The sequence below is a fragment of the Nomascus leucogenys genome, chromosome 6 (genome assembly GCF_006542625.1).
Source record: "Nomascus leucogenys isolate Asia chromosome 6, Asia_NLE_v1, whole genome shotgun sequence".
Lineage (NCBI taxonomy): Eukaryota > Metazoa > Chordata > Mammalia > Primates > Hylobatidae > Nomascus > Nomascus leucogenys.
This window is the reverse complement of record NC_044386.1, coordinates 60920690-61045637: the sequence shown is the minus strand read 5'-3', so window position 1 is coordinate 61045637 and position 124948 is coordinate 60920690. Positions and strand designations below refer to the sequence as shown.

At 50.1% G+C, this 124948-nt stretch overlaps 4 protein-coding genes and 1 pseudogene across 21 annotated transcripts; 4 read left to right on the top strand and 1 right to left on the bottom strand.

Annotated features, from left to right (window-relative positions):
- The first annotated feature begins 6421 nt into the window (after nt 1-6421).
- Nucleotides 6422-19004, top strand: KNSTRN (kinetochore localized astrin (SPAG5) binding protein). The gene is given in 10 exon segments (XM_003266729.3): nt 6422-6473; nt 6476-6620; nt 6804-6898; nt 10554-10686; nt 11351-11398; nt 14356-14461; nt 14788-14881; nt 16447-16508; nt 16902-16976; nt 18183-19004. Coding segments are annotated over 10 exon segments (939 nt in total). The 3' UTR covers nt 18312-19004.
- An 11810-nt stretch (nt 19005-30814) lies between these two features.
- IVD (isovaleryl-CoA dehydrogenase) lies at nt 30815-61836 on the top strand. 12 transcript variants are annotated; one of them, XM_030814306.1, is made up of 13 exons: nt 30815-31068; nt 32701-32790; nt 33004-33055; nt 35692-35861; nt 36323-36416; nt 36618-36754; nt 38053-38149; nt 39933-40026; nt 40443-40524; nt 41120-41224; nt 41332-41404; nt 59719-59779; nt 61298-61381. In XM_030814306.1, the coding sequence occupies exons 1-12, from the start codon at nt 30925-30927 to the stop codon at nt 59772-59774; spliced, it is 1194 nt and encodes a 397-aa protein (XP_030670166.1). In that variant the 5' UTR covers nt 30815-30924; the 3' UTR covers nt 59775-59779; nt 61298-61381. The 12 variants fall into 12 exon arrangements, with proteins under 12 accessions (XP_030670166.1, XP_030670167.1, XP_030670165.1 ...); XM_030814307.1 differs by having other exon boundaries at nt 61303-61331; XM_030814305.1 differs by lacking the exon at nt 59719-59779 and having other exon boundaries at nt 61303-61836.
- Nucleotides 61837-65593: 3757 nt separating this feature from the next.
- On the top strand, nt 65594-93808 carry BAHD1 (bromo adjacent homology domain containing 1). Of its 7 annotated transcripts, none has more exons than XM_012507406.1 (7): nt 65594-65838; nt 83972-85417; nt 87482-87861; nt 89401-89560; nt 90011-90087; nt 90875-90975; nt 91511-93808. In XM_012507406.1, exons 2-7 carry the CDS (start codon nt 83986-83988, stop codon nt 91698-91700), a joined length of 2340 nt encoding a protein of 779 aa, XP_012362860.1. In that variant the 5' UTR covers nt 65594-65838; nt 83972-83985; the 3' UTR covers nt 91701-93808. The 7 variants fall into 7 exon arrangements, with proteins under 7 accessions (XP_012362860.1, XP_030670156.1, XP_030670154.1 ...); XM_030814296.1 differs by having other exon boundaries at nt 65756-65838; nt 87479-87861; XM_030814294.1 differs by lacking the exon at nt 65594-65838 and adding an exon at nt 66825-67139 and having other exon boundaries at nt 87479-87861.
- Nucleotides 93809-96533: 2725 nt separating this feature from the next.
- Nucleotides 96534-98721, top strand: CHST14 (carbohydrate sulfotransferase 14). The gene has a single exon (XM_004093254.3). It carries the CDS (start codon nt 96781-96783, stop codon nt 97909-97911), a length of 1131 nt encoding a protein of 376 aa, XP_004093302.2. The 5' UTR covers nt 96534-96780; the 3' UTR covers nt 97912-98721.
- Nucleotides 98722-113887: 15166 nt separating this feature from the next.
- LOC115835484 lies at nt 113888-114454 on the bottom strand (annotated as a pseudogene).
- Between the last annotated feature and the right edge of the window lie 10494 nt (nt 114455-124948).

The window sequence follows — 124948 nt, the reverse complement described above, 5'->3', positions numbered from 1 at the left end:
AGCCATAATCACATTATGGCACTCCAGCCTGGCAACAGAGCGAGACCTTAACTCTAAAAAAAAGAAATAAAGAAGAATTCAAACTGAAAGTGAGATGGTTGACACAGGATAGATATTAACCACATTGATGTGAATGGAAAAATAAAATCAGACGTTTTCTGTTAGAAGGTCAGAATTGGCTCACAGGTTTGACAGAGAGGATAATCTTTGCAAGTAGGATGTATGGTGTACATTTTCCCTAAAATTGAATAACTTTAATCTGCATCTCCACAGTTTGAACAAAAACAGACTGAAGGCTGGGCGCTGTGGCTCACGCCTGTAATCCCAACACTTTGAGAGGCCTAGGCGGGCGGATCATGAGGTCAGGAGATCGAGACCATCCTGGCTAACACGGTGAAACCCCGTCTCTACTAAAAATACAAAAAATTACCCGGGCGTGGTGGCAGGCACCTGTAGTCCCAGCTACTCAGGAGGCTGAGGCAGGAGAATGGCGTGAACCCGGGAGGCAGAGCTTGCAGTGAGCCGAGATTGCACCACTGCACTCCATCCTGAGCAACAGTCTCAAAAAAAAAAAAAAAACAGACAAAGTACAATTACAACTTCCCTTTCCAGCCAAAATGGAGGAGCAGGGGCCAAGTTTACTATCCTGCCTGAAACAACCAACCAAACAGAAAACACATGAAATAATGAGTTTCAGGACACTGGAGGCCGGGCGTGGTGGCTCACGCCTGTAATCCCAGCACTTTGGGAGGCCGAGGCGGGCGGATCACGAGATCAGGAGATCGAGACCATCCTGGCTAACACAGTGAAACCCCGTCTCTACTAAAAATACAAAAAAAAAAAATTAGCCGGGCGAGATGGCGGGCGCCTGTAGTCCCAGCTACTTGGGAGGCTGAAGCAGGAGAATGGCGTGAACCCCGGGGGGCGGAGCCTGCAGTGAGCCGAGATCGCATCACTGCACTCCAGCCTGGGCGACAGCAAGACTCTGTCTCAATAAAAAAAAAAAAAAAAAAAAAGACACTGGACATGAGGTAACAAAAGACAGTGATCCCTCAGAGGCAAGAAACAAACAAGGTGAACCTCTCGGTTGCCCAGCTTACTGCTTGAGAGGATGTATTTCACGGAGGGAGAACCCAGGCAAAGCAAGTAACTCTGAGGCGAGGGGATAGCTGGGAGTGCGGAGCAGCCAAGCTGGCTAGAGTGCTCAGAACAGGGTACTGGAGAGGAGAAAGGTGGATACATAGAGAATTCTGGGGGTCTGCAAAGGGCCCCCCTTGAGTGTTCCACGGGGCATGATTCATCATATAAGTGTAAGGAAACCACTTGAGACAAAGGAAAGAACCACCCAAAACAGTGGGCCGAAACAGTAGCCAGAAGTCACACAGAGCCGGGACAGTGCCTGTCCCCATCAGCCGGATCGGAAAACCTCATAATTTATGGAGCATTGGTCAGAGTTCTCAGAAGGGCCTTGCCTCGTAGTGGGGATTCATTAGCCCTAGTTTAAACATTGCTGGATCCTACCTAACAAATCTCAAAAGCAAGACCTGAATTCAAGAATCAAGCTGTTTCTAAGTAACTGAACTGTATCCCAGAATAAAGCCAAAAAACATTTACAGAAATCCAAAATTAACGAACACCCAAAAATGTAAAATTCACAATGCCTGGTTTTCCAATAAAAAATTACCAGTCATGCAAACTATAACCTATCATAAGGAGAAAAATCAGTTGAAACCACCACAGCTGACACCTGTGTGAGAATTAGACAAGGACATTAAAAGAATTATTAAAACTGTATTCCATATGTACTAAGTAGAGACTAGGAAGATATTTTTAAATACCCACTTTGAATTTTAGAGACGAAAACTAAAATGTCTGAGATGATGGAGTGGGTGGCGTAGGCAGAAAGAGGAGGATGGGAAGAAGTACCAAGGGGAAGGAGGAATGATTTGGGGATGACGGGTGTGTTTATTATCTTTATTGTGGTGATGGTTTCACAGGTATATGTAATTTCTAAACTTATCAAATTGTACACTTAAAATATGTGGTCTATGGAATGTTAATTATATCTCAATAAAGCTGTTAAAATTGTACTGAAACAAAACCAATGGGGGAAACTGGGTAAAGAGTCCAAAGGACCTCCCTGTACTATCATTGTAACTTCCTGTCAATTATAATGATTCCAAAATAAAGAATTTAAAAGCGTTTTTAAAATTAAAAAAAAAGTCTGAGATGAAAAATCACTGAATGGAATTAACAACAGTTTAGACATTGCAAAAAAAACAGTAGTGCACTTGAAGACATAACATTAGAAATTATCCGAAAAACACCAAGAGAAAGAATTTTAGAAATGAATACAAAGGGCTAGGTGCAGTGGCTCATGCCTGTAATCCCAACACTTTGGGAGGCTGAGGCGGGCGGATCACCTGAGGTCAGGAGTTTGAGACCACCCTGGCCAACATGGTGAAACCCTGTCTCTGCTAAAAATACAAAAATTAGCCTGGCCTGGCGGTGCATGCCTGTAATACCAGCTACTCAGGAGGCTGAGGCAGGAGAATCCCTTGAGTACGGGAGACAGAAGTTGCAATGAGCTGAGATAGCACCACTGCACTCCAGCCTGGGCAAAAGAATGAGACTCTGTCTCAAAAAAGAAAAAAAGAAAAAAGAAAAGAAATGAATGCAAAGTATATACAATATGACCAGGTGGGTGGCTCATGCATGTAATCTCAGCACTTTGGGAGGCCAAGGTGGGAAAATCAGTTGAGGCCAGGAGCTCCCGACCAGCATGGGCAACATAGCAAGACCTCATCTCCACAAAAAAATTTTAAAATTAGTCAGGCATGGTGGCACGTGCCTATAGCCCCAACTACTTGGGAGGCTGAGGCAGGAAGATCGCTTGAGCCCAGGAGTTGAAGGCTGCAGAGAGCTATGATCACACAACTGCACTCCAGCCTGGGCAACCAAGCGAGACCTTATCTCAAAAAAAAAGAAAAAAGTATATACAATATACAACAGGCAGAAAGTATGTCCTTTACAATGATTTAAAGTTATGAAAAAAATTTAAGCCAGGTGAGATGGTGCATGCCTACCGTCTTGGCTACTCAGGAGGCCGAAGTGAGAGGATGGCTTGAGTCCAGAAGTTCAAGGCTACAGTACGCTATCTATGATCACACCTGTGAATAGCCACTGCACTCTAGCCTGGGTGACATAGCAAGATCCTGCCTCTAAAAAAATAAAAATAAAAGTAAACTTAAATTTTAGGTATCAAGTAAAAACAGGCAAGAGGGTTTTTTGTTGTTTTTTTTTTTTTTTGTGGGGGTGCATGAATAAAGGAATTTAAAGATGCTACCCTGGATCCCACCTTCCTTCTTCCTTGCTCCTGAGTATCCTTTCCCTCTGTTCTGCTGGCTTGTTCCTATCAGCACACATATCCACAGCTTTAAGGAAAGCTTCCTTTGACCCCCATAAGCCATCTCCAGTTACTGCCCAGTTGCTCTGCTCTTTTTGCAACAGACTCCTGGAGTTCTGCCATCTCTGCTTCCTCATCTCCCACGTACTCTTCAACCCATGCCCATGTGACTGCCACTCCAAATGCTCCACCAGCATTCCTCTTGCTAGACTCATCATGACTTCTCTGTTGCTAAATTCATTGGATGCTTTTCATTCTCATTCTGCTTGCCCTTTCAACTATCTTCAATAGTTCACCACTCCCTCCTTCAGCAGCTTGCCATTTCCTCCTTGGATTTTGGAACACCACCCTTTTTTTGTTTTCTTCTCACCTCTCTGGCACTTCTTTATCAGGTTTCTTGGCAAGCACCTTATTACCATTGCAACTTCTAAATGCTGGTGTCCCTGTCCTTGGCCCAAAGGCTCTCTGCACACTTCTTCTCTTGAGCTCATCAAACATCAAGATTTTATTTTATTTTTTATTTTATTTTGCTTGAGACAGAGTCTCACTCTGTCACCCAGGCTGGAGTACAGTGGCACCATCTCGGCTCACTGCAACCTCCACTTCCCAGGTTCAAGTCATTCTCCTGCCTCAGCCTCCCAAAGTAGCTGGGATTACAGGCATGCACCACCACGCCTGGCTAATTTTTGTGTTTTTAGTAGAGATGGAGTTTCACCATGTTGGCCAAACTGGTTTCGAATTTCTGGCCTTAAGTGATCCCACCTCAGCATCCCAAAGTGCTGGTATTACAGGTGTGAGCCACTGTGCCTGGCCATTTTTTTGTATTTTTAGCAGAGACGGGGTTTCATCATGTTGGCCAGGCTGGTCTCGAACTCCTATATATCAAGATTTTAAGTACATTCATATGTCAATAACTCCCAAGGGTGTATCTCCAATCCAGGCTCTCTTCTGGGCTCAAGGCCTGTATTTCCAATTGCCTACTTGACCGTTCCACCTGAATGCCTCAAAGATATGTCAAGGTTTTCCACATTCAAAACCCAACTCTCAGTCTCCCCCAGCAGAAAATAGTGACTCTATTCACACAATTATTCAAGCCCAATTATTCGAAAAGAAAAAGGACTGGGTGCAGTGGCTCACGCCTGTAATCCCAGTACTTTGGGAGGCCAAAGCGGGCAGATCACCTGAGGTCAGGAGTTTGAGAACAGCCTGGCCAACATGGTGAAACCCCGTCTCTACTAAAAATATAAAAAATTAGCCAAGCGTGGTGGCGGCGCCTGTAGACTCAGCTACTTGGGAGACTGAGGCCAGAGAATCGCTTTAACTCAGGAGGCAGAGGTTGCAGTGAGCCGAGATCGTGCCACTGCACTCCAGCCTGGGCAACAGAGTGAGACTCCATCTCCAAAAAAAAAGAAAGAAAAGAAGAATAGATATATAAAATATGTATAAATTGAGCCAGGTACAGTGGCTCATGCCTGTAATTCCAACACTTTGGGAGGCTGAAGTGGGAGGCTCATTTGAGGCCAGGGGTTTAAGACCAGCCTGGGCAACATAGCAGGACCCTATCTCTACAAAAATTAGCTGGGTCTGGTGGCAGGCACCTTTAGTCTTAGCTACTCAGGAGGCTGAGGTGGGAGGATCTCCTGAGCCCAGGAGTTCAAGGTTGCAGTGAACTATGACTGCACTTCAGCCTGGGCAACAGAGTGAGACCCTGTCTCAAAAAATAATAATAAAATAAAATAAAATATAAATTGGATGACACTCTCCTGCTATAATACTTCAGTGGCTTTCCATTACTTTTAGATAAAATCTAATCTCTATACCTTGGCCTGTAAAATCTGTCTTTTGACTTATTTCTCCAGCTTTATCTGTACCACTCTCTTCCTATCTTTCTGTGCCTATAGAAGAACCCATTTCTGCCTTGGGACTTTGCATTTTCCCCTTTCCCCAATGAGATTAACTCCCTCTCCTTCCTTAATCAAACATCATCTCAGAGAGGTCTTCCCTGAGCCCCCAGTATAATCTAAGTTTCCCTGCTTTTCTATCTTATATGATTTTGTACTTTTTCTTCAGTGTGTGTGTGTGTGTGTGTGTGTGTGTGTGTGTGTTTTGGTTTGATTTTTGAGATCACGCTCTGTCATCCACGGTGAAGTGCAGTGGCGCAATCTCGGCTCACTGCAACCTCTGCCTCCCCAGGGTCACACAATCCCCCCACCTCAGCCTCCAGGGTAGTTGGGACTACAGGAGCATGCCACGACGCCTGGCTAATTTTTGTATTTTTTGTAGAGACGGGGTTGTACCATGTTGCCCAGGCTGGTCTCAAACTCCTGGACTCAAGCAATTCACCCACCTCCACCTCCCAAAGTGCTGTAATTACAGCTGTAAGCCACTGTGCCCAGCCTTCTTCACAATTTCACCACAATCCGTAAATATATATTTATTTATGTGATTATTTGTTCACTGTCTGTTTTCTAAGTTGTAAACTCCAGGAGGGCAGAGCCAAGGTCAATCTTGATATTTGCCCTCCCTCACTCCCTCCCACCCACTGAGAACACTGTTGGGTAATCAGCAGGTACTCAATAAATGCCAGATGAAATGAATGAGCTAGTGCATTTAGTGATGGAAGCTACCCTGTTTATTAGGAGTAGCTTTGAATCGCTACTGAAAATCTGGATAAGTGCTATTAAAATTAGGACCTCAGGTAGGTGCCTCAGGTATCTCAGCCCATAGGTCCTTTTCTTCAAGCCTCACTTGCCACTCTCCACCTGTAACGTGTAGTTTTCATCCAAATAACCTGTGCTCCTGGCAATATCCCTAACAATCCCAAACTAAATAGGATTCTGACATGGACCCTAAATGTGGCCACGTTTGCGTCTCCATCCGGAATATGACGCTGGTAGCTCATTAGCTCCATTCAAGCCTACAAACTGCATCACCCTCCTCCTCTGCCCAGACGTGGGGTATCCAACCCCTTTCGCTAGGTCTGGCTCTGGCCTCTGAGCGAACCTTCCGTACAGTATGGCGGCTCCCGAAGCCCCACCCCACTCCCGTACAACATGGCTGTCTACAAATGAGATTCCCACCCACTTCCGCCCAGCTACCGGAAGTTTCTATTTGAAACCTAGGCGGCCGACTTGGCCGGTGGCGCGACAGTTGCTGCAGGGCATCTTTTGAACGAGAGCGACGAGGACTGCGGGCAGGACCGGCGGGCTCCTGGGTTCGGCTCTCCCGGGGCGAGGGACTGGGCTGGATGGGAGGAAGGACGGAATGAGCTGGGAAATGAGGATTTTCTCTTTGCCAACCCCGAGCCAGGGCCTGTCGGGTCGCGCCATCCCCAGGCCCTCCACTCTCTCGGGCCCAATGGCCCAGCGCTGAGTAACATTGGTCCTGTGCCTTTCAGGGTTCAGCCGTGCCACCTCGTTACGATGACCAGTGTGGTTAAGACAGTGTATAGCCTGCAGCCCCCCTCTGCGCTGAGCGGCGGCCAGCCCTCAGGTGAGTGTCCACGCCACGCCCGGGGCACTGCGGCCCGGCCGGGGATGGTCCCGGGAGTGTGGAGATCGAATGGGTGGCGCGGGCACTGGGAAGGTCGTCCCGTTGGCCCTGAAAACCTGCGGAGCCCCCTATAACCAGGCTATGTAGGTTTATGATGGGAGTTAGGGGAAGGGCCATGTGGTAGGATTTTCGACGTGCTCTGCCTTTTTCTGCCCGCATATGTACTATATTCATCAGTTAGATTCAAGTTGTTGGTTATTGTACAGTGTTATTCCCATTAAGCTAGGAATCCCCTTCTAACCGGTTATCCCTCTTATTTCCGGACTTGGGCTATCTTGAGGGATTGGGTTTGTTTTCAGGGAGGAAAGAGGAGAGCCATTTGAGAAGTGGGATGCTTAGGGTTCTTTGTTCACCTTTATATCTACACGGTGTTTCTCATTACCGCATTCTCAGCACACGTTTGTTGAGTGAAGTGAGAGAGAGGGGTTAGACCTAGGCACAGTATTTGAGAAACTTGGGCGAAGAGAGACATGATTAAAAATAGATTTTAATTGCTTTGCCATCTGCTTTGTGTTGCTTTGCTTGTGGTTGAAAGTCATCTCATGGAGTCTGCAGTCGGGGAACTAATCTAGAGATTATAGTACAGAGTAAGCTTCAGACATCAGAAAACTGTTGTGGAAGATTATGGAGTAGCTATTTATGATCCCTTCCCAGATGATTCCACTCGGCTGGTACATAAACCTTGGCAAGGTGGAGCTCTGAAGTGGCCGGGCGCAGTGGCTCACGCCTGTAATCCCAACACTTTGGGAGGGCAAGGAGGGCAGATCACGAGGTCAGGAGATCGAAACCATCCTGGCTAACACGGTGAAACCCCGTCTCTACTAAAAAATACAAAAAATTAGCCAGGCGTGGTGGCGGGCACCTGTAGTCCCAGCTACTTGAGAGGCTGAGGCAGGAGAATGGCGTGAACCCGGGAGGCGGAGCTTGCAGTGAGCCAAGATTGCGCCACTGCACCCCAGCCTGGGCGACAGAGCGAGACTCCGTCTCAAAAAAAAAAAGATTGAGCTCTGAAGTAAATAGGCTTTTCTCCAAAGGCTTAATGGGTTGTTTGTTGTCTTGTGTTGCCGCAGAACACCTGAATGGTAATCCTGGCACCAGCGGGGACTAGGAGTTGCTGGAAGAACTGGAGCCAGATCTCAGCTGCTGTGTCTTTTCCTTAGATGCAGTGCCCCTCACTCAGTGGGCAGTGACTAGCTCTCTCAGCCAAGTTGAAAGTGTTCATCTCTTTGATTTCTATCTCTGTCCCAGCTTTATGATCATATGGAACTGGAACAGTTTCAAATATTTAGGCTGCCTCCCAGGATTTTTGTTTTGATTTTGAGCATGGGCTGGATAAGTAATATATGCACATGTTAAAAAAAAAAAAAAAAGGTGGAAAACCATATACAATGATAAACAAGTTTCCTTCCCTTCCTTGACACCAGCCATCCAGTTCCTCTCCCAGTGTCTCCCATTTTTAGGAGACAGCTTTGTTAAATCCTACTAAATTTTTCCTACAGTGCAATCCTTAGGTTTTGGCAAATATGAATTATTGGAACCAATTCTAGTCAATGAAGAGTGTTAATTTTGATCAATTGACTGTGAACTCCATTTTTTTTTTTTTTTTTTGAGACGGAGTCTCGCTCTGTCGCCCAGGCTGGAGTGCAGTGGCGCGATCTCGGCTCACTGCAAGCTCCGCCTCCCGGGTTCACACCATTCTCCTGCCTCAGCCTCTCCGAGTAGCTGGGACAACAGGCGCCCGCCACCACGCCCGGCTAATTTTTTGTATTTTTAGTAGAGACGGGGTTTCACCGTGGTCTCGATCTCCTGACCTCGTGATCCGCCCGCCTCGGCCTCCCAAAGTGCTGGGATTACAAGCGTGAGCCACCGCGCCCGGCTGTTAACTCCATTTTACGTGGAGTAGATTTGTTATTGTTTATAACTTACTAATACTTGAGAGAGGAGAAGATGATATTCCTGCAAGGTTACCTTTTTCTTCAGACAGACACCTCAAAAAGAACCCTTTTAATACCTCATTTGTACCACATTTCTTCAATTTGATTTGATTGTAATGGCTCTTAAGTTAGGTCAAACTTAAAGGGGCCATTTTACAGTGAACAAAGTAAGAGTAAGTCCAGAAAAGCCTGCGTGTGAGGATGGGGGTGCTTAACTCCAGATAAGTTACTTGAATTTCTTGAATTTGCTGTAGAACACAAATGATAGATTGTGTGGTTGGGGGGCTGGCACAAGGATAGAGGAAAATGCTCTCCTTTGGGGAAGAAGAGTGTTATGGCAGGGCCATTTCTCTGGTTATCTGGCAAGAAGATCAGATTAGAATGCCTAATAGGGAAACTCTAAACTTAACGAAGGGTAAACAAAAGGGCTAGTGGTAGAGGCAGGCAGCATGGAAGAGGAAGGGACCAGACAGGTGGTTTAGAGATGGTCTGTGAAACAACCCATGGAACTGTGAAGTGTTTCATTTATTCAACAAGCAGTTACTGAACCCCTGTTCATATGCCAGATACTTTCCTAGGTGATGGGGACACAAAGATGTCTTAGAGTGGTTAGGAAGACATTCTGGTAAAAACAACGAAGTAACGGTTTAAAAAACTCAGAGCAGCTCAGTCATGCCTTAGGAGAGTGTGCAGAGTGCTTGGAGGAGCTTAACAAGATGGTACAAGGATTCAGCCATGTTTTACCTGCTAACTTCCACCCTGCTCTTGCTCTCCGCTGGCGTCCATCTCCATGTTCACTTTTACAGCCTCCACCTTTCAGTTCAGTGAAACTTTTGGCTACCCTCAAACATGCTGTACTGTCACATTTTAAAAATTTTGGTTTTTATTACCAATAAGCCTGGAAGCTTTATTCTTTTGAATTAATCTTCACATGTTGAAATTTGCCAGAATGAAAATAAAGATTTGGCCAGGCATGGTGTCTCACGCCAGGGAGGCCAAGGCAGGAAGATTGCTTGAGCCCAGGAGTTTGAGACCAGGCTGGGCAACATAGTGAGACCCTGTCTCTATTTTTTAAATTTTAAAACATATTTTAGGCTGGGCGTGGTGGCTCACGCTTGTAATCCCAGCACTTTGGGAGGCCGAGGCGGGCAGATCACGAGGTCAGGAGATCGAGACCATGGTGAAACCCCCACTCTACTAAAAATACAAAAAAATTAGCCAAGCGTGGTGGCGGGCGCCTGTAGTCCCAGCTACTCGGAGAGGCTGAGGCAGGAGAATGGCGTGAACCCAGGAGGCAGAGCTTGCAGTGAGCCGAGATTGCGCCACTGCACTCCAGTCTGGGCGACAGAGCGAGACTCCGTCTCAAAAAAAAAAACAAAACAAAAAAAACACATTTTAGGTGCCTATAGTCCAGCTACTCGGGAGGCTGAGGCAGGAGAATCACTTAAGCCCAAGAGGTGGAGGTTGCAGTGAGCCAAGATCACACCACTGTACTCCAGCCTGGGCCACAGAGCAAGACTCTGTCTCAAAAAATAAGTTATATTTTTAAAAATAAAGTAAAATAAAGATTTATGACAACTTCGAATGGGGCTCTGTTTGTTACAGGGTTGCAACTGTCGGGTCATGATGCCAGCAATTTTACCTCTCGTTTTCCTTTGCAGACACACAAACTCGGGCCACTTCTAAGAGTCTCTTACCTGTTAGGTCCAAAGAAGTCGATGTTTCCAAACAGCTTCATTCAGGAGGTCCAGAGAATGATGTTACAAAAATCACCAAATTGAGACGAGAGAATGGGTGAGAACGGATCATTAGTATCCAGTTAGAACATCTTCCTAGAAATTGCTCAATACAAAGAATTAGAAAACAGAGTTTTGGGGAACACAAGGCTCCTGAACAACTGGCCTTCAGTCAGTAGCCCAGAGCAGTCTAGCGTTGCTGAGCTCTTTGCCAGAGCCCTCTGTGTTGATCTTTCTGAAGAGACACAGCCAGAGTTATAACAGATGTTCTTTCCTCTTTCATCACTTGCTCTGAGCGTAGAAGTGGCAGCACTGTAGTCATACACCAACCCTGAGGGGTAGTCATGCAGGGTGGGGACTAGTTGTTATCCTAGGTTGCTGATCTGACCACACAGTCCAGCCCTGGTGTGTGTGTGTGTCCCCAGCCAGCATTCAGTTCCAGGTGAGTGAGGTTGACATGAGATAGCCATGCTATCTTGAAAGGAGCAGCTCTGTCAGGTTGTTAGGGTGGTCGGGGGCATACCCCTTTGCTACTAATAAGCCTTTTCAATAGTCTGTGCTGAAGCAGTAACACATAGTCCCTCAGAGCTCTTAAGCTTGTGCCATTTGCCTTGTATGTCTGGTTCTTTCCTCAGAAACTCAAGCTCTTTGTTCTGCCTGTTCACAGCACACTTAACAGTACTATGAGTCTCTGATTCATTTCTTTATATCTGCCCTCCTAGGCAAATGAAAGCTAATGACATCACCACCAGAAGGAATGTCAGGAAAGGGTAAGCATCAGGGTAAATCAACTTGGCCACTATTCTAGGGTAATGGATCTCAATCCTTGGTTCTGCATCAGAATCACTCGTGGAACTTGTTTACTGTGTTAGGGTCTGGTTCCACCTCAGGAACCTGAGTGGAATTTTCAGGGGTGAGGCACAGCTAGGTGTAAGAACCATTGTCAGTGCAAGAATCACTGGTGCTACTATCTTGCATCTCAGGCAAGAGATTTTTGGACTCCACGCCAGGACCACTGCTGATTGGAAATCACACTTAGCTATGGCCCATCAACAGGAGGGTAAAGCCTTCAGGAGAGGAAGGGCTGCGTGTATGTAGTTAGTGATCTCGAGATGAAGATTTTGGTGGTGGTGGTGCTGAAAACCTGGAGAAGGATTCATGTCTCATCTTTGAGGCTAGTTTGGAAGTTTTGCACTATCAGAAATAGAAATAAGCTGAAAAGTCTGTACAAATAGATTTTAGTTCCAGATCTGTTATTTGGGCATATCTTAAAAGTTTTGGGCTGGGCACGGTGGCTCACACCTGTAATCCCAGCACTTTGGGAGGCCGAGGCAGGAGGATCACGAGGTCAGGAGATTGAGACCATCCTGGCTACACGGTGAAACCCCATCTCTACTAAAAATACAAAAAATTAGCCAGTCATGGTGGCGGGTGCCTGTAGTCCCAGCTACTCGGGAGGCTGAGGCAGGAGAATGGCATGAACTTGGGAGGCGGAGCTTGCAGTGAGCCAAGATCGCGCCACTGCACTCCAGCCTGGGCAACAGAGGGAGACTCGTCTCAAAAAAAAAAAAAAAAGTTTTGAAGACAACAGGGCGTGGCAGCTCACACCTGTAATCACAACACTTTGGGAGGCCAAGGCGGGTGGATCACCTGAGGTCAGGAGTTCGAGTCCCGCCTGGGAAACATGATGAGACCCCCATCTCTACTAAAAATACAAAAATTAGCCAGGCGTGGTGGCACATGTCTGTAATCCCAGCTACTCAGGAGGCTGAGGCAGGAGGATCACTTCATCCCTGGAGGCAGAGATTGCAGTGAGCCAAGATCATTGCATTCCAGCCTGGGTGACAGAGCAAGACTCTGACTTACAAAAATAAAGAAGTTTTGAAGACAAAATACTAGCAAAAAAGACTGAGAACTTTAAGAAAAACTCTAATATTGGTTGCCGAGACCAGCTTGGTCAGGGAGACCCTAACCCAGTGGGGCTAGAGGAATTAAAGACACACACACGGAAATATAGAGGTGTGAAGTGGGAAATGCGGGGTCTCACAGCCTTCAGAGCTGAGAGCCCCGAACAGAGATTTGCCCATGTATTTATTAACAGCAAACCAGTCATTAGCATTGTTTCTATAGATAGTAAATTAACTAAAAGTATCCCTTATGGGAAACGGATGGGCTGAATTAAAGGAATAGGTTGGGCTAGTTAACTGCAGCAGGAACATGCCCTGAAGACACAGATCACTCATGCTATTGTTTGTGGCTTAAGAATGCCTTTAAGGGCCGGGTGTGGTGGCTGTCGCCTGTAATCCTAGCACTTTGGGAGGCCGAGGCGGGCGGATCACAACGTCAGGAGACCATCCTGGTTAACACGGTGAAAAATACAAAGACCAGCCTGACCAAGAGAGAGAAACCCTGTCTCTACTAAAAATACAAAAAAAATTAGCCGGGTGTGGTGGCGGGTGCCTGTAGTCCCAGCTACTCAGGAAGCTGAGGCAGGAGAATGGCGTGAACCCAGGAGGTGGGGCTTGTAGTGAGCCGAGATTGCGCCACTGCACTCCAGCCTGGGCGACAGAGCGAGACTCCATCTCAAAAAAAAAAAAAAAAAAAAAGAATGCCTTTAAGCAGTTTTCCACCCTTGGCAGGCCAGGTGTTCCTTGCCCTCATTCCCGTAAACCCACAACCTTCCAGCATGGGCGTTAAGGCCTTTATGAACATGTTACAGTGCTGCAGAGATTTTGTTTATGGCCAGTTTTGGGGCCAGTTTATGGCCAGATTTTGGGGGGCCTGCTCCCAACAATTGGTGATATTAGAGTTTATTAGATGATAAACTAACATTAGATTATTTTATTAGATATTAGCCCAGCTACTGGGCTAAGAAATGCATGTGTTTTATTATTCATAATAATAATACTATGAGATGTGGGTATTGTCCTGATTTCAAAAACGAGGAAACTGGCCGGGCACGGTGGCTCATGCTTGTAATCCCAGCACTTTGGGAGGCCGAGGCGGGCGGATCACGAGGTCAGAAGATCGAGACCACGGTGAAACCCCGTCTCTACTAAAAATACAAAAAAAATTAGCCGGGCGTGGTGGCGGGCGCCTGTAGTCCCAGCTACTCGGAGAGGCTGAGGCAGGAGAAGAATGGTGTGAACCCGGGAGGCGGAGCTTGCAGTGAGCTGAGATTGCGCCACTGCACTGCAGCCTGGGTGACAGAGCGAGACTCCCTCTCAAAAAAAAAAAAAAAAAAAAAAAAAACACGAGGAAACAGGGCCTCAGGGAGGTTATGCAACTCACTGAAGGTCATATACCACTATGTAATAGCCAGGATAGGAATGGGACGTGTTTGTGTAACTCTGTAGGCCGTATTTTTCTTTCTTTTTTTTTTTTTTAGACAGAGTTTTGCTCTTGTTGCCGCCCAGGCTGGAGTGCAATGGCGCAGTCTCAGCTCGCCACACCCTCCACCTCCTGGGTTCAAGTGATTATCTTACCTCAGCCTCCCAAATACCTGGGATTACAGGCATGTGCCACCACGCCCAACTAATTTTTTGTATTTTTAGTAGAGACAGGGTTTCTCTCTCTTGGTCAGGCTGGTCTCGATTTCCCGACCTCAGGTGATCTGCCTGCCTCAGCCTCCCAAAGTGCTGGGATTACAGGCATGAGCTACCGCGCCCGGTGTAGGCCATACTCTTAACCCTTTTATCTTTTCATGTAAGTACAACTATTATTACAGCTACAAACCACTGAGTAAGCAAAAATCAGAGGAAGAACTCAAGGATAAGAACCAGCTGCTGGAAGCCGTCAACAAGCAGTTGCACCAGAAGTTGAATGAAACTCAGGTAAGAGACCCACCAGAGCTCTGTTACCAGCTGCCACTGGGCGATGCACATGGAATCCTGATGGGTGGCCCCTTGGATGAGCAAGCTTGTTAATGCACAGATGTCCAAGGGCAGAAAAAAAAAGCCAGGCTTTTGCTATGGCTGTCCAAGAGCATGGGCAAGAAAGGGCAACCACCCCTAGGGAGTGGGAGGACAGTTCCTGATCTGTCTGTGCTAGGGAGTGGGACAGTTCCTGATCTGTCTGTGCTAGGGAGTGGGATAGTTCCTGATCTGTCTGTGCTAAGGAGTGGGACAGTTCCTAATCTGTCTGTGCGGTGTTCCAATAGGGAGAGCTGAAGGACCTGACCCAGAAGGTAGAGCTGCTGGAGAAGTTTCGGGACAGCTGTTTGGCAATTTTGGAGAGCAAGGGCCCCGATCCAGGTAAGAGACAGCACACAGCTAGCCTCCTTTGAAGGAATCGGTGCATGTGCCCCTTCCGGGGTTGATCTTGGCAGCATGGCATCAGCTGGCCCAGTATGTGCAGGGGTTAGTTTTGTAAAGCCCTAAAGATTTTGGAGAGCTTCTGTTTGTTTTCATGTGATGTTGATTTTTGCCTGGCCAACAGGATTTCAGATGATTATATAGAGAGGGTTATCTCTTTCTTACCTGAACACTTTATGCCATTCATTTAGTGCCAACAGGTATGACCTTGCAAATAGATGAGAAATATTTTGTTCCTTTCAAGGGAGAACATTTTCTGTCTCTTCCCATTTGGGAAAGTTACTAGCGTGCTTGAAAGGAACATTTTGTTTGAACATGCTCTTCCTTTCAAGCATACTAGTAATCCCAAATGGGAAAAGAAAGAAAATACTATTTCAAGCATTCTTAAACCTGGTTAATAAGCAGAATTACAGTGACTAAAATATGACTACTATTCTGACCCTGTCCCCCAGAGAGCAGAATCTGTAGCAAAGAGAGCAGAAGAAGGAATTGCCCAAAGACTGTAAGAGGGCCTCAGACTGAGTCAAAGAGCCAGAGAATGCCCAGGAAAGGGGCCCAGGCCTTTTTGTATTAAGGAATACTGACTTTGAATGTTACTGGTTAGTCTTTAGGTTACAGTTGAGGAGATTCTTTTTTTTTTTTTTTGAGATGGCGTCTCATTCCATTGCCCAGGCTGAAGTGCAGAGGTGTGATTTCGGTTCACTGAAACCTCCTCCTCCTGGGTTCAAGTGATTTTTCTGCCTCAGCCTCCTGAGTAGCTGGGATTATAGGCGTGTACCACCACACCCAGCTAATTTTTGTATTTTTAGTAGAGACGGGGTTTTGCCATGTTGGCCAGGCTGGTCTCAAACTCCTGACCCTCAAGCGATCTGCCTGCCTCAGCCTCCCAGAGTGCTGGGATTACAGACATGAGTCACCATGCCCGGCCTAGGATATTCTTTATAGTCACCATAAATATATATGTTTTTAAATTTAAAATTGTTTATTTTTTTGAGGTGGGATCTCGCTTTGTTGCCCAGGCTGGCCTCCAACTCCTGGGCTCAAGCAATCCTCCCAAATAGCTGGGACTACAGGTGTGCACCACCACATCCGACACCATAAGTATTTTGTATGATTTTAATTTGTTACATGCATGTGATATTACCAAAAGTAATAATTTTTTAAGGCCTGAAAGGCTCTTAAAAATAGCTTTGTGAAATGTGAACAAAACCAAATAAATCCAACCTATACATTTCCTTTGGACAAATTGTCCACTGACCTAAGGAGAAAGTATACCGAATTTTTGGCCATATCAAAACCTAGATTGAAAGGAGGTAAAATACAGTTTTGCAGGGCAGATATGGGTGACCCTGCCAAGGTGAAAACTTAGGAGAAAGTCCAGGATGAGATACTTAAGAGAAATTCCCCTCATGAATTTTTGTGTACTTGTCCACGGAGGGTTTTTATTTTCTTTTGTTTAAGGTGTGTAGTTCCCTAAGTGAGATTGACTTTGTTGTATCCATCAGCTTTAGGCAGTGAGACCCTGGCATCACGACAAGAATCCACTACTGATCACATGGACTCTATGGTGAGGGCATGGGTGTGAAAGTCACAAGGGCTGAGTGACTGTGGGGCTCTGTCAATCTAAGAAGGTCTCTGCTATATGTTCTGTAAACTCCAAGAAACAGCCTTTGATGATCTGTGATGGTAGAAAAGAGAAATGGGACGTGTACTCAAAATAGCATATTTTACTTGAAAGATAGCTTTGTGCTTACAGATATAAGTGAGTCTGAATTGAAAATTTAAAACACAAAATAGGTAAACCTGTAGAGAGACCTTTCTGGTTCTTCTGTTCTATACTTTATCAAATTTCTCGCCTGACTCGTTTGTTGAGAACTGTGTGGAAAGGATGTTGGCCATCATCTAATGCAAGTCTGGTTTGATATGAAGATTTGTTTACTACATTGTGCTTTCCTCTTAGTTGCTGTTAGAAACTTTGCAAGAGGAGCTGAAGCTTTTTAACGAAACAGCCAAAAAGCAGATGGAGGAGTTACAGGTGAGAAGCAGACATCACCCTGACCATTTCCTACCATGATAGGTATATTTATGGTGGGGTCTTTCTTTCCTGTTTTTGTATCTATTTTTAATAAACTTTCTAAATAATTTTAGATTTATAGGAAAGTTACAAGGATAATACAGAAAATTTACCCTGATAGTAACGTGGTTTTTTTTTTTTTTTTCCAACTTTTAAGTTCGGGGTACATGTACAGGGTGAGGTGGAAGGATTACTGGGAAACATAGCGAGACTCCATCTCTACAAAATAAAATTTAGAACATAGCCAGGTGTGGTGGTGCATACCTGTAGTCCCAGCTGCTCAGGAGGCTGAGGCGAGAAGACCACTTGGGCCCAGGAGGGCAGGAGATAAAGTCTCACTCTTGTCCCCCAGGCTGGAATGCAATGGCGTGATCTCGGCTCACTGCAACCTCCACCTCCCGGGTTCAAGTGATTTTCTTGCCTCAGCCTCCTAAGTAGCTGGGATTACAGGCGTTTGCGACCATGACCGGCTAATTTTTATATTTTTAGTAGAGACGGGGTTTCACCGTGTTGGCCAGGCTGGTCTCGAACTCCTGACCTCAGGTGATCTGCCCGCCTCGGCTTCCCAAAGTGCTGGGATTACAGGTGTGAGCCACTGCGCCTGGCAGGAAAAAAATTTTTTAAAAAAGAGACCAATATCAGTACATTACTATTAACTATATTCCAAGTCTTCATTTGGGTTTTAGCAGTTTTCTCCACTAATTTTTTTTTTTTTTCTGTTACTGAGGCTTCTTAGAAATGTTCACATCGCCAAGGCATGAGGCAATGTGTAACACAGTAGGTTGCTCAGAGTTGGGAATTGAGAACTATATGTAATCCATTCTATGGAAACCTGACAACTCGAGGAGGAGACCTGTAGTAAACACAGATTCTCTGGTCTTGACTGCTTCAGATTGCTTGGATGAATCATGGGATATTGCACCAAACCTAGAGGATTTCTTGTTCCAGTTTAGATACAGGAGTCTAGTCCCTCTCTACTACTAGAGGGACAATTCCTAAAACCGGCACATAGAAACAAAATCTAAAATAGAAGATACAGTCTGTTGATATTCCAGTGGTCTTCCTTAGTGGAATAGGAGCATAATGTTCTGATGTGGGAATTGTGTTTCCTGTTAGTCAAGAGTTTTGTGTATGTGTTGTTTTCTTTTGGAATGTCTTTCCATGCAGGCCTTAAAGGTAAAGCTGGAGATGAAAGAAGAAAGAGTCCGATTCCTAGAACAGCAAACCTTATGTAACAATCAAGTAAATGATTTAACAACAGCCCTTAAGGAAATGGAGCAGCTATTAGAAATGTAAGAAGAAGCAAGTGGCCAGATGGCTCCCTCTTGGGCATAAACTCTCAGAGGAAGCCACTTAGGATGTCATCTTGGCCATGATCTTCTGGGATTCACCATCTCCAGAATGAAAACAATTTCTACAGTAGACTTAAGGACAGTTTATGCTGAAGTGGCAATTCCTCATTTAAGCAAGTTTTCCCAACCTTCAGGTTGGTCAGCCCTCCTGAGCCTCACAGGTGGATAGAGGCCTACAAGAGAGGGGCGCCTAGGAGCTTGGATTGACCTTCTAGTCAACCACCTGACTCCAGCACACCATTACAATCAGGAGACTAAACCAACAACCAGAGGATCTAAAAGGTCATGTTCAGATTTTCAGGAAGAAAATCTTTATTACAGTGGAGCACAAGTGTTCCATACAAGACATCATTGAGGAACCATGCCATGCTGTCCCCTTCTAACCTGAAACACATTCTGTCCCATCCTGGTTGGGCTTCTGTACCTCCTTATTAATTTGTGAACCTGAAGTTGCTTGAAGTGTTTTGGGCTTAATAAATGGGGTGAAAGTATAGGTAGCAGTAACACCTACATGAAACAATACACCTTGGAGCTTTTAATCTAAATTACTTTTTTTTTTTTAAGTCTACTTTTAAAATAAATTCTTCTGTAAATATTCTGACTGTAACATTGAGGAATGAAAGTAGCCTTTTAACCTGGATATGTCAGTTGATCATTATTGAACTAATTTAGTTAACAAGTCCAAGATATTCTCACTTAATCTGGAATATTTTTCTGCTACTCTTTAAGAGCCCTGTGGCTATCCCCTCTGTCTCCCAAGAGCATTGGCTAGTCTCCTGATGGTGTTGCCCATTTGTAGCAGTGGTTTCACCAGGTCTGTGGCCACTTGCTGCCCGCATTTTCCCTGCGCTATTTTTTTTTTTTTTTTTTTTTTGGGACAGAGTCTTGCTTACTCTATCGCCCAGTACAGTGGTGCGATCTCTGCTTACCTCAACCTCCACTGCCTGGGTTCAAGCAATTCTCCTGAGTAGCTGGGATTACAGGCGCCCCACCACGCCCAGCTAATTTTTGTATTTTTAGTAGAGGCGTGGTTTCACCATGTTGGCCAACTCCTGACCTTAAGTGATCCGCCCGCCTCAGCCTCCCAAAGTGCTGAGGCTGGGCATGAGCCACCACACCCTGCCATTTTTGTATTTTTAGTAGAGTCGGGTGGGGTTTTGCCCAGTTGGCCAGGCTGGTCTCTAACTCCTGACCTCAAGTAAGCCACCCACTTCAGCCTCCCAAAATGCTGGGATTACAGGCGTGAGCCACCGCGCCCAGCCCTCCCTGCACTCTTAAGCATGATTATCTGCCTGCTGTTTGCTTTGCACAGCCAATCCTAGGCCTGGTCCAATAGATCCTTTAGTACATGGCCTGAAGTCCATGACAGGTCTCCCCCCTGGTTTGCCAAAGGCATGGCCAAATTTTTTTCTTAACCAAACTAGGCTGACTTTGGCCATCTCCTGTTCTTTCTGCACCCCCTAATTTCTTCACCAAACCCTCCCACCCCCACCCTTCAGCATCTTTAAGGCTGCCCAGAGACACTCAGTGAAGCCAGTAACACTCCAACCTGAGCTTAAAGGGCCAAAATTGTTTGCCTTCTCACACAGACATTCACAAAGTTGGTTATGTTTCGAATATTTTGAGCCTATCCACTAAAAACTGGTCTTTGGCAAATTCTGTCAAACTAAGTTCATACCAATAAAACTGGTATGAACAGACTGGGTGCGGTGGCTCATGCCTGTAATCCTGACACTTCGGGAGGCTGAGATGGGTGGCTCACGATGTCAGGAGTTGGAGATCAGCCTGACCATCATGGTGAAACCCTGTCTCTACTAAAAATACAAAAATTAGCTGGGTGTGGTGGCACGTGCTTGTAGTCCCAGCTACTCAGGAGGCTGAGGCAGGAGAATCTCTTGAACCCGGAAGGCCGAGGTTGCGGTGAGCCAAGATGGCACCATTGCTCTCCAGCCTGGGCAACAGAACAAGACTCCGTCTCAAAAAAAAAAAAAAAGGATGAATAAGTTCATACCAATAATACCTGTCTTGCTGGGTGGTTATAAAAGGGAATTATGTCCAGTACCTAACCCAGTGCCTGGCAAAGGTACTCAAATCCTGGTGGTGATATTGTTAAAGTTTAAAACTTATCCTGGCAAAGATTCGCTTTATAAATTTGCCCCAAACTTCTATTCCAGTGCCCTCTTCTTCCCACCCCAAAACAAAGTCGCTGATCTTACCATGCCTTTGCAGGCCTCAGTTATTCAACTTCCTTCTGACCTGGGAACTCTCAAGTTTGACTCTTAAGTTCAAATTACAACCATCTTAAAACATAAAGCCAAAACCCCACCCTCATCCCCTCCAGCTACCACATACACTATATTCACAGCCAAATATCTCAAGAAGCTGTTTCCTTACCATTTTTCTTTCTCTGCCAATCTGGCTTCAAAGTACACGAACACTAATGTGATGTAGCTACAGTAGGCAAATCCATCCAAAGTAGAATATAGATTACCAGGGACTGAGCAGGAGGGGAGGGGAGTTTCTCTTTGGGATGATAACGTTCTGGAAATGGAAAGTGGTGGTGGTTGCATAACATTGTGCATATACCTAATGCCACTGAATTGTACGCTTTAAAATGGTTGAGGCCGGGCACAGTGGCTCACACCTGTAATCCCAGCACTTTGGGAGGCCAAGGCGGGTGGATCACCTGAGGTCAGGAGTTCGAGCGGCCTGGCCAACATGGCGAAACCCTGTCTCTACTAAAAATACAAAAATTAGTCGGTCATGGTGGCATGTGCCTATAGTCCCAGCTACTTGGGTGGCTGAGGCAGGAGAATCGCTTGAACCCGGGAGGCGGAGGTTGCAGTGAGCCAAGATCGTGCCACTGCACTCCAGCCTGGGCGACAAGAGCAAGACTCCATCTCTAAATAAATAAATAAATAAAATGGTTGAAATGGCAAACTTTAACCAGTTTTTTTTTTTTTTAATTTGAGGCTTAAATTGCACTAACCTTAAGTGTACAGGTTCATAATTTACTGTTGCTGCTGTGGAAGTGAGCACTACTCTACAAAATCACCGTCCATTAGTATTGTCCTTTCAAGAATTTCATATAAATGGACTCATAGTATATACTTTTTTTGAGAGAGAGAGAGGGTCTCTGTCATCCAGGCTGGAGTGCAGTGGTGCCATCTTGGCTCACTGCAGCCTTGACCTCCTGGGCTCAAGTGATCCTCCTGCCTCAGCCCCCCAGGTAACTGGGACTACAGGCACACACCACCACACCCAGCTAATTTTTGTATTTTTTTATAGAGATGAGGTCTTGCCATGTTGCCCAGGCTGTTCTCAAACACCTCAGCTCATACGATCCGCCTGCCTCTGCCTCCCAAAGTGCTGGGATTACAGGCATGAGCCACCAAGCCCAGCTCCCTTTTTTTCTTTAAAGAGACGGACCAAGGCCAGAGTATAGCTTTAGGCCAGAAGTTCTTGACCAGCCTGGGCAACATGGTGATACTCCTAACTCAAAAAAAAAAGACAGCATCTTGCTCTGTTGCCCAGGCCGGAGTTCAGAGGCACAATAATAGCTCACTGTAACCTCGAATTTCTGGGCTCAGCCAACTGAGTAGCTAGTACTACAGGTGAATGCTACCACACCTCGCTAATTTTTAAATTTTTGGTAGAGCTGGGGGGCTCTCATTATGTTGTCCAGGCTGATCTTGAACTCCTGGCCTCCCAGAGTGCTGGGATTACAGGTTTGAGCCACCGCACCCAGCCGAGTATGTAGTCTTGTGTTTGGTTTCTTTAGCTCAACATGTCTCTATAATTTGTATTGTTGAATGTATCAGTATTCTCTGGGTAGTGGACATTTGTTTCTATGTTTAGGCTATTAATAAAACTGCACTGGTTTCTCTTGGATAGATACCCAAGAATAGAACTGCTGAGTCGGAGGGTAAGCAACTCAGTTTTCCAAAATAAATGTACCTGTTTATACCACCACAACAATGTATGAGAGTTGGAGGTTTAGTCAGTCTTTTTTGAAATATACATTTTGGCCAGACACAGTGGCTCACGCCTGTAATCCCAGCACTTTGGAAGACTGGGGCTGGAGGAGTACTTGAGTTCAGGAGTTCAAGTCCAGCCTGGGCAACATAGCAAGACCTCTTCTCTACCAAAAATTTTTTTAAATAGCCAGACGCGATGGTGCACACCTGTAGTCCCAGCTACTCTGGAGGCTTAGGTGGAGGGGATCGCTTGAGCTAGGGAGAATGAGGCTGCAGTGAGTTGTGAAAGCTCCACTGTGTTGTTGGTGGGCCGGTTCAGGTTCTTGACTTTAGTGCACAAAAGAATTTGAGAGCAAATCCAAAGTAAAAGTAGGCAAAGTAGTTTATTGCAAAGTGAAAGTACACTCTTGATAGCTGGGCCAGAGAGGGCTACTTGAGAATGAGACAGCCCCATCCTACACTGGGGAAATTATCTTTATGAGAAGCTTATATAATTATTCATTAAAGGGTGGGAATGAGTGTTGCTGTTAAGCATGTTGTGGAAGGTCTTCTGGATGAGCACACACTTTTGCTATACATGCCAGTATATACATTGCGTGTCTCATTAGCATCGTAATTCTCCATCCCGGGGTGTGTTTGTACTGTTAAAATGAGTATAGGTCAACCTAAAGACACTGACCAAGGGTTTCTGTGCCTGTGCAAGCTCGAGGATTTTTCCCCTTTTACTCTTTTTCCTCCTTGCAGCAGGATGTTCTGACCACGAGTTCCTGATGCGGGTTGTGCAGCGTTGAGCTGTTCTCTCCATCTGTCAGTTTGGCAAGTATCTTGTTCCCCTTTAAGTGAGGCTGTGCCTACCTGATCTACCTCAACTGCACTCCAGCCTAGGCTACAAAGTGACACCCTGTCTCAAAAGATAGTAATAATTTATATATTTGGGGATAATTTTAGATTTATGGAAAAGTTGCAAAGATAGTCCAGGGAATTCCCATATACCCCTTCCCCAGCTTCCCCTAATGTTAACATCTCACAATACCATGGCACATTTGTCAAAACTAAGAAACCAGCATCAGTAGGTCATTATTAACTAAACTCTGGGCTTTATTTGGATTTCATTGGTCTGTCTACTAATGTAGTTTTTCTGTTTTAGGATCTCGTCCAGGATGCCATATTGCATTTTGTCATTAGTTATTATGTCTCCTTAGTCTCCCCTGGTCAATGACAGTTTCTCAATCTGTTTCTGTTTCTCATGACCTTGACAGTTTCAAGGAGTAGCAGTCAGATATTTTGTAGACTATCCCTCAATTTGGATTTGTCTGATTTTTTTTTTTTTTTTTTTTGATGATGATTAGACTGTGGTTATGTGTTTTAGGGAAGAATACCACATATGTAAAGTGTACTCAACACATCATATTGAGAGGTGAAGCCAGCTGGACTTCTGGGTCGGGTGGGGACTTGGAGAACTTTTCTGTCTTACAAGAGGATTTTAAAACACACCAATCAGTGCTCTGTAGCTAGCTAGAGGTTCATAAAATGTGCCCATCAGCACCTTGTAAAATGGGCCAATCAGCAGGATCTGGGCAAGGACAAATAAGGGAATAAAAGCTGGCCACCCGCCCCCCGCCCCCCACCCAACCCCAGCCAGCAGCGTCAATCAGCTTGGCTCCCCATCCAGGTTGTGGAAGCTTTGTTTCTTTGCTCTTCACAATAAATCTTGCTGCTGCTCACTCTTTGGTTCCATGCCACCTTCAAGAGCTGTAATACCAGGAAGGTCCACAGCTTCATTTTTAAAGTCAGCGACACCAAGAACCCACCAGAAGGAACTAACTGCAGACACAATGTTACAGGTATATAATATCAACTTGACTTGTTGCTAGTGATATTAACCTTGATCACTTGGTTAAGGCAGTGTTTGATGGGTTTCTCCACTGTAAAGTTACTATTATACTCTTTCCATACTCTCTTTAGAAGTCATCACTAATTCCAGCCCACTCTCAAGGGGAGTGAGAACTATCTACCTGTCTATATTGTTTGGAATTCTTCTGTAAGGAGGATTTCTTCCTTCTCCCTCCCATTTATTTATAACAATATGAACATGTTTGGTTTTTTCTGTTCTTTTTTTTTTTTTTTTTAAGACAGTCTTCCTCTGTGGTCCAGGCTGGAGTACAGTGTTGCAATCTTGGTTCACTGCCACTTTGCCTCCCAGGTTCAAGTGATTCTCCTGCCTCAGCCTCCTGAGTAGCTGGGACTACAGGTGCACACTACCTTGCCTGGCTAATTTTTGTATTTTTGCAAAAATGAGGTCTCATCAAGTTGACCAGGCTGGTCTCAAACTCCTGACCTTAGGTGATCCGCCCACCTTGGCCTTCCAAAGTGCTGGAATTACGGATGTAATTATATACCACACCTGGCCTGTATGAACATGTTTTTACTTTGTTTTTTAAACTTTTATGTTCAGGGGTACATGTGCAGGTTCGTTACATAGGTAAACTGCCTGTCACCCAGGTGACGAGCATGGAACCCAATAGGTAGTTTTCCGATCCTCACCCTCCACCCACCCTCCACCCTCAAGTAGGCCCCAGTGTCTGTTGTTCCCTTCTTTGTGTCTGTGTGTACTCAATATACTCAACTCCCACTTATAGGAGAGAACATGCAGTATTTTATGTTTTTACTTTATACTTTGATTTGTTTGATTTTTATCTTACTTTGTTGCTCAAAGCTTTATTGTTCACCTTTCATATTAAGGTTTATTATCTACCTCTAATCTTTTGTATCGTATGAAATCGGAGTCTTGCTGTGTCGCCTAGGCTGGAGGGCAGTGGTGCAATCTTGGCTCACTGCAAGCTCTGCCTCTCAGGTTCACGCCATTCTCCTGCCTCAGCTTCCCAAGTAGCTGGCACTACAGGCGCCCGCCACCACACCCGGCTAATTTTTTGTATTTTTAGTAGAGACAGGGTTTCATCGTGTTAGCCAGGATGGTCTCCATCTCCTGACCTCGTGATCCGCCCACCTTGGCCTCCCAAAGTGCTGGGATTACAGGCGTGAGCCACTGCGCCCGGCCTTCTTTTGTAACGTTTCTTGTAAGATTTTTGGTATCAGGATTATATTGGCCTCATAAAATGAGTTGAAATAATAAGTTTGGTATTATTTCTTTTTTTTTTTGAGACAGAGTCTTGCTCTGTCGCCCAGGCTGGAGTGCAGTGGCGCAATCTCGGCTCACTGCAGGTTCCGCCTCCCGGGTTCACGGCATTCTCCCGCCTCAGCCTCCTGAGTAGCTGGGACCACAGGCACCCGCCACCATGCCCGGCTAATTTTTTTTTTTTTTTTTTTTTTTGTATTTTTAGTAGAGACGGGGTTTCACCATTCACAGGATGGTCTCGATCTCCTGACCTTGTGATCCGCCCACCTCAGCCTCCCAAAGTGCTGGGATTACAGGCTGAGCCACCAGGTATTATTTCTTATTTATTCTCTCTTAGGTTTATACCCATATTTTTTTTCTTTTTTTTTTTTTTGGTTTGAGACGGAGTCTCACTCTGTCGCCCAAGCTGGAGTGATGTGGCGTGATCTCCGCTCACTGCAACCTCTGCCTCCCGGGTTCAAGCGATTCTACTGCCTCAGCCTCCCAAGTAGCTGGGATTATAGGCTCCCGTGACCATGCCTGGCTAATTTTTTGTATTTTTAGTAGAGATGGGTTTTCACTATGTTGGCCAGGCTGGTCTTGAACTCTTGACCTCATGATCCGCCTGCCTTGGCCTCCCAAAGTGCTGGGATTACAGGCGTGAGCCACCGCGCCTGGCCTATACCCATATTTCTTACTTAAGTGTTTGGAAGAATTCATTAGTGAAGTCATTTAGGCTTGGAGGTTTCTTCATGGAAGGTTTTTCATTGTGGATTTCAATTTATTTAGTAGATATAGGACTATTCAGATTTTCTATTATGTCAGTTTGTGTCAGTTTGATTTGTCCATTTCATCTACATTATCAAATTTATTAGCATAAATTGCTCAAAATATCCTTATCTTTTTCATATCTGTAGGATTTGAGAGCTGTCCCCTTTTTAATTCTTGATATCAGATATTTGCAATTTCTCTTTTTTTCTTGATAAGTCTTGCTAGCGGCTTATCAATTTTTTAAATCTTTTTTTTATTTTAGTAGATAGGGTCTTGCTATGTTGCCCAGACTAGACTCCAACCCTGGGCTCAAGCAATCCTCCTGTGTCAGCCACCTGAGTAGCTGGGATTACAGGTATGTACCACAGCACCCAGCTTAATTTTGTTAATCTATTTATTTATTTATTTATTTATTTATTTATTTATTTATTTATTTTTGAGATGGAGTCTCGCTCTGTCACCCAGGCTGGAGTGCAGTGGCGCAGTCTCGGCTCACTGCAAGCTTCGCCTCTTGGGTTCACGCCATTCTCCTGCCTCAGCCTCTCCGAGTAGCTGGGACTATTTATTTTTTGTTTTAATTTTTTTTAGAGACAGAGTTTTGTTCTGTTGCCTAGATTGGAGTACAGTGGCCTGATCATTACACACTGTGACCTCAAACTCCTGGGTTCAAACCATCCTCCTGTTTCAGTCCCTCAAGAAGCTGAGACTACAAGCACAACCCACCACCACTGGCTAATTTTTAAAATTTTTTGTAGAGACCGGTCTTATTGTGTTGCTCAGGCTGGTCTCAAACTCCTGACTTCAAGTGATCCTACTGCCTCAGCCTCCCAGAATGTTGGAATTACAGGCGTGAGCCACCATGCCTGGCCCACATTACCTCTTAAGATGACTCAAAAGTGCTTCAAACATAATTGTGCCCAAAACAAGCTCAAAGTCTTTCCTCTCAGACCTGATTCTTTTCCAATGAACCTACGCATTCATTGTAGGTTTGAGTTAAGAAAAGTGCCAACAGTGCAACACATAAATAGGCAAAAGACATGATCTGACAGTCCACAGAAAAATAAGGGCTTTTGGTATGAAAAAATTCTCCACCTCATTCATAAGAAGAAAAACTAAGTTGTATCTATACAATGGAATAGTCTTTAAAAAAAGAAAAAAGAGGAGGCTCTTAACCTAGTGATATGCCAAGATCTCCAAGATACATTGTTAAGTGTAAGAAGAATATATATTCATACTTGCTTGTATTTACATAAAACACTGGAATATTCAAGAAACTAATAAAGGTGGGCTGGTACAGTGGCTCATGCCTGTAATCCAAGCAGTTTGGGAGGCCAAGGCAGGAGGATTGCTTGAGGCCAGGAATTTGAGACCAGCCTGGGTAACATGGTGAGACCATCATCTCTACAATATACATACACATATATATATGTGTGTATGTATATGTGTATAGATATATATATTAGGCCGGTGACATGTGCCTGTAGTCCCATCTACTTGGCAGGCTGAGGACAGAGGATTGCTTGAGTCCAGTCATGGCAGTAAGCCATGATTGTGCCACTGTACTCCAGCCTAGGTGACAGAGATCCTGTCTCAAAAAAAAAAAAATTAATTTCCACCTGATTAAAAAAAAAAAAAGCGGCCGGGCGCGGTGGCTCACACCTGTAATCCCAGCACTTTAGGAGGCCAAGGAGGGTGGATCACGAGGTCAGGAGGTCGAGATCATCCTGGCTAACATGGTGAAACCCCGTCTCTACTAAAAATACAAAAAATTAGCCGGGCGTGGTGGCGGGCGCCTGTAGTCCCAGCTACTCAGAAGGGTGAGGCAGGAGAATGGTGTGAACCCGGGAGGTGGAGCTGGCAGTGAACCGAGATGGCACCACTGCACTCCAGCCTGGGCGACAGAGCGAGACTCCGTCTCAAACAACAACAACAAAAAAGCAGTGCTGGCCGGGCGCGGTGGCTCACGCTTGTAATCCCAGCACTTTGGGAGGCCGAGACGGGCGAATCACGAGGTCAGGAGATCGAGACCACGGTGAAACCCCGTCTCTACTAAAAATACAAAAAATTAGCCGGGCGTGGTGGTGGGCGCCTGTAATCCCAGCTACTCGGAGAGGCTGAGGCAGGAGAATGGTGTGAACCCGGGAGGCGGAGCTTGCAGTGAGCCGAGATTGCGCCACTGTACTCCAGCCTGGGTGACAGAGCGAGACTCCGTCTCAAAAACAAAAACAAAAACAAAAACAAAAAAAAAGCAGTGCTATGATCGGGTGTTAACTTCTCAGTAGGACTTCAAATTATGGTGAGGGGGTGAGTTAGAAGCTGAGGAATGTGTGCAGGGAAGTTGGATGTGGTATGAATGATCTAAAAATGAGAGCAATGTGCCAAGTACTGTGCTGAATTATTAAGTATGCAATCTCCTTTATTCCTCATAATAGCCTTAAAGTTGGTTGGTATCGTTTTCATTTTAAAGATGATGAAACAGCAACTGAAAAGATCTAAGAAACTTGCCAAAAGTCCCACAGCTATGTAGTGGGATTGCATAGACCCGTTCCTGCACTCAGGGTACCAACCTGAGATGAGTTGTTCAAGAGCATTGACTTGGCTGTGTTCCATGGCTCATGCCTATAATCCTAGCACTTCGGGAGGCCAAGGCAGGAGGATCACATGAGCCCAGGAGTTCAAGATCAGCTTGGGCAACATAGTGAGACCGCCCATCCCCACCCTGGCCCCATCTCTAATTAATTAATTAAATTTAAAAAATAAAGAACATTGACTCAACATGGAGGAGGAAAATAGAGCAAGTGGGGAGGGGATAGAGACTTAATTCCATCAGCTCTCCTCTTTCCCCTCACCACTCTTCCTTTCCCTGTGTCCTGAACCCATGTTTCTAAGTCCTGACTGCTATTCCTATGGTGTATTAAATACATATTATTTACTATTTAATACATCTTTTGTTGTTGTTTGTTTTCTCAAATTTTTTGTGGAGACAAGGCCTCCCTATGTTGCACAGGATGGTCTTGGACTCCTGGCCTCGAGCGATCTTCCCACCTAAGCTCCCAAAGTCCTAGGATTACAGGCATGAGCCACCACGCCCAGCCTATTTAATACATCTTATTTAATATATAGTATAATACGTAAATATGTACTATTTAATATTTAACACATATTAAATACAAATGGTCCCCAACTTACAGTAGTTCAACTTTTTTTTTTTTTTTTTTTTTTTTTTTTTTGAGGCGAAGTCTTGCTCTGTCGCCCAGGCTGGAGTGCAGTGGCCCGATCTCGGCTCACTGCAAGCTCCGCCTCCCAGGTTCACACCATTCTCCTGCCTCAGCCTCTCCGAGTAGCTGGGACTACAGGCGCCCGCCACCACGCCCGGCTAATTTTTTTTTTTGTATTTTTAGTAGAGACGGGGTTTCACTATGGTCTCGATCTCCTGACCTCGTGATCCGCCCGCCTCGGCCTCCCAAAGTGCTGGGATTACAAGCGTGAGCCACTGCGCCCGGCCAGTAGTTCAACTTAAGATTTTTCAACTTTACGATGGTGTGAAAGTGATAGACATTCAATAGAAACTGTACAATATTCAATAAATGATATCTAACACTATCTTATAAAATATGTTTTGTGTTACATGATTGTGCCCAGTTATAAGCTATTATAAGTGTTCTAAGTACGTTTAAGATCCGCTAGTCTAAGCTATGATGTTTGGTAGGTTAGGTGTTTTTTTTTGTTTTTTGTTTTGAGACGGAGTTTTGCTCTTGTCGCCCAGGCTGGAGTGCAATGACGCGATCTCAGCTCACCGCAACCTCCACCTCCCGGGTTCAAGCGATTCTCCTGCCTCAACCTCCTGAGTAGCTGGGATTACAGGCACGCGCCACCACGCCCGGCTAATTTTTGCATTTGTAGTACAGACAGGATTTCTCCATGTTGGCCAGGCTGGTCTCAAACTCTCGGCCTCAGGTGACTCGCCCGCCTCGGCCCCCCAAAATGCTGGGATTACAGGCGTGAGCCATCATGCCCGGCCTAGGTGTATTTTTAAAGTGCATTTTTGACTTACAATATTTTCCATTTATGATGGGTTTACCGAGAAGTAACCTCACTGTAAATCGAGGCGCATCTCCAATCTAGAAGGCAGCTACTCCTTAATAACTCCTTTCCCATAAAACATGAATCTAAATCTACAAACCTTGTTATATAATAAAGCAAGATGTACTCAGTTATAATCAGTGTGCACATTAGAGCAAGCACTACTTTTCCGATCTTAATTATTCCAGAGATGCTTGACCAATTTAGTGGGCACGTGGGCAGTTTTCTGATTGCTGTTTCCACACTCTGCTTTCCCACAGAGAGATTTCCGCAGTTAGGGGCTGCTATTTCAACGCAGGGAGATAAAAAGAAAAAAAACACTTCCTCTTCTACCCCCCTAAAAACACTCATCCTAGGGAGCACGCCAGCATTTCCAGCGCTCGGGGCAGGGCCACTCGGCCTGCGGCCTTTGCACTTGGCTGGAAGCTGGCAGACGATCACGGTTGATTGGCTCGGGTGCGGTCCAAGGACAGCACCGCCTTCGGCGGGCCGCCTAGGATGATTGGCTGCTGCAGACCCACCCCCTTGCCGGTTTGCGCGGCGGCGAAGCCTGGATTGGTGGAGCTAAGAGCTGGCTCAGTTGCAGCGCTGGCTCTTCGTGCAGAGCAGAGATGGCGACTGCGACTCGGCTGCTGGGGTGGCGTGTGGTGAGCTGGAGGCTGCGGCCGCCGCTTGCCGGCTTCGTTTCCCAGCGGGCCCACTCGCTTTTGCCCGTGGACGATGCAATCAACGGGCTAAGCGAGGAGCAGAGGCAGGTGAGGAGACTGACCCCCTTCCTGGCCCAAAGGCCTCCTTCCTGCCTGGTCCCCGTCGGCCTAGCGCCCACCCAGCCTTGGCTTTTGCCCGTGGGTCGTTGGGAGCGCCAGCGCCGGGGCGGGACGCGGGGCCTCCGACCTCGGGCCCAGTCCTCTGACCTCAGCCTCACGTCTGTGGAGTGAAGATTTGAGACTGTGGGACAGTACTGCTGGAAGTAGAGAGGAGGAGTCGAGGCTGGGAGAGCTCCTGGGAGACTGATGGTGTTTTGGTGGAGGATTGGCCAGGCTACCTACCGCTTGTGGCACAAGGGCCCTCAATCTGTATGTAGTTCACTTACACCTGAACAGTCTGATGTATGCTTCTCACACCTGGGTGATCATCGTAATTACCAGGGAGTCTTTTTTGTATAAACAGTTTGGGGGTTTTAAAAAGCCACAGTGAGCTCTCCTGTCGCTCTTCAGCCCATTGGGTCAAAACACAAAAGTTGAACAAGTACTTGAAAGAAATAGTTTGAGGCCAGGCGCCGGGGCTCACACCTGTAATCCCAGCACTTTGGGAGGCCGAGGTGGGAGGATTGAGCTCAGGGGTTTGAGATCAGCCTGAGCAACATAGCCAGACCCCCATCTCATAAAAAATAGAAAAGACGACGAAGAAGTATTTACAAATGGAGCAGAACCCGAGTCCTTCCTGAGGCTTCACGTGGAGGCTGGATGGAGTTGGCAGAGGTATGAGCCTCCCAGCAACTCCGTAGTTTATGTTTATAGCCAGCGAGCGCTCAGAGCTTCCGTGAACCACCTCAGGCGGAAAGGTTTCAATCCCTGTTCTCAAGCCTTCCTGGCAAAAGGAGTTTCTTTTTGTTTGTTTGTTTGTTTGTTTGTTTAAGACGGAGTTTAACCCTTGCTGCCCAGGCTAGAGTGTAATGGCGCTATCTCCACTCACCACAACTTCCGCCTCCTGGGTTCAAGTGATTCTCCTGCCTCAGCCTCCCAGGTAGCTGGGATTACAGGCATGCACCACCACGCCCAGCTAATTTTGTATTTTTAGTAGAGACGGAGTTTCTCCATGTTGGTCAGGCTGGTCTCAAACTCCCAACCTCAGGTGATCCTCCTGCCTCGGCCTCCTAAAGTGCTCGGATTACAGGCATGAGCCACCATGCCCAGCCGCCAAGAGGAATTTCTGATCTCTTTGGGTAATCAGACCCTTTTAGCCAAAGGTTCAGGGGCTTGAAAGAGCCTGACAACTGTTGAGATCTGGAGTCTGCCTGGAATGCAGCTGGAGCACAGAGGGTGGGAGGAGGGAAGGTGCTGGGGAAGCTAGGAGAGTCAGCTGGGGTCAGCTCCTGCAGGGCCTAGTAGGCCTGAGTGAGAAGCTTGTGTTTTATTCTAAGTACAGTGGAAACCAATGGAATGATTTTTATGTAGGGTGTGATGTTTTAAAAATTACCATCAAGCTGTCTAGGCTGAAGACCTTAAGAGGGGTGAAGATTATCTCTGAGGAGGCATAAACTACTGAGGCCTCTCAGTTTCAGTCCGATGCTGTTTGGGGAAGTTACTTGTGGCCTTTTCTCTTGAATGTGCCTGGGTAGTGGAGGTACTGTCTGCAGTGGCATCTGTTTACCTGTCTTCTATTAGCTTCGTCAGACCATGGCTAAGTTCCTTCAGGAGCACCTGGCCCCCAAGGCCGAGGAGATTGATCGCAGCAACGAGTTCAAGAACCTGCGAGTGAGTTGGGAGGCCCGGGCAGTGGGGGACAGTCAGGGAGTGGGGCTGAGCTGCACTGCTACCTGGAAGAGCTCACACAGTTTTCTGGTAAATGAAGCCTCCCTAAGAATGCAGCCCCTCTCTCTGAAGTGTCTGGGTCTCATTGTTCCAGCCACATGTGACTGGCTGCCTTCCCCTCAACACTCATTCCACTCCACTCCATTCTGTTGGCAGGAATTTTGGAAGCAGCTGGGGAACCTGGGCGTATTGGGCATCACAGCCCCTGGTGAGTATAGTGTCTTTCCCTAAAAAGAACTTTTCTTATGTGCCCTTTAAAACAGTTCCCAAAAGAAGCAGGAAGGGAAGGGAAAGATTGTGCTTAAAGAAACCCAGAACTGCATCTGTGAAAGCACCCATTGATTGTCAGCCCAGAGAACAGGACACTCTTCTATTTTATTAGACAGTGATGTGGAGAAGGCAGAGGGATTAATTAGGTCATTGTGGCTCACTTGGATCAGGATCACTCCAACTCTTGAACTCTGCATACTTAATAGGCTCACCCAGGTGATTTGGGAAGTTTAGAGAACTCTGGATCAAGTGGTTGTCTTCATAGTACCTCAGTCTTACTGCTTCCCCTAATCCCTATAAGCTTTGTCGTACCGGTGGCCTCTCAGCAGGAACACTCTGGGTAGGTGTGTCCCTGCAGGGACTGCCTGTGTCCTCTTCTGCTTAAACCTTGGAGCTCATTTGGGAGCAGATGGCAGGGGGAGTAGGGTGGGGGGGTGGGCAGGGGAGAGAGATGTCTATCTGGGCTTCCAGATGAGGTGGCCAGATGATGTGTTTAACAGGCTGTCCAGAGGGAGAAGGCAGGGAGCTGGCAGGCTCTGGTTTGGATATCATTAACTTCTGAAAGAGGCCTAGACTGGCTTGCAGTGCCCGGTAAAGAGATGAGCCTAGGCCAGGCGTGGTTGCTTACGCCTGTAATCCCAGCACTTTGGGAGGCCGAGGCAGGCGGATCACCTGAGGTCGTGAGTTCGAGACCAGCCTGACCAACATGGAGAAACTCCATCTCTACTAAAAATACAAAATTAGCTGGGCATGGTGGTACATCCCTGTAATCCCAGCTACTCGGGAGGCTGAGGCAGGAGAATTGCTTGAACCTGGGAGGCGGAGGTTGCAGTGAGCTGAGATCGTGCCACTGAACTCCAGCCTGGGCAACAGAGCGAAACTCCGTTTCAAAAAAAAAAAAAGCCCAACCTGCTTGGGCCTGTATTCACTCTGGGCATGAGAGTATGAGTGGAACCCAATATACTTCTCCTTACATCCTAGAAAGTTATATCACCTTTCATAAAATGAAACCACTTAAAGATTAATTGAAACCATCTTAATGTAAAAGCATGGGGGAAAGGCTGCTGGGCACTCCTAAGCAAGACTCTCCTATTGTGTTTTGGGGGTTTATGTACCCCACTCTCTGCAGACAATATGCTTCTGAATCAGATTGTATTTTACGGAAGAAAGAGGCAGTTAGAAATCAGATGAAAATGGCCAGGTGTGGTAGTGGGCTCCTGTACTCCGAGCGATTTGGGAGGCCAAGGCAGGAGGATCGCTTGAGCCCAGGAGTTCAAGGCTGCAGTGAGCCATGATTACACCATTGCACCCCAGCCTGGACAAGAGAGTGAGAGCCCGCCTTTTGAAAAAAAAAAAAAGAAAGAAAAGAAATCAGATGAAAACTCTTTCAAGGGAACCTGAAAAAGAAAGCTGGTTACAAGTTCTGGTTTCTGCATGATGTCATGGGGGCTGTTTCTAATATCACCTGCCTTCGGGCTTTCCTTCCTGCAGTTGTAGGGGCAGGTCAAGGTTTCCTTAGAGCCTAGGACGAGCCTGACTTATTGGTCAGAGTGAACATGTGTATAGGACCTTGCTAGGCTTGACCCAATCAGCAGGGCTGGGGGTGGTATCAGGTGACTCAGCCACTTTGAGTTTGGATCTGCTGCCAAGGAAAAACCATATATTTTATGAGGAGTTCTGAAATTCTCTGACAGCATCTCATCTGCCCTCTGCTACACAGCTAACCTCAAGACTATCCCTGAGGCTGTGGCTCTCCTGTCCTGTCACCAGTCCTCCAGTCCTGCTTCTTTATTTTTTTTTTTTTTGAGACAGAGTCTCACTCTGTCACCCAGGCTGGAGTGCAGTGGCGTGATCTCGGCTCACTGCAAGCTCCACCTCTCGGGTTCACGCCATTCTCCTGCCTCAGCCTCCTGAGTAGCTGGGACTACAGGCACCTGCCACCATGCCCGGCTAATTTTTTGTATTTTTAGTAGAGACGGGGTTTCACCGTGTTAGCCAGGATGGTCTTGATCTCCTGACCTCGTGATCTGCCCGCCTCGGCCTCCCAAAGTGCTGGGATTACAGGTGTGAGCCCCACGCCCGGCCTCCAGCCCTGCTTCTTTGGGTTCAGCCCTATGCTATAAAATCTCACCTTCCTTAGGCCTTTTGCAGACACATCACATCCTCTGGCTTTGTATCTGTTCTTGGTGCTTTGGACACCACCTCCACCCCAATGCCTTTGTTTTTCTCCAGGCCCTCTTCCTTCATTTATTCATCTGCCTCTGCATTTCTGTAACTTTCTGAGTAGTGGATGCTCAGGTTGTTCACATATCTTCATCAAGAAGTCTGTCTGGGATAAAGCAGGAGTTGCAATGATTGCCTTCTGCATCACCCCTAAGCTGACAAGCACCAGCAGGCAAAACCCGTCCAGTGAGCTTGTAAGCAGGTCTGTGGCATCAGCTTATTCTTGTTGCTAGAGAGAATTTGGAATAGGTGCTACAAGGTGCTTCCCTTCTGCCATCAAATGTAAGATTCTTAATGTCCCGATTTAATCTGGGCTGCCTTTTCCACTCCCTTGTACCACACCACTCACAGTTCAGTATGGCGGCTCCGGCCTGGGCTACCTGGAGCATGTGCTGGTGATGGAGGAGATATCCCGAGCTTCTGGAGCAGTGGGGCTCAGTTACGGTGCCCACTCCAACCTCTGCATCAACCAGCTTGTACGCAATGGGAATGAGGCCCAGAAAGAGAAGTATCTCCCGAAGGTGAGGAAATGGAAATGTAATACACGCTAATCTCACAGTGCAACCACCAACTATAAGATAACCTCTCCCCTTGGGGGGCAGTCAGACCTGCTTTCTGTAGCATGCTGCCATGAACCAAATGTAGTTAGGAAGAGGCCATGGATTGCTTTAAAATACTTGAGCCAAAAATAATAAAAATAGGACCAGAACTCTTGCATTGAACAACAGACAGACAACATTTGAAGAGAACTCTAAGAAATGGAAGAGTAGGACTAGCTTCCTTTGCAAAGGGAATGGAAAAAGGAGAGGCATTTTCAGCCTTGTAGCCATTGGGCTTAGAAGAGACTTCTAGGACTTTACCGATACCCTGGTCTGAGAGCGAAGTTTGAAGGGGTGTAATGTGGACGGAAGAAGCAGTACCAGTGAGCTGCTCTAGGGTACTCTGAGCTTGTAACAAGGCCTGTTGGGGGTTTTCCTTGCAGCTGATCAGTGGTGAGTACATCGGAGCCCTGGCCATGAGTGAGCCCAATGCAGGCTCTGACGTTGTCTCTATGAAGCTCAAAGCGGAAAAGAAAGGTGAGGCCACTCTCAACTTGGGAGCCAAATTGGGCAGAGGTACAGACATTATCAGGGTGAGGGAGCAACAATTTGGGGTGGCCCCTGCTGGGTTTCCAGAACTTTCTCAGAGGTGGACAGCTTCTTGCTCAGCAGAAGGTCTATGGCCTGGCTGAGACAGGCCAGGGTGGCTTCAGCAAATAGCCAACATCCTGCCCTTAGGAAATCACTACATCCTGAATGGCAACAAGTTCTGGATCACTAATGGCCCTGATGCTGACGTCCTGATTGTCTATGCCAAGACAGATCTGGCTGCTGTGCCAGCTTCTCGGGGCATCACAGCCTTCATTGTGGAGAAGGTGAGTATAGGTGGGTGCAGGGCCAGGGAGGCTTCTGCCTCCTAACAGTCGTACCAGAGATAGCCCCTTCACTGATCTCAAATGGAATCAGTGTTGTGTGCTCTGCAAGGCCCCCAGAGGTGGGGGTGAGGCAGAGAGCAGACTGCAAGGAGGGTGACCAAAAGTCCAGGAAGTCCAGGGCGGATGGGTCACTTCTGAAGATGGTGGAGCCGTCCTCAGCACCAGGCCACACAAAGAGGTCTAGAAAGGGGAGGACTGAAAGGTCGGGACGTGACAGTCAGGGTACCCTTGGTGGACCTGATGAGTGTGGCCGTGGGAGACTGAGGTGTGGGTGGGATACAAGTGGAGACTGCCCCTGCAACAGCCTTGACAACAGAAGCAAGAAGGAAGCAGAGCAGGAGTTCAAATGAAAAGTTAGGAGTTTGGGTTTGTTTTTAGAAATGAGAGAACTGAGCAGATTTTTTGGTCAGAAGGAAAAAAAAGGGAAGAAAAAAGAAAATAGAGGGAGAAATTGAAAAGTGTGGGAATGAGTGGGCAGAACACAATGGTGAGTGGGGGCAGGAGAGAGAAGGATGGGTTACAGGTGATGGTGCAGGAACCACCTGCCTAATGATCATGAGGAGGAAGCTGGGGGCCCTCTGAAGGCTGGGGCCACAGGTCGGGGAGTTGGCAGAGAGTTTCATGAGCGAGTATTGTAAAGGTTTGTGGTACCCTCCATAGAGAGGGGGAAAGTAGCTGTCTAGGGTTGGAGCAGTAGGGACCTGGCTGACATGGGAAATCTCCAGGTTGCGTGACGCCACCCTTATTACGGGCTGAAGGCAGCATGTGCCAGCACTTTGCTGGGCACTTGCCAAAACATGCTGCAACCCAGTAGTCCAGGTCAAAGCACAGAGGGCTCAGTTCAGCCCTAGTAGGATCCCTTTGGGTATAGACAGGAGAACAACAGAGGATAAGGGAATTGAGTGGGCTGGTGACAGTGTCTTGGAAGTAATGTCCCCTGGGGGAGGGAAATAAGGCCAGGGGGGTCAGGAGGGCTCAGGGAACTGAGCATATCATTGAGAAAGAACTGTCCCCGTGAGAACTGGGGAGAACACAAGCTAGTGGCAGAGGAGGCTGGGATCAATCTGGGGCGTTAGCACCGGAAGGTCCCGGGGGGAGCATGGGACTAGGATGCTGCCATGCTGTGCAGGTACAGGGACTCAATAGGAAGGTGGGTGCCTTCTTCCCAGGGGCCTTTTCTTTACGAGGCCCCCTTGGAGCTAATCTGTAACCAGGGCCACCTTTTGTTTCCTGTAAAGGGTATGCCTGGCTTTAGCACCTCTAAGAAGCTGGACAAGCTAGGGATGAGGGGCTCTAACACCTGTGAGCTAATCTTTGAAGACTGCAAGGTTCCTGGTAAGTAGCACCGAGAATTGGGGAGCCCCTCTCCTGACCCCCTTCCAGGCTGATCTGGCTGTTCTCAAGTTGAGAAAGCCTCTGGGTTAGAGAGGCTTGGCATTGTTAGCGCTTCAGTGACACGTGGCTAGGCTGTGAGCTGGGGCTGCTGGACAGCGCTCCTTCCTGGCCAGGGCCCTGCAGCGGCATGCCTGACTGGCATCACACACTCCACGTAGGGTCTGTACTCAGTAGCCGGAGGAGAAGGGTCAGACCTACCCTTTCCCACTGATGTCCTTCAGTCTTCCTGTACTTTCGCCCATCCACTGCATGTGAGTAACTCATTAACTCACGTTTTTGTAAAATATTTTAAAAATGAGTTATTCATTTTTAGCATTAATGATACTAAGAAAAAAACAAAACATCTGAATCCACTGATGGAAGCCAGACTCAGTAGAGAGAAGGCAGTTCTGTTTGAGTCTGAGTATTTTCTCCCCCGAGGTGTAACTGAAATGTGACATGGTGGAGCACTGTGGGAGAGCCAGCACAGCCATCATGTACTAACCAGACCAGGGGCATGGATTTGTTGTTTGGGTTTTTTTTTTTTTTTTTTTTTTTTTTTGAGAAGGAGTCTTGGCTCTGTCGCCCAGGCTAGAGTGCAGTGGCGTGATCTCAGCTCACGGCAGCCTCCACCTCCTGGGTTCCAGTGATTCTCCTGCCTCAGCCTCCCGAGTAGCTGGGATTACAGGCATGCACCACCCTGCCCAGCTAATTTTTTTTTGTTTTTTTTGAGATGGAGTGTTGCTCTTGTTGCCCAGGGCTGGAGTGCAATGGTGCGATCTCGGCTCACTGCAACCTCCGCCCCCTGGGTTCAAGTGATTCTCCTGTCTTAGCCTTCTGAGTAGCTGGGATGACAGGCACACACCGCCCAGCTAATTTTGTATTTTTAGTAGAGAGACAGATGGGATTTCACCATGTTGGCCAGGCTGCTCTCGAACTCCTGACCTCAGGTGATCCACCCGTCTCAGCCTCCCAAAGTGCCAGGATTATAGGCCTGAGCCACCGTGCGTGGCCAGGGGCATGGATTTGATCAACAGTTAGGTTTGCTGTCTGCCTCAGCCATATACCATGCCTATCACCGACAGCCCAAAAGAGTGTGCTTTAATTACAGGGAGCATCCAGGGAGAGGGAGCTGTGCAGCTCCTTCTTTGTTGACAGGAAAAAATTCAGCTAGCATTAAAGGTAGGTCAGTAGTGTCAACTCGTTTTCCTGCCCACACCTCCCAAGGCCATCCAGTCTCCTGGCTTTACTGGGTGGAGAGGTGCTCAGCAGCTTCTGTCACTAGCTCTGAATGGCCTGTCTCCTGGACAAAGAAGCTTTCATGGACTACCCTGCAGGGAGGTGACATTGGACCAGAGCTGACTCCACCTGGGGGAAAGAGTAATTCTCTGGTTTCTTTATAGGTGCCTGCGTAGAAAGAGTCAGGGAGGGATTGGGTGACTTCTAGACCAATTAACTTTTCTTCTTTCCCATCCAGGGGAGTCCAGAGAGGGAAGGGAAAGATCTAACAACCCTGGGCTTTGTGGTTGGCCTCGTGGATGGGGTGGGAGTCCTGGCGGCTCCACTTCTGACTGGAAGGGGTTCACTTGATCCTTTTCTTTCACCCGGAACCTTAGTTGAATAAAGGTCAAGTGACATATTTTAGTGCCTTACTTGAGAGCCATGTTTCCAAATCTAGTACCTTTGATAAAAGTGAGGAGGCTGTGGACAGCTCTCTCCCTCTGACCAGCACTTACCCTGGCAGCTGCCAACATCCTGGGCCATGAGAATAAGGGTGTCTACGTGCTGATGACTGGGCTGGACCTGGAGCGGCTGGTGCTGGCTGGGGGGCCTCTCGGGTAAGTGTGAGGCTTGGGGGAAGCTGGGCTCTGTCGGCCTCTTTGGCAGGTGACCCACCATGAGCAGCAGCAGCCTTCCCCTTGCGGGGCCAAAGGGAGCTGCCTCCTGGCCCTGCACTCTCCTGGGAGACAAAAGGAACCTCCTCCTCCCATGTTGGATTTCTTCCCACAGCAGGGAAATATCATTAAGTAACAGACAAAAGGCCTGAGGAGCAGGGTGGCTTACTCGGCTGTGAAACGACACCTGGGCTGTCACGCCCCTGCACCTCTGGTCAATCAGTGCCATAACTGTGGCAAGACTTTCTGAGGTTGCTTTTCCCCTCCCTGGGATTCTGGCCTTCGCACGCTAGCATTTTGCCACCACACCCGGTGGTGGGATGAGGAGGTGCCCACGGGGCCTTTCTCCTTTCTGACAGGCTCATGCAAGCGGTCCTGGACCACACCATTCCCTACCTGCACGTGAGGGAAGCCTTTGGCCAGAAGATCGGCCACTTCCAGGTGAGCCAAGTGCTTTTGCTGACATGTACACTTCGACTGGGCTAAAGTTTTCTTTGAAAAGAGAGGAAGTGAGGTGGGCACCGTGGATGTTTACTGTCTCCTCTAGCAAATTGAACTTGACTGCTTGGAATGCAGTCTTCCTCAGCATGCAGCCTGGCTCTGGAAGTCATCAGGAAGTTCATCACATTGCCACCTCGATTCCTGTGTGAGGTGGATGAACTAGGCATTGTAAGGTTGGAGAGCAAAGCGTGCAGGTTGTGGGGGCAGAAGGGAAAGAGGTTGGTATTTGTAGTTAGACCTTCTGGTCCGAAGAAGCTGCTGGAAGGTAATAAGCATTGGAGTAAATGGTGCCTTGGGAGCCATGCCTTTCGGAGGCAGTGATGGCTACTTCAGGGTGTAATGCGGGCTGTGGAACAGCCACACTCGGGCCCTAAATCCCACACCTGCCTCCATCTCCATCATCCTGGGTAAATCCCATCTCCTCTCCACGCCCCTGCTTCCTCATCCTTGGCTGTCTTGTTGCTGTTGCTGACCTGCTTTTGGTAACTGGGAGAGTGTTCCAGCATGTTGACCTGTGACATCCCTTTGTGCCCAGTTGATGCAGGGGAAGATGGCTGACATGTACACCCGCCTCATGGCGTGTCGGCAGTATGTCTACAATGTCGCCAAGGCCTGCGATGAGGGCCACTGCACTGCTAAGGTGAGGGCCAGCCTCAGTCGGGGAGAGGCGGTGGCAGTGGGCCAGCTGCTGGGACTTGCTGTCTGTGTGCCTCACAGGGCCCTGCTGACCCGAGCTTCCTCCCGTAGGACTGTGCAGGTGTGATTCTTTACTCAGCTGAGTGTGCCACACAGGTAGCCCTGGATGGCATTCAGTGTTTTGGTGAGTGATCCCCACTTCCCACTCCTAGGGCTCCCTCACTCCTGGGGCCTGTGGCTACTTCAGAAAGCTGTTTCGGGGTGGGTGTGGTGACTCATACCTATAATCCCAGCACTTTGGGAGGCCGAGGTGGGCGGATCACCTGAAGTCAGGAGTTCAAGACCAGCCTGGCCAGCATGGTGAAACCCCATGCTGGGCGTGATGGTGCACGCCTGTAATCCCAGCTACTTGGGAGGCTGAGGCAGGAGAATCGCTTGAACCTGGGAGGCAGAGGTTGCAGTGAGCCAAGATTGCACCATTGCACTCCAGCCTAGGTGACAGAGCAAGAGGCTATCTCAAAAAAAAAAAAAAAAAAGAAAGAAAGCAGTTTCCTCTCCACTCCTCACTATGTGCTTATGCTAGGCCCAGCTGAGCTGGGACCTTCAGACTCTTTCTGTCGCAGTTACAAGAAGGAAATGGAAAGCAAATGAGAAAACTGCTAGATGCCAGGAGTTGCTGCTGCCTTTGGGAACACCCCCCTCTCATCCTCCCTGCCTCATAGACTCTAGGAAATGGGAAAGGGAGATGTCTCAGAGGTAGACCAGCCTTGTTTCCATGCTGTGCGGTGGTTAAGAGCACAGACTCGAGCCGAGCAGCTGAGGTTTGAATCCTTGAGCTGCTGTGTGGGCGTCCTCTCATCCCCATTTGCCATGCCTGTCAGTGGCACCCCTCTTTCTTTGGTAACCTTAGCATTCTGGGTGGCCTTTCAGCCGCAACCTCTTGCCCACCCTACCCCCAACAAGATACAGTAGTCCCCTCTTCTCCTTGGCTTTGCTTTCCACGGTTTCAGTTAGTGTGGTCAACCAAGGTCCAACTATACTAAATGGGTCTGGGTACAGTGGCTCACACCAATAATCCCAGCACTTTGGGAGGCTGAGACGGGCGGATCACCTGAGGTCAGGAGTTTGAGACCATCCTGGCCAACATGGTGAAACCCCATCTCTCCTAAAAATATAAAAATTAACCAGGCGTGGTGATGCATGCCTGTAATCCCAGCTACTTGGGAGGCTGAGGCAGGAGAATTGCTGGAACTCGGGAGGCAGAGGTTGCAGTGAGCTGAGATCATACCCTTGCACTCCAGCCTGGGTGACAGAGCGAGATTCCATCTCAAAAAAAAAAAAAAATGTGTGGCTGGGCACAGTGGCTCACACCTGTAATTCCAGCTGTTTAGGAGGCTGAGGCCGGTGAATCACCTGAAATCAGGAGTTCGAGACCAGCCTGGCCAACATGGTGAAACCCCCTCTCTACTAAAAATACAAAAAAAAAAAAAAAAAATTAGCCGAATGTGGTGGCAGGAGCCTGTAATCCCAGCTATTTGGAAGGCTGAGGCTGGAGAATCGCTTGAACCCAGGAGGCAGAGGTTGCAGTGACCAGAGATCGCACCATTGCATTCCAGCCTGAGTGACAAGAGTGAAACTCCGTCTCGGGGAAAAAAAAAAAAAAAAAAAAAAAAAGGCCAGGCGCAGTGGCTCACACCTGTAACCCCAGCACTTTGGGAGGCCGAGGCAGGTGGATCACCTGAGGTCAGGAGTTCGAGACCAGCCTGACCAACGTGGTGAAACCCCATCTCTACTAAAAATACAAAAATTAGCCAGGTGCGGTGGTGCGCGCCTGTAATGCCAGCTACTCAGGAGGCTGAGGCAGGAGAATCACTTGAACCTTGGAGGCGGAGGTTGCAGAGAGCCAAGATCGTGCCACTGCACTCCAGCCTAGGTGACAGAGCATGACTCCTTCTCAAAAAAAAAAAAAAAAGCTAAATGGAAATTTCTAGAAATAAACAGTTCGTAAGTTTAAAATCCACGCCATCCTGAATAGCTTGATGAAGTGTTGTGCCATGCTGCTCTGTCATGTTTGGTACATGAATCGTCCCTTTGTGCAGCCTATCTGTGCTATGTGGGCTACCTGCCCGTTAGTAGTCACCTAGGGTATCCAATCAGCTGTCCTGGTATCAGAGTGCCTGTGTTCAAGTAACTCTTATTATTTTACTCAGTGGCCCCAAATTGCAAGAGTAGTGATGCTGGCATGTCATAATAGTTCTATTTTAGTATTTGTTATTATTGTTGATCTCTTACTGTGCCTAACTCATAAATTAAACTTTCTCATAAGTATGTATGTATAGGGAAAAAAACAACATATATATGGGGTTTGGTACTATCTACGGTTTCAGGCATCCACTGGGGTCTTGGAATGTATCCCCCAAGGATAAGGAAGGACTAGTGTATTCCCCACACCCCTCCCTCTTGCTACCTTTTGCTGCTTTTCTTTAATCACCCTCTCCTCCTGTGGCCTGTTTCTATATACTTGGCATTCTGTTTGCTTTCTTTGTTTTGCCCACTGTCAATCACTTCCTTTCTTCTCTGCCCAAACTCTGGTTGCAGGTGGCAATGGTTACATCAATGACTTTCCCATGGGCCGCTTTCTTCGAGATGCCAAGCTGTATGAGATAGGGGCTGGGACCAGCGAGGTGAGGCGGCTGGTCATCGGCAGAGCCTTCAATGCAGACTTTCACTAGTCCTGAGACCCTTTTCTGCACCTAGTGGCCTTTCTTGGGAAGTAGAGATGTGGCGGCTCTCCCACCCTGCCCACAGCAGGCCCTCCTGCCCAGCTGCTCTTGTCAGCCCTCTGGCCTCTGGAGGTTAAGTTCTCCACAGCAACTCCCAAGCATCATGGGCCTCACAGCAGGGCCTGTGCCACGACTAGTGTTCTGTGACTTAAAATGGACTCAGCAGGAAGCATATTGTCTGGGGATTGTTGGGACAGGTTTTGGTGACTCTGTGCCCTTGCTCTCTAACTTCTGAGCCCACCTTCCAGGGTAGGCACCTGGGGGCATGCAGGTACCCACCTCTTTCTTTTGGGTGAGCCTCTGGCAGGGAGATCTCTCTGCTCAAGCACAGCAGAATCATGGCCCCTCTCCATGAATTGGAACTTGGTACAGGTTAAGTATCCCTAATCCTGAAATCTGAAACACTCTGGTTCCAAGCATTTTGGATAAGGCAAATTCAACTTGCAGTCTCTTTTCTGGGGGAAAAAAATAATAAACCTAGCCTAGCCAGGCGTGGTGGCTCACGCTTGTAATCCCAGCACTTCAAGAGGCCAAGGTGGGTGGATCACCTGAGGTCAGGAGTTCAAGACCAGCCTGGCCAACATGTGGAAACCTCGTCTCGACTAAAAATAGAAAAAATTTAGTTGGGCATGGTGGTGGGAGCCTGTAATCCCAGCTACTTCAGGAGGCTGAGGCAGGAGAATCACTTGAACCCAGGAGGCAGAGGTTGCAGTGAGCCGAGATTGTGCCATTGCACTCCAGCCTGGGCGACAAGAGCAAAACTCTTCAAAAAACAAAACAAAACAAAACAAAAAACCTGGCCCTTGTTTCTTCCAGTTTCTAGAGGTATCAGCTTCTAGCAGCTTATGAACACATACGCTTGCTTGGCCAGGCAGGGTGGTGTGTGCCTGTAATGCCAGCACTTTGGGAGGCCCAGGCAGGAAAATCACTTGAGCCCAGGAGTTCAAGGCTGTAGTGAGCTATGATGATACCACTGTACTCCAGCCTGAGCAACAGACTGAGACCCTGTCTCTAAAAATAAAAATAAATGATGGCTGGGTGCCATGGCACATGTCTGTAATCCCAGCACTTTGGGAGGCCAAGGCAGGTGGATCACTTGCACTCAGGAGTTCCAGACCAGCCTGGCCAACATGGTGAAACCCCATCTCTACTAAAAATACAAAAATTAGCCAGGGGTGGTGGTGCACGTCTGTAATCCCAGCTACTCAGGAGGCTGAGGCAGAGAATTGCTTGAACCCGGGAGGCGGAGTTTGCAGTGAGCCAAGATCACACCACTGCACTCCAACTTGTGCGACAGAGCAAGACTCTGTCTCAAAAAATAATAGGCCGGGAGTGGTGGCTCACGTCTGTAATCCCAGCACTTTGGGAGGCCGAGGCGGGCAGATCACAAGGTCAGGAGTTCAAGACCAGCCTGACGACCAACATGGTGAAACCTCGTCTCTACTAAAAATACAAAAATTAGCCGGGCCTGGTGGCGCACGCCTGTAATCCCAGTTACTCAGGAGACTGAGGCAGGAGAATCACTTGAACGCAGGAGGCGGAGGTGGCAGGAGCTGAGATTGCACCATTGCACTCCAGCCTGGGCAACAGAGTGAGACTCTGTCTCAAAAAATAGTAATAAAATAAATGAACACACATGCTGCTAAGAGTCCGCAGTGGGGCAGAGCAGAGGACGGCATGCTTTTGTGTGCTACTGGAAGACTGGCTCCTCCTGTACAGCACCTCTGAGCCCTTGTGCACCGCCCTGCCACGGGCACCTTCCAGTCCTGGCCATGTGACCACCCACAGCTGACTGGGTAGCAGGCACAGGCCCTACCCAAGCAGGCTGGAGTTGGCTCGCCTGACTCCAGCTGAGGCTGCCTGTGTACATTTCTCCAGATACCCTATGGCTAATTTTGTTATAACTGCACAGTGGCTGCTGCCATTTTGTATTAAATATATTGTGAAACAAACCCATCTGCTTCTAAACCAGTGATTTTGGGGAGAAGCAATCTACTTGCCGCTGCTTCCTGTCTGGATCCAGCTTGTGTCCTTGGAGAGTGGCTGGTCCAGGTCCTATTCCTGTCCTCCAGCCCATTCTTTCGTGAGGGACAGGAAGGTAAAATCAGCCCTTAGGATAGAGGTCCCAGCCTCCCTTTCCCAGATCTCCCAGTGAGTTTTAAAGGAAGCAGGGAGCCCAGAGTGCTAAGTTCTTACAGCCAGAAAGAAGCTTATAGATTTCTGAAAACCGCCCCCATGTTTTTAAAAAGATCAACGCAATTTGACTTTCTCAAGGTCAAAACGAACTAGAATCCAGATCTGCTAGTGGCAAAAATGGAGGTGTTCTGAGAATTCCAGCTTTGGGCCCCACTGTACAACAGTCTGGATAGAGTGTGATCTGAGAAGGGAATGGGTCTGTGTTGTTCCACCCCTTCTGAGTTCCGAAAAGAGGGAACTGGTTTTCTTGGCTCTCAGCCCAGCAGCGCCTATCCTGGCTTTTGGTCCTGGCCTGCAGCCAAGTGCTGTTCCTAGCCTGAGGCTTGAGACAGGTGGGGTTAGCTCCTCACCAACCCCAGTTCAGTCCCATCCTGAGGGCAAGATCTTGGCCTCATAGGCAGTGCCTTTCACTTCCTTGTCTTGCTCCCTGCTGTGTTGGAGATGAATGTGATTAAAAGGGCCATCTTGCTGGCTTAATGTGTGGCTGGAGCGACCAGCCTGGAGACAATGTGGCAAAATGGGGTGCTTCATCCAGTCTGTCTAATCCCTGTCGACTTGGGGAGGTGATTTCTTTCCTGATTCTGTATGTGAAGCAAAATAAATGTTTTAAAATTAAAAGCAAAAAAACAAAATGAACCATGCAGCCTGAGTGGTAAATGGAAGAACAAGGGGCACGTCTACTTTGGTTCTTGTGGGCGTGTTTGGTTGCCTACATGCATTGGGCAAATCTGCAGCACCAGCTGCCAGCACTGCTCCTTCCTGCGGCTGGCTCTTATTCCACTCCAATTTTAGGCAGGTCACACTATCAGGGCAGCTCGCTGCTGTTGATGCTGCCTGCCCTGTGGGAGGGCAACAGAACCCTGGGATGTTTTTTAAGCGTGGTCTGAGCACACCCCTCATCAGAATTTGGCAACCTGGAATAAATGCAGGTTCCTGGATCCTGCCCCAGACCTATTCACATCCCCAAGGGTGATTCTAGACAAGGCAATCTTCTGCAACCACCATCTGGGTCCTAGAGCAGGCTTCCCCAGGAGCCTAAGTCCTAATTCTAAATCCATATAATCTAGTGATAACAATCCCTTTCCCATGTAACCCTCTCAAGTCTGAGCTCCTTGATCTTTGCACAACCGAGTGCAGGAGGCAAGGTTTCCCGCAGGGCCCCCTTTCAGAAGACCGGTAAGGTGAGTTGCCCTCGGCGGGATGGGACCAGACCTGGTATAAACGCAGTGCGCGGTCTGGAAAGAGGTGCCCAGTCCCCTGCCTGCCGGGTGGGAGCTGGGACCTAAGACCCAGGTGGTCATCTGTCGCGACCCCCAGCCTAGGGGGCAGGTCCAGAGGCCTTCCTCTGACCCTCTCCCTCGAGGCAGCGCGCTTCTTGGAGCGCAGCACTGGCTCGCCAGACGCAGCTCGGGTGTCGCATGGAGCTCGCCTGACCCCTGCCGGCTGCCCGCGGGGTTGCAAACGCGCGGAGCCAGCCTATCTGGCCTTTGCCTGGGGTTCAAGGCCCCCAGTTTGGGATTTCAGGACTCAACGACGTTTTGTTTTAGCCAATAAGGACATTAAAGGGAAGAGGGGTTGGGGGAAGCCTATCCTCTATTACCATCATTTCATACAAGGCTTTTTTTTTTTTTTTTTGAGACGGAGTCTCGCTCTGTCGCCCAAGCTGGAGTGCAGTGGCGCGATCTCGGCTCACTACAAGCTCCGCCTCCCGGGTTCACGCCATTCTCCTGCCTCAGCCTCCTGAGTAGCTGGGACTACAGGCGCCCGCCACCATGCCCGGCTAATTTTTTGTATTTTTAGTAGAGACGGGGTTTCACTGTGTTAGCCAGGTTGGTCTCGATCTGCCGACCTCATGATCTGCCCACCTCGGCCTCCCAAAGTGCTGGGATTACGGGCGTGAGCCACCGCGCCCGGCCGGCCTTTTTTTCTTTTTTTTTAAGACGGAGTCTCACTTTGTCACCCAGGCTGGAGTGCAGTGGCACGATCCCGGCTCACTGCAACCTCCGCATCTTGGGTTCAAGCGATTCTCGTGCCTTAGCCTCCCAAATAGCTGGGATTAGAGGCATGTGCCACCATGCCTGGCTAATTTTTGTATTTTTAGTAGAGACGGGGTTTCACCACGTTGGCCAGGCTGGTCTCAAAGCCCTGGCCTCAATTGATCCACTGGCCTTAGCCTCCCAAAATGCTGGGATTACAGGCATGAGCCACCGCGCCCAGCTAGGCCAGGATTTTTTATTTATTTATTTATTTTTGAGACAGGATCTCACTCTGTCACCCAGTGCAGTGGCGTGATCTCAGCTTACTGCAGCTTCGACCTCCCTGGCTCAAGAGATCCTCTGGCCTCAGCCCTCCCCCTTGCCACCCCCCCAACTCCCCAGTAGCTGGGACTAGAGGTGTGCACCACCATGCCAGACTAATTTTTGTATTTTTTGTAGAGCCGGGCTCTCACCATGTTGTCCAGGCTGGGCTCAACTCCTGGGCTCAAGCGATCCTCCCACCTCCACTTCCCAAAGTGTTGGGATTATAGGTATTGAGCCAGTGTGCCCAGCCCTTCAATTTTTGCATATGCTTTATGTTCATGGTTTTAAAAAATACTACAGTTTTTAAAAGCTTATTTAAAAAAATAAAAGTCCCCTGTCCCTCCTATCCCCATTCCCACTCCCGGGACAAAACCACTTTTGAATCTTTAAGGGGCTTCTTTTGATAATTCACTTCATTCCTCTAAGTGACATGCTTACTTATTGATTTAATTGTAAGCACTTTTAAGGATAGTTTTTGTTTTTGTTTTTAAGACGGAATCTTGCACTCTGTCGCCCATGCTGGAGTACAGTGGCACAATCTCAGCTGACTGCAACCTCCGCCTCCCGGGTTCTAGCGATTCTTCTGCCTCAGCCTCCCGAGTAGCTGGGACTACAGGTGCACACCACCATGCCCAGCTAATTTTTGTATTTTTAGTAGAGACAGGGTTTCACCATATTGGCCAGGCTGGTCTCAAACTCTTGACCTCATGATCCGCCCGCCTCAGCCTCCCAAAGTGCTGGGATTCCAGGCATGAGCCACCACGCCCAGCCCAAGGATAGTTCTTTAAAGTGCATACATTTGATTTATGAGAACTTATGCCCATACTTTTTTCACTTCCTCGGGCCAGCCCTGTCCACGGGCCAGTGTTTGGGAGCCCTGAAATCAGGTGGTGCAGAGCCCCATTCACATTCCTGGCTGTCCCCAACCCCTGCCCACACTTGGTACCCAGAGCCTACAGCCACGCTAGTGCAGAGTGGGAGCTCTCCTCTCCCTGTGTGCACCACTTGGTTACTCTTGCAGGGGGCCATTCCAGAATTCAGCCTCTCTCCCTCACCCACCACCCACCCACTCTCAGAGGCTAGCCTGGTATCTCTTAAATACTTCTTGGATCTTAACATCCTGCCAACTTGCCTCCCTTCTTCCAGGCCATGCCCCTCAACCCTTCCTCTACGCTGAACCAGTGAACTATCAAGCTCCCCGCAAATTCTTCAGTGGCTCCCAGCACCTATAAGATCTAAGGCTGGCCGGGCGCGGTGGCTCACGCTTGTAATCCCAGCACTTTGGGAGGCCGAGGCAGGCGGATCACGAGGTCAGGAGATCGAGACCACGGTGAAACCCCGTCTCTACTAAAAATACAAAAAATTAGCCGGGCGAGGTGGCAGGCGCCTGTAGTCCCAGCTACTCGGAGAGGCTGAGGCAGGAGAATGGCGTGAACCCAGGAGGCAGAGCTTGCAGTGAGCCGAGATCATGCCACTGCACTCCAGCCTGGGCGACAGAGCAAGACTCCGTCTCAAAAAAAAAAAAAAAAAAAAGATCTAAGGCTTGGCAAGGCAAATATGACTCTAACCCCCCTGGGCCTTCCCCTTCTGCTGCTTCCCTCCTTCCCTTCTGAATGTTCGTGTTCTTGTTGCAAGGAGTCCTCACTGTCGTGTTTCTCACCCCTGTGCCTTTGGTCTGGGGCAGCTCTGGAAGTCCTTCCAGCCCTTCAACCTTTCTCTTGCTTCCCCATCTCTAAAGCCTCAGGCCAGGGCCTGCCTCCTTCAGGAAGACCTCTCTTCTCCAACCTTCCCTCAGTCCTCTGTCTCCATCTCATCCATCCTGGATGAGTTCCCTTCCTCCTTCTGCCTGGGCATATCTGCACTGATGGGCTTGCCACACAGTTGTTTATTCCAGTTTCCCCAGCATTAGGCAGGCTATGAATCTGAGAGCTAGGACTGTGATTTGACTGTCTTTACATGATCACCATCCAGCACAGTTCCTGGCATGTAATAGGTGCACAACAAATGTTTATTGAAAGAGTAGATGAGTAGTCACATGACACTTAGCTCACATTTTGCTGGTATACTGTTATTTGTGTATATGGTCCTCTCTGAGCATACTGTAAGATCTTTGAGGTCAAAGACCCTCTCTCACTTATCTGAACTCTCCCAGTAGCACCCGGGGCTCACAGTAAGTGCTCAGTGGCTATGTTCATGCTGAATGAGTGAAATGACAGGTGGGCCAGAGCCCTGGCCTAATCCCAGCATTGGCAGAAACAGCAGAGCCAGCCGGCTTTGCCTGGCCCTGTTTTCTCCAGGCCTTCCCACCCTGGAGTGGCCAGAGCCCAGCCACAGAAGGGAGGCCCTCACCCCCATACTCCTCTGATCCACTCAGAGACAGAAGGAAGCTGTGCTAAAAGACCCTGACCCTCCTCTGCTAGCTGAGGATGAGAATGGGAGCTGGAAGGGGAAAGGGGCAGAGCAGAGCCACACGGCCTTTGTGTTCTTGTGTGAAATGCATGGTATATATGGGGGAGTACATACATGCACATATGCAGTGTGCAAAATAACAAAACAAACTCCTGTGTACCCAACACGTAGGTCAATGAAGACAGTATTCCAAGCCCATGTGCCCCTCCTTGACATATTCTCCCCAGGGGAGCCACCGTCCTGAATTTGGTGATAATCCTCCCCTTACGTTTCTCAATGGCTTCCTGCCTTTGTACAGATCCCTGAACAATATTGTTTAGGTTGCCTGATTTCAAACTTTCTATAGCTGGATTCATACTATATATATATGTATATATTCTTCCATGTCTTGCTTTTTGGCTCATCATTGTATAGTTTTTGTTTTCTTGTTTTCTTGGTTTTTTTGTTTGTTTTTCATTTTGTTTTGAAACAGGGTCTCACTCTGTTCATGATCACAGCTCACTATAGCCTCAACCTTCTGGGCTCAAGCCATCTTCCTGCCTGGGCCTCGTAGGTAAGGTAATGGATTACAGGGGTTTGCCATAAAGCTCAGCTAATTTTTTTGTATTTTTTGTAGAGATGGGGTTTCATCATGTCGCCTAGGCTGGTCTCAGACTCCTGGGCTTAAGGGATCTGCCTGCCTCAGCCTCCCAAAGTGGCCTCCATGCTCAGCTCTTTTAAATTTTTTATTGTTTTTGAGACAGGGCCTCACTTTGTCACCCAGGCTGGAGTGTAGTGACACAGTCATGACTAACTGCAGCCTTGACCTCCCGGGCTCAAGTGATTCTCCCACTTCAGCCTCTTCAGTGGCTGGGATTACAGGCCCAGTCCGGCTATTTTTTTTTCTTTATTTTCTTAAATGTTTACAGAGACAGGGTCTCACTATGTTGCCCAGCCTGGTCTCCTGAGCTCAAGCCATCCTCCTGCTTCAGCCTCCCAAAGTGCTGGGATTACAAGTGTGAGCCACGGTGCCCAGCCTCATTCATGTTAATGAGCAGGACTGTAATCTCTTCAATTTTTTTTCTTGTGTAGTATTCCATAATGTGGAAATACAACAATTTAATTGTCCATTCTACTGTCGATGGATATTTGGGCTGTTTCCAGTTTGGCGCTATTCTAAAACATTCCTGGCCAGATGCGGTGGTTTATACCTGTAATCCCAGCACTTTGGGAGGCCGAGGCGGGCGGATCACCTGAGGTCAGGAGTTCGAAACAAGCCTGGCCAACATGGTGAAACCCCGTCTCTACTAAAAATACAAAAATTAGCCAGGTGTGGTGGCGGATGCCTGTAATCCCAGCTACTCTAGAGGCTGAGGCACAAGAATAGCTAGAACCTGGGAGGCAGAGGTTGCAGTGAGCCGAGGTCACACCATTGCACTCCAGCCTGGGTGACAGAGCGATACACTGTCTCAAAAAAAAAAAAAAAAAAAAAAAAAAAAAAACCATTCCTGTGGGTATCTTCTGATACAGATGTGCAAGTGTTCCTCAAGTCATAGTCCCAGGAATATAATTTATCTGTTGTAGGCTATGCACCTGATCAACCTTAGTAGATAATTCAAAACTGTTTCCCAAAGTAGTTGTGGGTCTGTTAGAATGATGCCACCAGAGGTGACTTGGGGCAAAAGTTGAATGCCAGCCCCAGGGCCAACCCCATGAGCTTATTTTCAGCAAGGTAGAGAAGTCAGATGGCAAAAGAGTGTGCATCTGTGCATCACTGCTTCCCCAGCCAGGCCCATAAACCACATGTTGAACAAACCTTTATAGGCAAGCTACTAAGACCCAGGCACTGGGCGAGGGGCTGGGGAGACAATAATGATTTAACACAGACCAGCCTCAGAGAGCAACAATTACGTTTCCATTTACCCTGCCAGGCAGCTGGATGCTCCAGTTTTGCCCTGAAGACACGAGAGAGTAAGGGCCAGATAGATAAGTGGGAATTTTCTTGAAGAAAAAAAGGTATTCCAGGCCCAGGAATATCTCAGCACAGGCAGTACCTCCACTCCTCAAAGGTGGCCAGTGGATCAGTGGCAGAAGTACAGAGGGCTGCCCTTGCTGGCAGGGGAAGGAAGGAAGGAAGCAAGAAGATTAGGGCTACGCTCGCGCTGGCAGAGAGACACACAGCTCCAGATCCAGATCCATTCAGACACAGCTTGTGCCTTGTGCCTGTCCAGGAGCAAACATGGGTGAGCATGCACATGGACATGCATACCTCTGCACACACTTTCGGAGAGGCTGTCAGACATGTTGCAGGAGCAGAGGCAAGGAGCGTGAACACGCAGCTGCTTGTGGGAGATAAGCCCAGCGCTGGGGGCTGCCTGCCTGGCCTGCCTTGAGAGTCCCCTTGCACATCTGCCTGGGTTCCCAAGAGGCAACCTCTACAAAGACATGTGTTTTCAGGACAACCTGCCCTCTCCCGCAAATTCTTTCTATTTACAGGAATAGAGTAGCAAAATCCCTTGGTTCATATTTGAGTCCTGTCTGATGCTGCCAGGCTGGCCAGGGCTGGGCATACAGTAGTTCTCTTTACTTGTTGAAGTAGAATAGTTAAATGAAATTTACTATAAGATAAATTAAGATAACTTTACTATAAGATATATTAAGATTTAAAATAGGGGGAAAGAGGAACCTGAAATGAGAAAAGGGTAGTGAAGGAAGACTTGATGTCCTTCATAACTGGCCTGCATCCTGCCCAGCCCCTCCTTTCTTTCCAGAAGCCCACCAGTGGCCCAGAGTGGAAGGGTGGGAGTCAGACCAGTCCAAGGTTGCTAATTAAGACTGGACTGCCAGGCATGGTGGCTCATGCCTGTAATCCCAGCACTTTGGGAGGCTGAGGCGGGCAGATCAGCTGAGGTCAGGAGTTTGAGACCAGCCTGGCCAACATGGTGAAACCCCATCTTTACTAAAAATACAAAAATTGGCTGGGTGTGGTGGCACGTGCCTGTAATGCCAGCTACTCAGGAGGCTGAGGCAGGAGAATTGCTTGAAACTGGGAGACGGAGGTTGCAGTGAGCCGAGATTAGGCCACTGCGCTCCAGCCTGGGTGACAGAGTGAGACTCTGTGTCAAAAAAAAAAAAAAAAAAAAGACTGGACTGTTTGTGGGTTTTATATGACTGCTGCTTGAGACTGCTTGAGAGAGCTGAGATCTGCTCTCCCTTCCTAAGACTGCTTCCAAGGCCCAGAGCTGGCAGCAATTCAGAATCACTACCTAGATATTGAGATCCAGCCAGTTCTAGGTCCTCTTGTACCTCTTCCCAGCCCCTCCCTCCCAGGTACCCCTGGGCAAAGTATACCCTATGGTCCTTTGGGGCTGGAGAAGCAGGTGGTTGTGAAATAGGCTGGCCTTTGGGACCTCCCTCTCCCCTGGTACCCTCCCTCCCTGGGAGGCTGCTTGTCTCCAGAGTGAAGGAGCAAGTGGGGGCCCTCCGTAGTCTTCTCCTTCCATGGCCAGGCTGCCCGGGTGCTTGGAACCCAGCCACACACACCTGGGTGCCCCATTCACTGGCCCTCCAGGCTGTCAGAGACCTTTGTGCTGCAGTTTTTCTGCCCTCCCACCTGATCACCCACACCTCCAAGGGGGCTGCAACCTCCTGTTCGGGACTTCTGAGCCTGGAGAGAGGCTGTGGGGGGTGGGGCAAGAGCCCTGGAAGGGCCCCAGAATGTGGAGCCTGTTGCCAATAGGGGCAACAAGACAATCTCTCTGTAGGACTGACTGTGAGGCCTCCCCAAAGAAGGATCGGGCAGAGAAATGCAGGCTCCTCAGCCCTGCCTGGGACATCTGCAGCTGCCTCAGAGCTCACATTGTGTGGATCCCAACAGCGTTTCCCTCAGTAATGAGGACCCAGCCCGGTCCCAATTCTGCATTCCCCTCATCCCCAAGGCTGGAAACTCCCTATGGCCACTCCTGTGGGCTCAGCCATCTTATACTACAAGCTCCTCTAATAAGCCCCGTCCCTCCGCCCAGCCTGCCCACTTACTAGGAACAGCCATACAACTCATTTCCCTGCTGCCCCGTGAAAACTTCATCTCTCTGTGCCTCAGAGCGTCTGCCAAGCCCCTGTGGCCCACCACTCCATCCCCTGCCAGTGGATGCTCTGGCATGGCCAGCGTCCTCACTCAGGCACCTGTCCCCCAGCTGGCACACCCCAGGATCAGCCCATTCGAGTGACCTGCCCCCACATCCACCAATGCCCTGCTCAGTTAAGAACTGGCATTTGCTGAGGGACCATTATGTCCCAGGGTGCCAGGGATTCAAAGACTAGTAACAGTATGGGGCCAAAAAAGTTTACGAGTTACTTGGGGAGATAGACATAAAAACTATGAGACATCTCAATTACTCCAATTTTAACGTTACCCATTCTTTAAGACCCAGCACGAGCACTAACCCACCTACACACCCACCTGTCTCTGGTTTGCTGCCATATCCCCAGCACTTTGCACTTGGCTCAGTGGAGGCCCTCTCCCTCCAAATAAATACTTGCATAATGAATGCAAAGCAGGGGGTGGGGGCAGGCTGCAGGGAGGATAACTTCTTTCCTTCGCCCTCCACCAAGCTTATCTAGATGAAATCAGATTTAAATAAAACATCAAGGGCGGCCTTGGAGCGGGGAGGGCAGGAGTGGGCAGGGGGGAATCTCAAGGCTTCGCCTTGAACTAAATTCTTCCATCTTTTTAGTGGCAGCTAAAAGAACAGAGTTCTGGGGCCGCAGCCCCTAGCTTCTTGGGGACGCCATCTGGACTGCTGAAGCCAGAACTGTAACTTTTATGCCTCCAGATTTCAATGAGTCTGCCTTGTCAAACCCATAACCAATTGTTATCCAGTTGTTGAATGAATCACGTCAGGAAATTTTATAGTAAAAATGTGTACAAGTCACAAAAAGTACAAATGTTGGTGATCACTCCTGAAAACAGGCAAACTGGGTCAGGATGAGTGCGTGTAAAGGTAGGGAGGCAGAGCCTGGCACGCAGTGTGGCTGCAAGAGGTAGTTTTCTAAGCTAATATGGAAGTCTAGCACTGTGGCCACCTGGCAGAGCAGTCAGGCTGCAGAGCCGCTGGGGCGCAGGCAAAGGCTTGATTTCTCTGCCATTCATTCATCACTGAGTAGCTGTTACTGAGAACCTATCATGTGCAAGTACCGTGTGGGCCATGGGGAAACAGTAGGACCCAGGGAGACGCAGATGTGGTTTTCACCCTAGCCTAGCCAGGGAGGCAGGTCTTAGCCAGGAATCACTGGCTTGCCAGGCTTGCTAGGAAGAGAGCATTGCAGGTTGTGGAGTGTGACTGAGCCCGAGAGATGAGATCAGAGAGCCTCCTGGCTGGGGCGGCAACAATAGTCAGTTCCAGATTTGGATCTTTATCCTGAGTGTAAGCAGGAGTCACGGAAGGGTTTAAGCAGGAGAGTGCTATGAGGCAGTCTATTTTGGAAAGATCCTCTGACTGAGAGCCCTCTGACTGGGGCAGAGTGGATGCGGGAGGCTGGGCTGTGGTTGGTCACAGAGGTGGGAGGAGATTCGAGGCTGGAGGCTCCAGTAAAAGACAGGCTGTGGTGATGGATTAGCTATGGGTGGCGGCTCAGGAGGGAGAGGGAGGTGCCAAGGATGAGTCCAAGGTTCTTGACTCTTAAAACTGCCAGTGCCTTTACCCCACAATGGAAACATTGCGAGAACACTGAGTTTGCTTGTAGTTGGAAGCTGGCTGAAGTGTATCTGATGTTCTTGAAAGACCATATTGATGTTTCAGTGTCAAAGAGAGTGCAGAAGGCAGGGAAAGGGTACTTTTGATAACGGCTTTGCCAAAGGAATGTCTTTTTATAAAGAAATATGACAATCTACTTGCAACATTTTGCCCCCAATCTAACAGTGAGATGAATGTTGCTCACAGCAACTTCATATGTAAAATTCGAATGAGTTGCTAACAGACATTTGGAAAACATGAGTAGAGAATTGTTTGGGGAAGCTTATTTAGGAAGAAGTGATGGAGAAATCATTAAAAGTGACAAGGCTGGGATCTAAACCCTGGCTCCACTATTATTACGCTTTTTCTTTCTTTGTCTTTCTTTTTTCTTCCTTTTTGTGGCGAACGGGGTCTCGCTATATTGCCCAGACAGGTCTCGAACTCCTGGGCTCAAGCTATCCTCCCGCCTCTGCCTCCCTGAGACCTGGGATTACAGGTGTGAGCCACCACGCCCAGCCGGCTCCACTATTATTAATGTGACCCTGGGAAGTTACGGAACCTGTCTATGCCTCAGTTTTCTCATCAGTAAAATGAGAATAATAACATTATCTATTTCATAAGACTGGCTGGGGATTAAGAGTATGTGTAGGCCTGGCGCAGTGGCCCACGCCTGTAATCCCAGCACTTTGGGAGGCCAAGGCAGGCGGGTCGCGACGTCAGAGATCGAGACTAGCCTGGCTAACATGATGAAACCCCATCTCTACTAAACATACAAAAAATTAGCTGGGCACGGTGGCGGGCGCCTGTAGTCCCAGCTACTCGGGAGGCTGAGGCAGGAGAATGGCGTGAACTTGAAAGGTGGAGCTTGCAGTGAGCCGAGATCACGCCACTGCACTCCAGCCTGGGCTACAGAGCGAGACGCCATCTCAAAAAAAAAAAAAAAAAGAGTATGTGTAAAGAGCTTAACACAGTGCCTAACTCATGGAATCTCTCCAGGAACATTAGGTATCATAGAATACACCCTGACAGAGGGAAGCAACGAAGAAGGCAATTGCTGATTTCCCATAATCCCTTTCAACAAAGAAGAGTTGTTGTCCATATAACCAAGTGTAATTTTTATAAATGCCCTTATTAGATGTTTAAATATAGTATAATATTCACAAATCGGGGGGAAAATTGTCAGGCCTCTCATATCTAAGTCTTTTTTTTTTTCTTTTTTCTTTTTTTTGAGATAGATTCTCACTCCATCACCCAGGTTGGAGTACAGTAGTTCGATCTTGGCTCACTGCAATCTCCACCCCCCAGGTTCAAGCGATTCTTATGCCTCAGCCTCCTGAGTAGCTGGAACTACAGATGCGTGTCACCACACCTGTAGAGACAGGGTTTTGCCACATTGGCCAGACTGGTCTTGAACTCCTGGCCTCAAGTGATCCACCCACCTCGGCCTCCCAAAGTGCTGGAATTACAGGTGTGAGCCACTGTGCCTGGCCTATCATATCTAAGTCTTGATGTCACTTTTCCAGTTACTAATCATCTGGTCCAGTCTTGCTTAGGTCATACACTCTTTGATGTGCTCTTCAGTTTCTGAGGATCACGCCTCTGCTAGGTGGAGTAGCTTTCCTAGGTCAGAAGCAATGCTATCTGCGTGGCCTCCCAAGTCTTCTTGGTGCCTGCACGGTGCAGAGCACAGGTGGCACCGTGGTTGGTTAACACCATACTTGTGGCCCAGACTGTAGTCCCCCCAGAGGGTGTCTGCTGGAAAGGGCTGGTCCTGGCTCTTGCTGTGGGTTCACTGAAGTTAAGTGAAGATGGCAAAAGAACCACAGGTGATTCTCTCCTCTGCTCTGGGTTTTGCAAGACTAGAGAGGTCAGTGGCTGTGGCTGGGAGCCTGTAGGAGATGGAACTACCTCACCTTGAAGAATGTGATTAGGGATGCCACAGAGAATCTTTCCCGAAGAGGGAAATGGCTAGGGCCCTGGCCTTGGGAGGATGGAATGGAGAAGCCATGGGAAGAGGGGCTGGCCTCTCCTCCAAACCCGGCAAAGGGAGCCATCCTGCCTGACTGAAGTCAGAGTGGGGCCCACTGCTGGGTGGACAGAATACAGCCACAGGCACTACATTGTCAGAGCACCAGATGGGAGACAAGGAGTACAAAACAGAGGTGGAAGACTGATTCCAGTATGGAAGCAGGGCAGGCTTCAGGCATGGCCAGATTTGGGCATGATGAAATAGATTCACAATTGCTAATGTTCTGGGGGCACTTGTGGCTACATCAGGTGCTATTCTAAGTACTTTATATGTTTTCAGAAGCTGTAGAGCCAGGACTGTATTCAGAAAGTCTGCATTCTTAACCACTACGCTACGTGAAATGTAGAAAGAAGAAAGCTTTTAGACATATAAAGGGTTAGACCTCTATTTTATATGTTAAATGCCATACAAAAAAAAAAAGCAAAGGTTTTGGAGCCACTCCAAGCCTATGTGATCTTGGGCAGTTACTTAGATTCTCCAGGTCTCAGTTTCCTCATTTGTTTGTAAATTTGAGAGTACATTTACCTACCAGAGTTCTTGAAGGTTAAATAAAGAAACGTATGTTGAGTGCCTGTTTATGCCTTCTGTAAGACACCTGCCCCCTCTGGACCTCCTGCCCGCTTTGGAGGCTCTCAATACACTGCCCATTCCAGATCTGGATTTCCTCATCTTCCCAGGGGTCTGTACGTCTGGAATAAAGGAAACAACATAGTGGATGCACCCCTGGTCTTCCAGTCCACAGCGTTGGGAGTTCCTCAGGGGAGAAGTCATACTCCAAGTTGATATCTGAGCAGACAAGTGTTCTGGTAACAGTAAAGGAGGTGACCCTGGAAGCTGAGGTCCCAAGCAACGCAAACCTAGATCATCACAGAAATGTCATGTTTCTTGGAATAATTCTCCTCTCTCTGTGTATTTATCCATTCAGTTTCTATTTACCAATTGTTTACTATTCAGTTCACCAAGCATTATTAGGCAACTACTATTTGCCAGGTATCATGCCATGTTCTCAGGAGTCACCTAGAAGAGCCCACAAACTCTGGACCATGTTTAATTTCCCTTTTCGTCTCCAGCCTGGGTCCATGGATCTTGGAGTGTGCTCAGTAAACATCTGCTCCTGGGGCAATAATGAAGGTACTATTAGAGACTGGCATGAGAATGCAACAGGGCTCTCTGAGTAGGTTCAAGGGAACTAGACACTGCAAAGGCCTGCACCACGATACCCATCCATGCCTCTGTGGCCACAATGCAGGGCAAGGATCACACACCTGAAAACCTTCAGGGTACAGGTCCCGTAAATGCCCCGCATGGGCAAGGTGGGAGTATGGTAAACTGGAGCATGCCTACCCCATACAGACTGCATTTGCTACTTAGTACCAACCTATTGTTGCAAGTGAAAATGTGCGCCAAGGGTAGCAAATCTTCTGATTTTTTTCAAGAGAAACTGTAAACCTGGATTTTTATTTTCAATCTCCAAAAATGTCAGCATTGGCCCCTAATTTTAATCCTTTTGGAAAGCCCCATAGACAGTTAAATAGAACTTGTCTGCCTGCTTACTTTTGCTCAAAGGCTACTAGTTTGGGAGCCCTAAGTGTGCCTGTGAAAGGGGAGAGGTAGAGGGCTGTATGTCCTGGGGCCAGGTTATGAGGGACCTAGAATGCCATCCTTCCTTGGGACCAGGACTGTGCTAGACACACAGGAAGCCATAAAGAGGATGTTAAAGCCATAGGCCTGCCCTGCAGGGGTTTATAATCTTATAAATAAAGACTTATGGGCAAAGCAGCAGATGGTCAGGAATATGTGAGGAGGAGACAACTTGGAGTCCGTAGAGTTCAGGGCAGCAGGGAGCAAGGTGGACTTGAGCTTCAGAACAGTTTCACCTGAGCTTCGGGAGACCTTTCCAGGAAGTCAGTCTTGGACTCTGAGGATAAGGATTCTGGAGGAGTCTGAGAGATCCATAAACAAATATGAATGGGCACGACCTATGCTTGAGACTCCAAAGAAAAGCCCCAGGGAATCTGCTTCCCGGTGTCATGGGAAGAGGCTCACAGGAAAGGGCAGGGCTATAGCCTGAGGCTTCACTGACACCCTCACACCCCTTCCTATTGAACCTGGCCATCCTTGGCCTCGGAAGTCCGGTGGGGTCAGCCTCTCCAAGCTTGCAGAAGTCACTGTTGGGGGCTTGGGCAAGTGGTACAATTCCAGCTAGGGTATAAGCCCTGCCTGTGTGGCTCAGGCCAGGCATTAATGGCTCTAAGCCTCAATTTCCTATTTGTGAAATGGCAATAGTAATTGCATATACCTACTGAGATTGGGGTGAGAATGAGAAACCAATATAGGATGTCGTTTGCCCCTGTTCCTATATGGTTTTTATGAGAAATGTGCACCGCCAGTTTGTCTCCAGTGGGGTGGGGGAAAAAGCACCTGGAGGGTGAAGCGAAGCTCGTCCCCATGTTTGTCTTTCTTGTTGCTGCTCCGGAAATGGCATGGATTCTGGGAGGGCTGCCTATCTTAGCGAGTGAGGGAGGAGATGGAGCATGGGGGTCTCTGCGTTTCTTCCCCAGGGAAAGAGATGGTAGAGCTCCTGGTTGGCGGCAGACAGCAGCGGCTGGGGTTGTGGACAGCGCTAAAAGAGGGCTCTCTTTCCCCCAGAGCAGACTCTTTCCGCCCAACACCCACCTGGGAGGCAGGGCGAGACCCAAGGTCAGACGTCCCTGGAGCAGGTGAGCACTGCGAGGGAACTGAGATGCAAGATCCTCCTGCCTGAACTCACACCCCGCGTGCTGCTCCCCCAACTCGCCTCTCGGATCTCAGACCAGAAGCTTCCTTTCCTCAAAATCCTTCTATGTTCTCCAACGCCTTTGGGACAGAGCTCTTTGGCAGGGTTTACAAAGCTTAGGTGGCCCTACCCACTTCTCCAGCCTCATCTGCTGCCTCACCCTTATACCACAGTTCTGCACCTTTGCTGAAACTGGTACTCGGCACTTGGGGTGTCCTCATCTTTCCCCTACCTATGGCAGCCTGCCCGAAGAGTGCCTGCTCCTTCAGGCTCCGCTCTCGCCTTAGCCCCTTCTCGGAACGTCCCCGCACCTCACCCCAGCCCCTTGCCAGGGGCAGACCCTGGCAGCCTTCCCTCCTCCTCAGCAGCCATTACGTGTTGCTGTCATAAAGTTATCACTGTTTTCCGTCTACTTGTCTCTCTAGCCCCAGCCCATCCCAGCCTCCGACTGCAGGCTCCTGGAGAGCAGGAAAGCCTGGCTCCCCGTGGTAACCCTAAGGCAGGCCCTCTGCCTGGGGCGTCCTGGCATCCCACGCGGGCCGGAGAGCCGGGCGGGGGCGCGACGAGGGGGCGCCCGGGCCGCGGGCTCGGAGCCGGGATTGGGGGTGGGCGAGGGGAGTCCTTCGCCCTTGCGGCGGGCTCCTGCCCAAGCCAGCCCACCCGGCCCAGCTCCCGCTCCGGAGCCGTGCCCACCGGGCCAGGTGATCTCGAACCTTCTCTCTCTCACACCCCAACAACAAACAACCCTCCGCGCTCTCCCTCTGGAGAAAGGAGGTGGAGCCTGACCTCAGCCGGAGGCTGCCGCAGCTGCCGGGGTGAGGGCTTGGAGCACCAGCCCTTGGGGGAGTCTTTCCTCCAGGGAGTGGTAGGAGTGGGGGGCTTGGAGGGCTCCTGAGGGCCGGGGAACCTCTCCCCCCGGCAGCGTCGACCCTCCCCCAGCGAAGGGAGGAGGGGCAGAGGGGGGTGGCTACAGTGAGTGCCCGCTTCCGACTCTGTCCCTCTCTCAGGCTGGAGTGCCCTCGGACACCTCCTCCCCCACTTACACCCACCCCCTCCTTGAACTCTGCAGTCCCAGAGGCAGGGCGAGACTAGAGACCAAGTGAGCCCAAGGGCTAAGATGCGACTCTGCGGGGCTCCCGGGAGCCGGGGGGGTGCCCATCCCCCACCACTTGACGGTAGTCGGGGGTGTGGACGGGGTGAGAAGGACCCCGGGGACACTCCGATTAGGTCTGGAGAGAGCCTGAAATAGGGTGTAGTCCGCAGTTGTTGGGGCTGCGGAGGAGGCGACTGGGGTGAGGGGCAGAGAATGCACCCCAAGAGAAAGGCATGGGGCCCCAAAGAGGGTAGGAGACGGGATTCAGAGGGCGGGAAGGAGAATGCAGAAACAGCTTTTACCGGGAGAGGCAGACTGCAAAGACGTCCCCTGGCCGGCAATCTGGAGGCTAGCGCTGGGCAGATGGGGGTTTTGGACACAGCGCCATGGACATGTGTTCCCCAAAGTCTGAGCGCAGGCAGCCCCCTTGTTCCTTCTTGTGCGGAGACTGAGTCCCACACAGTCCCTACCTCACCGGGACCTCCCAACCCCCAAGGCCGGGGCCGTAGGTGCCCTTAGGGGAGGAAGAGGTCGTGTTCCTCACTGGGCGCTCAACAGCTGGCTCCTTGGTGGTAGGAGGGTACCTTGCCCCTCCAGCTCAAGAGTCTGGAGGAGCACTTCTACCTCCTCATCCCTAGGGAAGAGGGCCTCCGCAGGTAAAGACCAGACCTGCACTAGGATTTGCTTGGGGGGCAAATAATTTCTGGAGATCCCTTTAAGGAGGGGTGTTCCAATCCCTTTAAGAGGGAGTGGGTCACAGCAAATGGACTATAAAAGTCCAGCTTTCTTTATTCCCCCACCCCCCAGGGGCTTCCTATGATGGGGGAGGGGGCAAATGCTGCTGCCGCATTTAATTGTTGCCTTGGTGTTCCTCCCCCAAAGAGCTGTGCCCTTCAGTTCGTCCAGTGGGGCTGAGGAGCCAGGTGGCTCAGTAAGCGTTGTAGGGACCTAGACTTCAGGTATTCTGGGGCTTGGGACAGGGGCTGCCCCACTTCCAGGAAAGAAGGTGGGACCTGGGCAGGGGCTGGAGGGAGGAGAAAGTGGTCACTGCCACCACTGCAGGGACTGCACTGCAGATGGGGTGCCCTGCCTGGTGCCAGGTGGTTGGATCTCAGGCCAGGCGGTCTTCGGGGACTGCAGTGGGCAGTGGCGGGGAGGTGCTGGGGCTGGGCTGGAGATGACCGAGCAGCCAGTCTGTCCCGGCTGTCAGTCTGGTTGTGTGTGGTGGGGGAGGGGTGCGCCGCGTGGTCTCTCTGGCCCTGGATGTTTTCCTCTACGGCATCTCCCTCTGAGGCAGTTAACCCTTCCCGATGGGTCTGGAGGTGTCTGGGGAGAGATAGCCCCTGCTTGGCAGCAGCCCGGGGAAGACTCTGGAGACCCGATGGACCCATTCCTCTTTCTACACCAAGTGCCAAACCCTTTTTTCAGTGGGAGACCTCTGGGCTGCCAAACATACCAGGGAGAGGAAAGGTGATGGGCCCCAGGCGTGGCACAGCTACCCAGTGAAGTGGGGTGGGGGCAGCATTCACTCAGGAAAGGTTACAGGACCCAAGGAAGGAGGAAGAGGTGGAGCCCTTTCCAGCTGTGGAAGGGCTTTGGACTGGGAAAGAAGGAGGCCCAGTTGCAGAGGTCCCTGAAAGTTGGGTGAAGGAGGCTAGGAGAGGCCAAAAGTTCCCTTTGGGGGACAGGCAGGGTGTAGCCCCTGCCTATTCTTTACTGGCTTGTTTTAACAAGCAATAGAGAGGAAGGGGGGACAGAGGTGGCTCAGTGAGCTGGCACAGGAGGAACACTTAGTGCCTTTAGCCAGCCTGTGTCCCCGCACCATAGCCCACTCAGTCAGAGCCTCCTGGGGCAGCGGACACAGCCACCCACACTGGAGGCTCTGAGGGGAGAACTCCTCCAGCGGCCAGGCAGGCACTTGGGGGTGGGCTGTCATGACTACTCTGCCTCCTCTCCAGTCGGTATTCCTTCCTTTCCCTCCCACCGAGACCCCAGATAAGACAACTCTCCCCTGCTCACCCCAGGGCCCCCTAATGCCAACACCAGGAAGACACCCAATCCTGCCACCTCATCCTGCTACCATTTCCTCGGCTGAACATGGGCTTCCTGCCACTTGGGTCTCCTTCCCTGCCACCAGGTATATTCCTCTTCTGGCCCTCCCGGCCTCCATCCCTGCCCATTATCAGGCCTGAAGTGGCTGCCAAGGTCAGTGCCGCCTGGGCTGCAGACAGGATCCTGGCCTCTCTTCTGTCTTGGCCTGTAGCATGGCTCTGCTCCCGTGGCCACCACTGCTGTACTCTCCACCACCAATCTCTGATGACTGGGGGCCACCATGGGGTTAATTTGCCTATGGGACAGACTGGGACAGGGAGAGGGGGAATTCTGTGAGGTGGGGAGTAGGGCTGGCCTGGTGTGTGTTGGGGGGCACTGCCGGGAACCTCTGTCCTGTCCAGGAAAGGGAGAAATCTTTCAGTGTCCTACTTTTACAGCTTTGGGGGTTTTGCTTTCCCCAAGGGTGGGGGGTGGGAGGTGGGAGAAGTGGCAGTGGGAGAACCTGGACCTTCGAGACATTTCCGTGCCACAGTCTTAGCTTTTAGCTTCCATTCACACACTTTCCCTGCTGAGGGGGCCCCTCCTTTAAATGTGTCCCCCCAAACAGCTAAGACAGTCTGGGCCCCCTGGACAGCTTTGGAGGCAGATGGGGAACTGCTTCTGGGGGAGGTTGTTTCCCAGCCATATTGGCTAGCAGCCCTGATTGTCTTAAAAGGCCGCCTGGGTGAGCGCTGGAGTCCCAAGGTCTAGGAAAGGCTGGGCGCTGTGTGTGGTGCAGGAGGAGCCCCTCCGAAGCCCCTGGGCCACTCTCCAAGGCTGGGTTTTCCTTGCTTGCCTGGGCAGCCTCAGCACTATGGGTGCCTCTCTCTGCCCAAGGCGTTCCTGGGGCCCAGCCCCTCCCTGGGCTGCTCCAGCGCTCTGGTGACTTGACACTACCCTTTCTGCCGCTGCTCCTTTTACCTCCTAAAGCTCCCCTCCCCCGCCTGAATTGGGAATGAGGCTTTGTTCAGGGGTGAACTCAGCATTTCTCGAGAACCTACTGTGTGCATATCCCGGGCTTAGTGAAGTCCTAGGCGGGCTCTGGCACCACGAGGTGCCCAAGACACAGCTCCTTCCCGCACCTTACAGGGACTTCCCATCTCTCTCTGTGACCTCAGCCCGCTGTGCCCACCCACCCCACTGACCCCGCGAGCGTGCTCTGGCTTGGGAAGGCACGTCTGTGGGGATGAGAGACGGAGCCACAGCATTCGGTGACTAGGGGGAAGCCAGGTAAGTGTCTACACTTGGTTCTCCCGTAGCTTGGGGACGCGAGGGAGGGAGTCCAGCCGCTCCTGTCAGGCTGCCCGCCCCTTTCTCCCTCCCCCGGAGAGCTCTGATGTTCCCCGCGGTGGTGGAAGAGGGTGTGTGGGTGTCAAGGACTCACAGACCAGGCTCTGCTGTCAGCTGGAAATGGATGAGGGCTCCACACTCTGCTTCTGAAGAGGGTGAATTAGGAGCTGGGGTTGGGGGCAGTAGGTGAAGGGCAGAAAGAGGAAAAAGAGATGCGGGTGAGGGGTTACCAAGCCAGGACCGACCTTGCTGGAAAGGAAAGGAGACGTGGCAGGCAGGGAAGTCGGAAAGATGAGGCAAGGGCGGGAGGGGCTTCTCAGCGGTCGGGGCCCTTTTGCAGGAGTCTGGGGCCCTTTCTGCAGGAAAGGGGGGTTGTTCTCGCTTGATTTTCGGCTGGTCTTCCCGAAGCTTTGCCCTGGGGGCAGCAGCCTCCGGCGAGGATGGGGTGTTCCTCGGCCCGCAGCTTTCTCCAGAGCGTGCTGGGGAGGATTTGGGGGAAAGGGGATGCGGAGGGGTGATGGCCAGGGCGGGGGGAGATAAGATTTTTCCGGGGGGCTAGCAGCCGGGGGATTGGGGTCTAGTCCCCGTGGGATATGGGCTCAGGTTCTTAAGACGAAGAGAAAAATCCAAGAAGCCGGCAAAGAAAATCACCCATTGCCACCACCCTTGGCACCGCACCCCTCCCCCCAGGCCCCACCACTCCCCGCACCGCCTCCCCCGGCCGCCTCGTGCTGCCCCCTGCGTTGGGACGACCGACCCACGGTTCTGATTGGTCAGAGACCGGGAGGGGGAGCCGAGGGCCGGATTGGCTGGCGGAGCCAGCGCAGGGCGGGGCGGCTGATTGGCGGAGCTGGCCGAGGGGCGCGCTGCTGATTGGCTGGGGACGAGGAAGCAGGAAGGAGGGCGGCGGAGGCTCAGCTCTCGGGGAGTTTGTGGGGGAACCGCGAGCGGCGTAGCGGATCCCGGAGCCCGGCCCCCGCCGCCCGCCCGTCCGGCTGCCCGCCCCGCCCGTCCGGCCTCCGCCGTCCGCCCGCCCCGGCCAGGCGCGCCCGCCCCCCCGACGGCCCCGCCCGGCCGCGGTCCCCGCTCCGCCCGCCCGGCCCCGGCCCCCAGGAGGAGGCGCTGACGCAGCAGCGTGGAGCCCGGGAATTGAGCGCCCCCGGGGGGTTCCAGCCGCCGGATTCCAGCCCGGCCGGGGCCTGCGGGCGCCCAGAGCCGCGCCGTCCGCGCCGCCCGTTCTGGTGAGTCAGGGGACAGGGTCGAGGAGGGGGAAGGGGCGAGCTGGAGGGAGGGAGCGAGCGAGGTAGGCAGAGGAGCGAAGGGGGAGAGGACCGGCCGCCCGTCAGCGCGCCCCACCGAGCGCGCCGCGCCACCGCCCCCGCCAGCCCGGGAAGGGACGGACGGACGGACGACGCGAAGCAGGTGCGGCCGCCCGCCCGCTCGCGCCACCTCCCTCCCCTGGGTCCGGCACCACGGTCCCGCCATCGGGGAACGCGGCGCGCCTCGAGGTGACAGCCCCCGGGGGCCGCCCGCCTTGCAGGCCGGGGGCGGGGTGGGTGGCGGCCGCAGGGTGGCAGCTCGGCCGGGCGGCGGCGGCGCGGGCGTCCCGAGCTGCGGAGGGCGGGAGGACGCCGGTCTTCCCTCGCCGCCGCGGAGCCGGCTCGCCTCCGAGTGCGCGGGCGGCGAGGCCCCCGCCGCGCCCCCTCCCCCATCGCGGTCCCCGAGGCAAGGGGCCGCGGCTGGGGGCGGCGCCGCGGGATCGCCCGCTTAGGGTGGGGGGCGCCCTCCCGCGCTGGGAGCTGACCGGTTATTGCTGGATGGGGGGCAGGGGATGAGGGCCGCGCCGGGCCGGGGGCGGTGGTGGGGAGTAGTGTAGACCCGACTCGATCGGGCTGAGAGGAAGGGAGGCGCCGAAGACGGAAGGGGACCGGTTCGAAAAGCGAGTGTGGGCCGCGGGAGGCCCTGCGGGGACCTTGCGGGGCGGCGGCCGAGTCCGAGGTGGGGCGGGGGGAATCGAAGTTGTCAGACCGCCTCCAAGTGACAGCGGGACCCTGTGCTCGCGGCCCGGCCTGGTCTTGCCCTGCTCGCTCCGCCGCCTCTCCTCTGGGGCTGGGGGCCGGGTCAGGTCGGGCCCAAGGGGCTCGCTCGGCGGTGAAGCGCCGGACAAAGGCGGCGCCGGAGCGGGCGCAGGTGGTGGCGTCGGGGAGGGGAGCGGGTCCGAGGCACCCACTCCGAGGGGCGGGCGACGGGGCCGGACTCTGCCCCGGGGACTGCGGGGGCCGGGGCGCCCGCCGGGAGGAGCTGCGGCACTGCCTTGCCGCTCTAGCCGCTCGCTGTTGGCCTCGAGGCTCTGGGAAGTGGGGTCTACTTGCCGGGGGCCGAGGGGCAGGGGTGGGGGTGTATGCTCATGATGTGCCTTGGCTGGTGGCGATGGGGTTACTACTCACCGAGGCGACAGACCTGGTGAGCCGCTGTAGAGCCTGTCAAGAATGAGGGGTTTTTCAACAGGCAGAGTCTGCCCACAGGCAGAAGTCTAACCCCACCTGGGACATCTCCTAGTTGCCCATTGTCGACAGTGTTAGAAGTGCAGAAGACTAGTTTGATTAGGACAAAAGACACCCCCAACCCCGTGGGCTCCCGCCAGCCCTCCGCAGCTGCCTCCAGCACTTTTCCTTAGCCACGAAGGTACCCACTTAGAGAAATGAGAAGCTGAGTTTATAAATCCAGGCAGGAATTTAATAATGAAATAAAAAGGTTTCCAGTCCTTTTACTTTGTGCCACCTGAGACTTTCCTCCCTACTCTCTTCACCTCGCTATCTTCCACAAAAAAAAAGGAGAAAAAGAGCCCAGAGGGACCACATGTCTTGGAGGGGCACCACTGTCCTTGGCCAGCTTGGAGGACGCTTAGGAACCACTGGCTTAAGCTGTGAGTGCCTCCAACTCCACCAGTGACCAGCTGTGAGCTGGATGTTGTTTACCTGCTTGTAAAAACTCATTCAGAGCTCCCATGCCCCCCCCGTGTGAACCCCACACCCAAAAGAAGAGTTGGGATCATAAGGACAGGGAAACTCAGGCTGTTTTAGAATGTGGATTTTGCTGAGAATCTGAGTTCGAGTCCCACCTCAGGTAGGGCTGGTTAGAAGCCGCTCTCGACTGTGGTTGGCTGTAATACCACCTGGGAAAGCTGGTTGTCTGCCTCGTCAGAGGGGTAGCATGGGCATGGGAGTTTATTCATGGCCACCCCCCATGGACCTCCCTAGAATGATCTAGACCCCAGCCTGGGTGGAGCTGAGGCTTGTGAGAAAGGGAGGTATTACCTCACTCAGGAGGCTAAAGTTTGTTCTGAGATAATTTAATTGCATGTCTAAAATCCAGAGACTGATGATGAATCTCAAGGCCTTTGTGCCTTCTGTGAGGCTACACGGCATGTGATTTCTTTTGGTGGCAGTCAGAAGGGGATGACGTGGTCTGGCCACTGGAATATGAAGGGGAGTTGCCCAAATAGCATTTCCCTCTTTGGTAGGGCTCTTACCTGGCAGGAGACTCACGCCGGTTGGATCTGGTGTTAAGGAGGGTTTGCTCCGGAGAGTTTAGCCAGTGATTAGGTTATTTTTGATATCTCCCTCTCTTTCTTCCTTTCTGTTGCCCTGCTGTCCCCATGTCAGGCCTGTGTTGTTGTTACAGCCTCCCTTTCCCTCCTGGCCCTTCTGATCCAGTCTGTATGCAGCTACCAGGTCATTCTTCCTAAAACACCCCTTCCCGGTGTCACTCCCCTTCTCACAAACTTGCAATGGCTCCCCGTTCCCTGCAGTCTGACCCTAGACAGTGTCGCCTCTAGCTCTTCCCTAGCCATACCATGCACATTTTTTCTTCCTGCATCTTCACTGCTGCCGCTCCCCTTCCTTTACTCCCACTTGAATCCCACTTGTCCTTAGTCTGGTTGTTGCTCAGACCACTCCAGGCCAACATAGTCATCCCCGCCTGGGCTTATGACTCTGGATTTTCTAACGTGGTATCCTCTTGAGTGGTTTTGTAGGTTGGAAGTTTCTTAAGGACAGGAACGATATGAGTGTTAAAGCTGTGTGTGTATGTGTGTGTGTGTGTGTGTGTGTGTGTGTGTGTGAATATTCTGGTATTTCTTGTACAGTGCTGTGCACATCATTTTTGTTGAGTGAGTAAATGTGGTTGGTTGCTGAGTTAGGCAGGAACAAGAGGGAGACCTTCCTTTCAGCTTCTCCAGAAATGCTCATATTGGAGTCCTTGGAGGTTTCCAGCCCTTTCTGTCAAAGGCATATGGATAGGGCATGTTTGGGGTGCTGTAAATGGGAAATTTAACAGCTGTTTCTGATATTTCTGCTGGTGAAGAGTCCTATAGATTGCTTATGTGATACCATATAGACATTGGAAAAGGGCTGTAATCCTGTTTTCCTCCTACCTCACCGGACCACCATTCTTTCTACCCGGCTTTGCTGCTCTTATGCAGTTTTCCTTGTTGTTCATGCTAAATGAATCCATATGTTTTATCTCTTCTCAAACCGGGTGTAAATGAGGGAGAAAACAAAATTCTGAGCACAGAAAAGAAAAATACTCCTGGGTCTGGCCCATAGATGGGACTTTTGGGGCTGGTTTGGAAGAGGTGTTTATGGGGGCACTACCAACATAAGAGGCACAATCAGCCCCACATTGGACCGCTCATAAAGGAAAGCTACAATCCCTGCTCTCTCAGTCTTCTTTTTTTGTTCATCATCAACCCTGGACCATGGGGGAAACGGGAAAGAGGACTGGTGACTGGTTAGAGGCTAGATAGTGAAAAAATATATTCTGCATCCATCCCCTTTCCCCCAAACCTCCCTTTTGTGCCCCAGTTTGATGATTAATGGACCAGCATTTCCCTTCTACGCGGGAAGGCCACCCCTCACAGTTGCCATGGCAATGCAGACCGCTCCCCTGTCAATTAAAAAAAAAAAAAATCCCTACTACTTCTCTCCTCCTTCTACTGTAGCAGGAGAAAAGCTACCTCAGAATGCATCTCCTGGGCTCTCTTCTCAGCTCCTCAGCTGTGTTTGCTGTGTGTCCTAGAACACAGTCCTTCCTCTCTTTCCGGGCATTGCCTGAGTTTCTTCACTCGGAGCAAATTGTGCCCCTTCTGGAGCCAGCAGCCCCTGGAACACTTCTATCAAGAAACAGAGAAAATTTCTGTTTATTTATTCATCCCCAGTGCAAATTAAAAACCAGAGAGAGCTCCTTTTGGGTTAAAAAAAAAAAAAAAAAAAAACCCTTTCACACCTTCTCTGGTTAGAGGTGTAAGTTGGGGAGCATTTGACATCCAGAAAGGAAGTTTTAGTAAACCTGGAAGGAATTCAGCCTCTTAGCATACATACTTCCAATTGGAGTTCTATGGGGAATTTTCAAAATTATTCTCATTCCTCCTCACCTCTCTGTTCCAGCATCCAGGAGGACTTGTGTGTTTTCATTTTATCTGTTCTTATTCCTCTTGGCCTTGCTCCGGCAACATCTGGCCTCAGCACCCTGTCGCAAGGTGAGTCATTAAGGAGAAAAAAAACGTTAAGGAAAAAAAGTCTCTGGAGTTGAGAAGTAGCCTGTGTTGAACTAAGGCTGCCAGGCGAAGCTGCCGAGTTTATGGAGCATTATACGAACAGCCCCGACATTAAAGGGCCTCCTTTTTATGAATGGGTTGTGAAGAATGTAAATAAAGCAGCATCTCTCAATGGGGAAGCATTTTACATAAGCAGTACTACCCCGACCCAAGTATTTATGGGAATTTGCTAGCACAGTCTGGCAAGGCTCACTTCCTTTGTGAACTTGCCATTGTGCTGGGGACTTTGGAGGGACAAGGAGGAGAGTGTGCTTCGGTTCTGAGGGCAGCCCCAGCACTCCCGCTCTGCAGGTTTCCTGGCCTTGACTTGATGGGCCAGCTCATGGCTGGAAATGCCTGTTAACCCTGAAGTGACAGAAAATACCATGTGCAGTCAAGAGCTCATGATAATTAGAGGTAGAGGCTCCTGATCCTGGGGTCTGGAGATTGTGTAGCTCCTGACCCCTCAGGCTGCTTAGACCTCCACAGGACAGAGGACAGGGAGGTCTTGGATGAAGAAATCTTGCGCGGTTTTATGGGAGGCACCTAACTGGTGTAAAATGGGCTGGTTTGAATTTCAGCTCCTTTATGTTCCCCTGCCCACCTCCTGGTACTGCCACTAATGAGCAGTAAAATGGCTAAAAAGGAGGAGGAGGAAGAGCACCAGCAGCAGTGAGGCTGCACATGGTCTGCTAAGGGCCAGACGGCCTGACAAGCACCCTCACTGAACACCGGCCCAGCCCTAGGGTTCCAACAGGGGTGTTGGTGTCCTGCCCCAGGTGACTTGGTAAGCAGGCCCTGGAGTACAGTCACATCCAGGACTTTGTGTTGTGTCCCTGTGGGTGGGAGTGGGGTCATCAGATTTCATTTTTCCCAGTGGGAAACACCTGCAAGGATGGTTATTCACTTGACTCAGTGTCCCCCCCACACAAAAAAATAACATTGTCTTTAAGATCCTCTGCAGGCCCAATCCACCAGGAGAAAAAAAGGGATTTGTCTCTCAGCCTCGCTGATTTGAATTGGGAACTTATTTCTAAGCACTATGACCAAGTTAGCTGAATGAAAAACACAAGTGACTTTTCTTAGTCACGTTATCAATGTCAGGCAGAAACTTGGGTCTCAATATTTTTTCTTGCATGTGTTCCTTTTCCAGTGGGTTTGGGGAAAAGAGGTGCTTTGACCTCCTGTCCTTGGGTAAGGAGAATGGGACCTGCCTTTCTGCCATTCTCTTGACCCCAGGGATCTCACCTGGAGTGGTGTTGATGGCTCCTACTTTTGTTCCATCTCCAATGCCTTTTGGGGACTCTTAGCCTCCATCGGTGCAGCTTTTTCAGCTTCCTGCGTGCAGTGGAGAGGGGCAGCCCACACAGACCCTTCTCCAACTCTGGTTACCTGTCCACAGTGTTTAATCACATTCTCGTGTGGCCAGGTGGTTTAGAGGTGAATTACTGTTTTTTAGAGGACCTATGTAGAAATCGTGGGAAAGGTATTATTAGGGTGCCACTTGATGCCAGGAGATCCTAACAAGTATGCCAGAAGGAGGGGTGAAGTCACATTTCCACCATAGTCAGGGCCAGCAGGGCCTTCCTCAGTAGTGAGGGGTATCTCCTGCTTTGTGCCTGGAGGGGTAGAATGTAAAAAAGAATTATAAAAATGATTGAGGCCAGGTGCCGTGGCTCACACCTTTAATCCCAGCACTTTGGGAGGCTGAGGCGGGTGGATCACTTGAGGTCAGGAGTTCAAGACCAGCCTGGCCAACATGCTGAAACCCCGTCTCTACTAAAAATACAAAAATGAGCCAGGCGTGGTAGCATACACCTGTAATTCCAGCTACTCAGGAGGCTGAGGCAGGAGAATTGCTTGAACCTAGGAGGCAGAGGTTGCAGATCACACCAGTGCACTCCAGTCTGGGCGACAGAGGAAGACTCTGTCTCCAAAATAAATAAATAAATAAATAAAAATAAAAATGATTGAATAACTGAGAGATGATCTCCAGAGAAATTGAAAGGACTTGAATTTATGTGGCCCAGAGAGAGGTAGACAAGGGGCAGTTAATATGTCTTTGCATGTTAAGATGACAGTTTAGAGCATGATGACCAGTTTTTAGTCTTCATTGCAGTCTGGGCTGGGGGAAGGGAATTTCACCTGAGACGAGAGATATTGGATAGATGCATGGTTGGGTGTTACCTTTTTCTGGATTTAGTATAAAATCAGGACAACGTATCTTTGAAGCTCTCTCATTTATTCATTTATTTATTTAGCCCAGACTTAACTTCTTAGCATCTCACCTTTTTCTAGGATATAAAATGTTTGTTTCGGCCAGGTGCAGTGGCTCACGCCTATAATCCCAGCACTTTGGGAGGCAGGTGGATCACGAGGTCAGAAGATCGAGACCATCCTGGCCAACATGGTGAAACCCCGTCTCTACTAAAAATACAAAAATTAGCCGGGCATGGTGGTGTGCGCCTATAGTCCCAGCAACTCAGGAGGCTGAGGCAGGAGAATTGCTTGAACCCGGGAGGCGGAGGTTGCAGTGAGCCGAGATCGCGCCACTGCACGACCTGGATGACAGAGCAAGACACCATCTCAAAAAAAAAAGTTTCTTTCAAAAAAAATTTTTTTTAATTGTGTTTATGTTCTAGCCTATAGATGCCATTTAATTGGAGTACATCTTTAGTTCCTCTGTGGTGGGAAAACTAATAATGTGTGGTAATGCCAATAATTAAAGCACAGAAAAATAAAACAACGTGCAAGTTATCTTGCATCTTGGTCTGTGATCCAGCAGCCGTCCTGTGATGCCCTAAGTAGAGGCAGTGTGTTGCAGTGCAGGAAGTGTGAGCCTTGGTGTAGAGGCCGGGATGGCTCACCTCTGTCCTCAATCCTAGCAACTTTTGCTTTCTTAAGAGCCAGCTTTCTCACTGAGTCCGGAGTACAATGGTGTGATCGTGGTTCATTACAACCTCCACCTACCGGGCTCAAGCCATTCTCCTACCTCAGCCTCCTAAGTAGCTGGGACTACAGGCACACACCACCATGCCTGACTAATTTTTTATTTTTGTAGAGACAGGGTCTCACTGTATTGCCCAGGCTGGTCTCTTAACTCCTGGCCTCCCACAGCACAGGGATTATAGGTTACAGGTGTGAGCCACCACTCCCACCCAGCATCTCTTTTTAACTCTTTTTTTTTTTTTTGAGACGGAGTTTCACTCTTGTTGCCCAGGCTGGAGTGCAATGGTGCGATCTCGGCTCACCGCAACCTCTGCCTTCCAGGTAGCTGGGATTACAGGCATGTGCCACCACGCCCGGCTAATTTTTGTATTTTTAGTAGAGACGGGGTTTCTCCATGTTGGTCAGACTGGCCTTGAACTCCTGACCTCAGGTGATCCACCCACCTCGGCCTCCCAAAGTTCTGGGATTACAGGCGTGAGCCACTGCGCCCAGCCTTCCTTTTAACTCTTTGTACCTGTTTTTTTTCCTTGTTAGGATGAAATGGTAACAACTAGCTCATAAGGCTGTTGTGAAGATAAATGAGATAGTGAATGTAGTGTGCTTAGGACCTCGCCAGGTGCATAGTGAGTGCTTGACAAACATTGACCATCCTTTTACAGTAGTCACCTCTGCAGTGAATCAGAAATTTCCAACCCTGCACACTTAGGGCGTCTGGGGACTGATAATGCTAACTTTAGTTCTTTGCTCCCGATTTCACGTATCTGTGACATTCTTTGTCTTGATACAAGTGTCTGTAGTACTACATTCACTTGCTTAATGGTTTAGGGGCAGCCACAGCCAGTGGAATGCTTTCCAGAGGTAGCTGGGCAACTTGGGAAAGAGGAGAAAGAGGATGAGGCCAGGCATGGTGACTCATGCCTGTAATCCCAGCACTTTGGGATGCTGAAATGGGAGGATCACTTGAGACTAGGACTTTGAGACCAGCCTGGGCAACATAGTGAGACCTTGTCTCTACAAAAATAAAAATAAATTTAAAAATTAGCCAGGCATGGTGGTGTGTGCCTGTAATCCCAACTACTCGGGAGGCTGAGGTAGGAGGATTGTTTGAGCCCAGGAATTCGAGGCTACAGTGAGCTATAATTGTGCCACTGCACTACTACTACAGCCTGGGTGACAGAGCAAGACCCTGTCTCAAAAAAAAAAAAAAAAAGGAAAGAAAAGAAAATGAAAATGGATGGTAATGAAGGAGGGTTGTGCCATGAAAATACAAGAGATTTCCTATTGTAACCTTGTTGCACTGTGGATCAAATTGAAGATGCACAGTGGACTCCTGGGGATGGAGGAGAGTTTGGAGGTCAGAGGGCTCTTGTCTTGAGCTCCAAGTGGTGCTCTAAGTCTAGGATAAAGATTTTTACACAGGGTGGGGCAGGTGGACAGCCAGATCTTCATTTATTCTTATTAAGCTCTTATTAAGTCATGTGGGTGGGATTTACTGTTAAGGAAGACAGAGCCTACCTGTCCCCATAGGGCTGGCATCCTATTGGAGGTGGCACTAGCCACTTAACTAGTTAGGTGAGTGATATTTGGGTAGGGTGCCCATAACTCTGATAGGATCTGCCTTGCGATTGTACTCCTGCTAGTGGAGTGTGGGGGAGGCCTGGTCTTGGATCTTGTTCCTCACAGCTGGTTCATTCAGGAGGTTAGTGCTCTGCTGAGGAGGCTGGAGGCAGACCTCCATCTTGGCCTGGCTGGCTAGTTTCTGTTCAGGACTAGAGCTAGCACCTGTAGTCTTGGCAAGCCATTTTAGAAATCTAAGTTGTTGGTCCACGTAATGTCCTGGTGGTTGAACCAACACACGTTCTTTGCCATTCCTGGGCAGGTGCTTGGAGAAGGCTGGTGAGCTGTTCATGTTTTTTGAAGAATGGTGCATCAGTAGCACAAGGTTTTCCCCGGTTCTGTTGAGGCCTGTTGCTGAGCTTTGGGGTGCCCTGTCCCCTGTTTTATTCCTCTCACATTGTTAGCTGCTCAGAGCAAATGGGTCTTGCTGCAGGTGTAGGTTTGCCTCTGGCTGATCCTGGGCAGTGTGGCATCTGGATGGGAGGGTCTGAGGGAGCCTTAGCCCAGAGTTAAGGGGTGCCCCCCAGCCCCTGCCTGGAGTCATCCTACATGGAGCCAATAGGGGCGAGTCTGGGAAAAGTTGCATTTGTTTCCTGCTTTAAGACTTTAGCTTTTGGGCCGGGCGCAGTGGCTCACATTTGTAATCCTAACACTTTGGGAATCCGAGGCAGGCAGATCAATTGAGGTCAGGAGTTCGAGACCAGTCTGACCAACATGGTGAAAACCTGTCTCTGCTAAAAATACAAAAACTAGCTGGGCGTGGTGGTGCGCAACTGTAATCCCAGCTACTTGGGAGGCTGAGGCAGGAGAATCACTTGAACCCAGGAGGCAGAGGTTGCAGTGAGCCGAGATCGCGCCATTGCACTCCAGCCTGGGCAACAAGAGCATAAACTCCGTCTCAAAAAAAAAAAAAAGAATTTAGGTTTTGTTTGTCACCCCTTCTTGCATCCAAACATTTATGAAATGAATTTCTCAGAGTGCTGCCCACTCCCTACTGGGCTTTTGTTCCCACGGTACACGTGGCATAAAGTAGGCCCTCAGTGTCTAAATGCCTGGCTCATATGTACCCTCTGAGAAGCTGCCTTGGGGGAACCCCTCAGCCAAGCTCTGAACAGTCCATTATAGCCCTTGTCACACTATCTTGTTCTGTCTTCCTACCAGCCCATGCTCCAACTCTTAGTCTTTTGCATTTTTTCCAGCACTCAGTCTGGTGCTTGTAGGGGAAAGAGAAAACAAATGAGCTTGTATTGAGAACCTACTGTATTCCAGGAACTCTGCTAGGCACTTTACACACATTCTTCTTTAACTTAATCCTCACAACAACCTTGCTGTGTAGACAAGGAAACCAAGGCTCAGAGTTCAAGCCGTTGACTAAGGCCACATAGGATTAGCAGTGGCATGAAATGGCTTCCAGCCCCACATGGGTCTCCCCTCTGCTGTGGGGGGCCAGCAAATGTTGGCTGAGTGGGCAAAGGTCACAAGAGGTGCTGTGTGCCTGAGAATGAGAGGCAGGCTTAGCTGGGCTAGCACCTGTGGATGCAGGTCTACCTTATGCACACAGGAGTTGTGTACTGGGAAGAAGCTGGGGGAAGGCACGTTGCCTAAAGTAGGGACATGTGCCTTTTAAGAAAGCCTCTAAAGACTAGTTTTTTATTGCATGTGATTACCTTCTAATTTGTCAGGTTAAAGTTCATAAGGCAGAACACTGGTATGATTAAAACACAATGCTCTCTGCCCACTCTCCTCACTCAGGGATCTGTGTGTTGTATAGCAACTTCTAGATATGAGAGGTATACTCTTGTTTCTCTTGACCTCAGCCCCTGCCACCAGACCTGAGGGCAGTCTAAAAGCAAGCCTGTGTCCAGATGGATCAGGCCAATTCCTTTCAGCTGCACTTCGTGCTTCTTGCCCAGGTGTTTTTAGGCTCCCAGTCTGGTTGCAGAATGAATTGAGTGCCCGCAGCAAGTGAGGCTGAATGGGCACTGAGGAGGCAGGGCTGGTGGCTGAGGTCCCTGCTCTCTCTCTCTTTGAGGACAGTGCTCCTTGCAGCTTTGTGCTGTGGAGCTGAGACTTCTGCTCTGCATGGGTGCCTGCACTGAAGCCTCATTCAGGTGGTGGCAAGACAGGCAGGACGCACACCCTCTGACCTCACGTTGTGGGTTTAGCCCTGCCGTTAGCATCTGAGGAACTTGGCCTTTCACTGTAGAGTTGAGTATTTCTCAGAGGCACAGAGCTGTTGTTCAGGGTCTGTTGGGATAGTTTCTGCCCCGGCCCTCTTGCTGAGTTGTAAACTGACCGCCCCCCCCCCGACCCGCCCCAACTCACCCCACACTGGGTCCTGCAAGGGAAAAGGAGGAGTGTCATCATTATTATCTTTCCTTGGGGTGGGCACTTAGGTGTTTTTAGTGGAATAGTGGCAGAGCAAAGTTCAGGTGCAAGCTTGGGTTTTCAGATTTCTCACTGGGGTAGGAGGAATCTGTCCCGGGCTCCTGCTGTGGGGAATGGCCAGCCAGGGCCAGCTGCCCTCCCCTGTTGGGTTGGAAGGATGGGGGAGGTTGGCCTGCCTGCCTCTGCTTACCACCACTCTTAAGGAAGACTCTTTTTGGTATATCCATCTTAGATGAGGGATCTGGAGTTTGGAAAAGTTAAATACATTGCTCAGGAGGGACAGAGCATTTAAATCTAGGTCTGCCTGACTCAATGCTTTGGTTCTTTCTGCTTTACCAGCTCTTTAAGAGATTCACTACCAGCTATGTCTTTACCTGGCTTTACCATAAGAATTTCAGCAGCTTCACCTGTTTCTCCATAAAGTAACAGCAACTAACTTTAAGTGAAAAGGAGCCTGGTTTTGTGCTCTTGCCACATTTCTTCTCTGATAGAAGATTCAAGAAATTCAGTGCTCATGACAAGTGTTTTATTCCTTTCACGGATGGGAGGGGTTATTCCAAGAGAGAATGCAGAGGAGGGCAATGCTTAACTCAGCTCCAGTTGTGGTTTTAGCTGTAATTGGAAGGAGGTGGCTTCTAATGGGGCAGGGTCCTTCCCAGCCCTCACCCAGATGACCTGATCTGCCCTTGTCTAAGGCTCCCCTGAATCCCTCCCTCTCATTAAAAATAAACTGGGCTGGGTGTAGTGGCTTATGCCTGTAATCCCAGCACTGTGGGAGGCCAAGGTGGAAGGATTACTTGAGCCTAGGAGTTTGAGACCAGCCTGGACAACATAGTGAGGCCCTCTACCCCCCGCACCCCCCACCTCCCGCAGCCTGTCTCTACCAAATTACCTGGGCGTGGTGTCACGCGCTTATAGTCTCAGTTACTCGGGAGGCTGAGGTGGAAGGATCACTTGAGTCTGGGAGTTCGAGGCTACCATGAGCCATGATTGCGCCACTGTACTCCAGCCTGAGCAACAGAGCAAGACCCTGTCTCAGACAAAAACAAAAAACAACAAAAAAGAAAAACCAAAGAAGCCTGAAAAGCAAAATTTAAAGTGTAGTCCCGAAACCCTCAGGATGGTGTGCGGGGTGCAACCCAGAGCTGGGTGGGTAAGGGGAGAGCAGCAACCACAACTGAGGGCCACTTCCTGCCCCAGGCAGCCTCTGCTTGTGGGAGTGATCTGGGCTGTGACCTGCCCTTCCAGGCCCTCACCCTTGTTTCCCCAGAGCAGTGCCAGCACCCCGTGCTCCCCTGGGCCTCTGACTCTCCCTTGAACCTTCAGCCCGGCATGAAGCACCTTGGTTGTGCTCTGCTCATGCTGGTGGGGTTGGTGTATGGTGCTGCTGCAGCTTGAGGGCCAGAGCAGGGCATCTATCTGTCCCTTTCTGCTTCTGCTTCTGACTACACCCAGACCCTACTGTGACAGTTTAGCTGGGTCTGCCCTCCCCCTCGATTTTGAGATCCTGATGCCCCTGAGGTGAAGGTGGCCTGTTTACTGTCTTTAGAGTACACTTCTGAGGATTTGGGATTCAGCCTGTGGTTCTCTGGGTCTTTAGCCTGGATGCCCACCAGCCAGCCGCTGTCCTTCCTGGCAGCTGTGTCAGAGCTGGGGACAATCAGACTGGTTTTCTCCAGCGAGAGCTTTCTTGACATCTTTTAGTGTCAAGAAAGTGCCCTGGGAATCCCTCCTAGAGACCTTCCCAAGAGGGCATGGACCACCCGTGCGTGTCTGGGAGGACACAGCTTCCCAGAGAGGAGGGGATAGTGCTGAGAGCACCCAGCGCACCTTGTCCCCTAGCAGTGGTTGAAAGTTTCTGGGTGGCTAGTGTATAAGTGAGAGGGGCAGCAGGAGGATTGGCGCGGTTAGGAGAGGGGAACCAAGCCTACTACTTTGCTGGGATCCCCTCTCCCCAACCAGCCCGATAGCTGGGCCATCCCTTGTGGGTTGGAGGGGCCCTGGCAGGCTTGTAGCCCCTCCATCCAGCCCCACCCCAGGGAAAAAGTTGCAGCCGAGCTTCTTGCTTCTTCGACTGGCTTCAAAGCATGACTCACACATGCTCTCACCAGAATGGAGTGCAGCGAGAGGCAGGCAGCAGACCCCAGACTCTCCTTAGGATGCTGAGTGGCTGGACTTTGCACCACAGGAAAGCTAGGAGTTGTTTTGCGATGTGCTTTTGATGGCCTTGGGTGTTTTTAGCGAGTGCCAGGGGATTTGGCAGATTTTAGGGAGGCTAGCAGGAGGCTGTTCTGCTCAATTTGGAAATGTGACTCGCTCCCTGTGATTCAGAGGCTTCCCGGGATCGTCAGCACCCTACCCCCCAGGGGAGTAGTGGGTGTCCCTGAGGGACTGGAAAGCTGAATGAGAGGTTAAAGAGCAAGATTAGTCCACAGGGAACAGATTCTCAAAGGTTCTGGGCTCAGACTCCTGAAAGTGGAAGCTGTGTAGTCAAGGCACTGACTCCCTTCCCACCTCTCTCTGCTTGGGACCTCTGTGTGTTGAGAGGGGAAGACTGAGTGGGGACAACTATCCTGAGATCTGAGGACCATCTGTCCATGCAGCCAGTCTCCCAGCCAGCGGGAGGTCAGGGGTGGCCAATCATCCCCCTGCTAAGAACACTTCCAGTAGCCAGGCCTGACAGCACCTCCCTGTGCTGTCTTTCCCAGCCGCCTTCTCCTCACTCTGTACTTTGTGTCCTTATCCTCAAAGACGACAAGCCCAGGTGATCTCCACCTTGGCTCCCAGCCGTTCCCAGGCCCAGCCCCTCTGGTAACTTGGGGCCTGTTGAGGGGCTTTGGCCCCTTCTCAAATGCATGGTCTGTTCACTCATCCATCATCTCCAGGCCCTTTAGGAGTTGGGGAGGGCTGGACCTGGGCTCCCTAGGAAATACTGATGTGCTTCTGCTGCTTCTCGTTGCATGCTCCTCCACCTCCAGCACAGGGGTGCCTGGATATGAGAGAAGGGCCTGTGGGTTATAGGAAATGGGATTTTGTTGTTGTTGTTGTTGTTTTGAGGTGGAATCTCACTCTGTCGCCCAGGCTGGAGTGCAGTGGCACGATCTTGGCTCACGGCAACCTCCACCTCCTGGGTTCAAGTGATTCTCCTGCTTCAGCCTCCCAAGTAGCTGGGACTACAGGCTCATGCCAGCACGCCCGGCTGAATTTTTTTTTTTTTTTTTTTTTTTGTATTTTTAATAGAGACAGGGTTTCACTGTATTAGCCAGGATGGTCTTGATCTCCTGACATCATGATCCATCCGCCTGGGCTTCCCAAAGTGTGGGGATTATGGGCATGAGCCACCACGCCCGGCATTGCCAATAAGCCTGCTGAGCAGACAGGGATGGGTGGTCACCCTGATTAGAAGCAGGAAAGAGACTTATGGAGCCTAGCAGATGCCTGGGATTTTTTAGGAGCTCTCCGTCTGTGCTTCAGGAATGAATGGGTTTGCCTTCTGTGACTCTGTCTTGCCCGGGGCCTGGTCTCTGAGCAGTGGCAAGTCCCCGCACGTGGCCAGAGCAAAGCCTGGCATGCTGCCTCTCCTTTCCAGTTTTCCGTGTCCTTTCTCAGGGGTGAAGGTTGCCCACACCACCCTCAGCCTGGTTTTCTGAGCACTCTTTCTCAATGCAGCATGTCTCTGGAGAGGAGGTGTCCAGTGACCCCACCCACTGGCCCAAGGCCATGGGAGCTAACAGGGAAAGATTCAGGAATCCCTGGGAGCCCTCAGGCTTGAGACTTTCAGGGTTAAATCCTGGCCCAGCAGGGACTGCTCTCAGTTCCTCTGTAGAATGAGTGTGAACAGCAATAGCAGTGGGGAAATTAAGCTGAAAAGCCTGGGCCTGCTGGGTGGGGATGGGTCGCAGGGGTGCCTGGTGAGGGACAGAACTTGTCTGGCACCTTACTTGACAGCCCCTGTGCTTTGGGTTGAGTGGTAGGAAGTGAACAGCCCCGTAGTCTCTGACCACCGCCCCCTGGAGTTCTTCATTGTCTTGGCCATGCCAGCTTCCAGTGCACAGCCAGCTCCGGCTTCTCACTCAGAACTGGGACCCAGGCTGCTGCAGGTGTATGTTGGAGTGTTTTGCCAAGCAAAGTTAGGGGATGATTCCTGGTCATTTGCATTTTCTGTCAGGGGCTCTGGGCTTCCTGAGACTCTTCCCCACCTCCTTGCATCCTGCCCCTGCCTACAAAGAGGGAGAACCGAGCACAACTAACAAGGCAGCTCATTTGTCTCCTGTGTTAGTGCTTCTCTTTGACACGTTCTTTTCCCAACTCTTTGTGGCCGGCAGGGGTTTAAAGCTGTGTGGCAGGTCTACGCACAGTCCCTGGGTTTTCTCTACCCCCAGGAATATGCTGATCCCGGCCTTACTGTTACCCTGGCCCTGGGTACTGGCACCCTTTGGGCTGCTCTTGCCTGGAATTTGAACCAAAGTTCAAATGAGACTTCTCCACCATGGGCCCCTCAAACCTGAGACCTCTCCACCATGGGCCCCTCAAAGCTGAAACTTCTCCACCATAGGCCCCTCAAAGCCAGGACTTCACCCTTGATAGAGCTTTTCCAGCTAGACCCAGGTTGTGGCGGTCTTGCTTTATGTGCCAGGGGAGGAGTCCTCAGAGACTGAACTTTGCCTTCATGGCCCAGCAGGGAGGTTCCCCATCTCAACTCTTCACTGTCTGTCCTCTTGTCCTCCTGTGGCCAACCTCAGAAGCCCTGCGTTTGGGGAGGGGGTTGTTAATGCCTTGGTTATACTTTTGGAAGAATAGATGGACTCCTGGCCGGGCGCAGTGGCTCACGCCTGTAATCCCAGCACTTTGGGAGGCCGAGGCAGGCAGATCACGAGGTCAGGAGATAGAGACCATCCTGGCTAACACGGTGAAACCCCTCTCTACTAAAAATACAAAAAAAAAATTTAGCCGGGCTTGGTGGTGGGCACCTGTAGTGCCAGCTACCCGAGAGGCTGAGGCAGGAGAATGGCGTGAACCTGGGAGGCGGAGCTTGCAGTGAGCTGAGATCTCGCCACTGCACTCCAGCGAGACTCCGTCTCTCAAAAAAAGAAGAAAGAATAAATGGACTTCTACCACCCAGTCCCCCATCTTGGGAGGCTCTGTCTTCAGAGCCTCCTCCCATCCTGTGATGAGTATCTAGTGAGAGAAGGACAGGGGGAGAACAAAGAGCTTTGCCACCAGCTCCTCCTATCCCCTGTCCCTGGGGTCTGCATTGCTCCCTAGGCTCTTCAGGGGCTTAGTTCAGAGATACCCTAGGCTAAAAGGAAAGAGGAAGAACCAGTCCTTGCACAGCTGCTGGTAGCTTGATTCCACTGCACCTTCACACTCTGGAGAGGGAGTCCCGGGAAAATCCATACTGGAGACAGGGTAGTTGTAGGCCAGGATCACTGCACCTGGGGCTGGGTAGGCTGCAGTGGGAGAGAAAGCAAGCAGGAGCAGACCAGAGAGGGCTTCTCTCATTGCCCACCTTCTGTCCTGCAGGTTGGAAGTACTCCATGACACACACTCGGAGAAAGTCCCTTCCCATGCTGAGTTCGGGCCCCACTGGCCGCCGAGAGCCCCTGCAGATGGAAGACAGCAACATGGAGCAGGGGGTTGAGGGTGTGGAGCCAGGCATGCCCGAGAGCCCAGGTCACCTCACAGGGCGCCGCAAGAACTACCCACTTCGTAAGCGCCCATTGGTTCCTGAGAAGCCCAAGGCCTGCAAAGTGCTGCTGACTCGCCTGGAGAATGTGGCCGGTCCCCGGAGTGCAGATGAAGCTGATGAGCTACCGCCTGACCTGCCCAAGCCCCCCAGCCCGGCCCCATCCAGTGAAGACCCTGGCCTTGCCCAGCCCCGCAAGCGGCGCCTGGCCTCCCTCAATGCGGAAGCTCTCAATAACCTGCTGCTGGAGCGAGAGGACACCAGCAGCCTGGCAGGCACCCGCCGCAGTCGAGCGGGGGATCCCCACCGCAGCCGTGACCGTGATCGTGCTACTGGGGGCTGGTCCTCCTCCAAGAAGCGGCCCCGGCTGGGGGACCTTGGAGGAGGAAGTCTGGACCTGTCTCCAGAGCCAGCACCAGATGAAGGTCCCCGCCGAGATGGAGACCCAGCTCCCAAGAGACTGGCTAGCCTGAACGCAGCTGCTTTCCTAAAACTGAGCCAGGAGCGGGAGCTACCCCTGCGGCTGCCTCGTGCCCATGCAGAAGTAGATGGGCGCTCCACTGAGCCCCCAGCACCCAAGGCCCCGAGGCCAAAGTGGCCCAAGGTCAATGGCAAGAACTATCCCAAGGCTTGGCAGGGGGCCAGCTCTGGGGAGGCTGCAGGCCCACCCGGCTGGCAAGGCTGCCCTGATGAGCCATGGCCATCTGCAACTCCTTGTGGGCCATCCGTCCAGCCATCTCATCAGCCCCTGAGCAAGGCTCTGGAGAGCCCTTTGGGGCTGCGCCCTCACCTGCCCCTGCTGATGGGTGGACAGGCGGCTCTGAAGCCGGAGCCTGGGCGCCCAGGCGAGGAGTCACCTGCCCCTAAGCAGGAACTGCATCAGCCCTCTTTCCTCACACCTCAGCTGTCCCCGCTGCCCATGCCTGGCAACCCCGCCGACTACAATGGCCTGTGTGTTAGGCCTGAGCTCACTGCTCTAGGCAGCGTCTACCTGTACTGTGGCCAAGAGGGGCTGCAGTGTGGGGGCTACTCGCCCTGCCCCATGCTCCCTGAGGGCAAGCTGTCCCCAGTGGCTGCACCTCACGAGGAGGGGCTCCTCTTAGCTCCGAGCTCAGTGCCCTCAGGCACCCCTTTCCAGCACCCTCCCTGGGGCTCCTCTCGCTACTGCTCTAGTGAGGACACTGGAGTGAATGGCTACAGCATCTGCGGAGTGTTGCCCCTGTCTGTCAGCCGCGCTGGCGCTACCTGTGGCGGCTGCCCATACAAAATGCCTTTTGCAGCAGGTGAGGCTTCCTGGGCCCAAGATGTACTGGGGAGTCTCGGAGAGATGGCATCCCAGGAGGTTGGGCTGTTGATCTGAGCAGGGGTCTCCCTTGGGGTCTGGCTGCTAACTGGAAGGTAGGGGGCTTTCAGAAGTGAGAACTCCCGTAGTCTGTGCCCCAAGCTGAGGAGCATTCCCAAGAACAGGGCCCCATGTGTAGCTCTGGACAGCCTTGCTCTGCCCAGGCTACCTATGGAGATTCTTGGCCTGGCAGTTAGGTAGCATTGCAGTGGTACAGGCCACAGGAAGGCCTCTCTTCTCTCCTCATTGGGATACCCATTCTTAGACTCTGAAGAGCAGGTTAGATATTGTAATTAGGACTTTTACCAAATTGTTCTCAAGGCCTTTCTACCCTCCTTGAGGAAAGCTAGAATTCCTTACTTCCTAGAAACCAGTACTCTCTGCATGCTGGCCAAGTTCAGCATTCATGGGAAGGGTGGTAGGTACCAGGCTCGGTAGGTGGTACCTACTGCACAGGGCAGCTTTGTTCTGGCTATAGAGGCCTTGAAAGAGAAGTGCCCAGACTGAGCATCACTTTGCTGGGTGTGGATAGAGAGGGTACACCATGAGAACAGACAAGCAGAGTTCCCCAACATGGATGGAATGCGATCAGGGCCCACAGCTTTGGTGTCTGCCTGCCTGACAAGACCCAGACACCTGAGAGGCCCACGCCCCGGCTGTTCAAACACTCCCAGAATCATTTCTCTTCCCTAAACTGGCAGAGGTATCCTCACCTGCCTCTTCAGGCTCCCTGCCTGCTTCCTGGGTGGAAATGAAACATGCTGGTCAGCAGGTCTGCCCTGCTGCTGGGGAGGTGAGGGCTGGACCTTCCAGGTCTCCCTTCCCCTGACATCCTTTCTTGTAGGGGTCTATAAAACAACTTTATAGACCAGTTGGCCCTGGCCAGACTGGTTGTTTCAGGTTGTGGCTTGAGTTAGAGTTCTTACGACATGAGAACAGGCTGCTGCTTGGGGTTTTCCTTCTTTTTTTGTGCCATTCCCCAAGTCTAGACGCTTATCCCCTCTCCCTAATAGTAAGGACACCAGTAAACACCATGTACCAGGCACTGTTCTGAGTGCTTTACATATGGGAAGCTGCTTGGCATGTAATTGAGCACAGACTCTGAAGCCGATCTGCCTGGAGTGAAATGTTCTCCCCCACTTCCCTAGCCATGTGACTACGGGCGAGTCAGTAACTGCTCTGTGTCGCAGTTTTCTTAACTATAAAATGGGGGTAATGATACCTATCTCATAGGGTTTTTGTAAGGATGAAATGAGTTAATGTGTTCATAAGAAAACCAGCCAGTTACCAAATATGTATGATATTCATAACCACTATTTATGTTGTTCTGAGGGGCAGAGGGACTTGCCTGAAGTCACATGGCTAGTAAGTGGCAGAACCCAGGCTGTCTGATTCCAGAACCCCTATTCCCAAGCATTATGAAAGCCTTAGAAAATTAATATCAGGGCCAGGCGTGGCGGCTCATGCCTGTAATCCTAGCACTTTGGGAGGCTGAGGCGGGCAGATTGCCTGAGCTCAGTAGGTTGAGACCAGCCTGTCTAACATGGTGAAACCCTATCTCTACTAAACATACAAAAAAATTAGCTGGGTGTGGTGGTGGGCACCTGTAATCCCAGCTACTCAGGAGGCTGAGGCAGGAGAAATGCTTGAACCCGAGAGGCGGAGGTTGCAGTGTGCCAAGACAGCACCACTGCACTCTAGCCTGGGCAACAGAGTGAGACTCTGTCTCAAAAAAAAATAAAAGTTCGGAGTTAAAAAGCATGTTCCAACCACCTCTCTTTCAGACTAAAAGGGGAGATGGCCAATCTCCAAGATCAGGAAACACCCCTGTCCCATTGGAGAGTCACTCTGACAGTCCACCAGAAAAAGGCCTCTGATCCCATCGGCTACCTCAGTGGCCTTTGGTTGCACAATTAGAATTAAGACAGGAGCAGGCCCTGAAAGCAGATGGGTGATGGGGGTCACTGCTTGTTCTGTCCTGACCACTCTCTCCCTTTCCTAGAAGGCTGCAGATCCCTGGGCCAGTTGGAATTTCCTCTCCCGGAAGCTGGCCACCCAGCCTCACCCGCCCACCCACTCCTGGGGTGCCCTGTACCCAGTGTGCCACCTGCAGCAGAGCCCGTCCCCCATCTTCAGACACCCACCTCGGAGCCCCAGACAGTAGCCCGTGCGTGCCCTCAGAGCGCCAAACCTCCCAGCGGTTCTAAGTCAGGTCTGCGCACGGGCTCCAGCTGCAGGCACACTGCAAGGAGCAAGGCTGCCCGCAGGCCTAGCCACCCCAAGCAGCCACGTGTCCAGCGTCCACGCCCTCGCCGCCGCCGTCGCCGCCGCACTAATGGCTGGGTTCCTGTTGGGGCTGCCTGTGAGAAGGCTGTGTATGTCTTGGTAAGCGCCAGCTCTTAGCTGATAACGAGAGGGAGGGAGGCAGTGGGGATACATGACCTGCAGTGAGGTAGGTGCTAGAAGCACCTGGTTCTAGCTACTCTGAGAGCTGACAAGGGACTCCAGTTTACTTGTATCCCAGGAACCATTCATGCTGGCCCACCAGCTTGCTTCCCTAGCCCCCTACTGATCCTGTACCAGACAGCCCAGGGAGGTCAGGAGACACACAGTCATAGCTGGTGGCTGCCATCTCGGTGAGTGTCTTCCCCTCCCCTCCCCGCTCACTCTGTCCCTTACACCCTGGATTGTAAAATGGAGGACTTTCAATGGAGAACTTTTCTGGATAAGTCTATATAGGGGAAGTTGGAATGAGCAGAGCAAATTAGTGATACAGAGAACATCTCGGATGATGAAAAGAGGCCAAGTGCAGTGGCTCACATCTGTAATCCCAGTACTTTAGGTGGTGGAGGTGGTAAGATTGCATGAGGCCAGGAGTTCGAGACGAGCCTGAGCAACATAGACCTCATCTCTACAAAGTAAAAACATTAGTTAGCCAGGCATGGTGGTGTGCACCGGGAGGCTGAAGTGGGAGGATTGCCTAGGTTCAGGAGTTGAAGGCTGCAGTGAGCTGATTGCACCACTGCACTCCAGTCTGGGTGACAGAGTGAGACCCTGGCTTTTAAAAGTAATTAATTAAAAATAAAAAGAATATCAACTAAAATTTAATGAGGCTGGGCAAGGTGGCTCATGCATATAATCCCAGAGCTTTCAGAGGCTGATGCTGGAGGATTGTTTGAGCTCAGGAGTTCAAGACCAACCTGGGCAACATAGCAAGATCCTGTCTCTACAGAAAAAAAAAATTTTTAATTAGCCAAGCACGGTAGCATGCATCTGTAGTCCCAGCTACTTGAGAGACTGAGGCAAGAGGATCACTTGAGTCCAGGATGTTGAGGCTGCAATGAACTACGATTGCACCACTGCATTCCAGCCTGGGTGACAGAGTGAGACCCTGTCTCTAAAAATAAATAAATAAATAAAATTTATTGAGCACTTCTTAGATGCTAGAACTGAGCTAAGCACTTTGTGAGTATTATGCCCTTTAATCCTCACCACTACCCTATGTGGTATATCCCATCTTCCTATAATTAATCCCATTTTACAGATGTGGAAGCTGAGGCTTAGCAATACTTTAAATAATTTGTCAAAGGCTGTGCCCCTTATAACAGTGGTTTGAGGGTTCGGACTGAGACTTGTTCCATTAGGAAGCATGAGCACTTACTCAGCACTGGGGGGCTTGGAGTGAGAGTCAGCTGTCAAGGGTATGGTGGTCAGAGCTCAGCCCCAGAAGCTTCAGGACACTTTTCCACCCCTGTTCCCTTTTCTCATCCTTTCTCCAACCATGAGAATTCCCCAGCCCCATCCAAAAAAGGATAGTGGTTTGACTACCTTGAGGAAATCGTGGAAGGGATGTCATTCCCTCTCTCTGTCCTTACTCTGAGTGTGGCCCTGCAAGCCTATTTGTGTCATTGGTTTGTTGCCTAGGATGAGCCGGAACCAGCCATCCGAAAGAGCTACCAGGCGGTAGAGCGGCATGGGGAGACAATCCGAGTCCGGGACACTGTCCTTCTCAAGTCAGGCCCACGAAAGACCTCCACACCTTATGTGGCTAAGATCTCTGCCCTCTGGGAGAACCCCGAGTCAGGTACCTCTCCCTCTGGCTGGGGACCCAAGGGGAAGCTGCCTTCAGCAGAACTGTAGGCCCCAGATTGGCCCCTGCCTGGAGTTTGACCTGGCATGAGTCTCCCCGTGTTCCTGGCACAGAGTCTGCCTTCCACTCGGCTGGGGTCTGTCTGCTGCCGAGGGCTGTGGGTGACCTTGTGGCTTGGGTTGGATCAGCTCATTAACCTTTCCAGCCAGCAGAGCCTGGGCACCTGTCCCCCCACCTCACCTGTCAGTGCCTTCTCCCCCTTCTCCCTCCATGCTTAACAGCATTCCAGGCCTCCGAATGCTTGGCCTGGGGCAGGGGACATGGGTTGCCGGAGCCTGCAGTATTGAGGTTGGATGAACCTCCAGGGCAGCCAGCCAGCCTCTCTGCCTGTCTAAGTAACACAGGTTGCCAGTTCAAGCCATAACTACTGTGTTGTCCCCCCAGGAGAGCTGATGATGAGCCTCCTGTGGTATTACAGACCTGAGCACTTACAGGGAGGCCGCAGTCCCAGCATGCACGAGGTGAGCTGCCTGGCAGATGGGTCAGGGAGGGCAGGAGAGACAGAGGGAAAGGTTATGGCACTAAGACGTGGTAGGGGGAGGGCAGCCATGGGCTGTAGTCAAATCCCTGCGCTTGTCACTTTGGACTCCAGAGAACCTGGGAAAGGGCCCAGGATTTATTCTCTTTTCCCAACACTGCCCCAATTCATGTTTCAAAGGGAATAATAACTTTTGTCTTAAAAAGGGGAACAGAAAGGGAACCCTTGAGGTAGCAGGTGCCAGTGGGAGCAAGTGGATGTGTTCTCCTGGCAACAGGAAAGGTGAGGTGGAGCTGCATACCTGGTCACTTTCGGTATTTTCTGTAGTACGGGAGGGGAGGGGAGGAAAGACTCCTCCTAACACCCCATAGGCTCTCCACCAAGCTGTGTGCTAAAAGAGGTGACTGCCATCTGTGTGTGCCCTGGGCTCACCTTTTATTTCACTTTCCCTTGCAGGGACTTTTCATCTAACTGGAAAGATGAAGAACATTTCCCCTCTCCTACGCTAGGCAGGGCTGGGGTTTGGGAGGTCAGTGACAATCAGGGGCTGGAGCAGATACCTGGCTATTCTGGAGAAGGAGGGGACCTAGAAGGGACTCAGGAGGAATGCCTGGAGGCAATAGGTGAGGCATACTTAGGCTGAATTTCCAGGGAAGCTTGCTGGAGTCATCTCAGATCAGCAGGCCCAGCAGAGGGGTTAATGTCTGCCTTGCTCTGGGAATGAGGTGCTTTCCAGCCCTGGTAGCAACCTCCACCTGTCTCCCTTTGAGCCCTTGCAGAATGAAGTCTTTGCATCGCGACATCAGGACCAGAACAGTGTAGCCTGCATTGAGGAGAAGTGCTATGTGCTGACTTTTGCCGAGTACTGCAGGTGGGTGGTTCCCTGCACCCTCTGGTTGGCCTCTTCCCTCAGGCTCCCCAGGCATATTTGGGGCTGCTTGGAATTCCCCGAGAGGATCTCATTCTGCTCTCTACCTGATCTTACTCACTGAGCCTAATCTCCCAGAACTTACTTCCTTATTGCCTGCCTCTACCATCTGATATTTTTTGGGAGAAAGAAGAAAAATTGTGTTGCCACACTGAGGTAGAATGGTTGGAGCAGAGTTGGGGGGTAACATTACTGCTCTTGGAAAAAATTCAGGCGAATTGGCAGGTGAATGGAGGGAGGCCCTGGCAAATGTGGTTCTCCAGTGACAGAGAAGATAGCCTGGTGGTTGGCAGAGCAGACATCACCCCTGGGATGGGTGGAGACAGCACCACCCCTTGGGGAGCTAGGATAGCCTAGCTCTCTGGGTAGGGTAGGGTAGGGTAGGGTAGGGTAGGGTAGGGTAGGGTAGGGAAGGGAAGGAATTGGTCTTCCTGCAAAAGTGGCTGGAGTAAAGACAGTGAATGGTATCTCTCTACAGGTTCTGTGCCATGGCCAAGCGCCGAGGTGAAGGCCTCCCCAGCCGAAAGACAGCACTGGTTCCCCCCTCTGCAGACTATTCCACCCCACCCCACCGCACAGTGCCAGAAGACACGGACCCTGAGCTGGTGTTCCTTTGCCGCCATGTCTATGACTTCCGCCATGGGCGCATCCTTAAGAACCCCCAGTAGCCTCCTCATACCCGTGCTGGGGCTACCCATGGGCAAGTGGGGCTCGGAGTAGGGGGCACTGCTTGAAGCACAGCACTTGGTTAGGGGGCCACAGAGGCCTAAGTTTGCTGGCCTGTGGTTTTCTTGGGGGGGAGGGCAGGGGCCCCTGTGGGTTCTGGGCTCCAGGGGAGGGAGCTGGGGAGGCCAGGGTATAAGAAAAGCATCAGAGCTCTCAGCTTGGCCCAAGGTACCTTCTGTGGTTCCCCCTGGGTGGAGATTTCCGAAGAAGTAGTCTTCTCTGAGGCTGGGCCAAGCCTGATGTAAATGGGGCCCTAGGAGGGTGGTGGCGGGAAGGAGGGGCAAGATCCTTCAGGAACCAGACCCAACAGGCCCTTCTGTAGCCTCCCCCGGGCCCTCAAAGGGGGAGTGGGGGCCAGCTTTACCTCACCCACTGTGACCCGCCGCTTCTCCTTCAGCCTGGGACCAGGCTTTCCTAGATCCCAGTACAGCTCTGAGCTTGTTCCTTTGAGGCATAGAGAGCCAGAGTCTGGCTTCCAGAGCATTGACTTCTTCTTCCTAGACTTGAGGCCTTTCTCTGGCTTTCCTCCTTTGCCCTGCAGTAGCAACTGGTGCTGGGACAAGTTGACCCACCTCTCACAGTCATGGGTGTGGCCCACTTGTGGGAGTCTCCTGTCCATCTCCCAGAGAGGGCCACCCATTGGGTCTGACTTCCCAGAAAGTTAATTGATCATTGTGGGGTTTGTCACGTCTGGGAGGGAAGATGGGTGCTGGGAGAGGGCTGGGGGCAGGGGGCAAGGAAAATTGCTACCTGATTTGTTGAAGATTTTTCCTCTTGCCTTACACATGGAGGTTCCAGGAAACCTCTTGCAGAACTTCACACATGATTCTTCAAGCCACACCCACCTGAAATCAAACCAAAGGAGTGCTGCGGCTCCTCTTGCCCTGCCACCCTTTTCCTAGTCTTTTGTAGATTGCACTAATTTACATCCCAGCAAGAATCAACACTGTATCAGTCCACAGACCTGCTGAGCTGCAGCCACTTGCTCTAGGAGCTAAGGACCTGCATTTTCAGTTTTTTCCTGTTGCCCAGAGGCCCTGTTCTCACCTCATTCTGCTCCCCAGAGTAGACTAAGAGGCTCAGTCCCCTGTTGTCCTTGTGGAGACTAGGCCTTGGCCCTGGCCCTGAGACTCTGAGGGGGCTGGAGCAGCCTGGTTATTTCCTATCTGTACCAAAGAGGAGTATGGTGGGAGAGGGAGTGGAGTGCAGTGTGGCTTGGGCCTGGCGCTGGGAACCTGCTAGCTGAGCACTTCCACAAGGGTATACCCCTGGGGGCAGGGGCTTGGGCTGAGAACTGCAGCCCTGGGTCTTCCCTTAGGGAGGAGGGGCAGACGAACCCAGCAGGCTGAGGAGGTGGCACTGGGTGAGGATAGCTGGGCAGGGGCTGCAGAGGGAGGTGGAAATGAACCCTGAGGGCTCCCCCGACTTGCCCTGCCCTGTCCCTTAGTAGATGAGTTGCTCCTGATTGGTCATTGAGTTTGGGTGAGGCCTGGAGGCTTCAGAGGTGAATTTATGCTTGGGAAGCCTGATCTCAAACCTGAAGGAAAGGGACTTGGGTCTCCTTATATTGAATAAGCTGTTTGGAGGAAGGTGTCTGTCTGGGAGGATGGGGCAGTAAATGAGGTTGGCAGAGTGGCGGTGGGGGCTCTGCAGAGCCAGCCTTGGAGCCTGCTCGTTCTGGGCCCTTGCTGCCAAGGAGCCCAGCCTCACCTAGCAGGAAAGGAGATCAAGGCCCTCCTCCCAGGAGGTAGGGTCTGCTGCCCTGAACTTAAATGCTTTTGAAATCTCTTAGATGTGGAAATATTTTTTCGAACCTGAAAATGCAGCTGGTAGAATTTCAATGGAAGCATAATCCATGTAAAATATATTTTAGTTGATATTTTGTAAAATGCACTTTTTGTGTGTGTTGATCCTGGTTTCCCAGATCTGTATTTCAGTGTTTACAAGGGAGGAAGGACCTTTCCTCACCTCCCTTTTGACAGAGATTAGGAGTTCTTCTTTAAGAAAAAAATAAATTTGAGAAATTGTATTGATTTAGAAAAGGATCATTTCCTGTGTGTCCTGTCATCTTTTGGTGTGTGAGTGTGGAGAGACCCACTATTCTTATTTCAGAGGTCCCTCTTAACCCCTGTGGCATGGATGCTCACCGAGGCCAATGAGCAAAGAGGGCAGGGAAGCAGGGGGAAAAGAGAGTGAGGGAAGGAGACAGAGGGACTGGGAACTTGGAGTTGACTTCTTGATTTCATGGTGGCCACAGCTGCCTGCTTAGGTCTGTGTGAAATACTTCAGTTGCCAGCCCTCACCTGACCAGTGACCTGGAAATTAGTAGGTACATGGTAAAAATACCTTCTCATCACTGGCCTCACGCAGTGGCTCCTGCCTGTAATCCCAGTGCTTTGGGAGGCAGAGGCGGGAGGGTTACTTGAGCCTAGGAGTTTAAGACCAGCCTAGGCAACATAGACCATGTCTCTCGAAAAATTTAAAAATTAGCCCGGCATGTCAGTGCATGCCTATAGTCTCAGTCAGGAGGCTAAGGTAGGAGGATTGCTTGAGCCCAGGAGCCCGAGGCTGCAGTGAGCCGTGATCATACCACTGCAGCCTGGGTGACAGTGAGATCCTGTCTCAGAAAAGGAAAAAACAAAAATCCCTCCTCATCACCTTGGGTAACTGGCCAGCACTGTCCTAGGGCCTCAGTGTCTTGCAGCTGGTGCTTCTTGCTTGCTGAGGAAATGAAGGCCACATCATGGGGCCAAGGGTCTGTGGCCAGCTGACCCCTGCTTCAGCCCAGCCCCCGTCCCAGCCTGGAAGCCTCAGTGTTGACCATGTTCCAGGTGGGGCAGCTCTAAGGCCATAGAGGTTCCTGGGAGCCACAGCACGGCCCCCACCCTCTTCTGCATTTTGCTAAGGCATGGTGCATGTGGGCAGGAACACTTTTTCAGAAGTTATTGGTGGCACAGACACCACGATGGATTTTTCTAGCTCTGCCTTCAGTGTGCTGTCCACAAGACTCCCTTGAGGCGAGTGGTAGCTTGTCCTTACCTTACAGACAGGAAATTGGTGTGGAGATAAGTACCAGGCCCAAGGACTTCCCCTGCCTCACCCTGACTGCTAACACAGAAAACTACCCTGTAACACAGAAGGGAGCACACGTAGCCACCTTATCAAAAAAATTTTTAAAGGTCTAAGGTCTTTTTTTCCTTTCCTGGTTTAAAAAACATACTTACTGGAAAATATGATTTTAATAGAAAATCCTGTCACCAGAAATGTATACCTTTAGGATTGTTGGAAGCAAGGAGCAGCGTAGACAAGGCAGAACCTTCACACAGACTTTTGGTGCAGCAAATGGACAGGTGGTAGCCTGCAGATGCACTGGGGCAATCAGATGTGGAGCGCCCGCCCTGGAGAGCTGGAAGGCTGCAAGCCTTTACCGTTCCTTCCCCTGGCTCATCCTGTGTGCTTTCCTGTTGCTGGGATTGCGGGGCCATCAGTGAGCCCTCTAGTATCACCTCATCCCTCAAGTCCCCTCACCCTTCTGAATTCATCTGATCACTGGTAGGTCCATTCTCCCACTGGTATCTTCTATTTTCCATCACCTGCTCTGTACAGTCTGCCCTCGAGTCAGCTGCTTCCTCCCTTTTAGCCATTCCATGATATGCTCCTTTAATCTCTGAAGGGCCGTGATCAGAAATTTAGGTTTTAGAATCAGAACCACCCATACTGAGTCACATCTTCCCTGAGCCTCTGTTACTTCAGCTGTACAAAGGGAATGTCCACACTAGCTCCCTGTCAGGGTGGCTGTAACAACTAAAGGAGATAATGAATACAAAACACTTATTGGGCGCTGTCCTCAATACACTTGGGCTCTAATCATATTCCTCTGCTGCTTCAGAGCCTTGCTGGCTCTCTGCAGGCAGCAAGCACGTAGCTGGACGAAGTCTGGCTACTGAGCCGGGTTCCCAGTGGGAAATGGTGGTTGCTGACATCCAAAGCACTTTGGGTCTGCTGTCCGCCCAAGTGACCAGCCTGGTGCCATGGAGCACACATTTAGCTCCAGGGAAGGAGACTGCGTGCTGTTTCCCTGCTGTTCTGTGCCCCCAGCTCCTCACCCTTCCAAATGTGTGTTGGCGACACCAGCAGCTGACGGACCAATGTGTCAGACCCTCCCCAGAAGGCCCAGTTATCCCACTGCCTCATGCCTAGTGAGGAGAAGGCAGAGGAGGGGAGACTCCATTTCCAGACATTTCAGCATTACCCAGTGGACAAGCACTGTAGTCAGTCCCCAGGTATTGCTAAACACAAGGGTCACCATGGAGACACTGGTCAGTGTCTGACAGTCCTGCTTCTCCTTCCTGGAGTGGCCACGACCTGCGGGACGGAGGGAGGTAAGAGTGGCAGGGGGGAGCACACCGAGGACTCCGCTTCCAGCTGGAAAGACCAGCCTCCGGCATGTATGGACTCGGAGAGAGCGCTGCGCGCCTCCCTGCCTCCAGACCCGTTGCTGGAGTAAGGGCTAGGACAGGCCTGAGTTTGTGGCGAATCCCCCTTGTCCACTTCCCTAAGGACACACGCTGCACGAGAGCAGCCTCGAGTTTTTTCTGCCTTCGAGGTCTCAGGAGCTTTTGTCCCCAAGCCCAGAGGACAGGGGTGGCCCTGACTCAGGCGCCCTCTTCCGGGTAGGGGTCCGCGTGCGCCCTCCCAAGCCCGCGCCCCGCAGGGGCGCCCGCCCCTCTCCCCGCCCCCGGCGTGGGCCCGCCCCCGCGCCTGTGTCACTGCGAGGCCGGGGGTGGAGAGCGGCCGGGCGGGACATCCGGCCCGGGTCCCTCGCCGCGCCCGCCGCCCGCCGCCCGCTTCGGCGCCGCAGCTCGGGAGCCGGCCACCCCTACACGCGCCAGGGCTGTCCCCTGCCCTCCCCTCCCCAACTCCCTCCGGGCCCAGACCCTCCTCCCGCCCCAAGCCCGAGCCCGCCTCCCAGGCCGCCCTCGGATCGGCCGGGCCCGCGCAGGTCCCCATCCCGGGAGCACCATGTTCCCCCGCCCGCTGACCCCGCTGGCGGCCCCAAATGGCGCCGAGCCCCTGGGCCGGGCGCTGAGGCGGGCCCCTCTGGGCAGGGCCCGGGCGGGGCTGGGGGGGCCTCCCCTGCTGCTACCGTCCATGCTGATGTTCGCGGTGATTGTGGCCTCCAGCGGGCTGCTGCTCATGATCGAGCGGGGCATTCTGGCCGAGATGAAGCCCCTGCCCCTGCACCCGCCCGGCCGTGAGGGCGCAGCCTGGCGCGGGAAAGCCCCCAAGCCTGGGGGCCTGTCCCTGAGGGCTGGGGACGCGGACTTGCAAGTGCGGCAGGACGTCCGGAACAGGACCCTGCGGGCGGTGTGCGGACAGCCAGGCATGCCCCGGGACCCCTGGGACTTGCCGGTGGGGCAGCGGCGCACCCTGCTGCGCCACATCCTCGTAAGTGACCGTTACCGCTTCCTCTACTGCTACGTCCCCAAGGTGGCCTGCTCTAACTGGAAGCGGGTGATGAAGGTGCTGGCGGGCGTCCTGGACAGCGTGGACGTCCGCCTCAAGATGGACCACCGCAGTGACCTGGTGTTCCTGGCAGACCTGCGGCCTGAAGAGATTCGCTACCGCCTGCAGCACTACTTTAAGTTCCTGTTTGTGCGGGACCCCTTGGAACGCCTCCTCTCTGCCTACCGCAACAAGTTTGGCGAGATCCGAGAGTACCAGCAACGCTATGGGGCTGAGATAGTGAGGCGGTACAGGGCTGGAGCGGGGCCCAGCCCTGCAGGCGACGATGTCACATTCCCCGAGTTTCTGAGATACCTGGTGGACGAGGACCCTGAGCGCATGAATGAGCATTGGATGCCCGTGTACCACCTGTGCCAGCCTTGTGCCGTGCACTATGACTTTGTGGGCTCCTATGAGAGGCTGGAGGCTGATGCCAATCAGGTGCTGGAGTGGGTACGGGCACCACCCCACATCCGATTTCCAGCTCGCCAGGCCTGGTACAGGCCAGCCAGCCCCGAAAGCCTGCATTACCACTTGTGCAGTGCCCCCCGGGCCCTGCTGCAGGATGTGCTGCCTAAGTATATTCTGGACTTCTCCCTCTTTGCCTACCCACTGCCTAATGTCACCAAGGAGGCGTGTCAGCAGTGACCATGGGTGTGGGGCCAGCAGCTGGTGGGGACTGGTTTCAACGCCAGCTTCCTGTGCTTCTGCCTGTCATTCAGAGAAACTCTGGCTCTGGGGCTTGGGGCTTCTCAGGATCCTGGATGGCAGAGACTGCCCTCAGAAGTTCCTTGTCCAGGGTGGGTACCCACAGTGACTCAGAGGACAGGGCTAGGCAGGAGACCTGCTGCTCCTCATTGGGCGGATCTCTTGGGGGGCAGACACCAGTTTGCCAATGAAGCAACATATCTGATCTAAAGATGCTCCACACCCCAGGCTGCCAGGATTATGCAGTCCCCTTGGTCTACCTTAATTTAACCTGTGGCCAAACTCAGATGGTACCAGCCAGGGGCAAGCATGACCAGAGCCAGGGACCCTGTGGCTCTGATCTCCCATTTATCCACCCCATGTGCCTCAGGACTAGAGTGAGCAATCATACCTTATAAATGACTTTTGTGCCTTTCTGCTCCAGTCTCAAAATTTCCTACACCTGCCAGTTCTTTCCATTTTTCCAAGGAAAGGAAAACCGAAGCAGGGTCCTTGCCTGGTAGCTCCAGGACCCAGCTCTGCAGGCACCCAAAGACCCCCTGTGCCCAGCCTCTTCCTTGAGTTCTCAGAACCTCCTCCCTAATTCTCCCTTCCTTCCCCACAAGGCCTTTGAGGTTGTGACTGTGGCTGGTATATCTGGCTGCCATTTTTCTGATGCATTTATTTAAAATTTGTACTTTTTGATATAACCCTGGTAAGGGCTTTGTTTTCCTAATAGCTGACTTTTTAATAAAGCAGTTTTATATATAAGGTGAGCATTTCTGTGATTTCCCTTGGAGCTCCTGTGGGCCCAGCAGATCTCCTCGATGTCTGTCTTCCCATGTCAGGGGAGGCAGCCTGTAGATAGAGAAAGTAAGGTATAACTTGGTTGGGCTGGTCCAGTGGGCCGTTGCCATTCCATGGAGACTTTGGGGGCTTTCTAATAGGCTATACCAGATCACAGACTCAGATTCTGGGATGTCACCAAAGGGCAAGCCCAGTTAGGAATGGCCTCAGGTCCAGAGCATACCTACATGGATTATTCCCTAAAAAAGTAGGTGGGTAGGAGATACGGGATCCTCCTCTTATTCAGTAAGAGTTGAATGAGAAGTTCCCCCAGAGCATTTTCTTTTTTTTGAGACAGAGTCTCGATCTGTCGCCCAGGCTGGAGTGCAGTAGCACCATCTTGGCTCACTGCAACCTCCACCTCCCGGGTTCGAGCGACTGCCTCAGCCTCCCAAGTAGCTGGGATGATTACAGGCACATGCCATCACACCTGGCTAATTTTTGTATTTTTAGTAGAGATGGGGTTTCGCAATGTTGGCCAGGCTGGTTTCAAACTCCTGACCTCAGGTGATCCGCCCACCTCAACCCCTCCAAAGTGCTAGGATTACAGGCGTGAGCCACCGCGCCTGGCCCCGGACCATTTTCAAATGAAAAAGAAAATTGTTGTGTGAGCAAGGAGATTTTTTTCTGGCACTACAAGGAAGGAAGGCAAGCAGGTTGAGTGAGGGTCAGGCTCTTGTTGACTTAGGTCCAGAGAAAGTTGTGGAAGGAATACAGTTGGAGCAGCAGAGGACAGACTTCAGTATGGCCCACTGCTCCCATTGGTCTCCAGGGATCCCAGGCCCATCAGGAGATGGGCCCAAGGGAGAGATGCAAGGCCAGAGCTGGCCCTTCTGTTAGCCCTATTTCACACATCCCCAGTGGGAACTGCTGTACTTTAGAGACCTGAGGCTATGGTAAGAGGTGGGGCCCAAGGAAGGGAGGCAGGGAGGGCCCCCTTGCAGGTGTTACCTGTCCCTAGCTTTGCTATTGATTGGACTTTGGAGAGGAAAACTAACACTATTTCCCATATTTGGTGTAGGGGGCTTCTATGGGCACTTATGGCTCTCCACTATGACTCATCAGGCCATGTTGCTTCCAGAAGGCCTTACCTGACCCCCTGTCTGGCTCAGATGTCCTTCTTCAGAGTCCCCTTGGCTCTGGGCACTTTCCCTAGACCGATCAAGTCCCAGCCCTATTCCTCACCAGCTGCCTATCTCCCAGAGCCTCTGTTTTCTCCAATGTGTCGTGGGAATAAAAACATGTAGATTGCTAGCAGAGGGGGGGATTAATGAAGACAAAATGAATAAAAGGGCCCACCCCCGCACCTGGCTCAATGGATGTTCTTTTGGATGCTGGTTGAACACCTGACCCCTCAGAGGCCTGTGGGGACAAGGGAGAAGCCAGGACACTGTGTCCGGCCCAGCACTGGATATCACTGCTACCTCTGGGCAGGGCCCCTTTGGCCTCTGGGTTTACTTCCTCTACCAATGAGTCAGTCCTTCTCTGAGCTTCCGACCCCTCAGGACCCCCCTACTGCATCCTCTTTTTCCTCCTTGCCTGGGACCTTTAGCGGCTCCAGACCTACAGCAGCTAATCAGTCCCCCTCACTGGGGCCTGCAGCACAAACCGGAGAACCTGGAGAACACTGGGGCTGGCTGCTGTACTCACCCCATTTAATCCTCACAACAGCTGCGTGCTGGTGGGGTCATCCTGTTTTACAGACATGGAAACTGGCAGAGAGAGGATAAATAACCTGCCCAAAGTGTCCAACCCAGGTCTGTCTGCTTCCCAGATAGGAAGGAGGGAGGAAAGGAGGAAGGCTTATGGAAGGTAGAGGTAGAGAGAAGAAGGAATAGGAAAGCGAAGTTAGAGGAAGGGTAGGTGGGGTTGTAGTCAGGGGTATTTGCAAACATTCTCCTTCCTCAGTTCTTTCATTCATTTGCAAAGAACCCAATTGAGCCCAGCTGACTTTTTTTTTTTTTTTTTTTTTTTTTTTTTTGAGATGGAGTCTCGCTCTGTCGCCCAGGCTGGAGTGCAGTGGCGCGATCTCGGCTCACTGCAGGCTCCGCCTCCCGGGTTCACGCCATTCTCCTGCCTCAGCCTCTCCGAGTAGCTGGGACTACAGGCGCCAGCCACCACGCCCGGCTAACTTTTTTTGTATTTTTAGTAGAGACGGGGTTTCACCGTGGTCTCGATCTCCTGACCTCGTATCGCCCGCCTCGGCCTCCCAAAGTGCTGGGATTACAAGCATGAGCCACCGTGCCCGGCGAGCCCAGCTGACTTTTACCAGTTCCTGCCCTGGAGGAGTGGGAGACAGATAGTGCTCTTGATGTGGTTAATCGGCTACTCTCCTCCCAGGCAGAAAAGGGGTGCTGGGCCGTAGAGCATCCTGACAGCCACAACTGGAAACCTGTGGTGTGGGGAGGAGGGTGTGGAGAAAAGGAAAGGAGAGGGACAGGAGAGACAAATGCCACCTTCTGGGTCATTATTTTTCCTCTAGTCAGACCCTGAGGAAAATAATTTCTCATCTAGCCTTCCTTTCAGGAAAACAGACTTCTTAAAAGAAGCTGCCAAGGAGGCTGGCATAGAATTGTGGGGTCCAGTGGGCCCTAGTGGGGACCTGCTTTATGCTGGGTACTGGAGGCACTACCGGCTGTGGGTCACCGGGGCAGGGACGGGGGCATTCTCAGGACTTGACACCTGGACTGTGTCTTCTGGGGATTCCTCCTTTTCTTTTTTTTTTTTTCTTTCTTTCTTTTTTGAGATGGAGTCTCACTCTGTCACCCAGGCTGGAGTGCAGTGGCACAATCTCGGCTGACTGCAACCTCCACCTCCCGGGTTCAAGCAATTCTTCTGCCTCAGCCTCCCGAGTAGCTGGGACTACAGGCGCGCACCACCATGCCCGGCTAATTTTTGTATTTTTAATAGAGACGGGGTTTTACCGTATTGTCCAGGCTGGTCTCGAACTCATGACCTTGTGATCTGCCCGCCTCAGCCTCCCAAAGTGCTGGGATTACAGGCGTAAGCCACCGTACCTGGCGGATTCCTCCTCTTCATTGCTTCTGCTGTGGTTCCCTAACCTCTGGAGCCAAGCCCTACCCTACCGCCTGGCCCCTCAAAAGACAAGGGGCCCCTTTAGAACTGACTCCCCGGACAACCCAACCCAGGTCCCCTAGGCACAGGGGCAGTTAACTTCTCTCACAGCTGAGGCCTATGAGCAAAGGAAGGGGAGGAGCCCAAAGCAGGTTGGCCTTCCTGTCTCGATCCTGATTCCACTTCCAGGCTCCACTTCTTGTCCATCTCTCATCCCATCTAAAGCTACTGCCCAGAAACAACCTTAAATTTGGAGGCTCTTCCCGCTCCTCTTCCCACTCTCGCCTCTGCCACCACACCTCAGGAGCATCACACCACACAGGGCCCCTGCAGGACACAGTAAGGGCCAAGTGGGGCAGCTGACCCACCCGCCTGGGCCAAGCTCCCAAGACCCTCTCAGGATGGATGTTTCTTTTCTTTTTCTTTCTTTCTTTTTTTTTTTTGAAACAGGGTCTTGCCCTGTTGCCCAGGCTAAAGTGCAGTGTTGCAATTATGACTCACTGCAGCCTCAACTTCCCAGGCTCAATGAATCCTCCCACCTCAACCTCCTGAGTGGCTGGGACTACAGGTGTGCACCACTATGCCCAGCTAATTTTTTCTATTTTTTGTAGAGACAGGGTGTTGTCCAGGCTAGAAGGATCTTTGTTTTTGAACAAGCCCCTGCCTGGCTCCAAAAAGAGGAAGGCATTCTTTCTCTTCCTAAAGAGAAAGACTAATAATGAACAGTAACTACTGTGAACTGAGAGTACCCGTGCCGGTGCTTTACATGTGTCATCCTCTCCATTCTTACAACCCAGCAAGGTAAGTAACATTATTTCCATTTTCTAGATGAGGAAATTGAGCCTAAGTGACTTGCCCAAAGAGATGACAGGGTTAGGATTAAAACTCAGCTCCAACTAAGGTTTTTCTTTTTCTATTTTTCTTTCTAACTTTTAGGTTCAGGGGATACACGTGCAGGTTTGTTCCATGGGTAAATTGTGTATTGCAGGGGTTTGGCATACAAATTATTTCATTGCCCAGGTAATGAGCATAGTACTGACTGGGTAGTTTTTGGATCCTCACTCTCCTCCCACCTTTCACCCTCAAGTGGTCCCAGTGTCCATTGTTTTCTTCTTTGTGGCCATGTATACTCAGTGTTTAGCTTCCACTTATAGGTGAGACCATGAAGTATTTGGTTTTCTGTTGCTGGTGTTAATTTGCTTAGGAAAATGGCCTCTAGCTCCATCCATGTTGCTGCAAAGGACATGATTTTGCTCTTTTTTATGGCTGTGTAGTCTTCTGTGGTGTATATGTACCACATTTTCTTTACCCAATCCACTGTTGTCCATTTAAGGTTTGTTCCCCTCAAAATGAATATGCATTATAAACTACCCAGCTTATTGGATTTGTGATGTGCCTCATGTTCCTTTTCTCTGATTCATGTCCCCTTCTCCAGCCCTCTTTCTCAACACTGCACAAATGATTCTGTTCACAAGTCTCTCCAGCTATTATAAAATCCCCTAGGTTTGCCTACCTGAAGATCAAGTTTCCAGTACTGTTGGACCCAGACCATGAATGTACTAGACTATCAGTTCAGATCCTCTGAGAAGCAGATACAAAGACAGAATTAGATGTGCAAGAGATTTATCGGGGAAAACACCTGTGGAGGATAAAGGAGAAGGGAGGAGCAGGAGGCAGAAAGAGCCTACACTTGTGAAAGGAGAGAAGGAAGGAAGCATTGGGTAGGAAGAGTCTCAGATTACAGTGCAGCTCGAGAAAGTCTCTGTAAGGCCAGCAGAGAATCACGGGCAAACATTGCCTATTAGAGGGGCTCTCTGTGGGCAGAAATGGTGCAGCGTTAGCACCCCAGGCATGTTCAGGCGTTGGGTAGAAGCAGCCAGGGGAAACCTGAATATTGAGCCAGACAGAAAGGTGTGGCAGCTGGAGGCTCTCAGCCAGCTGCACTTCTCCCAGCAAGTTCTCTTGAAGAACAAGCTGAGCAGTGCACCTCTGCGCAGACCTGGCATGTCTGCTGTGACTTATAGGTGTTGGCCCCCAGGGGTTTTGTTGACACAGTGACCTTTCGAACAACCAGAAAACAGCTGTGGGCCTAGCAGGAGCTCTAGGTGTCCTGGGAGTACTGAACTAAACTCTCTCCCATGGCCATCCCCTGGCTTTATAGCTGGACCACTGCCTCTGCCCTCCTCTTTTTTTTTTTTTTTTTTTTGAGACTGTCTTGCTCTGTCGCCCAGGGTGGAGTGAAGTGGCATGATCTCGGCTCACTGCAATCTCCGTCTCCTAGGTTCCAGCATTTCTTGTGCCTCAGCCTCCCCAGTAGCTGGGACTACAGGCGTGTGCCACCATGCTCGGCTAATTTTTGTATTTTTAGTAGAGATGGGGTTTTGCCATGTTGGTCAGGCTGGTCTTGAACTCCTAACCTCAAGCGATCCACCCACCTTGGCCTCCCAAAGTGCTGGGATTACAGATGTGAGCCACCGCACCCAGCCTCTGCCCTTCATTTGAGCATGGAAGACATGCGCCATCACTGTGCCGAAATGCTCATGCTATAATTTTCAGGACATTTTCTCTGCAATTTACCCAACTTGCTGCAGGTTTTGATTGTGTTTGGTTTGTGTCTTTGTCGTTAATTGGTGGATATTGATGCTCACCTTTGTCTACTTTCCTCTCTCATAGGCTCACATCCTTAGCTGGGGTGGAGGGAGCAGATTCACCCAGAGGCCGAATCTAGATGCTAGTGTCACGGACCTTTCCGGGATATCATCCAATCTTCCTCTCAATGTGATTATCTGGCTGGACTTAAACTCCAGGGGCAGCCTGAGAGGGAAGGGAAATTCCCTCAAAGAGAATGTGCAGGGACCTGCATGCATATGAATGCCAGATTTTCTGTAGCGTCCTTCTACTGAGCTCTTCAGCTCATCACTGCCTGATCCTTGCTTCAACAGAGGATTCATCTACAGAGGAGAACTCATAGAGGCAAAGGGAATCACAGGATCAGCCCTGATCTGTCATTGTGAGGGGACAAGGAGGACCAAGTTCAGGCAAGGTAATTTACTGCGCCCTGAACCCTCTAGCAGGAAAGCTGTGCCAGCCTCAGCCTTGGGGTAGGGCATTGGGGAGCAGAGAGAGATGAGGAGCTTCAAGGGTTCAGGAAGGAGGAGCCTGTGGTGCCATTCCTGCCAGTGGCCCAGCAGTGTCCCCCAGACTTGGCTGGGCTGCTGCCTCACCGCTGGGTTGCAGATAGAGAAAAGCAGATATTCAGCCTCACAGTAGCCCAAAGAGCAGGAGCCCACCAAGCATCACCTGATTATTTTTCTGTTCTCAGTGCTGGAGAGATAGAGCTGCCTCTGTGACTCCCGCCAGAGCCCAGGGGCAGCAGAGTCCTCAGAATCCAAGCACCGCCGGGCGCGGTGGCTCGTGCCTGTAATCCCAGCACTTTGGGAGGCCGAGGCGGGTGGATCACAAGGTCACAAGATCGAGACCAGCCTGACCGACATGGTGAAACCCCGTCTCTACTAAAAATAGAAAAATTAGCTGGGCTTGGTGGCGTGCGCCTGTAATCCCAGCTACTCGGGAAGCTGAGGCAGGAGAATTGCTTGAACCTGGGAAGTGGAGGTTGCAGTGAGCTGAGATCGTGCCACTGCACTCCAGCCTAGTGACGGAGTGAGACTCCATCTCAAAAAAAAAAAAAAAAAAAAAAAAAAAGAATCCAAGCACCATGGCCAGAGGGGCCACCAGAGCAGAGAAGTCCACGGGAGGTGGAGATCAGGCTGGGCTCTTAATGTGCTGCTTAGAAGGGCCACAGGCTGCCTGGAGGAAGGCACTGGAAGCAGGCCCAAGAACAGTGGGGTTGGTTGGGTGGGGCCAGTCTTTCTGGTCGAGGAGCTAAGCAGAGTTGGGGGTCAGCTGACTCCTGGCAGCACAGGCATCCCTCTCTCCCCCATGAGAATTTATAATAAGCCTCTTCCATAGAAGCTGACAGACACGGTGGCAGGCCAGTCTCCTAGAAGTTCTGCTGCCTGGGTACAGATGTCCAGTAATAAAAGAGAACTGTTCTGACAGATGAAAGAGAATGAGCTGGCCTAACTATGGCAGGAAAGCCAGGAAGGAAAACACTAGACCCTGTGCAACTTTTGGGGAGGGGTCTTTGATTTTTGCCCACTGAGACTATCCTCAGCCCAGGTACCAACAGATAAAAAAATGACTAGATGGAGGACTGGGGGAGCGATGGCCACAGAGGAGGAAGAGAAAAGGAAGGAGACTCATAATTGCAGCTCAGATGCTGGCCCTCCCTGAGACCTTTCTCAGCTACTGACTAGTTAGCCCTTTCTTCCTCTGAAGTCCCATGGTTCCTAGTGCGTACTTCTAGGAGAGCTTTCAACCCATGCTGTTACTTGTCTATCCTACAAACTGAGGCTTTCCAAACGCAAGAGCCAGGTCTTGTTCCTCTTTGTACTTGGTACATAGTAGTAGCAGGTGCTTGATAAATGTTGAATCAGTGGAGGGCCTGATGATTGATCGGATGGAGGGAGAGGTATGTGTGTAACACGTGTGAATGGAAGGACAGATGACCAGGTAGAAAAGTAGTTGGATGGATAAATGGATGAATGGAATGATGGATGAGAAGAGGAACTTCTGCAGGAAGAGAAATCACAAATCTCAATGGACATCTGGTGGTTGGCATATTGCCTCTTAAAATGAGACAACTGGAAGGAAGGAGAGATGTTCCACTAAAGAAGCAATAGCAGGGGCTTGGGGTCCAGGATGGAAGAAGTGGTCAAGGCAGGGCTGGGTCCTGGGCTTGGCCTCTGATGGTTGTTAGAGTCTCTTGCTTATAAAGGAGACAGAGCAAGCAGATTCTGGCATTCTGGTCCAGGCTCTGCCACAGGCTTCTGATGATCTCCAGCAAGTCCCTTCTCTGAGTCTCAGTCTTCTCACTGGTCACTTTCATCACCTTATGTGATCTTGCAGACCACATGAGGAAGGGAGTTTTGCACAGCATAAAACTCCACACACGGAAAAATGGAGTGCAGCAGTGGCATGAGAGCTTAGGAGTCAGGAAGTCCTAGATTCAGATTCTTGCTCTGTTGCTCTGGCACTTATTGGCTGGGCCGACTGAGCAAGCCTTTAAACCTTCTGTTTCCTCACAAGTGAAATGAGCAAAATAATATCTATCTTGACGAATTGTTGTGAGGTTTCAAAATAAGTCACAGAAAGTGCCTGACATTCAATAAATGGAAGCCAATATTACATACAATGGATTGATCAGGGCTGCTGTGTGTGCCTGTGCAGCTTATACCAGGACACAGGCTGGGTCTCCAGAGGAAGGAAGGAGCACCTCCTCATTCTCACAAAGGTACTATCTGCTCTCTGAATTCTGCATCTAGGGGGCTGCCTCCAACAGGGCTAGGATGGAAAGCATCACCTTCAGCTCTAATTCCTTACCTTCCACGGAGAAGTCTGAAGGCCAGACTCTGAACTTGGCTGATGACCTAATCTTGTTGGGCTCAGACATCTTCCTCCCACAGTGTGAAGATCATGATGCCGCCATCTGAGGCAGGGGAGCCCTCTGTATCTGGGAGTACTGTTCACACTCCTTAAAGAGCCAGGCAGAGTGGGAAGGCTCCAGCACCCAAAATCCTGCCACCATCCCATGCCAGAAGCCTGTCATTCCACCGTTCTACGGCATTGTTCTCTTGGTTTAGGAAATCATCCCCACGTACATGCAAAAGTCAACTCATCATAGTAAGGAGCCACCACTTGCCGATTACTTCTTTGTGCCAGACCTTGTGCTAAGAGGGGTCAGTACACTTTTTTCCTTTTCTTTATTTTGAAGATGCCCATTGAATTACTTTTATAACTATTTTATGACAGTGAACATCCACGACTTAGATTCACCGTTGAACATTTGCCATATTTCTTTTGTCTCTCTATATATGTATGGTAGGCTAAACCATTTGAGACTCCATTATAGACATCATGATGCTTCATCCCAAAAAACTTCTGCATGTGTCTCCTAAGGAAAAGAACACTCTGCTATCTAACTGAATACTGTACTCAAAACTAAGGCATTTTACATTAATACAACAATATTATATAAGTCCACATTCAAATTTTCCCAATTGCCTGAATAATGTGTGTTATGATTTAAAAAAAATCCAAGAATTAGGTGGGGTGTGGTGGCTCATAACTGTAATCCCAACATTTGGGGAGGCCAAGGAGGGCATATCGCTTAAGGCCAGGAGATAGAGACCAGCCTGGGCAACTTAGTGACACCCTATCTCTTAAAGGAAACAAAAAATTCAGCTTTCAATCAAGGGTCATGCACTACATTTTGTTGTCATGGCTTCTCAGCCTCTTCTAATCTAAAACAAGCCTTCATTTTATTATTATTATTTTTTGGTCTTTCATACCATTGCCATTTTGAAGCATTCAAATCTGCTGTTTGCAGAATATCCCTTAATTTAGATTTTCTGATGGCTTCCTCATGTCAGATTCCGGTGGACCTGCACATTTCATCCTCATAGTAACTCTGATAGGTTTTTTGACTTCATTTTATGGAAATGGGGGCTAAGGCTCAGAGAGGGCTGCCCCATAGCTATTAAGAGGCTGCCCTGGGACTGGATGCTGGTAGTTTGCTTTGTGCACTCATATCTCATGCAGCTGTAATGTCTTAGCAGATGGGTCCTTTTTATGATGGCTTCATTTATCAGCCCCCTTTAGCACCTTGAACAGCCCCCTTTAGCCACAAATGAGCAGCAGAGCTTGACAGGGTCTGGCTTGGGAGAAAGAAGGGTAATCCAGGGGAGAGGACACCTGCAACATACTATCTGCAGTGAGCCCTCGCCTCCATAGTCAGCCCTGTCTGGAACCCCTCCACCCCAAGTGGTCTTTTTAGGCTACCTTAGAAATAAGACTTTTTCTGCCCCTTCTAGACCTCCAGGGAAAGTGATGCATCACATCACACACACACACACACACACACACACACACACACACACACACACAACTTAGGATGTAACAATCCTCTGGGTACAGTCATCACTGAATTCTGTCCTGTTGCCTAGCAACCCTAGGACATTTCCGCCCTTTCCAGCCAGAGAGTGGGTGGAGGGGGCAACCACATGGCTGGCTGTTACCTTCTTACTCCGGGGGGTCTCCTCATGATCAGTTGCATAACGGCCACAGTGGTCCTTGCACTCTGGGGAGTTACCCTCCTACTCCCAGGGGATGAGCAATCTCTTTAAGGTCTTTCCTTCCTGGGCTGGGAGCCACACAAGTGTGCCATGGAATGTGCAGCTCCTCCCTGGGCAGAGTGCCTGAGAGCTAAGGGGAGGATGACACCTCCCCCTGCAGTGACTCTTTAAGAGAAAAGGGTAAAAGGAGAAAATCCAGGTAAGAACCTCATCATGCCAGGAGAGTTAAGCTTCTCATAGAATGGTTCCACAGACGTTCAGAGACCTGCTGGCCAGGAGTGCTGGGTTTGGGGCCTGGCCATGCTTCTCCATGAAAGGAGAGAGATGGATGGCCCATACGCCTGGGCAGATCCTAATTATCCAAGCCACAGTTACTCTTGAATACATGTGTATTACTTTAACCATCTTATCTGGGTAAGGTTTAGGCCAAGCATCATTACCTGGGGTGTTCAGGACCCCTTAGGGGTCTGTGGACAGAATTCAGGGCATTGGTAAAGTTGGGGGAAAAGTTACCTATTTTCACTAACCTCTTCTGAAATATATAAAATATTTTATGAAATAGTAAAATCTGTGACTTTATAGAAATCATAGATATTTTTATATCACTTTGCAGTTGTTGAAATGTCAATTATACTCACCACCACTTAGAAAGTATGGAAATTATTAAATCTGTTGCTAGATCCTTAACACGTTCATAGGTATAGTAGTCCCCCTCTGCCCACGAGGGAAATGGTTCCAACAGCCCCAGTGGAACTGTGACTAGTACCAAACCCTACGTATACTATGTTTTTTTCTATACATACATACATACGTAACTATGATAAAGTTTAATTTATATATGAGACATGGTAAGAGACTGACAACTATAACCAATAATAAAATAGAGAAATTTATATATATATATATATTTTTAGATGGAGTCTCTCTCTGTTGCCCAGGCTGGAGTCCAGTGGTGCGATCTTGGCTCACTGCAAGCTCCGCCTCCCGGGTTCACGCCATTCTCCTGCCTCAGCCTCCCAAGTAGCTGGGACTACAGGTGCCCGCCACCACGCCCGGCTAATTTTTTGTATTTTTAGTAGAGACGGGGTTTCACCATGTTAGCCAGGATGGTCTCGATCTGACCTTGTGATCCACCCACCTTGGCCTCCCAAAGTGCTGGGATTACAGGCGTGAGCAACCACGCCCGTCCCCAGAGAAATTATATTGTAATAAAAGCTATATGAATGTGATATATCTCTCTTATTCTCAGAATATCTTATTGTACTGTATTCTTGTGTACTTTTCTTCTTGTGAAGAGAAAGGGACAGTGCGGGATGGTGCCAGGTTCCATCATGCTACTCAGAATGGTGTGCAATTTAAAATTTATGAATTGTTGGCCGGGCGCGGTGGCTCACGCCTGTAATCCCAGCACTTTGGGAGGCCAAGGTGGGCGGATCATGAGGTCAGGAGATCGAGACCACGGTGAAACCCCGTCTCTACTAAAAATACAAAAAATTAGCCGGGCGTGGTGGCGGGTGCCTGTAGTCCCAGCTACTCGGAGAGGCTGAGTCAGGAGAATGGCGTGAACCTGGGAGGCGGAGCTTGCAGTGAGCCGAGATTGCGCCACTGCACTCCAGCCTGGGTGACAGAGCAAGACTCCGTCTCAAAAAAAAAAAAAAAAATTTATGAATTGTTTATTTCTAGCATTTCCCACTTAATAGTTTTGGACCATGGTTGACTGCAAGTAACTGAAATTGCAGAAAGCAAAACCACAGATAAGGGGATGGGGAATGCTATACATATCAATATTGTATTACATAAAATATTTTTAATATCTTGATAACTCAATTTCAATATAATTAGTTTCATTTCAATATAATTAGTTTCATTTGCAATCTGATGTATTTTTTATGCGAAGCATTTTTCTGAGGCTTCACCAAACCACCAAAAGGGGCTGTGGTATAAAAAAAGGTTAAGAGCCTTGGGTTTAGGCTATGGAAGTTTTTGTCAAACGAGGACTCAAGGAAGTATTTTTGGAGTCTTCTAATTTTGAACTTTAAATTTTTTTTTTTTTTTTTTTTTTTGAGACGGAGTCTCGCTCTGTCCCCCAGGCTGGAGTGCAGTGGCGCGATCTCGGCTCACTGCAAGCTCCGCCTCCTGGGTTCACGCCATTCTCCTGCCTCAGCCTCTCCGAGTAGCTGGGACTACAGGTGCCCGCCACCACGCCCGGCTAATTTTTTTGTATTTTTTAGTAGAAATGGGGTTTCACCGTGGTCTCGATCTCCTGACCTCGTGATCCGCCCGCCTTGGCCTCCCAAAGTGCTGGGATTATAAGCATGAGCCACCGTGCCTGGCCCGAACTTTAAATATTGATGATAATTAAACAAATTATTATATAAAATTCCTGGTGGCTGGAATGACTGCCTTATACAGAGCACTGCCACTCCATTGCAGCTTCTGAGTTTACATTTACAGCTGAGGTGGTGCCAAGCAGCTCCACCCAAATTGTTCCATTCTGATTAGGAAAAAACAGGCTGAACTAATAAGTAATGGTGATGATATTTAAAAAATGGTGGAGAAGTTGAGCCCTTAGTAAAATGAAGTTGCTAAACTCAAAAAACCTGTACTCTAGCAGTCGGCACCATAGTCAGGTGGGTAGAATTCAGTTGCAGAAAACACAGTAGCATTTGCCATATAAAGTTAATGATGTTAATTTGAATTGTTTCTGTTGTAATTTTGTTTGAATTTGTAAGTTTTGGGTTTTTTTACTTAGCATATGTGTCCTTAGCTTCATGTTTGTGCTTGCTTGAGTACATGCCCAGAGATCTAGGCATTTTTTCTTATTCTTAAATTGGGGGTACTTTACTAACGCACGAGAAATGTTGCGCTCTGTTACTTACTGATAACTCTTTATGTTTTCCTCTTTATTTTTATTATTATTATTTTTTTGAGACAGAGTCTCGCTCTGTTGCCCAGGCTGGAGTGCAGTGGTGCGATCTTGGCTCATTGCAAGCTCCGCCTCCCAGGTTCACTCTGTTCTCCTGTCTCAGCCTCCCGAGTAGCTGGGACTACAGGTGCCTGCCACCACGCCCGGCTAATTTTTTTGTATTTTTAGTAGAGACGGGGTTTCACCGTGTTAGCCAGGATGGTCTCCATCTACTGACCTCGTGATCTGCCCGCCTCAGCCTCCCAAAGTGCTGGGATTACAGGTGTGAGCCATCACTCCTGGCCCATGTTTCCCTCTTTAGTTCACCCCTATTTCTTTTGAATGACTGAGTTCAGGTCTCAGACGTTAGAGTGACTTGATTTCCAAGTCTTCCCAGACACAGGATTAAGTAGCAAATTACCTAGTAATTTCTGGAGATGTCAAGTGTGTGATTCCTGGGTTTGTCCCAAGTCACTTTTCCACAGTATGAGAACAGAAGCATATTGGTGGTTTTATTACAGTAAGCCTTGTTGGACTGCTGTTTGAATTTCTCAAGGTACAGCTTCTCTGTCATGTAAGCACCAAGCATGAGGTGAAGGGACAACAATGTCACGCTGCCAAGGGGACAAGTTGGGCTGAACATGTTGTACATAAATATTCCCCTTCCCTAGTCTACTTCTGGGAAAGCATTTATGTTTTCTACAATTATATTCATATATATATAAATATAATATATAAATATCTGTGTGTGTGTATATATATATATATATATTTTTTTTTTTTTTTTTTTTTTTGAGACAGAGTCTCGCTCTGTCACCCAGGTTGGGAGTGCAGTGGCACAATCTCAGCTCGCTGCAAGCTCCACCTCCCGGGTTCAGGCCATTCTCCTGCCTCAGCCTCCCAAGTAGCTGGGACTACAGGCACCCACCACCACGCCCGGCTAATTTTTTGTATTTTTAGTAGAGACGGGGTTTCACTGTGTTAGCCAGGATGGTCTCAATCTCCTGACTTCATGATCCGCCCGCCTCAGCCTCCCAAAGTGCTGGGATTACAGGCATGAGCCACCATGCCCAGCCGATATATTCTTTCTTAAATCTGTGGCCAGGCCTATAATTGTTATAATGAAAATTAGAAAACCTACAAAATGTCAGAGGATTAAACTTTAAAGTCTGTCTCAAAGGACTCACAAAGTAGTGATTCACTTTGACCCCCTCAAAGATCAAATATCAAGCAATTTGCCAGTTAGTGTTTTTAAATGGTGTGTAGCCCTTATTGGACTCTAAGTGCCATTCAAGATGGCATTGTCATTCCCAGAACTGCAGACTCCTCTCTGTCCTGCTCCCCAGCTAATCTTTTGAACATCCCAGCTGCTCACATTGCCCCTCCACAACATGGTAGCTTTTCCAATTGTTCTGGTGACCTCACTGTATGTTTCCGTGCTACTCAACAGCCTGTGGAGTGGCGGCCAGCCTTGGACAGTGCTCTAGTCCCATGGCTGTGCCCTTCTTTGGGGGCAGCTTCCTCTTGGCATTGCCCCCTCCCTGCCCTCAGGAGACACTCTCTTCTCTGCTATCTTCCTCTGTGGTGTCGTGTCCTTACTCAAAAATACAAGTCTGTGTACCACCACACCTGACTCCTTGATATCGGGTGGTTTCTCTTCTGTCGTTCCAGCTCTTGAAGTGTCTAGAAAGCTCAGTTTTACATTCCTTTTCTAGAAGAAACCTGGAAAATAGGTCTTCCAGGACCTGGCTGGAGGATACAGCTTGAGGAACATCACCCAGAACAGCATTAAAGGATGTTTCTTTTTTTTTTTTTTTTCCCCAAATCAATAGGTCTTTTATTGCATCATTTAAACATCACAAGTAGGTTTTAGGAGTCATCTGACATCTTGCTTCTGTAGCTGGACAACTCTTAGATCTTAGTCATCAGCCTGCTGAACAGTTCGTTTTTCAGAGACATATATGCCATCCAAAAATTTCCTGATATCCTTGCTTTTAACTGTTGTGGCTGGCTGAATTTGAAACAAGCTCAATCTTATTTCCTTTAAGGATTAATTCATCTTTCTGGGCTTGAGATACTGAACAAGCAACACCTGGTCTCATCTGAACCCTGCGGATGTATTTTTCACCCAAGAAATTTTGGATTTCAACAAGAGACCCATTCTCCTGGATAATGATGTTGATGGGGAAATGAACATACACAGACCTCATCTTGTAACAGAAGCCCAGTATAACACCCTTGATCATGTTCTGTACATGACTACAGATAGTCCGAATGGTAACCAGTGCCTTTCTGTTACTGCACCATTTGTCAACTGGGAGCCTCTTTTTTTTTTCTTTCCGAGAAGACTGAGTTCTACATTGATGTGATTGAAGTTCCTCCACAGGGTTCCTCTGGGGCCTTTCACGATAACTGTGTGTCCTTTCAGAGTAATGTCGACATTTTCTGGAATGTCGATAGTCTGATTGCTGAAAATGGTCTTCATTCTCACAGTAGATGCAGCAAAGAAAGGATGTTTCTAGACCGTGGTTTTGTTTTTGTTTTAATTGTGATAAAAAAACATGTAACATCAATTTACCCTCTTAACAATTTTAAAATGTACAGCATAGTATTAATACATACACACTGCTGTACAGTAGAGCTCCATAACCTTTTCATTTTGTATGACTGAAACTCTATTCCCATTGAACAATTCCCCATCTCCCCTCCCTCCCCACCATCCCCTGGCAACTACCACTCTACTTTGTTTCTATGAGTATGATTACTTTAGATACCTCATATAAGTGGAATTGTACAGTATTTGTCCTTTTTGACTGGCTTATTTTGCTTAGCATAATGTCCTCAAGGTTCATCCATGTTGTAACATGTATCAGAATTTCCTTCTTTCTAAGGCCGAATAATATTCCATTATTACACCACATTTTGTTTCATCCAACAATGGACATTAGGTTGTTTTCACACCTTGGCTATTGTGAACAATGCGGCAATGAATGTGGGCATGCAAATATTTCTTTGAGATCTTTATTTCAAGTCTTTTGGCTATATTCCCAGAAGTGGGATTACTGGATCATATGGTAGCTCTATTTTTAAGTTTTTGAGGAACCTCCATAGTGTTTTCCATAGTAGATGCACTATTTACAATCCTACCAACAGTGTGCAAGGTTTTCAATTTCTCTACATTCATCAACATTTGTTTGTGATGGGGTTTCCCTAGGTTGCCCAGGCTTGACTCACATTCCTGGGCTCAAGCAATCTTCCTGCCTCAGCCTCCTGAGTAGCTGGAACTACAGGCATGTGCCACTATCCCTGACTAACACTGTTTTTCGGTTTTGTTTTGTTTTTATAGTGGCCATCCTAATGGATGTGAGGTGATAATTCACTGTGGTTTATGATTTGCATTTCCCTAATTAGCCTTTTATAGGCTTGTAGACCATTTGTATATCTTCTTTGGAGAAATGTCCATTCAAGACCTTCGCCTACTTTTTAATCAAGGCTTTTTGTTTGTTTGCTACTGAATTGTGGAAATTCTTTATATATTCTGGGTATTAACCCATTATCAGATATATGCTTTGCAAGTATTTTCTCCCATTCCATAGGTTGCCGCTTCACACTATTGTTTCTTTTGCTGTGCAGAGGTTTTTAAGTTTGATGTAGTTTCATTTTTACTTTTGTGGCCTGTGCTTTTGGTGTTACATCTAAGAAACCAGTGCCCATTCCAAGGTCATGAAGCCTTCCTCCTATGTTTTCTTCTTGTAGTTTTATAGTTTAAGACCTTATGTTTAGGTCTTTAATCCATTTTGAGTTAATTTTTGTATATGACATAAGGTTAAGAGTCCATCTACATTCTTTTACATGTGAATGTTGTCTCATGTGAATGGTCTCAGCACCATTTGTTGAAAAGACTGCCCTTTCCCCATTGTGTAGTCTTGGCATCTTTGCTGAAGATCATTTGACCATATATGTGTGGGCTCCCTATTTTGTTCCATTGGTCTATATGACTATCTTTATGCCAGCACCATACTATTTTGTTTACTATAGCTTTGTCATGTTTTGAAATCCAGAAGTGTGAGGCCTCTAGCTTTGTTCTTCTCTCTCAGATTGTTTTTTTACTATTTGGAGTCCTCTTAGATTCCCTATGAATTTTAAGATGATCTTTTCTATTTCTGCAAAACAGGCTATTGGTAGACCAGGGTTCCTTAACCTGTGGTCTCAGAATCCCTGGATGGCATTCAGGGTGCTGAGGGCCCCTGACACTTTGTGTTTCTGCTGCTAAGCATTTTTATCTGGTCTCTGCTGAGACATATGAGCGTTCCCAGGAGCCTACAGTCTAGGCTCCTAATTCTAGGAGCCTAGTCAAGAGTAATGGCCATGGGCAGTGGATTTGTCATGATGCAAGGGGAAATCACAAATAAGCATCAAATTCAAAGGAGCTCATGGAATACATATCCGGCTTTTTTTTTTGGTTTTTTTTTGAGACAGAGTCTCTCTGTCACCTGGGCTGGAGTACAGTGATATGATCATAGCTAATTTTTTTTCTTTTCTTTTCTTTTCCTTTGAGATGGAGTCTTGCTCTGTCGCCAGGATGGAGTGCAGTGGTGCGGTCTTGGCTCACTGCAACCTCTGACTCCCTGATTCAAGCAGTTCTCCTGCTTGAGCCTCCCAAGTAGCTGGGATTACAGGATTACAGGCACGCGCTACCATGCCCAGCTAATTTTTATATTTTTAGTAGAGACAGGGTTTCACCATCTTGGCCAGGATGGTCTCCATCTCCTGACCTCATGATCCGCCCACCTCGGCCTCCCAAAGTGCTGGGATTACAGGCATGAGCCATCATGCCTGGCTCATGCTTGGCTAATTTTTAAAAATTGTTTTGTAGAAGTGGGGGTGTCTCGCTGTGTTACCCAGGCTGGTCTTGAACTCCTGGCCTCAAGCATTCCTCCCACCTCAGACACAAAGCATTGGGATTACAGGCGTGAGCCACTATGCCCAGCCAATCTGACTTTATTATTACTTACTATTGTTGCTGTTGGATTCTTCAGTTAGCATTGTGACACTCTGGGGAAAATACTGCTGTCTTAATCTATACACTCATATAAGACTTTATTACATAGAGAACATTAACTGATTATTGCAATGGATAGTATTTTGTCCTAAAATGGATGTCCACTTTTCTCAAAACCTGACCTTTTCTGTTTGGCTCTCTGGTGGTGTACCATCTTAGGTTGTAAGTCCCACAGGAACTGGACAGTATCATTTTTATTTGTTTGTGTTTGTTTTTGAGATAGGATCTTGATCTGTTAACAGCCCAGGCTGGAGTGCAGTGGCACAATCACCACTCACTGCAGCCTCAATCTCCCAGGCTCAAGCAATCCTCCCACAGCCTCCCAAGTAGCTGGGACCACAGGCATGCACCACCACACCCGGCTAATTTTTGTATTTTTTGTAAAGGCCTGGTCTTGCTATGTTACCCAAGCTGGTCTCGAACTCCTGGACTGAAACAATCCACGTGCCTCGGCCTCCCAGAGCACTGGGATTATAGGTGAGCCACCTCTCTGGACCGCTAATATCTTTTTTTTTTTTTTTTTTTGAGAGGGTCTTGCTCTGTTGCTCAAGCTGGAGTGCAGTGGCACGATCTCAGCTCACTGCAACCTCTGCCTCCCAGGTTCAAGAGATTCTTGTGCCTCAGCCTCCCAAGTAGCTGGAATTACATGCGTGAGTCATCACGTCCAGCTAATTTTTGTATTTTTAGTAGACAGGGTTTCACCATGTTGGCCAGGCTGGTCTTGAACTCCTGGCCTCAAGTGGATCTGCCTGCTTTGGCCTCCTAAAGTGCTGGGATTACAGACATAAACCACTGCACCTAGCCCTGACGGAATTTTTTTTTTTTTTTTTTTTTTTTTTTCCGAGATGGAGTCTTGGTCTGTCTCCCAGGCTAGAGGGCAGTGGCGTGATCTGAGCTCACTGCAAGCTCTGCCTCCCAGGTTCACGCCATTCTCTTGCCTCAGCCTCCTGAGTAGCTGGGACTACAGGCGCCTGCCACCACGCCCGGCTAATTTTTTGTATTTTTAGTAGAGACGAGGTTTCACCATGTTAGCCAAGATGGTCTCGATCTGCTGACCTCGTGATCCGCCCGTCTCGGCCTCCCAAAGTGCTGGGATTACAGGCGTGAGCCACCGCACCCGGCCATTTTTTTTTTTTTTTGAGATGGAGTCTCGCTCTGTTGCCCAGGCTGGAGTTCAGTGGTACAACCTCCACCTTCCAGGTTCAAGCGATTCTCCTGCCTCAGCCTCCTACAGTAGCTGGGACTACAGGTGTGTGCCACCATGCCTAGCTAACGTTTTGTATTTTTTAGTAGAGACGGGGTTTCACCATGTTAGCCAGGATGGTCTCAATCTCCTGATCTCATGAGCTGCCCACCTCAGCCTCCCAAAGTGCTGGGATTACAGGCGTGAGCCACCGCACCCGGCCTGACAGTATCATTTTTAATTGTCCTTGCTCTAATCTTGTTAAGTGTAGGTGTTTGTGATGAAAATGTTACTTGTGTGTATGTTCCCTGGCCATGTCCAGAGGGTTAGGAAGCAGCTTCACAATGTGTTTACACATTTTGCTCAGTAGCTTGTATTCTTAAACTGCTATTGGAACAATAATATTTTTAAAATAATTGTTAATTTAATAATTGTTAATGAGACTCTTGCTGGTTAAAACACAAGTGAAATAACAAGATCTTATGCTTTATTTTTCATAATTCAAGGCATTCCTTTCCTCCTGGAAAGCACCACCTGAAACATTAGGATAACGTTGCAAACATTAGTTGCAAACATTTGTGGGTACAAAACTCCTTGTACCCACAAAGCAAATTTGCCAATCTTGTGTTGGTTTTCCCCCTCTGCCCCTCTCTTTGAAGTGCTATGGCTTTGTCCTCTGTCCTTTTCCCTCCGGAGCCACAACTTTTCTCAGGGGTGTAGAGATACTTTACCATTCAGAGTGTGCTGTCACGAACATCACTGGTCAGAAAACCATTCATGCACTGCCAGGGTCATTAGTGAGTGCCTACCTTGAGCCAGTCAGGTGCTAGCATTTCCCCAGAGGAACAATACAAGTTGCATTCTGGTGACAGGCCTCATGAAAACTTTTGGTGGTCAAATATGTTAGGGAAATCCAGAGTTACATAACATTTAAAAGATGACTGCAGAATGTTTCTTTTTCCTAATACCTTAATGTGTCTCCTATATTTGCGTGAGAGGTGTAGACAACAGAACATACACTGTTCTTCTTCCCAACTTGTTTGACCAGGTAATCTCTTTTTCACAAGTGTGGAGTTCCTCTGAATCCGCTTTGGGAAAGGCAAGTTTCTAGAAACCTCACATCAGCTCTTAAACCAGCTTTGCCATTTTTATTGTTTCCTGTAGATAAACACATGTACTAAATGTTCTCACATACCTTTTTTTTTTTTTCTTTTTCTGGTGAGGCAGGGTCCCTATCTGCCACCCAGACTAGAGTGCAGTGGCGCAATCACGGCTCACTGCAGCCTCGACCTCCCGGGCTCAAGCGATACTCCCATCTCAGCCTCCCGAGTAGTGGGGATTACAGACGCGTGCCACCATCTGGTTAATTTTTGTGGAGACAGGGGTCTCTCCAGGTTGACCACGCTGGTCTGGAACTCCCGCCCTCAGGTGATCCTCCCGCCTAGGCCTCCCACACTGCTGGGATTCCAGATATGAACCTCGTGGGCGCCTCCATCTTCTAATTTCTGGCTGAGCCAGATGATTCAGGGAAAAAAGGGACTTCCGGTTTTAAAATGGCGGCTTGACTTCCCCGCCCCCCCCCGAAAGCCGAAAACAAATATGCAGCCCCGAGATTTTCCCCGGCAACAATCTGGAGCTCAGATTTGAGGATGACACAGATCCCGGGAGCACGGAGAAGTGAAAATCTTCCGAGCAGGAGGTAGGAAAATCGAGCTTTCACATCCGCCACGCCCCTCCCCACCACTAAGCCCCACACCAGGCGCGGGGAAACTTTCCCTCCGCGCGCGGGTTCCGTGGTGAGAAAAGTGAGGCCCAAGTGTCAACCAGGTTTCCTACCATGTTGGGTTTCCTGGCAGGAGGCGTGTCCTTGCCTCAGCCATGGAAAACGCGGTGCCTGCTGAGGGGAGCCACATCCCCAGGACTGGCAGAGACAAAGGGGACGGTGGGCGGACCACCATCCCCAGCCCTGGAAACTGCTCTGTAGCCAATCAGAGCGGGTACTCAGCAGCGCCGAACTGGAGGAGGCCAGTCCCCAGGTGCTTGGGCGCCAACCCCTAGGCAGCCTTCCCCCACAGGTAAAGGAGGGGGTGGGTACCTGACCATTTATTGTATTACTCTTCGAACTGTGCGTGTATTTTATGTGTACTCCTTCGATTTTTTTTTTTTTTTTCCCAAAAGTTAGGTTTTCTGCCGGGCACGGTGACTCACGCCTATAACCGCAGCACTTTCGGAGGCTGAGGCGGGCAGATCACCTGACGTCAGGAGTTGTAGACCAGTCTGGCCAACATGTTGCAACCCCGTCTCTACTAAAACTACAAAAATTCGCTGGGCACCATGGCTCACGCCTGTAATCCTTGCACTTTTACTTTGGGAGTCCAAGGCTAGCGGATCGCTTGAGTCCAGGACTACAAAGACCAGCTTGGGCAACATGGCGAAACCCCGTCTCTACCAAAAAAAAAAAAAAAATTAAAAAAAAAAATCCCAACAACAACAACCCAAAACTAAAAAATTAGCCAGGCGTGGCTGCCCACGCCTATGGTCCCAGCTACTCGGGAGGAGGGAGGATTATTTGGGCCCGCAAGGCGGAGGGTGCAGTGAGCTGAGATCACGCCACTGCATTCCAGCCTGGGTGACAGTGTGACCTTGTCTACAAAAAAAAATTGTTGGCCGGGCGCGGTGGCTCACGCCTGCAATCCCAGCACTTTGGGAGGCCGAGGCGGGCAGATCACAAGGTCAGGAGATCGAGACCATCCTGGCTAACACAGTGAAAACCTGCCTCTACTAAAAATATAAAAAATTAGCTGGGCGCGGTGGCAGGCACCAGTAGTCCCAGCTGCACGGGAGGCTGAGGCAGGAGAATGCCGTGAACCCGGCAGGCAGAGCTTGCAGTGAGCCGAGATCGCGCCACTGCACTCCAGCCTGGGCGACAGAGTGAGACTCTGTCTCAAAAATAAATAAATAAATAAATAAAAATTTCTTTTTGTAGAGGTGAGGTTTCGCTATGTTGTTCGGGCTGGTCTTGAACTCCTGGGCTCAAGCGATACTCCCATCTCAGCCTCTCGAGTAGCTGGGATTACAGACGCGCACCACCGTCCGACTAATTTTTGTATTTTTTTGTAGAGACGGGGTGCGAGGTGGCAGGAGGTGTCTCTCCATGTTGCTGAGGCTGGTCTCGAACTCCTGCCCTTAGGCGATCCTCCCGCCTGGGCATCCCACATCGCTGGGATTCCAGGCATGAACTCATTGGGCGCCTCCGTCTTCTAACTTCTGGCTGAGCCAGATGATTGAGGGAGAAAGAGGGCTTCCGGCTTTAAAATGGCGGCTTGACTTCCCTGCCCCCCCGGAAAGCCAAAAACACATATACAGCCCCGAGATTTTCCTCAGCGAGAATCTGGAGCTCAGATTTGAGGATGAGACAGATCCCGGGAGCACGGAGAAGTGAAAATCTAACGAGCAGGCGGTAGGAAAATTGGGCTTTCACATCCGCCAAGCCCCTCCCCACCACTGAGCCCTGCAGCAGGCGCGGGGGAAAGTTTCTGTAGTGGGAAAAGTGAGGCCCAAGTGTCAACCAGCTTTCCCACCATATTGGGTTTCCTGGTAGGAGGCCTGTGCTTGCCTCAGCCATGGAAAACGCGGTGCCTGCTGAGGAGAGCCACATCCCCAGGACTGGCAGAGACAAAGGGGACGGTGGGCGGACCACCATCCCTGGCCCTGGAAACTGCTCTGTAGCCAATCAGAGCAGGTACTCAGCAGCGCCAAACTGGAGGCCAGTCCCCAGGTGCTTGGGCGCCAACCCCTAGGCAGCCTTCCCCCCAGGTAGACAGAGTGGGTGGGTACCTGAGCATTTATTGTATTACTCTTAGAACTGTGGGTATATTTTATGTGTACTCCTTTGAATGTTTTTTTTTTCCCCCAAAAAGTTATGTTTTTCGGCCGGGCACGGTGACTCACGCCTATAATCCCAGCAGTTTCGGAGGCTGAGGTGGGGGTGGGGATGGCCTGAGGTCAGGAGTTCGAGACCAGCATGGCCAACATGGTGCAACCCCGTCTCTACTAAAAATACAAAAATTTGCTGGGCACCGTGGTTCACACCTGCAATCTTTGCAGTTTGGGAGGCCAAAGCTAGCGGATCGCTTGAGTCCAGGACTACAAAGACCAGCCTGGACAACCCGGCGAAACCTCGTCTCACAAAAAAAAAAAAAAAAGAAAAAAGAAAAAAAAAATCTCAACAACAACAACAAAAATCTCCAAAACCAAAAAATTAGCCAGGCTTGGCTGCCCACACCTGTGGTCCCAGCTACTCAGGAGGAAAGATTATTTGAGCCCGCAAGGCGGAGGGTGCAGTGAGCCGAGATCATGCCAGTGTACTCCAGCCCAGGCGAAAGCCTGGGTGACAGAGTGAGACCTTGTCTCCAAAAAAATTTGTTTTTGTAGAGGTGAGGTCTCGCTATGTTGTTCGGGCTGGTCTGGAACTTCTGGGCTCATGCAATCCTCCCACCTCAGCCTCCTCAGTAGCTGGGATTACAGACGCGCGACACCGTCCGACTAATTTTTGTATTTTTTGTAGAGACGGGAGGGGGAGGAGGCGGGGGGGGGGGCCTTCCATGCTGCCGAGGCTGGTCTCGAACTCCTGCCCTCGGGCGATCCTCCCGCCTGGGCATCCCACATCGCTGGGATTCCAGCCATGAGCGAGTGCCGCCTCCATCTTCTAACTTGTGGCTGAGCCGAGATGATTCAGGGAGAAAGGGAACTTCCGGTTTTAAAATGGTGGCTTGACTTCCCCGCCCCCTAGAAAGCCAAAAACAATTATGCGGACCCGAGATTTTCCCCAGCGACAACCTAGAGCTCGGATTTGAGAATGAGACAGATGCTGGGGACACGGAGAAGTGAAAATCTTCCGAACAGACAGTAGGAAAATCGGGCTTCCACATCCGCCACGCCCCTCTCCGCCACTGAGCCCTACACCAGGAACCAGGCACAGGGAAACTCTTCCCCGAGCGCTCGGGTTCCGTGGTGAGAAAAGTGAGGCCCAAAAGTCAACCAGGTTTCTCACCATGTTGGGTTTCCTGGCAGGAGGCCTGTCCTTGCCTCAGCCATGGAAAACGTGGTGCCTGCTGAGGGGAGCCACATCCCCAGGACTGGCAGAGACAAAGGTGACGGTGGGCGGATCGCCGTCCCCGGCGCTGGAAACTGCTGTTTCCAGGAGAGGCTCCAGGGAGGATCGCCTGAGGGCAGGAGTTCAAGACCAGCCTGCGGAGAGGCTCAGTTGGAGCTGGTACTCAGCAGCGCCTTGCTGGAGGAAGCCGGTCCCCAGGTGCTTGGGTGCCAACCCTTAGGCAGCCTTCCCGCTCAGGTAGAGGGGGTACCTTTACCTCTACCTAAAGTAATACAATACCTTTATTGTACTACTCTTCGAACTGTGCGTATATTTTATGTGTACTCCTTTGTATTTTTTTCTTTTTTCCGAAAGTTATGGTTTTTGGCCGGGCGCGGTGGCTCACGCCTGTAATCCCAGCGCTTTAGGAGGCTGAGGCGGGCGATCACCTGAGGTCAGGAGTTCGAGACTAGCCTGGCCAAGATGGTGAAAACCCATCTCTACTAAAAATACAAAAATCAGCCGGTGGTGGGGGCGCATGTAATCCCAGCTACTCGGGAGCCTGGGACAGGAGAATCGCTTGAACCCGGGAGGCGGAGGTTGCAGTGAGCCGAGATGGCACCACCGCACCCCAGCTTGGGAGACAAAGCAAAACATCATTTTAATTAAAAAAAAGTTTTGTTTTTCTCTTGCGTTAATATTAAGCACTGCAGCTTTTACAATCCACATGCTATTATTTGTTGACTTCAGAAATGTAGAACCAGGAGGGCACGGTGGCTAACGCCTGTAATCCCAGCACTTTGAGAGGCCAATTTCTCGGCAGGTGGATTTCTTGGGCCCTGGAAGTCTCATTTTTTGTAGAGACATGGCAAAACCCCATCTCTGCAAAAAATACAAAAATTAGCAGGGAGTGGTGGCGGGCACCTGTAGTCCCAGCAACTCAGGAGGCTGAGGCGGGAGGATTTCTTCAGCCCGGGAGGTCGAGGCTGCAGGGAGCCATGATCGTGCCACTGCACTCCAGCCTGGGCGACAGAGCATGACCGTATCTCAAAAAATAATAATAAATAGAAATGGAGAATCAACTTCCTGAAGTTTGCTTTTGTTGTTGTTTTGAGACAGAGTTTCACTCTTGTTGCCCAGGCTGGAGTGCAATGGCGTGATCTCCACTCACCGCAACCTCCACCTCCCGGGTTCAAGCTATTCTGCTGCCTCAGCCTCCCGAGTAGCTGGGATTACAGGCATGTGCCACCACTCCTGGCTAATTTGGTATTTTTAGTAGAGATGTGTTTCTCCACGTTGGTCAAGCTGGTCTCGAATTCCCAACCTCAGGTGATCTGCCTTCCTTGGCTTCCCAAAGTGCTGGGATTACAGGCGTGAGCTACTGCACCCGGCCTCAAGTTTTAAATTATAATAAACATTGACCATTTTTGGTTTGTGCTAGAAAAAAAAAAATCCTTTCTCACTTATCTACTATTTTAAATTTTTTTTCAAACTATGCATAAGATTTTGATGCTTGGAATGCCTGTAAATATTACTCAGTTTAGCTGTGTACCACATAATAGAATACTTCCTCCTCTATCCTTGTAAAGACATAATCTCCTTGGGGTGTTTGGCATAGTGGTTAAGAGCACAGAGTGGG

What these genes read in the sequence shown, in the direction of transcription:
- IVD (XM_030814300.1), top strand. Translation starts at nt 30,925, where the DNA reads ATGGCGACTGCGACTCGGCTGCTGGGGTGGCGTGTGGTGAGCTGGAGG. An exon ending in TGAAGACTGCAAGGTTCCTG is followed by an intron (nt 38,150 to 39,932) that starts GTAAGTAGCACC and finishes TTACCCTGGCAG; the next exon opens with CTGCCAACATCCTGGGCCAT. An exon ending in CTGGCTGGGGGGCCTCTCGG is followed by an intron (nt 40,027 to 40,442) that starts GTAAGTGTGAGG and finishes CCTTTCTGACAG; the next exon opens with GCTCATGCAAGCGGTCCTGG.
- BAHD1 (XM_030814296.1), top strand. Translation starts at nt 83,986, where the DNA reads ATGACACACACTCGGAGAAAGTCCCTTCCCATGCTGAGTTCGGGCCCC. An exon ending in CAAAATGCCTTTTGCAGCAG is followed by an intron (nt 85,418 to 87,478) that starts GTGAGGCTTCCT and finishes TCCCTTTCCTAG; the next exon opens with AAGGCTGCAGATCCCTGGGC. An exon ending in ACTTTTGCCGAGTACTGCAG is followed by an intron (nt 90,976 to 91,510) that starts GTGGGTGGTTCC and finishes ATCTCTCTACAG; the next exon opens with GTTCTGTGCCATGGCCAAGC.
- CHST14 (XM_004093254.3), top strand. Translation starts at nt 96,781, where the DNA reads ATGTTCCCCCGCCCGCTGACCCCGCTGGCGGCCCCAAATGGCGCCGAG.